The 144,179-nt window shown below is 39.5% G+C and overlaps 1 protein-coding gene across 1 annotated transcript; it reads left to right on the forward strand.

Moving 5' to 3' along the window:
* Positions 1-1,618: 1,618 nt before the first annotated feature.
* On the forward strand, positions 1,619-119,464 carry EPSTI1 (epithelial stromal interaction 1; the record flags this gene model as incomplete). Its single annotated transcript, XM_080689464.1, has 12 exons — positions 1,619-1,788; positions 25,453-25,511; positions 25,796-25,879; positions 42,313-42,386; positions 43,284-43,367; positions 55,220-55,293; positions 82,791-82,884; positions 92,200-92,232; positions 94,148-94,231; positions 109,066-109,139; positions 112,583-112,779; positions 119,367-119,464. The coding sequence occupies 12 exons, from the start codon at positions 1,619-1,621 to the stop codon at positions 119,462-119,464; spliced, it is 1,125 nt and encodes a 374-aa protein (XP_080545590.1).
* Between the last annotated feature and the right edge of the window lie 24,715 nt (positions 119,465-144,179).

Genomic DNA, 144,179 nt, shown 5'->3' on the forward strand with positions numbered 1-144,179 from the left:
AAGCATTGTGACCTTTGATAATCCTTCCACACAGGTCAGAATCATCAGGTAACCTTTAAAAATGTGGATGCCAGAAGTCACCCCAGAAGCACTCTAGCAAATCCTTATTTTATTATTATTATTATTATTATTATTATTATTGTAAGTAGTAGCATGGATTGAATCCAGTGGCATTCTATTTCCAAGCTACACCCTCAGCACAATTTTATTTTTATTTTGAAACAGGGTCTCACTTGGTTGATGAGAGTCTCACTATATGCTGAGGCTGATCTTGAACCTGCAATCATCCTGTCTCAGCCTCCCAAGTACTGGGATTAGGGGAATGTGCCACCTTGCCTGGCAGAAAATCCCTATTTTAAAAAATCACCACATCAGCTGGGCGTGGTGGCACACACTTGTAATCCCTGACTTGGGAAGCAGAGATAGGAGGATTGCACAGGTTAGAAGCCAGCCTCGCTGGCCTAAGAGACCTTGTTTCCAAATAAAATATAAAGGGAGTGTAGTCCGGAGGTAGAAGGGTTCCATTCCCAGTACCACCACCACCACCACCACCAAAAAAAAAAAAAAAAAAAAAAAAAAAATCACCACACCATAGTTAAATCATTGCACAGTGTCTTGCAATTTTTAATATTTAGGTATTTAATTTTTTGCCTCCAAGCTATACTCTCATCCCTATTCTTAATTTATTTTTATTGGTTATTATTATTAGTAGTAGTAGTAATAGAAGCAGCAGCAGCAGTAGTAGTTATACTGGAGATTGAACCTAAGGGCATTCTAACTCCAAGATAACCCCACTCCCACCTCAGCCCTTTTTATGTTGAAACAACTTCTCACTAAGTTGCTGACAGCCTCACTAAATTACTGTGGCTGGCTGCAAATCTCCAAGCCCTCCTGCCTCAGCCTCCAAAGTATTGGTATTATAGGCATGAGCCATCACACTTGTAATGAATATTTCTTGATTGGTCAATTACTTAGCAAGGCTAACCCCAGAATCAACTGGTTAGCTCTCAGCTAGCTTCCCAGGCTTTGTGGTGGGTTTTTTTTTTTTTTTTCGTTCTTTTGATTTCACTTTCCACTTTCTCTAACTAGAAAGGACTTGCATGTAACAACCAAACAGCAGTTATTACTAATAGAAACATATTTTAAGTTCAGTTGATTTTAGGTATTGATCTAATCAAGGTAATGTTCACAGCCTCAAACAGCTCAAATTAGGGATGCCTGTTAAACAGTTTCTAAAGTGTCTTTCAGGATTCTAAACGTTTTGCTGCTACTCCCTCAGGAGGTTAGCGTTTCTGATCATAGTTGTCCTTAGGTCCTCAGGTGGTAGGTTATGAGGCCTTAACCCAGCTCCCTGTAGCTAAGGGAGCTAGACCTACCTCCTGGCTGCGGGGCGGGCAGGTGTGCCTAGGGGCGCAGCTGAGCAGATAACCCCAGGTCGGGCTGAGGGGCCCTGGGTGGAAAATGAATGGGGAAGTTCTTGGGGCGGGCGCAACCAGCTGGAAGGGAGAAATTGAAACTCAGCTGTTAAAACCTGCTGCCCAGCTCTTTGGAATCGCCTCTTGAGACTCCCCAGGCCTCCCAGCCCACACCCTCTCACAGGGACCGCGGCCTCTGAACCATGTCTACCCGCAGCGGGTTGGCAGGCTCCAGGCTCCGCACCTACTCTGCCTCCCAGGACCCCCGTGGACCGCGCAGGGAGCTGGGCCCATTGCCAAGCCAGAGACAGGGTTTGGGGGCGGCCTCCCAAGGCCCTGCTCCGGAGAGCCTGGAGCGCCCGGGACAGAGGAGGTAAGTATTTTAACAACTGTCTTGGTGGGTGGGACCCCAAACATGCAGGCATCTCCTTGATCTTTGGAGTTTGAAACCATAGGGCCCCTACGACAGGGTTTTTGAGGGAATGAAATATCATTTTCTTAAAAGCATCTGTCAAGTGGCCTTATTATGCCTTGAATTTTACAGTTTGCATGTAGTTTTTCTCAACATCAGAGCCCTCATTCCGTTTTTATTTGTTGTTGTTATACTGGGGATTGAATCCAGGGACATTCTACCTCTCAGCACACCCCTAGCCCGATTTTATTTTTTATTTTGAAACAGTCTCTAAGTTGCAGCGATATTCACTAAGTTTGAAAGGCTGCCCTTGAAGCTGTGATCCTCCTGCCTCACCCCCCCCCCATACAGGTGTTGATACTATGCCTTGCTCCCCCCATTCCTTTGATAATTCTGCTTTATTGATTTTTGTGATTGCTTACAGGAGTGAAAGTTATGGGTGTGTGGAAATCAACTGGGTTTCTTATTAATTTTCCAGGTAGCTGGAATGTATACTCTAAGTAAGAAAATAAGTTTTCTCTTACTGTTTATAAAATGTGTGCCCTAGCATTCACCACAGTCCAATTGAATAGACAGAGGATACCAATGTTGCCCTTAGGAGCAAGTTTGCACCCTAAGCAGACTCCTAGATAGACCAGCCTGCTGAGACCCAGGGAGTGGGCTGAGGGAGTGAGGACTAGGAGACCCAAGGCTACAATGTGCCCTAGACCCAAACAGGCAGCATTTACCCTTGGCATTTGGTTCTGGCTTGCAGCAGCCTGGACATACTTATTATGCAAGGTGTCAGAGATCTTCTATTTCCACCCAATGGACTGAGCTGCTTTCACTCAACATTACAGTTTGTAAGAACACCACTACCTTTGAAGTGCTGCCTCTGTGAATTGGAACCGTCCAAACAATTTTATTTGTAGTTTCCCCTCTTTCAGCGACTTCTTTTGTCACCTGAAAGACAAATGCTGGTTGCTAAGAAACGGTATATAACCCTGTGACCAATAAGCAGTACAGTTTCTTCCATCCCTGACTTTTGAAAAGTACGGGCCCTTAGCATCATTCAGCTGGTGGCTACCCTAAGATGGAGCAGACAATCTGGAAATCAATTAGAGAGGGCTGGATTTCTCTTCTCAGAATAATTGGCATCTTGCCACAGCAGAGCTCATTAATTTCAAAGAACCTACATCTCTGTAAGCCCTGAAGATCAACGGAGGTCATGGACATATGGTCTCCTATCCAGGAGTGGTTAATGGTAAAAATCATTTACATGACCTTTTCTACTAAAAAGCATCTATTTGGGCTTAAGCATTTATTTGTATGCATGTATCATCTCATAAGCGTTTGCAGTTATAGCTATCTGTTTTCTTATTTGATTGTAATTACTCCAGAATCTTGCTGGACCAAATTGCTCAGAGAAGGGCAGTTTTCTGATTAGTTTTCCAGGCCTCAGTTCCCTGAAGACCTCATTGCATACTACTTTGTGATTTCTAAGAAGATTTGCAAATAGACCATTAGAGAAATTCCTGGAAGAGTTCAATTATCTCTCACAGATTTTTTTTTTTCCTGTGAGTCAGTTGCAGTAGTAGAGTCTTATAGGATATATTCCCTTTTAGATATTTAACATCTAAGATGGTGTTTGCACCACTCCGAATTCTTACATCCCCATTCCTCACTTAACATCTACTTTCGGGCTTGTCTCCTTTAATGGTAGTGGGAGACCAACGGGAAGGGTTGAGTGACAAGATCTTGATAAAACTCAACAAGGACAAGAAAAAGTTAATGTTTTATTTATTTGGGGAGATAAATCGAAAGACATTTCTGATGGAAACGAAGAAAGGGAGTTTAAAGTTATGGGCTTTAAGTGTGAAGGTCTGTTCAGAATATGAACTTACTTGTTAAAGGTTGAAATTTAATCTTGTTTTGTGTGCATCCTTCTAATTCTTTTGAGAACCCCAGCGTGGTCACTAGAAACATAGGCTTTGATGCTGGATGAACTTGGGTTTGAGTTCTGATTCTGTTGTCCCTTGCTTTTTTTGTTTTTGCAGCACTGGGGATGGAACCCAGGAGTGTTCTACCTCTGAGCTACACCCCCAACCCTCTTTTTAATTCCTTATTTTGAAGCAGGGTCTCACTAAGTTGCAGAGGGCCTCACTAAGTAACTGAGGCTGGCCTCGAACTGAATTCTCCTGTCTCCGCCTCCCAAGTACTGGGATCACAAGCCTGCGCCACCACGCCCGGCTTGGTCCTTGCTTTCTGAATGTTATGCATAACTACTTTATGCCTCAGTTTCCTCATAACTTAAAATGAGATATTAACCTTGGAGCAGATATCCAGTAGATGTTAGGAGCTGATCACTTGGCTTCATTTAATAAACATTTATTGACCAAGTACTATGCTTACCCTTCAATTGAGTGATGATGCTTTGAAAATTCACATCGAAGCCGGGCCCGGTGGCACAGGTTGTAATCCCCGCACTTGGGAGGCTGAGACAGGAGGATGGCACAGATTGGAAGCCAGCCTCAGCTACTTAGTGAGGCTCTCAGCAACTTAGTGAGACCCTGTTTCCAAATAAAGTATAAAATAGGTCTGGGAGTATAGCCCGGAGGTAGAAAGCCCTGGGTTCCAGCCCCAGTACCACAAAAATAAATAAATAAATAAAAAATAGAAAGAAAAAAACATTGATTAAAAAAACCCTCTACTTACCTATGAACAAAATACTCTGGTAAAATTCTATGGCAATCATTTTATTTTATTTTATTAATTATTATTATTATTATTATTATTATTATTATTATTTTTTAGGGTCTGGAGATGGAACCCAGGGGCATTCTACCTCTGAGCTGCACCCTCTATACTATTTTTTTATTCTTTATTTTGAAACCGGGTCTCATGGAGTTTCAGAGAGCCTCACTAAGTAGCTGAGGCTGTCTGCTAACCGCGATCCTCCGGTCTCAGCCTTCTGAATGCTGGGATTATAAGCGTGCGCCACCATGCCTGGCTATGGCATCATTTTAAATCAGATTCCTGGGGATCTTTGATAGACTATTTAGTAAGCTTGTTTTTTTGGGGGGGGAGAACTGAACCCAGGGATATTCTGCCTCCAAGATATACCCCCAGCTCTTTTTATTTTTTACTTTGAAATAAAATCTTGCTAAGTTGCTGAGGCTGGCCTTTAACCTCTAATTCTTCTGTCTCACCCTCCCAAGTACTGGGATTTATAGGCATGTGCCATCACACCCAAACAAACCTATGTTCTTGATGGCATTTGGATTTAAGTAATTATAACTATTTACTAATTTTTCCTGGCTTTCCCATTTATTTTGTACCTGGTGATTTTTGCTTACTTGGGGACTGAACTCTGGAACACTCCACCACTGAGCTACTTATGTTACATTTTTTTATTTTGAAATAGTGTTTCACTAAATTACCCAGGCTGGCCTGGAATTTATAATCCTCTGCCATAACCTCTGTAGTTGCTGAGATTACAGGTAAACACCTGGTGGTTTGTTTTGTCACTAAATATTGTGAACTATCCACACAGATTTCAAGAGGAAAAAAAAACTCTTATTTCTAATGCAAAGCAATCCTTTATCCTCCCTTTTAATATTTTGCTTGTTTGTAAATATCTTTCACTTGTATCACATCTACACATGCACAACACAAAGGCAGGTGTTTTTAACCCGGTTTTGCCCAATTCTGTGCAAATAGGCTCTTACCTGTGATGGTAATAGAGGGTTTACTTCTTTCAGGTATTTGCCTATTATATCAGCACACCTTGATGCTGCTTGAAAGAAATAAAAAGATATTTTGGAAGCCGGGCTTGTTGGCGCACGCTTGTAATCCCAGCATTCGGGAGGCTGAGACTGGAAGATGGTGGTTTGTGGACAGCCTCAGCTATTTAGTGTGAGACCCTTTGCAAGTCAGTGAGACCCTGTTTCAAAATTTAAAAAAAGACTAAAAAAATAGAGGACTTGGGGTTTAGCTTGGAGATGAATGCCCCTGGGTTCCAACCCCAGTACACGAAAAAAAAAAAAAAAGATATTTTGGAAATGAAACCATAATGTAAAATTTTGCTGCAAGATACCTTCAGCATGTTTTATATACAAATTTAGTTTGCCTTAACATATTTGTGGCTTACTTTATAGGGAGCACTGAAGAGACTTAAACCTGAGTAATAATAATAGCAAATACTTACATAGTGCCTACTGTGTAATGATGCATTACTTATACTATCACAATCCTCCCAACAACCCTGTAGTAAGAGAGGGTCTTTAGTTCTGGATAATTTAAAGCATTAGGAACAAATAACCATTCAACACAAAGGAAGAGCTTATGAAGCTTACTATCTAATTGATGGGGCAGGCATTTTTTAGATAATTACACAAATAAATCTTTATGTGTGCTATAAAGGAAAACTAGTACTGGTCTGAGCTAGTCTTGGGAGCAAGAGGTTCTTTCCTAAAAATCCATGTTTAAGCTGTGACCTACAGGGTAATGAGAAGTGCTTTCGGGTGTTTTCTGACACGAAATACATCATTTCAGTACCAACTCACTCTGTGACACCGACTGGGTGTCCCACAATCTTGTCCATTTCTGACCACAACTACATGGTGTAGATGCCACAAACTAAGGGCTCTGTCCCATAATTCTCCCCTGATTCAACTTCAGACACCAGCTACAAATAGGGTTTCCAGACCAGGAGATTACAAGTTTGGGGGTTTTCACATCTTTCCCCCAACATTGACAATTCACCAGAATGAATCTCAACTCACAGAAACCATTCTAATTAGTTTTATTACGAAGGCTACAATCCAGGGCCAGCCAAGTGGGAGAGATGCACAGGACAGGAAATGAGGGCAAAGGTGAAGGGCAGTGTGCGGCTGCTTCTGAGCCCTCCCAGGGTGGGCCACCCTCCCGGCACCTTGATGAACCCTCCCCCATTATGGTGACTCCAGACGGTTTTTTTTTTTTTTTTTTTGAGGTACTAAGGATGGAAACCAGGGGCATTCTACCTCTGAGCTACACCCCCGGCTCTATTTCTTATTCTTTATTTTGAAACAAGTTCTCACTGAGGTGCAAAGGACCTCACTAAGTGGCCGAGGCTGTCCTCGAACTGAGATCCTCCTGTTTCAACCTTCCAAATGCTGGGATTACAAGTGTGCGCCACCACGCCCAGCTGGCTCCAGAGTTTTTATAGAGGCCTTATTATGTAGGTATAATTCAATAAATTATTGGCTACTGGTGACTGTACTCGATCTCTAGCCCCTGTCTCTTGCTCAGAGATTGGGGTAGGGCTTAAAATTTCAACTCTATATCATAGTTGGTTTTTCTGGCCAACAGTTCTCATCCTCAAACTATCAGGGCTTCCCACCAAGACTCCTCTCAAAAAAAAAAAAAAATAATAATCACTCAGAATTCCAAGGTTTTGGGAGCTTGGTGTGAGGCCAATGACAAGTATTTACTTTTTAGCTGGGTACGGTGGCATACAGCTGTAATCCTAGTAGTTGGGAGGCTGAAATGAGAGAATTGTAGGTATGAGGCCAGTGTGTAGTAACTTAGACCCCATTTCAAAATTAAAAGGCCTGGGGTATAGCTCAGAAGTTCAACAGGTCCTGTCCCCAGGACCTTTCTCTGTATATATCTTCAAATAGCTTCTGACAGTGGACTCCCCACCAACCCCGTCCAAGATTTTCTGAGAAGTGGAGAACCGGAGGCTTCCATTCCTCAGCCATCCTCCCTTCTGTCATTTCATGGGTATCAGACCAGCTCCTGTGCTCAAGCCTTTCCTGCCCCCTCCGCTTCCCCTTTTATTCTCCACAGACACCTCCATCTTGGTGTCTGCTTAGAGGATCCAAGGTGACAGTCTCTTAAGACACACTCTCCTAGCCACAGTCATGTGGATAATTTATTTTATGTCCATGGTTGACATACTTTCTCCTTATTGAGGAAACCAACTCTTCTTGCTTCTTTCTTTGGGGCCCTAGTTTCTTTAACTTTAATGCTTCTCACCAGCTTGTTTTTCTTGGGGAGAAGGAAGTAACCCTCGTAACTGATACCGTTTCTTCCCTTAATTTTCACGCTTTCAAGGGAAAGAAGAGGAGAATAAAAGGCAGCTTGATAAGAGCATTTACTAATGGCCAATTACTGATTTCTCTCTCTTTAAATAGCATCGTGTTAAGCCGGGCATGGTGGCACACATTTTTAATCCCAGCATTTGGGAGGCTGAGACAGGAGGATCGCAGGTTCATGGCCAGCCTCAGTTACTTAGGCCCTTTGCAACTCAGTGAGACCTTGTTTCAAAATAAACAATAAAAAGTAGGGCTGGGGGTATAGCTCGGAGGTAGAATGCCCCTGGGTTCCATCCCCAGCAACACACACACACACACACACACACACACACACACACACACTCACACACACAGAATTGTGCTTTTTTCTATTTTAAGTATCTTGAATGAGATGGAAATGTATTGGATATATGAAAATATAGTCATTACAGTTTTATGTGTGTGTGTGATACCGAGGATTGAACCTAGAGACATTCTTTATCTGAACCACAACCCCAGCACGATTTTATTTCTTACTTGGAAACAAGGTCTTGCGAGGTTGATGAGTTTCACTGCTTACTGAGGCTGTCCTCTACCTTGTGTTCTTCTTGTCTCAGACTCTAAAGTACCTGGACTACAGGCATGTGCCACCATGTCCAGGTTGCCATTAAGTTTTTGTTTTTTTTTTTATATTTGGATCTGCGGGTTGAACCCAGGGGAATTCTACCTCTGAGCTACACCCCCTGCTCTATTTTTTTTTTTATTCTTTATTTTGAAACAGGCTCTCACTGAGTTGCAGAGGGCCTCACTAAGTAGGTGAGGCTGTCTGCGAACCATGATCCTCTGGTCTCAGCCTCCCGAATGCTGGGATGACAAGTGTGCACCACCACGCCCGGTCCCCATTTAGTTTTTATATCAGTTAGAAAGTTATTTTTTGTACTGAGGATTGAACCCAGGGGCATTCTGACTCCGAGATATACCCTCTATCTTTTACATTTTTTATTTTGAAACCGAGCCTTACCTAGTTGATGAGGCTGGCCTTGAACCTGCAATCTTCCTGTCTCAGTCTCCCAAGTACTGGGATTACAGATACATATCACCATGCCTGTCTTCTGTTCAATATTTACAAACGTCACTCTGTGTGTGTGTGTGTGTGTGTGTGTGTGTGTAAGTGTGTATGTGTGTATGTGTGTGTCACTGGGAATTGAACCCAGGAGCATGCTACCTCTGAGCTACAACTCTAGCCCTATTTTATTTTTATTTTGAAACCGTGTCTTGCTATGTTAATGAGAGTCTCCCTACTTATAGAGGCTGTCCTCAAACCTGCCATCCTCCTGTCTTAGCCTCCTAAGTACTAGGATTACAAGCATGTACCACCACGCCTGGCTTGAATGTCACTGTCTATTGTACATATTCTGATATCCTAAAGTATGGTTTCTTATGTTAAATACAGAACTTCTTAAGTTATTCTTGGGTCACCTTAGTTACTTCTGAACTAGCCAGAAAAGAGTCTAAAGTGCAAATTTTTACACGGTTATTTGAGCTTTTAAGAAGTGCTTTAATTCAGTCTGAATGTATGCCATTTTTAATATGTTCCACATAAAAATAAAAAAATTAAAAAAAGATAAACAAAAAAGAGCCCTGTCTGTAAAGGGCTAAGGTAAGAATAAAATAAAAAAGTGCTTTAATTATTCCTTTCTCACTGCAACACTCCGGTTTTCAATTTTCTCCCTCCATATGACTATGAAGCAATCAGCTTTTGCCTATAGATGCAAAATGGTGTGAACACATCAGGCTTTCACCTCTCCCACCCCCAGAGACGAGGGACTGGGTAATACTGCGCTTCCTTTTAGAATCATGGAATAATAGTGCATCGGAAGAGAGGATCTGTGACTTATTCTAATGAGTAACATTCCTGATGGTTCAACGTGGATGGTTATTCACTAGGGGATTTTTGAACTCTTTCCCTAGAGGAGGCTCATAAGCATTCAGGAAGCTGGATAGTATTTAACTCTTAGCAGTAATGATATGGCTCAATGAGCTGGGTAGATGTTTCAATAATTACCAGAGTCAATACTGAGCTAATTAGTAGTGAGATGCCTATTTAATTTATTTTTGAAATGATAAATGTAACAAAGCATTGCAGTATTGTGGTAACATAAAATAAATTGTGACCTGGAATAGTTAAACCGAGCACTCCTAGTCGGGCGTGGTGGTGCACGCTTGCAATCCCTGCATTTGGGAGGCTGAGACAGGAGGATCATGGTTTGTGGACAGTTTCAGCTACTTAGTGAGGCCCTTTGCAACTCAGTGAGACCCGGTTTCAAAATAATGAATAAGAAACAGGGCTGGGGGTGTAACTCAAGGCATTGAGGAAGAATGCCCTGGATTCCATTCCTAGTATCACAAACAAAATAAAACAAAAACAAAACAACTGAGTACTCTTAAAAATAATAAAAATCAAAAATCAAAATAATATGTCCTATATCTCAAATGCGTGGCCATGTGCTAGACCTTGTGCTGAGTATGTCACATACATTACTGTCCCTGCATTACTGAATTTTATCTTTAAAATAAATACTTTGCCATTTTATAGACAAGGAAACTGAATCATGGAAGATTAAATAATTTTCTAAGTGCTCACTACTTTTCTTTTCTTTTTTTTCTTTTTTTTTTGAGGGTCTGGGGATGGAACCCAGGGGCATTTGACTTCCGAGCTAAACCCCCTGCCCATTTTTTATTCTTTATTTTGAAACCGGGTCTCACTGAATTGCAGAGGGCCTCCCTAAGTAGCTGAGGCTTTCCACAAACTGCGATCCTCCAGGTCTCAGCCTCCCGAATGCTGGGATTACAAGCGTTTGCTACCACGCCCAGCTACTTTTCTTAATCATAGAACCAGTACTCAAACTCGAGTCTCTCTACCAAAGTCTAGATCTGCTGGAGAAGGGAGTGATACGGTCACTAGCTGATGGCCTACCTATGGTTTTATATTCACATCAAAAAGAGAAATCCTATAGGCTAAAGAGAACATTGCTATAGGTCATTTATTTATAGCTGTAGGAGAGAAAACACTTATTTTTCACCCATCCATAGGTTCATGGCTGAGATCTTTATAACAAAAAACATTTTGAAGAGAAAAGCCTACAAATTAATTTGGATGGCATTGGAAGCAAAGAAACAGGGAAAAATTGTGTGTGTGTGGCACTGAGGATTGAACTCAGGGGCATTCTGCCTCAGATCTATACCTCCAGCCCCATTTTATTTTTATTTGGAAACAGGGTCTCACTAAGTTGCAGAGGCCCTCACTAAGTAGTTGAGGTGGGCCACCAACCTGTGATCCTCCTGTCTCAGCCTCTCAAGTACTGGGATTGTAAGTGTGTGCTACTAGGCCCACTGGGAAATCTTATTTTTGTTTAGATTTGATAAAGGGTGATCAGTTGTGTAAAAATATGACCCAATGGTAATAAACTGGAAACACTCAGCAAAGCCTATTGGCTCAGATTCTTCATGTGTGCGCGCCTTTGTTCTTTTCTTCTGGGTATAGGGAAGATTTCTCTGAAATGAAGGTCTCAAGTCCTACTTTAGGGAAAGGTCAGAGAATTCTTTTAAGGCCTGCTTCAAGGGGAGAATAGTGAGGAAGATCAGAGATACCTTCCTGCCTCTGCTGCCTTCTCAAATAGCAAGGTGTTATATATGGGGGTAGTGTATACTGGAAGGGGCACAATTTTAAAATTATTTGGACAGAAAACTAGTTTGCAAGTCAGGTGTGGTGGTGCATGCTTATGCTCCCAGTACTACTTGGGAGACCGAGACAGGAGACCCTCCACAACTTAGTGAGATGCTGTTTCAAAGTAAAGAATAAAAATAGGGCTGGGGATCTAGCTCACAGATAGAATGTCTCTAGGTACAACCCTAAGCATCACACACAACAAAAAAAGTTTGCAAAATCCACATTTTTAAGCCGGGTGTGGTGACGCATGCTTGTAATCCCAGCATTTGGGAGGCTGAGACAGGAGGATTACCGTTTGCAGACAGCCTCAGCTACTACTTAGGCTTTTCGCAATTCAGTAAGACCCTGTTTCAAAATAAAGAATAAAAAATAGGGCAGAGGCATAGTTCGGAGGTAGGATGCCCATTGGTTTCATCCCTAGTACTACTGCAAAAACAACAACAACAACAACAACAAAAATCCACGTTTCTAGGCTGGATGTGGTGACCGTAATTCTAGTACTTGGGGGGCTGAGACAGGAAGATTGTAGTTTTGAGGACAGTCTCAGCTACTTAGTGAGGTCCTCTGCAACTTAGCAAGACCCTGTTTCAAAATAAAGAATAAAAGTAGGGCTGAGGGTGCGTGTAGCATGGAGGTAGAATGCCCCTGGGTTCCATTCCTAGTACTGCAACAAAACAAAACAAAACAAATCCACATATCCACATTTCTGTGGAAGTCTCTTTTTTTTTCCCTGCTGCATTTCACAAGTGACAGAGTGTCCTGCTGGAACATTTTTCTCACTGTCACGTTTCTGAGCAACCTCAGCCACATAAGTAACTTCTGATCATAGGCTGTGGGGAGCAATTCATCTGGCATCATGACCTAATGCTTGTATGAGTATATATAAGGATGTATATAATTGAAAAGAAACTTCACAAAACAGTTCTCACCCTTGGTACATGTGATACACTGACATTTTTCCATTCTGTTCATTAAACATAAATCCATTGAATTGATTTCACAACCCATTAGTGGGCTACCACCTACAGTTTGAAAAGCACAGTTCTGTGCATGGCAAAAGAGATTTAGTGGATGGAAAGAAAAGACATTTCAATTTGATTAAATCAAATTTACCTTCCTGTTTATGCAGGAGGGTAAAAATTATGGTCTTGTTTAGAATGAATTTCTAACTTTCCTGCTCCTCAGTGTGGTATGCATTTGCAGTCTGCCAAGTCTTGGGGAGCAATCATTTTTGTTGAAACGCAGTATCATCAAAAATGAATGGACATTTTTCAAAAAGTCTTTGACAGCTGAAACAGTGAAACAATAAATCAACAGGATGATGAAAGCTCAGAAACGCATAATACCTATAATGATCAGTAGAAGCATAGCAGAAATGCGAAAAAAAAAAAAGAAACTTAGTTCAATTACACAGTAAGGTTACTTACTTGAAAGTCGGTAGAGTGCTGTAAGGTTATACATGTTGTTAAGGTTAATTGCATCTATTCAGAATGTATTTGAATCTGAAACAAAAGCTTAAGAGAAAAAAAATAATCAAAGGGAGAAGACTGCTTTTGAAGAGTCTGTTCTATATCAAGAGAATTGACTGATGATGGTTTCTTTGTTCTATAAGGTTTATAATTCCCCCTCATATGAAGACTTAAAAAGCAATCCATTAAAGTCCTGTAGAAAAATTGAAGACATTTAGCATGTTAAAATTCAAGGATTAGTATGGTCCAGTGTTTTTGTTTTACTATGGTACAAATGAGAACAGAAATCCTATGCTACCTAATCTTTAAGAAAATCTGAGGTCTTGTTTTGAGAAGTATTTATTTAAAATATTTCCCCACCAAAAACACCTTTGGACTACTTTTCTCTGATTATAAAAGTTATATCTGCTTGTTATCAAGTCTCAAATATTATAAAAATAATATAGTATGTGAAAGTCTTCTGTAATTTTAGCCTTTAGAAATAAATGCTTCGAAGAACTCAATACAAAGAGATCTTTATTTCTAAGGTATACTTCTCTTCATGCCTAAGAGAATATATTAGAGGCATTATGCCTTTTGATTTCTCCTGCTAATAGAAGGGCCATGTAGAAGAAGATAAATTCTACTTTTAATCTTTATTTTAAAATGTGATTGCTATCTACCACATAAGCAGATACCACTTCCCCCAATTGCTGTATTATTTAGCTGTACAGGAAACAACCTTATCTTCCCAGTGGAATCTTAGATAGCATCTCCAATGTAGTGGCCTCTAAAAATAGTAACCTAATCTAACCATGAGGAAATAATCCTTTCTTTAAATCCAGATCACAAGGCATTTTACAAAACAGTTTACCTGGAATTCTCAAAAATGTCTGTTGTGATAGGGAAAAAATTATCCTAGATTACAAGCTTCCAGAGACATATGAGATCCATAATTGGATCCAGGATAAGGAGGATATTAAAATTGAAGCAATTTAGAAATTTGAATATAATTAGGTAGTGTGTTAAGTTCCTTCAGGTATGGAAATGTTGTGTCTACCTGGGAGAATGTCTTGGTTCCTTGGTGCTAAAGTATTTAGAGGTGATGTGTCATGACCTTTAGATTACTTTCACATGGTTCAGAAAAAAAAATAGAAAACAAGTGTGCAAAACATTAACAATTGGTAAATACAAGTAGGTTAGATACTAGTATATGGCTATTTACTTACTAATATTTAAATTTTGTTTGTTAGAATTAACTTTTTGGGGGTACTAGAATTTGAACCTAGAGGCATCCAGCCTTCAAGCTACACCCCCAGCCCTATATTATTTATTATTTTGAAACCGGGTCATGCTAAGTTGTTGAGGCTAGCCTTGAATCTGTGATCTTCCTGTCTCAGCCTCCCAAGTACTAGGATTACCAGCATGTGCCACTATGCCTGGTTCAGACTTAAAAAAATTTTTTTTCAGTACTGGGGATGGAACCCAGGGGCATTCTACCTCTGAGCTATACCCCAAGCCCTATTTTTTACTCTTTATTTTGAAACAGAGTGTCACTAAGTTGCAAAGGGTCTCACTAAGTATTTGAGGCTGTCCTCAAACTGCGTTCTTCCTGTCTCAGCCTCCCAAATGCTGGAATTACAAGTGTGCGCCACCATGCCTGGCTTTAAATTTTTTTAAGATTAAAAAGTTGGAGAAAAAGCAATTTCAGGTATTATCTTCAAGCTCATTGTGACTTTCCTCCCTCTCTTTCTTAAGTCTTTTTCTCTTTTGGTACCTAGAGATTTTAAAAGTTTGTCATCAAGCTGAATACTTGAAATTTGTACAGTTTACTATAGATATATTTCAGTGAATTAAGGAACAAAGCCTGGACTCAGAACTATGCTACCATCTGATAGGAAAGAATATTTACTAATCTTTGAGAAATATTTATCAATACTACTTTGTTTTGCTCAATAGTTCTTATTACTCCTGGGACACAAAGAATGGAGTCAGGAATCAGGATGTACATGTTAGAGGTAAGAGTCAGAACCAAGGATGTAAAAAACAATATTGGAAAAACTAGTATGTAGCCGGGCGTGGTGACGCATGCTTCTGATCCTAGCATTTTTGGAGGCTGAGACAGGAGGATCAAGATTTGCAGACAGCCTCAGCTGCTTACTGAGGCCCTCCGCAACTTAGTGAGACCCTGCTTCAAAATAAAGAATAAAAAATAGAGCAAGGGGTGTAGCTTGGAGGTCAAATGACCCTGGGTTCCATCCCCAGACCCACAAAAAACCTAGTATATATATGAAATATTATATATAGATGAAATATTATATATGTGAATAAAGATGAGATTATATATATATAATCACAGCATGAAAAAAGATATACTTGTATCTCAGGGCAAGGCTCTATTGAATTTAATAACATAGTATCACATACATACAGCTATCATTACCTATAAAATAGATGTCCTCCATAGGTTTCTTAAGCAAGGCTTTGTTTATTTTTCTCATATAAAATAAACCTGAGGGTAGATAGTCTAGGGCTAATGTACTACCATAGACGATTATGATGGGACAGTTATTATTTTCTGGTATTGTTCTAAGCATTCTATATCTGTATCTCATGAGGTAGATGGCTGTTATCCTTATTTGACAGGTAGAAAAACCCAGAAGAACTATTCTGTTCAAAGTCGTGTGGGTAGGAAGTAGCAGAATTAAGGTTTGAAGCCAGGCAGTTTGCCATAGATCGGCACAAATGGGCTGGTTTTACAGTCAGATAGCACCAGAGCACTTCTGCCTTTCTACTCTCCCACTCCTTAAGCAGGACTCCTATACTCAGGATGCCTAGAAAAATACCATTGGGTACCAGTCGCTGCTTCAGCCTTTTTTTTTGGGGGGGGCACCTGTAGCACGCATAGAAGTCCACTTTAATGGCTACCACTTTTATCTCCATGTCCCAAACTCACCCATGGCTACGCCCAACTACGAAGGTTGAAGTAACAGGGCTTATTTTCAACCAGAATAATATGAAAGTGCAGTTAGTAAGGAGGAAATGAGAATGAGTGTTGGGAAGAGCCAACATCTTTCCCACTTTAAAGATTGGAGAAAGTCAGGCATAAGGGTGGAAATTAATCATCCGATCAAGCTGTCTGTGGGTTTTGGGGAATGCAGACAGGACTGTCTAAGGAAGAAAAGTTTAAATGTATTTCACATTTCTGTCCTGAGTACTGATTTCAGAGGACTATTAGAATTTTCTTCTGGCTAATGTTCTGTGCAAAGCTTTATGTTTTGTACATTTGGCAGGATTATTTATAATGAATATCTGAAATAACTGAAATGGCTGAGTGTTATGATGCATCCGTTTTGTGACATATTCTTCAGCCATTTAATATTAAGCATGCTACATGGATTATTGAATTTGAGAAACCACTTATAAATGAAAGCAAGATATATACTTGTACTTAAAATACAATTGCCAACTGTGTTGCAAAATCTAGAGAACATAACCCAGATGAAAATTTCCTCAAATAAAACTGTAATTGACGTCTTTGAGAGGTAAGATTATGGGTGACTTTTAAATATTTTTAAAATACTTTTTTGTATTTTCTTCTCTGAATATTTTTCTCAAAATTAGAAATTAAAAACAAATTTCATTTTTAAATGTTCTATGTAAGGAGTTGGTATATATCTCTATATCTTGTATTTTTGGTTTTTTCTTTTAAGTCATAGATAACTTGAGCAGTGCTTAAGACATGCACATACCCAGCTTTAAGTTTTATTAATAACAATCAAAGCCAGAGGTGGTGGTGCATGCTTGTAATCTCAGTACTCTGGAGGCTGAGACAGTAGGATCGCAGGTTCCTGGCCAGCCTCAGGTACTTAGGCCCTTCACAACTTAGTGAGACCGTGTTTCAAAATAAAGAACAAAAAATAGGGCTGGGGGTATAGCTCAGAAGTAGAATGCCCCTGGGTTCCATTGAGGAGGAGGAAGAGGAGGAGGAGGAGGAGGAGAAGAGGAGGAGGAGGAGGAGGAGAAGAGGAGGAGGAGGAGGAGGAGGAGGAGGAGGAGGAGGAGGAGGAGGAGGAGGAGGAGAAAAAGAGCTCTTTTGATAAATAAGTGGTTTTGAGGCAAATGTCAATTTCCTTACTATCATTAAGCTATTCTTCTTCCCTCTGTGCCCCCACTCTGGTACTGGGGGTTGAGCCTAGAGCCTTACAACATGCTAGGCAAACACTCTACTACTGAGTATACCTCCAGCTCCTCTAAACTATTCTTTAAAAAAAAGTATTAGTATTAGTCCTCACTTTTTTCTTATTGGAATAGACAGTCCTTAGGCTTCTTTTACTTTTAAATGTTTTGCTAGGTATGTCAAACTTACCACTCTTTAACCTGGACTATTTCTTAGGGTTCTTTACCTAATGTAAACCAGGAAAGATGAGATGTACTCTCCCCAAGACAAAGACCAGACTTGCTTACTACCTGCTACAAAATGGTGGGTTGTCCAAACTTAGTGTTTCTCAGCTATAATGCAAACACAGCATACATACAGCATTCATGAGACCTGAGAGAATACATGTAAATAAGACAATGGTCATGCTGTGTACTGTGCCATAAATAATACGTTCCTTTGTCTCTGATCCAGAAGTTTCATGTCTTCTTCCAGGGCCTATGAAATAGAAATAATGTGCATAAAACATTGTGGTAGGCCAATTTATTTGCTTGAAAGTAAACTCACACATCAGATCATAGATCTGATATCGCTGTTTTGAAAATATGATTTCCTTATAGTTAGGAAGCAGTTTTAGATATTTTTCAAACATATCTGCCAATTGATTTCAATTTCTAATTTAGTCATTGGGGGTTTTGGTCTTTTAAAGATGCTGGTTATTTATAATACTGCATTTCACATACATTCCTTGTATCTTTAATGTGAATCCTTCTTGTTAACTTTCTTTTTTTAATCTGTGTTTATGGATATGTGGTGTGTGTGTGTGTGTGTGTGTGTGCACGCGCGTGTGTGTGTGTTACTGGGAATTGAACCCAGGGGCATTCTACCTCCGAGCCATATCCCCAGCCCTATTTTTTATTCTTTATTTTGAAACAGGTTCTCACTAAGTTGTCGAGGGCCTCACTAAGTAGCTGAGTCTGACTGTAAAACTGTACTCCTCCTTTCTCAGCCTTCCAATACTGGGATTACAAGTGTGTGCCACCATGCCTAGCTTTTTTTTTTTTTTTTTTTGCTTTTTTTTTGCGTATTGGGGATGGGACCAGGAGATATTCTGAGTTACACCCCCTGCCCTATATTTTATTCTTTTATATTTTAAATTTTATTGGTACATTATAGTTTCACATCATAATGTAGATCATATTGACAATGGCATACATTCACACTGTACTTGGCGCCACCCCCCCGCCCCGCTTCCCCTTTTTTCCCCCCTCACCAATGAGTGTCTAGGTTAACCTTGCTACATTCACACTTATACACAAATTTGAATGTAGCTCCTCCAATAATCAGCCTCAGCCTTCTTCTTCCCCTACCCTTCCTTCCTTTCTAGCTTTGCTGAAGTTTCCCCTCCATTATCTGGAGTCCCTCTGGTATTCCTAATACTCCCTTGTTTGAGCATTTTAGAAAAAACATTTGTCCCTTTTCTTTCTGTGCTTGGCTGATCTCGCTTAATATAATGTTCTTCAGGTCTTTCTATCTTCTTGCATAGAGATGATTTTGTTCTTTATTGCTGAATAGAATTCCATTGTGTGTACTTCCCATAATTTTGCAATCCATCTGTTGGAAACCTAGGTTGGTTCCATATTTTGGCTATTGCCAATTGTGCTGCTATGAACAGGGTATGCATATGTTACTGTAGTTCTCTGATTTCATCCCCTTTGGAAAGATACCCAGGAGTGGTAGAGCTGGATCATATGGTGGATCCATTCCCAGTGTTCCAAGGAATCTCCACACTGATCTCCAAAGTAGCTAAACTTGTTTGCACTCCCACCAACAGTGTAAGAGTTACTATTTCCCCACATCCTCGCCTAAATTTGTTATTTGACTTCTTTATGCTTGACACTCTGGTTGGGGTTATTCTTTTATTTTTTGCTGGTACTGGGGTTCCTGGAAACCCTCTACCTCTGGGTTACACTCCCAGACCTATTTTATATTTTTATTTGGAAACAGGGTCTCTTAAGCTAGCGCAGCTGGCTTCGAACCTGCGTGACCTTCCTGTCTCTACCTCCCAAGCATGGGGATTACAAGCCTGCCTACACCTGGCGAGTTATTCTTTTATTTTGAAACAGGGTCTCACTGAGTTGCAAAGGGTCTCACTAAGTAGCTGAGGCTCTCTGCAAACCTCGGTCCTCTGGTCTCAACCTCCTGAATGCTGGGATTACAAGCATGTGCCACTATGCCTGTCTGGAAATGTGTTCTTAAGTGAAGAAATACAATATATCAGGTGCACTTGTATGGCTGTGCAGTTTGGTAAGTAACTGCCCAGCTAAGGTTAGTAATTTGAAACTAAAATAGGTACCAAGCCCTGTGCCCTAGTATGGGATTACCTCCATGTGGAAGAAAGGGCACAATTTCTGATTTGTATAAACTTACTATGTCTCACTGAAATATGGGAATCCTGTGTGTGTGTGTGTGTGTGTGTGTGTGTGTGTGTGCGCGCGCGCATGTGTGCACATACACACCTCTTATTTCCTTAAAGGTACCATTTAAACAAAAGCTGTGATTATCTCTTGCTTGTTTATCTTTACCCTCTGGGTATCTATTTCAGCCCTCTAACAGAAGCTGTGAATTATATCAGTGAAAGAACTAAGCAACTGCACATTAGTTTCTTGGGTACACAGATACTATTTTAAGCTCTGCAGGTACTGAGATCAAAGAGGATTCATTAACCATCCACACCCCATACAGTGCTGGATCAGAGATGGCATAACAGGCTTGGGGTCAAGGGTGACTTAGACATCCTGGTCTTATTCTGTTCCTCCCCACCCTTTGGGAATTTAGTCTGTTTAAGAAAGAACTTTTAGAAACCTTAATGCCTCAAAAGTTTTGACTCATGTTGGCTAAAAACAGCAAGGTTCAGATTCCTGCATTGGAGATCATATTATAAAAACCAATATGGAATCTCACATCTATAAAAATATCCAGTGCCTTTGATTATCCCCCGGTGCTTCTTTTTATTTGTGTGTGTGATACTGGGGATTGAACGAGGAAGGAGGCGGTCCTGTTGTGTCCATTCTATAGCTCCTAGGTTGTTATTAGCTGCATTGTTCCCCTTTCCCTTCTTTCCAGGAAAGTGCTCCCCTCTGACTTTGGTCTCTGTGTTAGACCTTCTCCAAGGCTTTGTTCTTGTCTTTTTTTTTTTTTTTTTTCTGCTAGGATTGAACCCAGGGGCATTATACCTCCAAGTTACACCCCAGCCTTATTTTTTATTCTTTATTTTGAAACAGTGTCTCACTAAGTTGCAGAGGACTTCACTAGGTACCTATAAATTTCACTAAGTAGCTAAGGCTGGCAGCAAATTTGTGATCTTCCTGTCTCAGCCTCCCAAATACTGGGATTAAAAGCCTGAGCCACCACACCTGGCTCCAAATGCTTCTTTTAAAAAATTTTATACATACCCAAGGATAAGCTTTTCTTAAACTTTGAAAAACATCAATCAATTTCTTTCTTTTCCTTTCTCTTCCTCCCCCCCCCCACCTTTTTTTTTTTTTTTTGTACTGGGGGTGGAACCCAGGGAATTCCACCTCTGGGGGTATAGCTCAGACCTATTTTATTATTTTACTTTGAGACAAGGTTTCACAAAGTTGTAAAGGCTGGCCACAAACCTAAAATACTCCTGAATCAGCCTCCCAAGTACTGGGATTATAAATAAGTGTGCACCACCAAGGCCAGCTCAAGCCAGTTTCTTATAGGACAGTAGACTTTATGTGTCTACTATTATGCTTGAGATTACTTATAGAGTAGGGGTCTATCTCTTTCAGAATTTTTACTCTTGCCTATATTACCTTTTCAGTCAAATGAAAATTGTTCCTAATTAGAAATTTAAATTACATCTGGTGCAGTTTCTACACACCAGGGGATATAGTTATGTAATACTCTTAGCCAGCCAAGATATTTTTCATAAATTCAATGTTACATTTTTTTCCACAGGGTGCTTATTGATGGGATGTTATGAAAATTGTGCAAGAGTGTACATGTGGGATGCAGTAGTGTAACTCAGAGACACCTCACAAGGACAATGTGTTTTGCATGTCTTTTTCCTTTTTCTTTATGGTGCAAAAAGAAATTTTTCTCTGTCTTGGGCTAGTCTTCCATATGTTCTCCTTCAGTCTATCTCACAGCTGTGTGCTGTTGGGAAGTAGAAACAATCTCACCAATTGGGATATTTCATTAAAGTTCAATGAGATAATTAAGGAAACTCATTTTCAAAAGTATATATTTGTTTCAGTGGCTTGAATGTTGCTTAATCAGAAAATGAACAGAATACTAAGTCTGGGTAGCTGAGGCTTGTCCAGAGCAGCAGTGGAGGCGTTGGCTGTTGAAAGGAATGCCACAGAGGTTAACACGGCAAAGGCCTTTGCTGTGGGTGGAAACTAATTGGTTGAAAACATTAATAAATTATACTTGCTACTCATGACAAGAAAAAGTTGAGAGCAGGGATGAATTTTTTTTTTTATCCATCAAAGCATTACCCTCTGCCACATGATATTAAAAACTAAAAAGCTGATCTTTATTCTTAAACTCCTCTTCTTTATTGCAAGTACAAGGGATACAAGCTAAGTTACTTGGCATTACTTTATTATAAATTTTATAAAAATGTTTTGGATTTAGCATTTTTAGCCTAACTCTTAGGACTAAGTGGCTTTCTCTCTTTACATGTCCCTGAACTGTGCTCAGCTGCCTGTAGCCTACGCACATTGACCAGAGATTGCCTGCAGCCTTATTCCTAAAACTAAAGATTCTAGTAATGTCATCAGACATTAATTAGATTAGATGCTGTCAGATATAATCTTTTATAAATAGATTGATATTTCTTTACAAGCCTTTTCCAAAATTTCCATAAGAAGACCTGTGGAATTGGAAAATTCCTTAGGAAGACTTTTAACAAAGAACTCTTTCGCCTTTTCAGAGGCTCCCCTGTAAGACTCAACTTGCTGCCCTTCCCTTTTCTCTGATCCTCTGAGGTCTCTGAATCTCTTCTGCCTCGATCTCTTACTACTTCCATCATCTCGCCTTAATGCTTGTTTGGATATTGTTGTGGGGTGTTCTTGTGGTTTCTCAAATTGTTCCTAATTAAATTATGAGTTCTCTTAAAGTGGCTTGTATTAAGGTGGTTCGTATATGGGTTTTGATATCTCCCTTCGCTCCCCAAGCCCCTAAAATAGGTGCTCAGTGAAGTGGTTACATTGTTTGAAAGTTTATCAAGGGGCTAAAATTAAAAGAAAGTCAGTCATATTTTAGGATTTCAATATTCAGTTAGCTACATATAGTTATCTGGCCTATGTCAAAAGTCCTGGGTTTGAGTCCTAGCCCTGTTGCTTAAGTAGCCTTGTGATCTTTGGCATAGAGCTTAATCTCTGTGTCTCTATCAAATATTTATTAATCCTTAAATTTTCCTTCAGCCAAAATTTCCTAAGACAATGTCTTAGTCCTTTTGTACTGCTACAACAGAATACCTGATGATAGCTAGTGTATTTTAAAAAGAGGTTTATTTGTACCAGTTATGGCGGTGCACACTTGTAATCTTAGTATTTGGGAGGCTGAGATAAGAGGATCCGGGCCCTTTGCAACTCAGTGAGAACCTGTTTCAAAATAAAGAATAAAAATATAGGGCTGAGGGTCTAGCTTGGTGGTAGAATGCCCCTGGGTTCAATCCACAGCACCACACACACATTAAAAAAAAAAAGAGGTTTATTTGGCTCAATTCTGGAGGCTGAAAAAGTCTAAACAGCAAGATATTAGCATCTGGCAAGGGTGCCCTGGCTGCACCACAAGATGGTGGACGAGCAGAAGCAGGACCAAGCATGTGGGTGGCTTCACTTTCGAACAACACTTGGGACAAATTCAGTTCTGTGAGAACCTCACCCACTCCTGTGAGATGAACCCTAATGCCTTCTGAGAGTGGGGCCTCATGCCCCACAGAGCCTATTTAAGGTTCGGCCACCTCTCAATGCCGTTTCATTGGGGGCCAAGCTTCAACAAGAGTTTCTGGTTTATGAGTTTCTGGTTTGAAACATCTATTGATGTATAGCAGTAGTTCTCCCAGTGTAGTGCCCAGGTCAAGAACACTAGCATCACCTGGTTACTTGTTTAAAATGCATGTTGCTGAACCTTACCCCAGAGCTCCTGAATTAGAAATTCTATCCTTTAACAAGTCTGCCAACAGGCCCTCCAGGAGATTCTGATGTAAGATAAAGGTTAAGAAATGCAGATCTGCAGCACAGGCAAATCCCTGGCATAGAGAGAAGCTCTATACCACACTCTGAGCGGACATTTGAAGATTGTGCAGCAATTTCATGGTTGGCTTTTAAATCTACTATCTCATGTTTCAGCTCTAAGGCTCTGTATAATGGCTCACCACTACATTATATTCAAGTTTCCAGGTACTGCCCACAGAACCGCAGTTCCCTAACTCCTAGAAAGCACTGGCAATTTAGAATAAAAAAAATCTCTCTTAGAGTGAACAAAGAATATGTAATGGGGTAAGGGATTAATTTCCAGTGGCAGTATCCTAATTTTGTATTCATAATGTTGTATGCATGCTAGACTACACATGCAACTCTGCTGATATACATTAGGTAAGTGGGCATCCGGCAGCCCCATTTGCATGCAGAGATGGTTGCACAGCTCACATTTACAAGTTTAAAATTAAAGCCCAGTTCCAAGCTGGCTGAAGGCTGGCGTTAGGAAAATAATGAGAGAAGGAAGAAATGGCTTCTGTTAATCAGCACTTTGGGCCTTTACTGTTCAGTCTTTACTAATCTTCCCCTTGGAATCGTATATTCCAGGTTGAAAGGAGAGACTATTAAGATTATCTGTTTTTTCAAACCTACAGTTATAAGCTGGTTGTGGTTACACACAATAGTCCCCCCTATAACTGTACCCGCATGTGTGCTCTGCTCTGCCGCTGGGCTGTAATTTTTGCTTTATGAAATATTTATGCTCTTGTGGAACCACATGCTTCAGCTCAATGAGGAGCCGCTCCCAGCACAGGCTCACTGACAGATCTGAGGGATCCTACTCTCATTTTTATTACAGCTACTTGGTGCTAGGCCCTGCAACCACAGACCTGGAACATACACCAGTCAACCAATTTCTGCTCTCTGAAGCTCACAATATTTTAACAGCTTTCTGGTACCTCAAGGCTGAATATTTTTGTTTAAGTGAAATCTTCTCTGATCCTTCTGAGCTCCTGATAATGCTGCCACAGAAGAATGAGGCATCTAGATGACTCAGGCTTATAAAGGCTAAAAGCACAAGACATGTGGCCAGTTGGCTATTCAGATGGACCATCAAGAGGAGGTGGCCTTATTGCAAATGAGCTGTACTCTTAGTTTATGGAAACAAAGAAAGCAGTGTCTTCTTTTCTCCCTATGTGGGTTACAGGGAAGAAGGGACTGCCAATCTTAAAGGGGTTTACTCATAAGTGCCACCTAGAGGAGCAATGGAACTCTACAGGGGCAGTAGCAAGAATCAGCCGTGATCAGTTTTACCAAGAACCTACCACTTTATCCTCCCCTTTATTTTTTATTTTAATTTTTTTATTTTACTTTTATGGGTTTGGGGATGAAACCCAGGAGCATTTGACTTCTAAGCTACACCCCCTGCCCTATTTTTTATTCTTTATTTTGAAGCAGGGTCTCACCAAGTCGCAGAGGGCCCCACTAAGTAGCTGAGGCTGTCCGTGAACCGCGATCCTCCGGTCTCAGCCTCCCGAATGCTGGGATTACAAGTGTGTGCCACCACGCCCGGTTCTCCCCTTTATATTTCCATATTTGACTGTGTCCATTTGTCTTTGACAAAGACATTGCAAGGTTCTGTAGAAAATAACTGGATCTTAAGGAAATTACCTCACACAGTACCCATTTTTATTTTTATTTATTTCTTTTGTGGTACTGGGGATGGAACCCAGGGCCATTCTACCTCTGAGCTACACCCCCAGCCCTATTTTTTAGTCTTTTATTTTTGAAACAGGGTCTCACTGAGTTGCAAAGAGCCTCACTAAGTAGCTGAGGCTATCGGTGAACTGCAATTTGGTCTCTGCCTCCCGAATGCTGGGATTACAAGCGTGCGCCACCACGCCAGCCACAGGACCCATTTGATGGTGATGATCATAAGTACAGTCATTAGAAGGAAGACTTATATGCATTAGTAGTTTCTAATGATAATAACCATTTTTTTCATTTATTCTAGTACAGGTGCATATACCTTGATAACACCAAATGAAAACCGGAGACATCAGATACAGAGGAGTATGTATATTTATTCATCTAATATTTAGAATGTGCCTCATTTTCTTTACAATTTTCTTGTTTGGGCCTTATGTATTTTTATTTTCTGATTTATATAGACTCACTGAATCCCTTCAAGGTTTTTTCCTTCTCCTCCTACTTCTTTTGTGTCTTAGCCTCCCATGTACTGGGATTATTATACACATGGACCACCACACCCTGCTTAATGGTTGTTTCTTAGGTTTTGAAGTGACTAATTTTCCAATTGTAATCATTGATGATTTGCTATTTCTCACCTGGTTTAGTTGCTGAGCAAGAGCTGGAGAATCTGGAGAAATGGAAGGAGCAGCATAGAGCTAAAGCAGTTCACCTGGTGCCAAGGAGGCTGGGTAAGCATGCAAGCTGGTTGCCTGAAGTGGGAGGCCGGGCTGCCCATGGATCCTGCTCCCCCAGCACCTGCGGGTGTCTGCCTTTCTACAGTGGAGATTGGTTGGTGGTCCTGCTGCTTTGGGATGGAATGCATTTAGCCCCAAAACAAATTAAGTAGCGTGCAGGTACATTGTTACTTCTGGTTTTCTGCAAGGGGCAAATGTACAATGCCACAGCTATGTAGGAATAAATTTTTTTTTAATTTTATTTTATTGGTGCACTGTATTCATACATCATAGTGGAATACAAACTTTTGTAGACATACATGCACACATCGCCCAGTCAGCCCCCACCCGATCCCCACCCCATTCTCTCCCCATCCCTCCCTCCCATGCTTGGCTTAGTGGTTGACATCTAGTATTATAGCAATTTATCCAAAATTAAAAATGATAATCTCACATAACAGTTTCATTTGTCTGATACCAAGCTTTTGATGACTTAAAGATAACATTTCAATATTTCTTTTTGCTTTCTTTCTTACCAGAGAATATTTTTTTCTTTTTTTAGGTGAAACTATCATATATTTATTTTTCAGAAAAAAATCTATCCTGATATGGAATATGGACTCTAGATACCCAAAACAATCTCGAAGCAAAAACAAAGCTAGAAGATGTATATTTTCTGATTTCAAACCATATAAAGCTACAATAATTGAAACAGTGTAGTACTGTTCTAAAGGCAGATATATAGACCATTGGAGTTAAATACAAGCCTAGAGCTAACTTCTTCCCTATATTGTCAAGTTATTTTTGACAAGGTTTCCACGAAGATTTGGTGGTGGAAATAATAATCTTTTAACTAAATATTGTTGAAAAATAATAATTACATGGAAAAGAATAAAATTGAACCCTTAACCTAATCCCACATACAAGTATTAACTCAAACTAGATAAAAGACCTAAATATAAATCTTAAGACTATAAACTTTTAGGAGAAAATCTGGGTCATAAAACCTCACAACATTGAAATTGGCAGTGATTTCTTGGATATGATTTCAATGGCACAGGCAACAGAAGAATATACAAACTCCCTAAAAAATAAAAGAAAATATTGTATATCCAAAGACAATGTAAACAGAGTTAAAAGTTACTAATAGAATTGGATAAAATATTTCCAAATGCTATATCTGAAGGTATATTAATATTCCAACTAGAAATCCTAAAAATTAACAACAATAAAGGCAAACAATACAACTTAGAGATAGGTAAAAGACTAACATAAATAATGAATCTCCACAGATAACCAATCTTAGTTGTCTGTTGGATGGAAACTCTTGTTTCTCTGGTTCTGGTGAGTGTTACCTATTTCTTCTTTGTAGTTAATCTCTTTGAGTATTTTCTCTAGCACTGGTTTTGAAGACATAAATTCCTTCAGTTTCTGTTTGTCATGGAAGCTTCTTATTTCTCCATCTAATTTGATAGAAAGTTTTGCTGGATAGGAAATTTTTGGCTGGAAGTTGTTTTCTTTCAGAGTTTGGAATATGTTACTCCAAGCCCTTCTGGCTCTCATGACTTGGTTTGGGAAGTCTGGAGTGATTCTAATTGGTTTGCCTCTGAATGTCACTTGGCCCTTTGTTTTTGTTGCCTTTAAGATTCTCTGCTTGGCTTCCACATTGGTCATTTTGACAATTATGTGGCGTGGGGATCCTCTTCTCGGATCCTGTCTAAAGGGAGTTCTATAAGTTTCCTGGATCTGTGTATCAACCTCTTGCTCTATATTTGGAAAATTTTCTGCTATTACTTCCTTGAAGAGATTGTTGATCCCTTTGGTATCACTTTCTTTTCCCTCCTCTATTCCAATTATTCTTAGGTTAGCTCTCTTAAGATGGGCCCATATTTCTTCAATGTCAGATTCCTGCTGTTGGATATCTTTTTCTAGATTAGAAACTATGCATTCATTTTTGGATTGCTCATCTTCTAAGAGCGAGATTCTGTTCTCCATGTGGTCTAATCGGTTGTTTGTGCTTTGAATTGAGACCTTTACTTCATTAATTGCATCCTTTATCTCTTTTTGGCTCTCTCTGAGTTCTTTTCGAAGCACCTCTATTATTTCTACAGTTATTTTCCTGATTTGATCTTCTAGAAATCTCTGATTTTCTGTTTTATCGGGTTCTGATGTTGTGGGGTTGTGCGCATTCATTGCTCCAGTGTTATTCCTCTTTCCCATGATTTCGGAGGTTTGTGCCTTCTCTGGGTTCTTCCCTTGGGTCACTATGGCTTCACTTAAGGTGCTCTGGATCTTGAGTCTGTATTATCTCAGACCCTACTACTCCTTTACTGGGTTGTATCACAGAGTCTCCGACCCAGGGAGTCGATAGAGGCTGCTTTAAACTATGGGGGGTGCCAGGTTGCACGCTCTCCTATGGTGTGATATCTCTGCCACCACCACTCCCTCACTGGGTCAAGTCCCAGGAGGCACAATACTGGGATTTCTCCTCTGTGGCCCGCAATTTGACTCACTGTTCTTGAGTACGCAGATGTAGCTGTACTGGTCTCGGTGAATTCACTGCTGCTGCCGCCGCCGGTGGCAATATGGCGCCTCTGCCACGCCCTCGGCCATGAGGCTGGCGTATTTTTTCTTCTCTGGTTTCCACTCTGAATCCCTCCAGCGTGTGCTGAGCTCAGCCACTGGGAGCTTTAAATGCTGTCTGCGCCGAAAGATCCCGCCTGGCCGTTCCGCATCGGCTCACCTCGGCTTGCTGTAGCCGTCTGCTGAGTTCGCCGCTACCGCCGGCAGTATGGCGCTGCTGCCGCGTCCTCGGGCGCGTGTGTCTCCTCTGTGGCCCTGAGCTCTGTTCTCAGTCCGCTTTCTCTCTGGAGCCTGGTGGTTGTTTTGTTTTTCTGGTGATGGTGTTTTCTGGCTATGAAAGGCGCTCTTTTTGTGGTAATGGAGATTGGTTGTTAGCGGGACTCTTAAGCCCCGCTTTTCTCGGTCGCCATCTTCCCGGAAGTCCTGTAGGAATAAATTGATGGCTTAATTGCCAAATAATTTAGAGCTTCTTAGATGCTCAGCTCTGAAGAAAGCTTACCTGGGGCACTGTATGCCCTGTCATAGCACAAATCAGGATGAGAGGAAAAGCTATCACAGCATATTAATCATGGCAGTTAATCGCTAATGTGAAGGGAGCGTCGATTCCATAGGCAAGGGGAGAGTGAGCTCGGGACCCAGTGGTGGGGAGAAAGACAAACATCACCTGGGCTTTCATTCTATGGATAGAGACTTCTGGCTGCTGGAGCTGATGCTGCCAGGGTGATGGATGGTCTGAGCTGCCTCTGCTGGTGTTTGGATCATTCTTAGGGGAGGCCACCCAATTGGAATCATTCACTTCCTTTCTTTCCCTTTCTCTACCAGCAGCAGCTGAGAACTTAAAAGGCTGGGTACTTGCCGGTTGTGGTGCCGCACGCTTGTAATCCCCGCGCTTGGGAGGTGGAGACAGGAGGATTGCGCAGGTTCAAAGCCAGCCTTGCTGGCTTAAGAGACCCTGTTTCCAAATAAAAGTATAAAAATAGGTCTGGGAGTGTAGCCCGGAGGTAGAATGGTTTCCTGGAACCCCAGTACCACACACACACACACACACACACACACAAAGACTGGGTACAGTTTTCATAGATCAAGTTAGTACAAACATATCTTGAGTCAAAGGCCATTTACTGTCATGGGAGTCTTAGAGAAGTATCCCCCCAAACCCTCTAGAAAATAGGTAACAATAAGCTAATTTGGAAATCATTTAATGAGTGAAAGTAAATAGTATTATCCATTATCGCTCTGTATTTCATGAAGAAGGTTAAGCTCATATGTCATCTGTATGCTGAACGAGTCACACTTGAGGAATACGATCAGAAAACAGTTCTTTCTATCCTGTCCCCTCCAACTGGCTGTGTAGAAGTAGCCTTTCCCATGTCCTATGGATGGAGTGAGGAATTCGATCCTTTTGATCTTTCTCAGATAAGAAAGGTATCTACCTAATTCCCTAATTCGAGGCAGAATACAGTCTCATTTCAGTAGTTAATGCTCAGTGCTGTGTACTTGTCAAAGCACTGTTAGTGAGGTAGATTACAGCTTTTCCCTGCTCTAGCCCAGGCCTGTTCTAGGGAGGAAACTAGGAGTTGAAGAGCGGCAAGCTGGACTTCACTCTGTCTTCAGATTCTGGGAGAAGGGGAGGACAGGGGAATAGGGTTCTGAGCCTAGGTGTGTTGACTGCTCACTCTCCCTCCTGGGGTTCTTTAAGTTCTTCAGCACCTCTTCTTTTCACCCATCTCTTTTATTTTTATTATATATGTAATATATATATATATATATATATATATATATATATATATATAGTGTGTGTGTGTGTGTGTGTGTGTGTGTGTGTGTGTGTGTGTGTGTGTTGTGGTGCTGGATATTGAACCCAGTGGCATTCTACCTCCGAGTTATACCACCCTCAGCCCTACTTTTATTTTTATTTTTTAATTTGGAAATGAGATCTCACTAAGCTGCTGAGAGCCTCGCTAAGTTGTTGAGGATGGTTTCAAACATGAGATCTTACTGTCTCAGCCTCCCAACTACTGGGATCACAGGTGTGCACCACCATGCCTGGCTCCTGCCATTTATCTCTTGATTCCCCTGACAGAGATGACATATTCTCTTGCTGGCGGTGTTTGGCCTCACTGCTGGCTCTTGTTAGAATTGTGGGAGGGCCCGTTTTCCTCTAGGTGGTGCTCATAGAGAAGTCCTGGTGAGATGGCTTATGAATGGCATTCTCTTTCACAGGGTCTATGGTAGAAGTACAAGCAACACTGGTGTGTCCTTCCATCCCCTAAATTCTGGAAATATAGGTCATTTGTGATGTAGCCACCTCTCTTTTGAGGGCCCATCTGAGTAGACAGTCAGCATCAGTCTTTAGATTCATGGTTTTTCTAAGGCATTTTTAATATTCTTAAGGGATGCAGGTTGAAGTTTCCAGGTAATTTTCACTAAATTTCTCTTGTTCATCTTACTGTGACCAATTTTCTCTTCCCAAACACAAACATGGAAAATGGAATTCAGAAAAGCAACCTTCCTCAGATTCCTACCTTCCTCTGACCCATCCAACTTCTTTTATAGGCTGAAACTAGTTGTTAGTTAATCCTCTCCAAATTGGTTTTTAGTTACTTCCTCGCCAAACTTTCTTTGGGGACTAGGTACCTCAATTTGGAATTTGGAGCAGTAGATGTCTCTTTTCTTGCAGCCTTCACAGAAAATGAGCAAGAATCTCAGTTTTAATTTTGTTATATGTATGTAGGGATGGTCAAGAGTGTGATGAGGAGGGGCTAGGGGTAGAAAAGAAGATTCTGAAATGTATTAAACTTTGAATTGAGTTTTGAGCAAACCCTGCAACTACTTGGACTGCCGGATCCAGCCGGCCAAAGTACGGGTTCCAAAGAGAGGCATGAGGATTAAAGAATTCAATTCAAGCATGGAAGGGTCACCAGTCTCCTGGGCAGACATCTCTACTGGCCGATGACCGGGTTTATTCTTTTGTGGTTATTTATACAGTTTCTAGCTTCAGGTTACCCAGGAATACAAGAAAGACAAATCCAAAGTACATATAACAGGACAGGTCAAACAATACTCTGGTGCAACACAAACAACACAAACCTAATCTTAACTCAGACAGAACAATAGCATCATTAGTTCTGAGAGAGTCTTAATTACTTTGACACCTCCATGACCCCAAACCTTGTTGACTCTGGGTGGAAGGACAGTCAGAAGTATTCTTTTAGTAAAGATAAAGGAAAGACCTTAATGGCTCCCCAGATTGGACCTTTCACTTTCTTTCTTTAAATTCTCAACTCCTCCTGGACTTCCGGGAAGATGGTGACTGAGAAAAGCGGGGCTTAAGAGCCCCGCTAACAACCAATCTCTATTACCACAAAATCAGCGCTTTTCATAGCCAGAAAACACCATCACCAGAGAAACAAAAAAAAACACCAGACCCAGAGAGGAGGGGGTCTTATAACGGAGCTCAGAGCCACAGAGGAGATACACCGGCCTCACGGCCGAGGATGCAGCAGCAGCGCCTTACTGCCAGCGGCAGCGGTGACTTCACCAGACGGCTCCGGCTCCAGACCAATGCACTCAACAGCCCACCAGGCTCCAGAGAGGAGCAGCGGGCAGCGAGCCGAGGTGAGCCGCTGCGGAAGAGCCCAGCGGGATTCGGCAGATTTTTTGGCGCAGGGAGCATCTAAAGCTCCCAGTGGCTGGGCTCAGCACATGCTTCAGGGACTCAGAGCAGAGCTCAAATACAGAAGAAATACGCCAGCCTCACGGCCGAGGGTGTGGCAGTGGCGCAATATTGCCACCAGTGGCAGCAGCAGCGAATTCACTGAGTCCACTACAGCTCCATCTGCGTATTCAACAGCAGTGAGTCAAATTGCAGGCCCCAGAGGAGAAATACTAGTACTGACTCCCAGGGACTTGACCCAGTGGGGGAGTGGCGGTGGCAGATATCACACCATAGGAAAACGCGCAACCTGGCACCCCCCCCCCCATAGTCTAAAGCATCCTCTATTGACTCTCTGGGTCTGAGACTTTGCGATACAACCCAGTAAAGGAGTAGTGGGATCTGAGATACCACAGACTCGAGATCCAGAGCACCTTAAGTGAAGTTGTAGTGACCCAAGGAAAGAACCCAGAGAAGGCACAAACTCCCGAAATCATGGGAAAGAGGAATAACACTGGAACAATGAATGCCCACAATCCCACATCATCAGAACCCAATAAAACAGAAATTCAGAGATTTCTAGAAGATCAAATCAGGAAAATAACTTTAGAAATAATAGAGGTGTTTTGAAAAGAATTCAGAGAGAGCCAAAAAGAGATAAAGGATTGCCGCTTTCAAGCACGACACCGGAGACGATCTTCTTCGGACTCTTTATTATCCCAGGCTCTTATATACTCTCCTTTTCTCCGCTCCCCGCTCCCCGCTTATATATCCCAAGCAGCCAATCAGCACTTAGATCACTCGCTCCATGCAAAATTAGCTCATTTGTTACAAACAGTGGTATGTTGTGTTCCCGTGCGCCCCATGCTCCGGTTACCGGACTTCCTGAAAGTTGTTTACTGCTTAATGGGCCTCACAGAGCTTCCGCTCGGCGCTATTTTTAGGTCTTCGAGCTAGCAGGCAATGGGTGGGGCTCTTCACAGTTCCCCCTTTTTGTTTTTAAGCAGAAGAGGATAGAGGACTCAACCCCTGCTATAGTTTATGCAATTATTTGCCACCACCTTTTTTGCAGGGATGGGCGAGCAATACAGTGGTAACCCGTATGCAGCTGAGCATATCCTCCTTGGGATGCACCCTCCCGGGGTCCCAAGTGCAGTCCTTGCTGACATTCTGCTTTATGATTTTTCCATTGCGGCTAGCCAAACAGTAGGCGATTGTCCTGCTTCAACCGCCATGAAAGCCTGAGCTAGGAGCATCTGATCCTTGGCCCTCTGCAGAAATAAACGTCTCAGGCAACAGAGACATAGAATGCACAGGAAAACAAAACAAAATCCCAATGCTCCCAACCCGGCCCATTCTTTTAGATGGAATGCTGCCTTCTGGATCCGGGACGCCAGCGTTTGGGCCACTTTGGGGTCGATTCGGGTGGTGTTGACCTTGATGATTTCAGCACGTAATTGTTCGGTCGATTCGGGTGGTGTTGACCTTGATGATTTCAGCACGTAATTGTTCGGTGAGTTTATCAAACTCCCAGCTCCAGTTGCCCCATTGTTGCTCACTCCATACTGGTTTTGTCCAGATCAGCATGGTGATCAGGTGTATCCATCCCTGAGGCGCCATCTTGCGATATTATTTGACGAGTCAGTCTCTCTGGGATCCAAATCGGATCGGTTCCGTCCTGTGGGAAAACACAAACAGAGCCTCTGGCCCATGTGAGTACCGGATCAGGTCCCTTCCATTTTCCGGTGAGGACATCTTTCCATTTTACCATATCATGGGGAATACTAGAAGGACAAAAATGGCGATCTGCGGCCGATTTGCCATTAATATCTAAATTTAAAAAATTTAAAGTAAAAAGTGCCAAAGATAATCGCTGCCTTGGTTTCAGATTCTCACCTATTCCCCCTTTTTGTTTTATTAGACATTCTTTTATTGTGCGATGGGCGCGTTCAACAATGCCCTGTCCTTGAGGATTATATGGAAGGCCATGTTTTAATGTTACGCCCATCTGTTTACAGAAAGACTGAAATTTTTGTGAGGTATAAGCCGGACCATTATCAGTTTTTATTTCTTTTGGCACATTCCATGCTGCCCAAGCTTCAAGACAATGAGCGATAACGTCACGAGCTTTTTCCCCTGTGTGAGTAGAAGCATATATAATTCCAGAAACAGTATCAACAGAAACATGTACATACTTAACAGAGCCAAATTCAGGTATATGGGTCACATCCATTTGCCATAAATGTAAGGGGAGCAACCCACGTGGGCAAACACCAACATTAGAAGAGGGGATAAAGGGTGCACAAGTACCACAGGCCTTGATGATGTCACGGGCTTGACAACGAGGAATTTTAAATGTAATCTGTAAAGTTTTAGCATTTACATGAAACTGGCGATGAAAATCTTGTGCCCGTTGAAGTGGGGTGAGAGAGAAAATCATGGGCATCTTCGTAAGCTTATCTACATAATCATTACCTTGGGCAACAGGCCCTGGTAAGCCTGTATGTGCCCTAATATGTTGTACATAAAAGGGATTTTTCCTCATCAAAATTAAATGTTGAATTTTAGATGCCAAGTAGTGGATGGGCGTATGTGTTGATATTTGCCCCGCACATTCAAGGGACTTTATCATCTCTACAGCATAGGAGGAGTCCGATAACAAATTAAAGGAAGAATCATATCTCTCAAACACTTCTAATATAATATTTAGTTCAACTAGCTGAGGTGATATATGCTGATATTGAACAACTATGGGTTTTTGTCCTTCTATCATAAAAGCTCCAAGGCCAGATTTTGATCCATCAGTAAAAATATTGATAGCGAAGGGTATAGGTGTTCTTCTGGTTATGGTTGGAAAGATAATAGGATGTTGAGTTGCAAAATGTAATATAGGATCCTTAGGTAAGTGATTATCTATCTCTCCATTAAACACACATCGTAATATAGCCCAATCATCCAGGGAGGTTTGTAAAATTAATATTTGGTGTTTACTATAGGGAACAATAAGCTTATTAGGGGTTTGGCCAAAATGTTGAATACATTGCTGTATGGCAAGAACAGCAACCTTTGCCACCATAGAGGGATAATACTCAATAACCTTTTGAGGAGATAGTTTAGGATGAATCCATAATAGAGGTCCTTGTTGCCATAAGACCCCAGTGGGTTGGAGCTCAGTAGCCAGTATGCATGCTCAAATAGAATCCCTCGGTGAAATGCGCTTAAGGGAAGCCTTAGTTAAAGCTTGTTCTACCAAACTTAAGGCTTCCCGGGCTTCAGCAGTCAGCATTCTAGGAGAGGTTAAGGAAGAATCTCCTTTGAGGATATCATATAAAGGTTTTAGCATAAAATTTGGGATTCCTAAAGCAGGACGTATCCAATTAATATCTCCTAATAACTTTTGAAAATCATTTAAAGTGTGTAACTGGTCTGTACGAATGGTGACCTTTTGAGGCGTGACAAAATTGGGATAAAGAATATTTCCCAAAAAATGGGTGACGGTGCCCTTTTGAACCTTTTCAGATGCTATAACTAAACCCTTTTCCTCAAGGGCTTTAACAAGCACACAATACGCTTCATCCAGTACCTTTTCATTTTCACAGGCTAATAGGATATCATCCATATAATGGAGACAACGCAATGGAGGGAATTTATCCCTAACAGGTTGTAAGGCAGCATCCACATATAGTTGACAAAGAGTGGGGCTATTCGCCATACCCTGGGGGAGCACTCTCCACTCATATCTCTGGTCAATTTGCTCTTGGTTTAGGGATGGCACAGTAAAAGCAAAACGTGGGGTATCTAGAGGATTTAATGGTATAGAGAAAAAGCAATCTTTTATATCAATCACTATAATTGGCCAGAATTTTGGAATAGTTGAGAGAAGGGGGAGTCCACGTTGGACTGGTCCCATAACTTGCATTTGTTCATTTATGGCTCGGAGATCATGTAATAGTTTCCATTTTCCTGATTTTTTCTTTATTACAAATATAGGGGTATTCCAGGGTGATGTGGATGATTGGATATGTCCTAATTTTAGTTGTTCTTTTACTAACTCTTTTGCTGCTTCCAATTTTTCACGGGGGAGAGGCCACTGGGAAACCCATACTGCATCCCCCGTCTTCCAAGTGATGGGAATTGCCTCCCCAGTGGCTACTCCACAAAACCCAATCCCTGTTTAGTGTTTTGTCCTTCAGTGGGGACAGGGCTCCTCCGTCCCTGTAGGTTTCGCCCTAATCCAAATGATGGATGAAAACCTTGCTTGTTAAACATATGTAGCGCCTGGGGAGAATATTCATTATGTAATCGGAATCCCATGTCCAGAAGTAGATCTCGACCCCACAAGGAGACCAGAATTTCCAGCATATAGGGTGTAAAGGTCCCAGAATGTTTTTCTTGGTCCTCCCAATGAAGGGGTCTAGCACTAATATCAGGTGTTTTAATGTATCCTAATCCTCTAAGCTGTGTGTCAGCCTTTTTTATGGGCCAGGCGGGGGGCCAATCCTTAGAAGCAATTACACTAGTATCTGTCCCTGTATCAAGCAATCCTAGAATCGGCTTCCCCTCCACTTTCAAAGTAATTAAAGGTCGTTTTCCCATATCAAAGGCGAGAGATATTATATTAGTACCAGAGGACCCAAACCCTTTTTCTCCTCGCTGTTCCTTTTTTGAAGGGAAGAGAGAATGTAGACTAGGTAATAATAACAGCTGCGCTATCCGATCACCAGGAGAGATGGCAACAATTCCTCTGGGGGCGGAGACCATAACCTTTATAACGCCCTCATAATCTTGGTCAATAACTCCAGGATGAGTTATTAGGCCTTTCATGGTGGATGATGATCGCCCCAAAACTATGCCCACCGTTTCTGGGGGTAATGGCCCTGACATATCAGTCGACATAATTTGAATTCCCATTCGAGGGGTTAATACCAGCCGGGTGGTGGCACAGAGGTCCAATCCCGCTGAACCGGGAGTGGCTCTCCGGATTCCTTGGGTGGTTGGAGATTGGGCCATTGGGGTGTTTGGTGTGTCTCTATAGCATTGTACATTTGTTGGCCCCCATACTTGTAAGGGCCCTGGGGATGGGGGCCCCGTTTCCCGTTTTTTGACAGCGGGCGACCCTGTCCCGACTGATCATGGGACGGTAGGATATTGCCGTCAATATCCTTAACGGACCGGCACTCTGAGGCGGGATGTCTGCCTTTTCTACATCTCTTACATAGGTCTGGTGGGCTCTTTTGAGAGAGAGAGCCTCGTTTTGGGCAGTCTCTTTTTAAATGCCCTGCCGCCCCACATGAAAAGCAATTTCCTAGTCGGGTGTTGTTATTGCCCTTTTGCCTGCCAGATGCTTGCATGATAGCCGCAGCGAGCCCCGAGTTGGTTAAAGGTCCGCCGAGTTCTCTACATAACTTCATCCATACTTCTAAACCTTTACTTTTATATGGATTTATAGCTTGTTTGCATTCAGTATTACATTGTTCGAAAATAAGCTGTTTAACAAGTGGCATGGCTGCATCGACATCCCCGAATATTCGTCCAGCAGCTTCTACCATCCTAGCCACAAAATCAGAAAAAGGCTCAGTGGGACCTTGAATTATCTTAGTAAGATTGCCTGACACCTCCCCTTTATTAGGCAAACTTTTCCATGCCCTGGTGGCCAAATTGTTTATCTGATCATACACTTGTTGAGGGTAACAGGTCTGGTTGTTAGCAAATTGTCCCTGTCCCAAAAGCATATCCAAATTCCAGGCAGGTTGTCCTGCGGCCTGATTCACCGCTGCTTGCTCTGCTGCGAACTCAATAAGGAAAGCCTTCCAATCTAAATACTGTCCTGGGGTCAAAGCCGCTCGGGCCAAGTTCTGCCAATCTCCAGGGGTCATGGCATACCTGTAAATGCTTTCTAAGGTGGCTACGGTGTATGCAGCATTAGTACCATAAGTCCGCACGGACTCAGCAATATGTTTTACAAGCTTATAATCTAAAGGCTCATGATACCGAGGTCCTCCTCCTTGTGGTTGAAACACGGGGAAAGCCTGTCTGGATAGTAACATTTCCGGCTCACGCCATACCTTTTCATTAAAGGAGCGGCCTCCGCTTTGTCCTGGAGCTGAGGGATTATAGGGCGGAGGAACAGAGCCCTGCGAGGGGCCCGTAGCTAGGGTTAATCTGCTGACTTCCTCCTCTATTGCCGCAAGTTCCTCGTCCGAGTCCCCCTCCCCTTCAGAGCCTAGTTCACTAGCTGGGTGAGAGGAAGTGGACCGTTCCTCTTTTAACAGATCAAGTGCCACTTGTCCCTCTCGCACTAGCGGTTTGTAGTATTTCTGCTCCAAACATGCCCTGACGAGGCGCCACAAAGGATAAGTTCCTCCCGTGACTTGATTGTTTTTCTCTGCCCTTTTAATATCCTTCCCTAACTTATCCCAACTTGCCAGGGTCAAGTTTCCTGATACTGCAAACCAAGGGGCCACCTCATCCACTTGGCTCAAAAAACCCTGAATAGTCTTATCCCTAAGTTTTAACCCCTTTCCGTTTAATAAGGCTTTTAAAGCCTTTTGTATTGGATGAGATGGATTATTTCCCATACCTATTCAGCCTCAGGTCCAGCCTGAGAGTATACTACCCTATAAATCCTCCCCTCAAAGGAGCTCCCCTTCGTCCTCAAACGGAGTTGGGAAAGAACAATCTTATGATCCTCTACTTTGTAGAGCCTCCCTCTTCACAGGAGAACTTACCAGCCGGCTGCCCTGGAAAGTCCAAAGTTCTGACCATCTCGTTGAGAGAGATTCCCCGTACGGGCCACCACTTGCCGCTTTCAAGCACGACACCGGAGACGATCTTCTTCGGACTCTTTATTATCCCAGGCTCTTATATACTCACCTTTTCTCCGCTCCCCGCTCCCCGCTTATATATCCCAAGCAGCCAATCAGCACTTAGATCACTCGCTCCATGCAAAATTAGCTCATTTGTTACAAACAGTGGTATCTTGTGTTCCCGTGCGCCCCATGCTCCGGTTACCGGACTTCCTGAAAGTTGTTTACTGCTTAATGGGCCTCACAGAGCTTCCGCTCGGCGCTATTTTTAGGTCTTCGAGCTAGCAGGCAATGGGTGGGGCTCTTCACAAAGGATGCAATTAATGAAGTAAAGGCCTCAATTCAAAGTACAAACAACCGATTAGACCACATGGAGAATAGAATCTCGCTCTTAGAAGATGAGCAATCCAAAAATGAACGCATAGTTTCTAATCTAGAAAAAAATATCCGACAGCAGGAATCTGATATTGAAGAAATATGGGCCCATTTTAAGAGAGCTAACCTAAGAATAATTGGAATAGAGGAGGGAAAAGAAGGTGAAACCAAAGGGATCAACAATCTCTTCAAGGAAGTAATAGCAGAAAATTTTCCAAACATAGAGCAAGAGGTTGATACACAGGTCCAGAAAACTTATAGAACTCCCTTTAGACAGGATCGGAGAAGAGGATCCCCACGCCACATAATTGTCAAAATGACCAATGTGGAAGCCAAGCAGAGAATCTTAAAGGCAACAACAACAAAGGGCCTAGTGACATTCAGAGGCAAACCAATTAGAATCACTCCAGACTTCCCAAACCAAGTCATGAGAGCTAGAAGAGCTTGGAGTAACATATTCCAAACTATGAAAGAAAACAACTTTCAGCCAAAAATTTTCTACCCAGCAAAATTTTCTATCAAATTAGATGGAAAAATAAGAAGCTTCCATGACAAACAGCAACTGAAGGAATTTATGTCTTCAAAACCAGCGCTAGAGAAAATACTCAAAGAGATTAACTACAAAGAAGAAATAGGTAATACACACCAGAACCAGAGAAACAAGATTTTCCATCCAACAGACAAATAAGATTAGTTATCTGTGGAGATTTATTATTTATGTTAGTCTTTTACCTATCTCTAAATTGTATTGTTTGCTTTTATTGTTAATTTTTAGGATTTTTAGTTGGAATATTAATATACCTTCAGATATAGGATTTGGAAATATTTTATCCCATTCTATCAGTAACTTTTAACTCTGTTTACATTGTCTTTGGATATACAATATTTTATTTTTTAGGGAGTTTGTATACCCTTTTGTTGCCTGTGCCATTGAAATCATATCCAAGAAATCACTGCCAATTTCAATGTTGTGAGGTTTTATGACCCAGATTTTCTTCTAAAAGTTTATAGTCTTAAGATTTATATTTAGGTCTTTTATCTATTTTGAGTTAATATTTGTATATGGGATTAGGTAAGGGTCCAATTTTATTCTTTTTCATGTAATTATTATTTTTCCACAATATTTAGTTAAAATATTATTATTTCCTCCACCAAATGTTCGTGGAAACCTTGTCAAAAATAACTTGACAATATAGGGAAGAATGTATCTCTAGGCTTTTATTTAACTCCAATGGTTTATATATCTGCCTTTAGAACAGTACTACACTGTTTCAATTATTGTAGCTTTATATGGTTTGAAATTAGAAAATATATATCTTCTAGCTTTGTTCTTTTTCGAGATTGTTTTGGGTATCTAGAGTCCATATTCCATATTAGGATAGATTTTTTCTGAAAAATAAATATATAAATATATGATAGTTTCACCTAAAAAAAAAAGAAAAAATATTCTCTGGTAAGAAAGAAAGCAAAAAGAAATATTGAAATGTTATCTTTAAGTCATCAAAAGCTTGGTATCAGACAAATAAAACTGTTATGTGAGATTATCATTTTTAATTTTGGATAAATTGCTATAATACTAGATGTCAACCACTAAGCCAAGCATGGGAAGGAGGGATGGGGAGGGAATGGGGTGGGGATCGGGTGGGGGCTGACTGGCGATGTGTGCATGTATGTCTACAAAAGATTTTTGTATCCCACTATGACGTATGAATACAGTGCACCAATAAAAAATTAAAAAAAAAAGAAATAAAATCAAGCTGGGGTTGTAGTCTGGAGGTAGAATGCCTAAAAAAAAAAAAAAAAAAATTCTCCTCTCCTGTTTCTCTATTACTTAAAATATTGCAGTAGTTGTATTTCTCACTGCTTCTTTCCCTTTCCCCACAGTAGTGACTTAATGCCCCAAACCAAATAGACCTTGTATATTTTTTAGAACTCTGAAGAAAACTCCCGATGGTATCTTTTTCACTTCAACTACAAACATTGTAGTGAAGGCAAATTATTTTAATGCATCTTCTGTGACAGCCAATCTTTCAGAGAACTGACACTTTTAGTGACCAAAGTACCAGAGAATTATTTTAAATGAGTTTGTCTAATATGAACCCTAAAATCACATAAACACTGAAAACTCCCTATACAATTCTTGGATGATTATAAAGCTTTGAAAGTTTTCAGTCCCATATTGTTTTTGGCTTAAGAGAGAACAATCATATATATAACACACACACACACACACACACACACACACACACACACACACACACGTGCTTTTCTCCTGAATACCTAAAGGAAGAATAGTAAGTAGTATGGATTAATAATCCATTATTAGGTAGAATATTTCCATATATTCCCATTATATTTTAAGACTAGGTTATGAAATCTACATAGTTCTCTAATGACAAGAGCCCTGAGATTTCCTGAGTTTTGTTTCTTAAACATAGGGCAGTAGAGATCAAAGAAAAAAAAAATGGAAGTATCATTGATCATTATCTTTATTGTTTTAAAGAATGGTCATATTCAAGAAAGAGGAATGTTCTAGAATTTTCAAGGCAGACAGTATTTTTTATTTCTTGGTGAGGCCCTTCAGTTATGATTTCAATCTAAGTAAAAACTTTTATACCTACTTATTGAAAACCCTAGTAGTAGTGTCCTTTTGAAACTATAGCTTCATCTTTTTTATTTATTTTATTTTATTTTACTTTTTCATTGGTACACTGTAGTCAAACATCTTACTGGAGTACAAGATGGTAGAGGCATCATGCACACATCACTCATTTAGCCCTTCCCCAGTTCCCACCTTATTTCTTCCCTGGCTTCATCTTTTTGTCCAGCTCTGTTTCTCTTTTAAGCAATTACTGTCCTTTAAGATCTTAGTAAGATAATTGGTTACATTCTTGTATCTGGGGAGATGAAGACATTAAAGAAACTCATGTTGGAGATTTATGATATATTAATTAGTCCTTGATGGCTGACATTTCAGCTTAAAATCTATGTTTTACCTTCATGGCTGCTGCTGCTTTTTTTGTTGTTAGGTGGAAGCCAATCAGAGTCTGAAGTCAGGCGAAAACAACAACTCCAACTGATGCAGTCTAAATACCAGCAAAAGGTCAGAATCTATCTCTCTTCATATAATTTCGGCAAGGAATTTGAATACCAGTACTTTCAAGTAACCATGAAATAACACAGTAACTTTACCAAAAGCTTAAAACCTTTAAACCAATTGCAAAAGGCAATTCTCAAAATTGAAGAAGCCAGGAAATGAGAAGTAAAGAGAGAAATGTCTAAGAATTCTTATCTAAGCCATATATGTATCAAGTAAGGGAGTTAATATGTGTGTGTGTGTGAGTGTGTGTGTGTGTGTGTGTGTGTGTGTGTGTGTGTGTGTATTCAGTACTGGGGATAGAATCCAGGGATATTTGACCTCTAAGCTGCACCATAGCCCTATTTTATTTTTTATTTTGAGGGTCTAAGAAGCTGAGGTTAGCCACAAACCTGCAATCCTCCTGTCTCAGCCTACCAAGTACTTAGATTACAGTTGTGTGCAACCACACCCAGCTATATTAATATTTAACTCTACTATTTTGAAGGCTTTGGTTCCAAAAATATGGTTTTGTTTGCCCTATGCCAGTCATGGAAGTGCTACCCCCAAAATGATGTAAAATGCCCTGTGATTTCTATAACGAACACTATGAGTTTTATGATCAGGAAACATTATCTACCATTTGCCCCTCCACGCATGTACAAGATAAGGGGAGAAAGAAAGAGGGAGAGGAAGAGAGATGACCCCCCTCAAGAAAAAAAAAAACACAGAAATTTCACAGGCAGGAGATGTAGCCTGGCTATTCTCTGTGATCTAAGTAGCTTGGAGTAACAACCCTATAATCATGGTGAGGTATAGCACAAACAACACTGTAATTTGCCTTTCATCATAATTTTGTGTTCTAGAAGATCAGAATGAAAAATGCTAACTGCTTTTTTCCTCTGTAATCTCAATACCATTTAGCTGAAAAGAGAAGAACATATAAGAATTAAGAAGGAAGCTGAAGAAGCCGAGCTCCAAAACATGAAGGCAATTCAGAGAGAGAAGGTAAGAGGGCGGAGGAGGAGGAGGAGCTAACATTTGCCAAGGGCTGTGTGCCTGGCCCTCTCCTGGATGTTTTCTATATATCAGCTCATTTAATCCTCACAGTAATCTGATGAGGTAGATATTATCCAGTTTTGCAAAGGAGGAGCTGACACAGAGAGGGACAATAATTTGCCCAAGGGCTCACAGCCAGTAATCAGAAGAACAAGGATTCATCTGGAGGCTGACTGGTCCAGCCTGGAAGCTCAGGTTCTGTGTCACTACACCACCTCACCACACTGCACACTGACTCACGTCTTAGGTGAATGGTCATAGTATTAACTCCAGCTGGGCATGGTGGCACATGCCTGTAATCCCAGGACTTGGAAGGCTGAGACAGGAGGATCGAAGGTTTGAAGCCAGCCTCGGCAACTTAGTGAGGCTTTTAGCAACTTAGCAAGACCTTGTTTCCAAATAAAAAATAAAATTGGGCTGATGATGGTATAGCTTGGAGGTAAATGCCTCCTGGTTCAATCCCCGATAAAATTCTCTCTCATTCTCTCTCTCTCTCTCTCTCTCTCTCTCTCTCTCTCTCTCTCTCTCTCTCTCTCTCTCTCTCACACACACACACACACACACACACACACACACACACAATTAGCTTTATATTCGGCCAAAAGGCCAAGCAATGGTAATGATGGCTATCAGTGGTAAACTGTCACATTCATATTCAAGTAATGAATTTTCCAAGCTGAATGTGATGTAGTTTAGTATGGCTCTATTACTCGTAAAAGAAAAAGTATGCATTTGTATTTTGCTGTTAGTGATACAATCTATTTGAAACTCCAAAGTGATGTTTTAGTTTTGATATGAGTTCTGAGGTTTGGAGAAAAAAAATCTCTTGAAAATATTCATCTGGGGCTGGGGATATAGCTCAGTGGTAGAGCACTTGTCTAACATGTGCAGGGCCCTGGGCTCAGTCCCAGTACTGCCAGAAAAAAAAAAAAGGAAGGGTTCATCTGCTCATCTGCTGTACAAGAAGGAAGGATGTAGTATTGTTCATACTTCCCCATCTCCTACTCACATTCTCCACAAAGTCCTAAGTGAAGCGAGTTTCACGTGTTAGAAGTTGGGGCCAGGAGTGACTCATGATGCTGGCTGCTACATTTGACACCTTCTGCACTTATAAGTCAAGGAAATACAGCTTCTTCTGCTGTCCACTTGTCTTTCTTTTCCTTTCTTTTTTTGTTTTCTCTTAAAGATTGAGTGTCAGTCAAAATTTAAACCAGGTCATCAAGTAGTAGATGTTTTTACCAGTTAGAATGGACCAAGGCAAGAGCTGGTAGCTGATAGCAAATGGGAGAGAATAGGAGTCCTCCCCTCCCTGGAGTAATTCTCTTCTTGGCTGGGAGGAGATTAGGCTCCCTTGGAAGGTATCTTTTGTGTTGTTTGACCTTGGGCAGGCCCCCTACCTTCTCTGAACTCTGCCTGTAAAATGAATCTATAAGCACCACTTCTTCTCAAGTCTAAGAGCATCCTGTTGCTATAGAGATACAGGCTCTGGGGGAGGAGATAAGACTAGACTTGCACATGAGAAACTGTAATAAAATGCTGAAGGCATACAATAAGAAATAGCAACTTTATTTATAAAACTTGATTCAGCAGTCCATTTCCATTGAAATAAAAATCTTCATTGATAAGATTTTTTATTTTAATAACTTCATTTTATTTCACCTCTTTCCCAGTGTCTTACTTCTCTATTCCTCATACTCTCTTGTGTTTTGTTTTTGTTTTTGTTTTTTACCAGTTTCTTTTTTTCCCTTCCTATTTGTTTGGTCTGTGATCATGAAGGAGCTGCTTTCTTTATAGCATCTGCCTGCATTTCAGGTAGAACCAAGAAAATCATCATCAGGAACTGAATTAAGAGGCTCATAGATCCTGAAGAATTACGGTGTTTCAGCCCTTATCCTAAAATCATTTGTTTGTTTGTTTGTTTGTTTGTTTATTCATGCTGCTAGAGAATCTAGGGGTGTTCTACTAGGGGTGCTTATTTATTGAACCTACCTTCAAGCCACACCCCTAGCCTTATTTTATTTTTATTTTGAAACAGGGTCTTGCTAAATTGCTAAGGCTGGCTTCAAACTCACAATTCTTCTGTCTTAGCCTCCTAAGTACTGGGGTGACAGGCATGTGCTGCCACATCTGGCATAAAATCATTTATTAGTTGTTGTTTAGTACCCATAATTGGCCATCCTCTGGGTTGTTTATAGCTCATTCCTTCATGGGGTTGATAACATACAATTATTATTATTTATAATAAGAATTTTTATTTTTTATAATGTGTATAGCTGAAACTGTTCTTTAACATTAAGTAATAGATGTATTCCCTCCTTTCCATGTTATACCGTAATACCAGACTAGTAGCAATCATAACGTATAGGAATCTTAACTGTATTGACTTCTCTGAAATGATAACTACAAATGTTATCTGGAAAGTAAGAGATGGAGAGAGAGAGACTTATCCGAAGACCCTTTCTGATCTAAACTGTGGCCGGGGGATGAGCAGCATTGGTATCCTTTGGAGTTGGTTGAGGTGCAGAAGCTGGAGCCCACCGCAGACCTGCTGAATCAGAATCTGCTTTTCAACAAGCTCCCTGGGTGCTGCCTGTGCATGTGAAAGTTTGGGAAGCATTAAATGACCTTACAAAAGAAGTCGTTTACCCTAGTCCTTCCACAGGCTTGATTTCTCTGGCTGATTGGCTCGCCCTGCCACCATGACCCAGCCCATCCCATTGTATATAAATCTATGGCTTTTCACACTAAACACAGGCTTATTTAGTAACTTGTGTCGAATAGAAAAGTACACATTAGCCTTCTAGAAGTGACATGTGTCTCATTGTCAGGGTGAAAATGACCAAGGGAAGTCATAATGACTAGGCTTATGGAGCACTTATTCTTTAAAATGTGCAGCAGCAAACATACACATGGCCATCAGCCTGCAAAATCTGCCCTCCTCCCCAGGCAGAGCGGCTGCTGCCCAGGAAGTCTGAGCCAAGGAGGCCTCCCGCAGCTAGTGATACCTCGAGCTCGGTCACACTTGGGACCAAGACCACACTGTCCTTCAGTCTTCCTTCTCTCTTAGGAGGGGTCACCAAGTGACACTGCATCCCATTCTGATGGGTCTCCAGACACGTGTGTAACAGAAAGTGGAGAGTAAAATGAGGCTTTGCTGGCATTTATGGGTGTTCTCTGATCCTGAATGAAGAGAAAGGCATAAAGGGCTCTTTCGCATTCACTTGTATCAATAGAGCTCAAGAAGAGTTTATGCTACGGGTGAAGAGACATTTGGAGAGGATACCTGGGTTGCTTCTGTCAAACATGCATTCCCTGGACCAGAGAATGTGGATAGTATTGTGCACTTCCAGTGATGTGCTGAAGAGACCTCAGACTGGCTCATGGGAATAGATTATTAAAGATTATTGTGACTTTAGGTTGGTAGCTTGAAACAGACTGTTGGGGGAATATTTACACTACAGAAATCAGCAGATGCTACCAATCAACCTCCCCTTCTTTTCTATTAGAGTTGATTGTAAAGTGTTGACTAGCACCCACTGCTCAGTGCTAAATGGAAGCAGAATTCTCTTAATCCTTCCCTGCCACCCACATCCCAAAGCCAAGGCTCAGAGAGGTAGGGAGAACAAGGAGGTTATGAAATATCTGGCATATTGTATCTAGCATTTACTGATTCAAAAAGAGATTATCATTCACATGGTAGGCAGAATAATGTCATCTCATTGCCTAAGATGTTTAAATTCTAATCCCCAAAACCTAGAAATATATTATGTGGCAAAGGGGAAATAAGTTCATAGATGAAATTAAGGGTGTTCATCAGCTGACCTTAAGTAGTATCCTGCAATATCCCCTAGGCTCAATGTAATCACAAGGGTCCTTGAAATTAGAAAAGGCAGGCAGAAGATATAAAGAGATGAGAGAGATGACAGAAGGAGAAAGATGCAGCCTACCCATTGCTGGCTTTGAAGATGGAAGGGGCCATTGGCCAAGGACTGGGGAAGGCCTCTCGAGTCTGGAAAAGGCAGGGAAACTGATTTTCCTTGGAGTAGCTAGAGGAATTCAACCCCTCTGATATCTTGATTTTAGCCCAGTTAGACTCATTTTAGATGGTTCACCTCTAGAACTTGGAAATACAATCTATGTGACTTACTCTACTCAAATTGTCATTTTGTTGTTCATAGCAAACTCAAGAAATTAATGCAACTCATGTGGTTTTATAATCATATATAAATTTCTCTTCCTAGGATCTATAAGGCAGGGACAATGTTTTACAAATTAAAAGGGCATCAGAATTTTTAAAAAGTCATTAAAAATGAAGGCAGTGTACCAATGTGGTGTGGTGCTTTCATTGCCAATGGATCTTGCCCAGAAGGGAGCCAGATTTTTGTAAATTTTCACAGCAAGCCTTTCGGTCTGAATTTAGTCTCCTGGGAGTAAACCTCCACCTAGTTTTCCCTTCATAGTTATACATTGATGAATTAAGTAATAATTTGATTTGTTTCAGGCTTTCATGATATTCACACACTTAGAAAACCTTTCACCTCCATATCAAAGGTCTTCCCTGCCTTTTGGATTTATCTTAGTTTGCCTCCTACCCTACCTAGGTTGACATTATATTATATGGTGCTATGCTATTTGCAGATACTTATATTTGACTCTCCCAGCCTCTTTGGTTATCACAACCTCTGGAAGCACAAGCAACCAGCTAGAGATATGAGTGGCATCCAAAGCTCTTCCCTGCTCTTTTCCACCAAGCTGTGGCTTCCAAGGTGATTTGGAGTCCTGAAAGTCTTTGGGTTTTATATAGACAGAGAAACATTACAAATAAACATTGTTATTTGTAATGCATAGTACTGTAGGAACTAACCAGCAGCATCTAAGTTATGCATATTAGATGCAAAGATGCATACATAGGCATAGCTCTAGGAAATCAGACTTGTTGCCTTTCATTTCTAGAAAGCAAGCAGTAGCCAGGGCTAATAATCTTAGAATAATTTTAGGAGTAAAACTCGACACTGAAGAAATTATTTCAATATTGTTTATATAAACTGGGAAACATCCCCATTTCTGATAATTCAAGAAACACCAGTGTTTCCAAGAAATATGGTTCCTGTATTCTGCAGGTTTTTGTTTTTTGGTTTTTTTTGTGTGTGTGTGGGTAAATTGGTGGGGACTTTAGTCCCAACCTTTATTTGAAATTCAATATGATTTTGTTAATTAGTCTAATGTTGGAGTGTGAATATTTATCTGTAAAATTCAGGCGTGGTACACTAACAGTATGGGTTGTTAGCCTCTCTGCTTTACTTTCCTTATTTGTAAAATGAGTATAAAAATGGTAGTAGTAGGACTAAAGGATACAATTGTGTGTAAATCCTTAGTACAATGCCCTTGGTGAGCTCAGTAAATGTACCTCAACCTAACTACAAATGCAAAGAAGTATTTTAACAATCGATCTTATTTGACTCTAATATATCGACCTCTTATAAAGAAAGGATAGAGATCATTGAATGTTCACTGATTTATTTACTTATCTATTTTATTTTCAATATGAGGGATTATACCCAGGGCCTTGTGCATGCTATGCAAACACTCTACCTCTGAGCTCTCTCCTCAGCTCTTATTTTATTTTATTATGAGATAGAACCTCACTAAGTTGCCCAGACTGCCCTCCTGTCTCAGCCTCCTGAGTATTACAATCATGCACTACCATGCCTGGCTCAATTATTTCATTTCTGTTAAACCACATGAATGACGTTGGTGGAGAAAAAGCACACATGAATTTGTTTGAATTTTCTTCTTCATACCTAACATGTGGGCTTCTGTCTCAGCTAGGTCTTTAGCAATGGCCAGTGTCCTGCATTATTCCTTTGTGTTCTAGGTCCAGCCGTAGTTACCAAGATCTCTGCTCACTTCACGTTTTCCCCCACTTTCCGTTAATTTTCAGCATGTGGCTTAATTCACTACTTGATAGGAAATCAGGCCATCAAGTCTTAAATATCTTTCATTTTCTCCTTCTTTACTCTTGATGTTTCAACCCACCTTCCATTTTGGGAAGGATAAGAAGGTGCCATTCTTTACTGCTATGATGGTTTCTTCCACATGTGTTCATCTCACTTTTCCTTCTGTCTCCTCTCAAGGACCTTGCTGCTCTGTTAGGCCTCCTTTTCCCCTGTTGCTTTCTCATTCTCTCTCTCCTTCCATTCCTTTCCCTCTTTCTCTCTCTCTCTGTATATATTCATACTCAAGTTTCTAAAATCTCTCTATTTTAGAATAGAGAGATTCTCTATTTTCATCCACCTTCAACTCCTCTTTCCCAAACATTGTGGTTCAACTTTTTGAAAGACTTCTCTGCCACTTTTGGTTCTCAGTGTTGGTCCCTGGACCAACTCTTTCATATTTACCTGAACCAAAGAGTCTCTCTTTAAATCGATTCTCCGGGTTGATGCTGTCCTCTGCTGGTTTAGGAACTCAACTTCTCTGACTCTTCCCCTTTACTTGTTTCTTGCTGGGCCGAGTTTGGGGTCTGTTTCTAATATTTCTTTGATGCAGATCTAGCCAAGGTAAAAAAATGATATTCTTGATTTAAAAATCCAATGGAGACTTTTCTGTTTTTAGCTATTAATTATTAAATAATCTGTCCTTTTGATTCTAGCCCTCCTGATTCCCTCTTGATCTTTTTCCCCTCTTGTTTTCCCACTATTGATGTTCTACCGGGTGCATCCATTAGTCTCTGATATCTCTGTGCCTACGCCCCCTGTCCTTCACATTTAAGGATTTAGCTATTGTTTATACTAATGGTTTCTGAAGTCTATATCTTCAGGCCAGACCAGATTTCGGAATCTTACAACCATGTATTGAATTACATGCTTGCTATTTCTGCCTAGACATTCTGCATGCTCACCTCAAATCCAGTGGGTTTAAAATTGAACTCACACACTCATGCTGATGCTCTAAATGATTCTCTTCCCCCCTTTTAAAATTTCCTTTTATTGTAATTTTTATTTGGTGCATTGCGATTTTATATATATTTGGATATAGAGTGTCTGACAAATGCATGCACACAGCTCTTTGTTCCCTCACCATTGGGTCCCTCCTCTCCCTTCCATCTCCCGTGCATGTCTTTGATATTCAAATTGGTAGTTTTATATACTTTCATAGCATTGTTTCAACGATTACACTCTTTATGACTTTGTCTCCCTTCTCTAACCCCCCTCAGTCACTTCTCTGGAGTTTCTGCTGATCTATCTGATATTGCCCTTATTTCTGAATATCTCTCTAGCTTCCACAAATAAAACGTACATCTACTTGTGTATTGAGACTGGATGTACTCACTTAGTATTATATTCTTGAGTTCTAACCATTTTCCTAACAATGACATGAATTTGTTCTTCTTTATGGCTGAGTAAAATTCCATTGTGTGTATATATCAAAGTTTTGTGATCCATTCTTCTGTTGACAGATACTTAGGCTGGTTCCATAATTTGCCTGTTGTCAATTGTGCTGCTATGAACATGGATATGCAAGTATCATTATAATTTTCTTATTTAATTTTCTTTGGAAAAATGCCCACGAGTGCTATTGCTGGTTCCTATGGTAAACATTCCCAATCTTCTGGGCAACCTCCACATCGATCTCCATAGCAACTATACTAGTTTGCAGTCCTACCAACAGTGTATTAGAATTTCTATTTCCTTACAACTTCACCTGTATTATTATTTGTGTTCTTGATGATTGCCATCCTTACTGGAGTTAGATGGAACCTCGGTGTAATTTTAATTTGCATTTTTTTCTGATTGCTAAAGATGTTGAGCTTTATGTATTTGTTGTCCATTTGCATTTCTTCTTCTTTTTTTGTGTGGTACTGGGATGGAACCCAGGGGCATTGTACCTCCAAGCTGCACCCCTACCCTATTTTTTAGTCTTTTCATATTTGAAACAGGGTCTCACTGAGTTGTGAAGGGCGTCGCTAAGTAGCTGACACTGTTTGTGAAACCTCAATCCTCTGGTTTCAGCCTCCTTAATGCTGGGATCACAAGCATGTGCCACCATCCCTGGCTTTGCATTTCTTTTAAAAAAGACTCTTCAGTTAGGTTGCCCATGTATTGGTTTGGTTCCTTGATTTTTTAAAGTTAAGCTTTTTAAGCTCTTTTTATATTTTACATGCTAGGTTTTTGATGGATAGGTGGTGAAGATCTTCTCCCATTCTGTAGGCTTTCTCTGTAGATTCCTAATGGTTTCCTTTGCTGTGCAGAAGTTTTTTAATTTAATGCTAGCCCATTCATCAATTCTTGTTTTAATATCTGGAGCGATCAGAATGTTGGTCCTATGCCCTCTTCGAGCAGCTTCACTTTTCTTACTCATCTACCTGTATCCACATGATCATCCTTCTTTTCACTGTCCCCTGCAATTTTTTCTAGTCTGTTTTTTTCTTCTCTATCCCTGCTGCCTTGATTTGGGATTTTTATAATTCACCACCTGGATTACCGGAAAAACCACCCAGGCATCTCTTCTATTTATGGCCCTTTCTGCACCTTACCTTCCATGTTGCTGTCTTGGGAGTCGCTTACACCCTGCTTAAAAGAACACAACAGCTTCTCATTGCCTTTGGTGACGTCCAGACTCTGTCACTTGCCATGCAAGTGCCTTCATCCCTGCCCCTTCTTACTTTCCCAGCCTTATCTTCCACCATCTCTCCACGGGAATCTTTCAGTTTATTCTTGAGCTTCTCGGAGTCCCCCAGACTGGCATATCCTCTGGTGTGTCTGTGTGTTTTGAGTCATTATAAGATATGGGATTGCCTTTTTTTTTTTTTTTCCCTATCCTGGGCCATTCCTGGCCCATCATTAACTTTGATTAAATTAGAATAGGATTCTCCCATTCAGGTAGCTTCATGGACTGGTGATAGATGACACCTTTGTAGAGAAATAGAGAAACAGAAGCTGTGCTGAAGCGGCCTCTTGCTGGTGTGCAAAGCATGACAAGTTGAATGCCAGCTTCATCTTAGCCATTCTGGCCTCTCTGCTGGCACCTCTGGGATAGTGAGCAATTTGTACAACAGTGGCCTGTTCCCACCCATCTTCCTCTGCCTGAAAAACTGACTTGTTTAAAATTTGTCTCTAAGATTCTAAGATTTCTATTCCTCCTGCTCTTCCTTCCCTTCTTTTTTCTTCTTCTTATTGTTATATTGTGTAGGGAGGTACTGGGGATTGAACTCAGGGACATTCTATCTCTGAGCTATACCCTAACCCATTTATTTATTTATTTATTTATTTATTTATTTATTTATTTATTATGTGGTACTAGAGAATGAATTCAAGGGTGTTCTACCTCAGAGCTATACCCCCCAGCCCTATTTTCTTTTTTTTTTTTTAATTTTGAAACAGGATCTCACTAAGTTACAGAGACCCTCACTAAGTTGCTGAGACTGGCTTCAAACCTGCAACCTTGTGTCAGCCTCCCAAGTACTAGGATTGTAGGCCACCAAACCCAGCTTCCACTTTTTATTATACCTGTGGTATGTATGCATTGTACTGGGGACTTTACCCAGGGGCATTCTATCTTGGAGCTACACTCCTAGACCTGTTTTTGTTTGTTTATGAAACAGTCTCACCAGGTTGCTGAGAGCTTGATAATTTGCTGAGGTTGGCTTTGAACATGTGATCCTCCTTTGAAAATCTGCAGAGAACTTTGAGCCCACTTTCCATAGAAAGGACATTCTCCTAAAATGCAGAAACCACACTGTGAATGTCATCCCACTTCTTGCCCTCTGTGTCCAGGACGGAGACTTGACACTTAGAAGGCATTGGGTGAATGTGGTTGTATGGAGAGCATTTCTCAATGGTCTGCTTTTGTGCTTTTTCTATATGTTCCTGTTACTTTGCTTGCAAACTGCTCTCCCCAACATATTTAAACATAATACAATGGCTTCATTGCTTTCTTGTTTATATCTTGAGCTAGACTCTCAAATTTTTTAGCATAGGCATAACTTTGTTTTTAGCTGTATTACCAGTATCTAACAATATGAAGCCTCTAGGAGGCATTGGATAAATGTTTGTCAGATTAAAGAGATTCAGTGATATTAAATGATTTTCTTAAAGTCATTCAGTGATGGTGGACCGGAGGTAGTACCATATTTTCTTCATCTGGATATCACATTCTTAAATACGTTATATTCTGCATTTGTATATGTGTGTAAGTATGTTAGGTTGAATCTTTAACTCACCATTAAATGGAAAGAAATAAACAATTTGACTAAACCTAAATACTTGGATTAGCATACTCAAATTGGCAGTAAGTTGGTAAATGTGAATACAATTTCTCAAGATACTCCAGTATTAAAATGACTTGATGTCATTTTCTGCTGCAGGATATACAATTGTTTATTGAGTAAAATTTAGCTACTGTCCAACTGTATTGTGAGTTGGACTCCATTAGTAAAGAGATTAAGACTTTTATTTTTCAGTTTCCAACCTTGCTAAAGGAGCCCAGTATTGTCTCTAGATGCTCATGAAGCTCTCATTATTCTGAAAGGAATGTGCCTAACATTGGTTTAATCAATACCTACTGCCTGCTTGCTGTCTTTGGATAATTTTCTCCCAGCAATATAGGGAGCTCATCACAATGGTACACTTTTGGTGTCATGATTCAGGACTTTATCTAGATCAAAATCATGTTTACTTGGCTTTATAATTCTCCATTAGTTTTCTTCTTACGATTCTGTTTCATTCACAATCCATTTGCTTACATTATAATTGATTCCCTTGGACTAGTAAATTTCAATTTTTTCCTGAAACAAATCATCATCTCTTTTTGCCTGTCAAAATGGTAAAGTTCTGTATGAAAGAAGATTTTCATGGAAATGAACAATATGACCAGTTTTTCCCCTCTTTGGAAGATGGAGCCAAACTTATAGCAGAGTTTAAGAGGGATGATTTCCATTATTCTCTTCACAGCTCTACCTTTCGGCAAATCCAGGTTTTTTTTTTATTTTTATTAAACCCAGCTCTTCCCTCTCTCTCAGATTTATGTAAATCTTCACATTTCTCCTGTGTTGTAGAAATTGTTTCAACTCCCTATTAAATTTATTGCCTAAGAATTTTACTTATTTTTCTTAGGCAAGTTAAAAAATGACAGTGTGTCATGGTGAGCAAAAAGCCAAGTGTTCTGGGTTATTTAAATTGGATTAAAATATGCCAGAGCCATGGTGACAGTAATATCAAATACAAAATCCTTTTTTTTCCTAGGTGCTCTAAACAGCTAATTAAAAAAATAAAAGAACTCTTTTTCTATTCAAGTGGATGTCTTTTTAAGGTCATGTTCTATTCAGTTTCTCAACAGTTTTAAGTATCTAAGTCAGAAGGGAGTTGGGTTGGCTTATTGAAAATCTTTTCTGAACACTTTAGTAGCACGTGGATGTATATATAAATTTTGTATGAACTATTTAACCATTTATTATAATCTTAAGTTAACATACTTGGTATGGAAATTTCATGTTTCCATTAAAACATTTTGAAAACACCGCTTAAAAAAAATAAGTGTTGCTATCATTTGAACTAAAGTAAAAATGTGAAATGTTGATTCTGTGATTATACCAGCCAAGTTGGGAGAGAGGAGTGATGAAAGAAATTGGGGCTCCTGGCTTTTGGTGTAGTGCTCAGGGATTCTGAGAACGGCTCGTCTCAGGACTCTGGCAAGGTTTAGACTTTGAGGCTACTGGAACCTAAAAACTTTGGACCTTGGAGAGCTTCAATATCACGATTTTACCTAAATTTTCCTTAATTATATTTTGCTGTTTGCAATTTCAGAGCAATAAGTTAGAAGAGAAAAAGCGACTTCAAGAAAACCTCAGAAGAGAAACGTTTAGAGAGCATCACCAGTAGTAAGTTTCTATTCCCAGAAATTTGGACGTTTATAGGCACATTGTTCATTCAGCTTTGAAATTCTAGATAATGGTAACATTTCAAACACTGGATATTGGCTTATTGGCTATTGTTAATTAGGCCATTGAATTCTCGCCATTGAAGATCTAAGATTGGAGACATCTGTACTGACCATAGTATTCTTTAGTAGCCAATTGATTAGACATAATTCTGCTAAATTTGAGGAATTCACCACTTTGAGTAATACAGAGGACTTAATTCTTTGGTGATTCAGGTTACTTCTGAATATGTCAACTTCCAAGATCTGATATAGGGAGGAGGGTGTTTGACATGAAATATGTAAGCAGAATCTAAACTAAGTAGGAATTTATCTAATGGACTGAGGACTGTTATGCTATTGTATTTTTCTAGTCAGAAATCGAGATACAATTTAGCAATTATTTTCAAAACTCTTAGTTGGTGGTCATATACCAAAGTAATTTTTCCAGTATGATTTTTGTGGGCACTAGGGATTGAACCCAGGGGCATTCTACCTCTGACCTATACCCCCAGATCTATTTTATTTTATTTTTTTTGGAAGCAAGGTCTTACAAAGTTGCTGAAGCTAGCTTTGAACCCACCAGCCTCTTGTCTCACCTTCCCAAAAGCCTAGCTTTTTCAAGTATGATTAATGAACAGCAGTTTACATGTATCATCATAGTATAGCAATTACTATATGCCATATTATATATATATATATATATTATCTACTGTTATGCAGTCTTTATTTTTTCTACTCTTATTTATAAGTGGAACGTATTGAAAATGGTATACATTTAGACTCTGCTTGGTGCCCCTCCCCCTCCCCATTCCCCTTTCATCCTCCCAACACTGAATGCCCAGATTAACCATGCTATATTCATACTTTTATACATATTCAGATGTAGCTCCTCCATTTATCAACCTCAGCCTTCTTCCTCTCCTATCCTTCCATTCTAGCTTTACTGAGATTTCCCCTCCATTATCTGGAGTCCCTCTGGTATCCCCAGTGCTCCCTAGTTTGGGCATATTAGAGAAAACATATGTCCTTTCTCTTTCTGTGTTTGGCTGATCTCACTTAATGTATGTTCTCCAGGTCTTTCCATCTTCTTGTGAATCCCATGATTTTGTTCTTCTTTATAGCTGAATAGAATTCCATTGTGTATATTTCCCATAATTTTGCAAACCATTCATCTGTTGATGGAGACCTGGGTTGGTTCCATATTTTGGCTATTACGAATTGTGCTGCTATGAACATATGTATGCATATGTTACTGTAGTTCTCTGCTTTCAACCCCTTTAGAAAAGTACCCAGGAGTGTAGAGCTGGATCATATGGTGGATCTATTTCCAGTTTTCTAAGGAATCTCCACATTGATCTCCATAGCGGCTGAACTAGTTTGCACTCCCACCAATAATGTAAAAGAGTTCCTCTTTCCCCACATCCTTGCCAGCATTTGTTGTTATTTGATTTCTTTATGTTTGCCACTTTGATTGGGGTTAGACAGAATCTCAGCATAATTTTGATTTGCATCTCCCTTATAGCTAATAATGTAGAACATCTTTTCATGTATCTATTGGCCATTTGTATCTCTTCTTTTGTAAAGTGTCTATTCAGTTCAGTAACCCATTTCTTGATTGGGTTATTTGTTTTGCTAGTGTAGAGTCTTTTGAGCTTTTTGTATATTCTGGATATTAACTCTCTATCAGAGTGGTGGCTAGTAAAGATCTTCTCCCATTCTGTAGGCTTCCTCTTTAGGTTCTTGGTGGTATCCTTTGAGGAGAAGAAACTTTTTAGTTTGATGCCATCCCACTTGTTAATTTTTGCTTTAATTTACTGTGCTTTGGAGGTCTTGTTGAGGAAGTTACTGCCTGTGCCTATATGTTGGAGTGTTGAGCTTATGCCCTCCTCTAATATGTTATGTTATGTAGTCTTTAAATATAAATGCATGTCCTGACTTTTAGTAGCTTGGTTGAACACTCATTGAAAAAAATAAAACAGTCGGGTGTGGTGACACACAATTGTAATCCCAGCATTTTAGAGGCTGAGACAGGAGGATGGCAGTTTGTGGACAGCCTCAGCTACTTAGTGAGGCCCTTTGCAACTCAGTGATACCCTGTTTCAAAATAAAGAATAAAAAATAGTGTTGGGTATGTTACTCGGAGGCAGAATACCCCTGGGTTCCATCCCTGTACTGGAAAAAAGCAAGAGAGAAAAGAAGACAAAATCCAAAGAACCATATTTCTGGTTATATCTCAATCCTAAGTGTAGAGGAATTAGAACCAAGAAGATCTGACTTCTAAGTCCTAGTTCAGTTCCTCAGCTGTGACCCTAGACAAACTAGTAAACCTCTTGAACTTCAGTGTTTTGTCACTTGATTTTTACTTCCAAAATAAGGGTGATAAGATCTTTATCATAGGCCAGTTGTAAAGATTGTAGAAAATATTTTATGTAATGTGGCATAAAAGTGACTGATCATTATAGAGATTTGATATTCCTCACAGAGGTCCTTGTTGGACAGAGATTACACAACTTTATTTTGTAGAGACTATATATAGGTTTCTGGTTCTACCAGAACTAGTAACTAGCCTCCTACTTTCATATGGGATGTTCACCCTACACTGTTATCCCTCATTTACAGAATTTGATGTTACTCAGATGTTGAGCTATATTGTATGTACCACTTTAAAGCATATCCTTCTTTAAGCAGAGCATCCTCTGTTTTTCACCTGTCACTGAAATTATTCTGCCTTTATCATAAGCAGATGCTTCTTGCTTTAAGACTCAGAATCAAGAGTGAAAAAGAAGTTTCTCGACCTCTCCTTTGCTCCTTAGGGAATTAGATACTTGTCCACTGCTACGTAGGCCAGGAAATGGATTGGAGACGTGATGGTGTGGGAGGGAGGTGTTAATGAGTAATATTAACCTCTGCATCAGTCTCATTTTAGTCGCAGAATCCAAAGCCTGTCTCTCCCTACTTTACCTTGGGTCCAGGAGGCATATGGGAAGCTAAACATCAGAAAAAGCTGGCTGTCTTAAGGAGACATACAGCAAGGAGGAGGCAATGGATTAAAAGTGTTAGTATATCATTGCCTCCCTCTTTAAGGTCAGAGGAAGGATAAACATTTATTTCTAGGTCTAGTTGAGGAAAATAAGGGTTGGAGGTATTGGTTACCCGGAGTCACAAATAAGAATGAAGTGAATTGTCCTGTGGTGCACATTTTACATTGGAAAAGGAAAGACTTGCTGACCAATGAAGGGTCTGAGCACAGGACTGGGAAGTTCGAGGGGTCTGTTTTCTGGAGTTTGAATCCCGGCAAGATGAAGGAGGAGGGGTCCCTGGTTTTCAAATGTTGGAGGTTGTGCTTCCCAGCCTTCTTCCTTTCATAGTCTTCCAGCTTTTTGAGTTTGTGTTTACTATATACTAAAGATCAATCATTCTTTTCCCATTAAAAAAAACCCTTTTCCCTCCACCCCCTCCCACACCATCAGTAAAGTTGAATTCAATTTACACACACATTTCACTCTTGTTCTTTCTGCTGCTTATCGTGAAAGTCCCAGTTAACCAGGAAAAAGAGAAGCTGGCTAAAAATGAGAAGTATCTCAAATTGATTTTAAGACCTATTGAGAAACACAAGAAGAGGTATATATGTGTGAAGTTTTTTTTTTTTAAATAGCATTGTGATTTCAGTTACTTTTGAAATTAAAAGACCAATAGCTCATGAAGTGAATGACCATTATATAGCTAGAAATATGAAAAAGACTTCTTAGAAAAGGTGAATCTTTTATATAACAGGTCTTTATCACACTTTCTTAGAACCAGTTTATGATAGAAAAAATATCTAGGAAAGCCGTTAGAATTTTAACGGCACAAAGATTTCACCAGACCAACAAGACTTCCTGCCCTCCACCCCCTAAATTAGGTTCTCTTGAAGCTGTCAAATGAAGGAACACAAAATGAAAACCCATATAAGAAATTCTTTCAAATAAGTCAATACCTTGCTAGTTTCAGCATGCTGTGATATGTGGTTCAAATAGCAGACCAGGAACAATGCTTTTTTCCTGCAGAGAAGGGCAACCACGGACTTGAGTGGACTGTAAATTCAAGATGCAGAGAAAAAGCACATGGTAACCACCTGGGGCACCACTGTGAGAATCTCAGTGTGTTCTTTCTTCACACCTTGTTCCTGACTCTGTTCATTTGTTTCTGATTATTTTTAGTGTTGTCAATTATTTAGCTAACAGGCAGAAAACTAGGCTTTTATTGACATCCAAAGGGACTCTCCTGAGTGTAATAATGAAGGCAGTTTATTGAATGCCTGTGAGGTTGCTTTCTAATTGTACACATTAATCTGCCCATGCAAGCTGGCTGAAAATACACAAGCAGATTGCACATGCAGATGGAGCACACGGGATGGTTTTTATGAAAAGACCTCTGGAATGTACTTCTGCAGTACTGTCTTTTCCTTAAAAATCGAATGACTGTGACTATTTCAATTGGTGGCTCAGAGCAGACCAGATTAATGATGCATTAAGTCTACCACTCTGGCTGGGGACAGACTCCAATTTCACAATTCAAAATTAGTCCTCGGATTTTTGAGCCTGAACGAAGAGGAGAGCAATGAGCATCTAACCTTGGCATAGTTTTTACTATTATTTTTAGTCTTTCTAACTATTTACTACTTATAAAAATTCAAATGTGATGCTTTCAGGATGGTCTTCTTTGTTAGTATTACTGATAGATGCAAAGTTCTGAGGTAATAGTTAATAATAAACCTTTTTTTTTTAATACCAAGGAGATGAGGTTGTGATTTAGGTTATTTAAAACATTGGGAAAAATAAATCCCAATTTTTGAAGTTTTAAATAGTAATTTATTGGGGGGAGTGGTCATCTCTCTGTTTTTTGGGGTGAATGTTGAGATGGGTTTAGATTTTGAACCTATTTAATCATTGATGGGGAAAGGGAAGAATGTGAGCCATGCAGTACAGATCAATTTGTATGCAAGTATTAGGAAAAATAGTATTCATTTAAGGATTTTCCAGAATTATAAGAATCAGCTATGTTTTAAACATTTAAAATTGTAATTCATGACTAGTAACCAGTTAGTCAAGTAGATTATACATTTTAGTTTTTTTTTTTTTGTGGTACTGGGGTTCCTGGAAGCCCTTCTACCTCCGGGCTACACTCCCAGACCTATTTTTACATTTTTATTTGGAAACAGGGTCTCCTAAGCCAGCGCGCGTGGCTGGCTTCGAACCTGTGCGATCCTCCTGTCTCTGCCTCCCAAGCGCGGGGATTACAAGCGTGCGCCACCACGCCTGGCTACATTTATTTAGTTTTAAAAAGCACAAAGTATGTGGTTCTGTTTTTTTATGGTAGTGGGAATGTAACCCAGGGCCATTCTACCTCTGAGCAACACTCTCCGGCCCTAGTTTTTATTCTTTATTTTGAAACAGGGTCTCACTGAGTTGCAAAGAACTTCATTAAGTAGCTGAGGCTGACCATGAACCTGGATCCTCCTGTCTCAGCCTCCCAAATGCTGGGATTACAAGCCTGAGCCACCACACCCGGCTGCTTGGTTCTTTTAAATTAATGTAATAAGAAGCTGCTACATAAATGAGAAACAGTGTAAAGTCAAGCTCACTATATTAATTATATACTATTGACTTATTTTCATTTAATTTCAGGTCAACCCTTTTAGTGATGTATCATCTGTATTTTACAGGTGGAGGCTTGTGTATTTAAAATTTTTCAACATCATAGAGATAGTTAAGTGGTGCCACCAAATCCTGATCTAGAGATTTGGGGGACTAGAGGAAATAGGTAATTTAGGGGTGTGGTATATTTCAAAGGTCAGAAATTTCAGGGTAGGGTGGGGTGATAACTATAGCCACATGGGTACCTGTGGGAGAGCTGCTGGGAAGGGTAGCTCAGATAGAAAGGCTCGGCCAAAGTTGACTTCCTTTTTTTCCTACCAAGGTCTAAATTTTGCTTTGAGTTGGCAAAAGAAAGGCTGAGGAAATAATTTGTTTTATCTCTACTCATGATGTATAATTGACATCTTTTTTCAGGCCCAACACTGAGTTTAGTACTGTAATTAATATTATGGTTGGCTGGATAGGCTTTCGGGTTTCTTGACCTCTTTCTGTTATCTTTTTTTTTTTTTTGACAGTACTGGGGATGGAACCCAGGGGCATTCTACCTCTGACATGTACTCCCAGCCCTATTTTTTATTCTTTATTTTGAAATAGGGTCTCACTAAGTTGTGGAGGGCCTCGATAAGTAGCTGAGGCCAAGCGCAAACTATAATCCTCCTGTCTCAGCCTCCCAAGTACTGGAATTACACACATGTTCCACCACACTGGGCTTGCTATCCTCTGTTCTTAGATATGGTTTCCAACACTGTTTCTAGTAGACAAAAGGCTCAGTTCTTACAACCTCAGTTGGAAAAGCTCTTGAAACCAAGCCTATTCCCAAACAGGACCTTCCTATTCTTATGCTACCAAACCCTACCTCCATCTCAGCCCATTGATTGTAATGTTGGGAAGGTTTCTTCATATCTGCCATCAGAACCATGCATTTCTTTTACTTCCATTTAAGTAACTATGTGCTTCCTTCCTCTGAGGCATATCTTCATCTATTTTAATTTCTTAGAGCTGAGAATCCAGGCAAGTCTGCTGAATATGCACACTTTGGCTCCAAGTTTGCTTTCTAATATGCTCCCAAAACTTATAATGCCCTTCATGGAACTTCTGAAAGACACTTAAGGGCTCCATTCCTCCCTTATCCATATGGTAGGCTTAAATTCAACCTTGAATTTTATAATTTAGGCAAGGTGAATAAGAAGTCATCTTATTTATAACTTTCTGGCTTATGTTAATGAAGCAAACTTATAGATATAAAATTCCCATATCTATTTTGTTCAGAATAAGACCGAATAGCTTATGAGAAATTTGATCTGAAGGAATCCCCGACTATTGAATGTTAAATCATGTTGCTGGTTAAGGCCATATCAAAATTTCTACTCACTATTAGTTCTCCCTGTAGATATCCTCGGGTATTTTAACTCATTTCAACTGCCACCGTCCTCATGTTGGTATTTATCACATGCCGCTTGAATTATGGTTTGTGTCACCTATGTCCCCTGACCACCCCCTATACTACTGAAATGGTTTTTGCTACTATCTTTGCCTATTCTAAAAGATTTGATTACTTCCTATTCCTATTGTCTTATAATTAATTTCTAATTCCTTGACTACACTTTGTGGGAACCATATGATTCTTTAGGAAGATGTCAGAAGGGACTTAAAAATTTTGGACATATGATTTGGATAGCTGATTTGGAGGAGGGTTCAAGGAAGCAGAGCTTTGCCCTTGATTAAATGTTATCAGGAAATAGGGGCCATTATATGATATCTTAATCTTAAAATCAATGTTATCTAAAAGGAGGGAAGACCAGCTGGAGTCTAACTTGTCACTGACAAAGAAGTAATAGCCATTCCTATTAGCCAGAATTTCAGTGGCTTTGGTCTCTGTCCTGGTTTTCCAAAAGCTTAATTTGCTTTTCTGTTTTCAAACATTATATTTAGTGGTCTTATTTTGTTATGATTCATCAGAATCATATAGTGACCTCCTTTGATGTTGATATCATGTGAAATTGCTTACTTTCAACAGGAGACATGAATGCCAAGCCAGCTTTCATCTTTCTCAGCATATAAATAGTAATTGGTAGAAGATAAAACCTGGCCAGTACCTTATTTATAAAATAGTTTGCTTAATTATCTCATCCCTGGAGCCTGGTACCATCAGTGTTACCTTCTTGGAAGGGAGGGGGATTTAGGGCGAGGACTGCCTAGGTTCAAACTTCTAAGTTCTCGCCTTTCTAGTTGAAGAACGTTACTTCTCAGAGACTGTTTCCTCATGTGCAGTATGGGGTAGTGAGTGATAGTGTCTAATGTACAAGAAGATTGATTGATATAGTTCTTATAAGAGACCTAACATAATGCTCAGAGACAGAGAGAGACTGAACCTAGTGAATTCTAACCAGGACAGCAGAGAAAGAAGAAAAAAGAGATTAGCTGACTCTGGCCTTTGCCCCAAAAGATTGACCCAAGGAATCTCTTTTTGACCCATGAGATTCACTAAAGCAGCCCTGGACCCCAGAAAGGGCTCCTGGTAAACACATTAGATCTAGGGGAGGGAATATGCACCCCCATTCTGGAGACAAGCTGTCTGCACAGTCAACTTTGTTGTTTAAATGTAGGTTCTAAAAAGTCTTATTGAAAAGAATTAATAGAAACTTAACTCTACTCAAACAAATAATGAACCAAAGAATTAGGAAGACATGAGATACCAGAAATATTTTGAATAAAGAATATAGTGACATTTGTAATCAAATATGTGATTGCCTTTTTTTTCTTTTTTAAAAACTAAGAATCAACAAGATTAAGTTAAAAACATGGAGGATTTTGACACTAGAAGAGGCATGAGCCCTTTCTATTGAAAGGGCTGTGAACTACACTAAATATTTTGTCCCTTGTTGCCTGAATGAAAGTTTGTGAATTCTACATATGGATAGAAAAATAATTGAATGTGTTAAATTACATGTACATGTAGGATGTTATTTATTTAAAAAACAAGAAAGAAAAATGTAACAGATGAAAATTTGATCATTATAATAAAAGGCAGATAAGGTGGAAAAGAAGATATTAAATTCAACAAGTTAGCCCTTAATATAAGCTAAATTTCTTTCCTTTTTTTTTTTTTTTAGGTGCTGGGGATAAAACCCAGGGGTATTGTACCTCTGAGGTACACCTCCAGCCCTATTTTTTAGTGTCTTTATTTTTGAAATAGGGTCTCACTGAGTTGCAAAGGGCCTTGCCAAGTAGCTAAGGCTGTCTGAAAACCACGATCCTCTGGTCTCTGCCTCCTGAATGATGGGATTACAAGCATGTGCCATCAGGCCTGGACAAATTCTTTATTAAAAACAAAACAAACTCTGAGCTGAGTGTAGTGGCTCATGCTTGTAATCCTAGTACCTGGGAGGTTGGGACTGGAGGATTGCAGTTTCAAGGACAGCCTCATAAATTTAGTAAGGCTTTCAGTAACTTATTGAGACCTTATTTTCAAATAAGAAATAAAATTGTTCTGGAGATGTATCTCAGAGATAAAATGCTTCTGGGTTAAATTCCTAGTACCACAAAAAAAAAAAAAGAAAATCTCTTGGGTTGCATCAAAGCAAACATCTAACTATATGGTATTACAAGGGATATTTATAAAATAAGAGTTAAAAACAAAGATATGGAAAATACATCCAGAAATGGTAAGAAAAGAAGATACATATATAGCAATATTAATACAAAATGGATTGAATTCAAGGTGAAAAGCATTCAACATAATAAAAATATTTTATGATGAGAAAATATATAATCCATGAGAAAATGTAATTCATGAGTATTTATCAACATAGACTTGAAATATATAGGGCAAATTACATAAAAACTGTTAAAGTCTCTACACTAGTGGATTTGCCAAATTAGTTTTTGATGAATTAATTATCCATAGAAATGAACAGATCAAGTAAACCAGAAAATGACACAAGGATTGGAAGAACTGAATAACAATGACTATGTATGATGATTATACAGACAAAACTACAAAATACTATCCTTGGGATATGAAGCCTTATTTTTTATACTGACCCTATTACTACAACACTGGCCATGATCGTGTCCTCAAAGGCTGTCAGTAAATTCTTAAATCTTAAAAAGCCACAGTCCCTAAAAAACAAATAAAATTAGAAATTAGGCAATAAGCCAAGCGTGGTGGTGCATGCTTATAATCCCAGTTCTTGGGAGGCTGAGACAGGAGGATCTGGGTTCACAGCCAGCCTCAGCTACTTAGTGAGGCCCTCTGCAATTTAGTGAGACCCTGTTTCCAAATAAATTAAAAAATTGGGCTGGGGTGTACCTTAGAGGTAGAATGCCCCTGGGCTCAATCCCTAGTACAACACACACACAAAAATGAAATTTGACAATAAAAGATTTTAAGGTCTATCTACTTAAAACTTCTTAAATACTCTTTTAAATGACTAATGGGAAAAATTGGAACCAAAATTAAAATTATTTGGGAATAAAAATATAAAACTTTAGCCGGGCGTGGTGGCACACGCTTGTAATCCCCATGCTTGGGAGGCAGAGACAGGAGGATCAGGCAGGTTCGAAGCCAGCCATGCTGGCTTAAGAGACCCTGTTTTCAAATAAAATATAAAATAGGTCTGGAAGCATAGCCCAGGAACCCCAGTACCACCAAAAAATAAATAAATAAAAATAAAAATAAAACTTTAAAGCTACCATAAGTATACCAATATTAAAGGCATGGTAAGAAGTATATTAATAAGTCTAATGAATGCTACAGAAAGTCTGTGGGTAAATCCATGATTATATGAGAATTTAGTACTTAAGAACTTTAGCTATGGATACAAATGTCCTTTCAAACCAGTATCAAAAGGATGGACAGTTTGACAGATTGTGTTGCATTAACACAATTGGAATGTAATGGAGGACAATTTTATAATATTAGGGTAAAAACTCCTTTCTAAGCAATACACAATCTCAGAAGCAGCAAAGAAAAACAAATATTTAAGTACATAAAAATTTTTAAATTTATTATAGAAGGCACAATGAACAAAGTTTAGTAGTAAGTGATAATCTAAGAGAAAAGCATTTGCTTAAGACATATTGCATCAAGGCTTAATTTCACAAAGTACACATACAAATTAATAAAAAAAATGACTTTGGAAAAATTGTCAAAGTATATGAACAAGCAGTTAAAGGGAAGAAATATAAACCAACAAAGATGTTCAGATTTAATTTAATTTAAAATATGCTAAGGGGACTTCTGGGAAGATGGCAACTGAGAAAAGCAGCATTTCCGAGTCCTGCTAACACTTGATCTCTATTGCCATAAAGTAAGCACTTTTCATAGCCAGAAAACACTACCAACAGAGAAGAAAAAATGTAAACACAAGGGACAGAGAAAAAAAGACTAGAAGAACAACCAGAGACCAGAAAAGAAATCAAACCACAATGCAGCAGCAGAGCCACGCCGGCACCATCTTCCCTCATGGCACCAGGCTCCAGAGAGGAAAGGTAAACAAGGAGCTGAAGTGAGCAGCGGCAGATCATTCGGGTGTAATTCAGCAGTTCTTTCAGCGCAAAGAACATCTAAAACTCCTAGTGGCCAAGCTCATCACGCCTTCCAGGGACTCAGAACGGAGCTCAAAACCAGAAAAGAAATACACTAGCCTCACGGCCGAGGGTGTGGCAGCGGCACCATTTTGCCACAGTGCCAGCCTCCTGGCCGAGGGTGTGGCAGTGGCACCATATTGCCAGCAGCTACACAATAGCTCCTTATCAGTGTGCACAATAACCATGAGTAAAATTGCGGCCCCTAAAGGAGAAATCCCTGTACTGCACTCCCAGGGATTTGCGCAGCTTTGATAATCTCTTTGGAGATAGTGGCAGCTGAGATTACCACAGAGTTGAGACATAGAGCACCCTAAGTGAAGTCGTAGTGACCCAGGGAAGGCACAAAATTCTGAAATCATGGGAAAGAGGAACAATACAGCAATGAATGCCCACAACACCATATCATCAGAACCTGATAACAGAAATTCAGAGATCTCCAGAAGATCAAATCAGGAATATAACTGTAGAAATAATACAGGACCTTCGAAAAGAATTTAGAGAGAGTCCAAAAGAAATAAAGGATATGATCATTGATGTAAAGGCCTCAATTCAAAATATAAACAATCGATTAAACCACATGGAGAATAGAATCTCGCTCCTATAAGATGATCACTCCAAAAACGAACGCCTAATTTATAAGTTAGAAAAAAAATCAGACAGCAGGAATCTGACAGTGAAGAAATATGGGCCCATTTTAAGAGAGCTAACCTAAGAATAATCGGAATAGAGGAGGTGAAATAAGAAGGTAAAACTAAAGGGATCAACAATATCTTCAAGGAAGTAATAGCAGAAAATTTTCCAAACATAGAGCAAGAGGTCGATACACAGGTCCAGGAAACTTATAGAACTCCCTTTAGACAGGATCAGAGAAGAGATTCCCCACGCCACATAATTGTCAAAATGACCAATGTGGAAACCAAGTAGAGAATCTTAAAGGCAACAAAAACAAAAGGCCAAGTGACATTCAGAGGCAAACCAATTAGAATTACTCCAGACTTCCCAAACCAAATCGTGAAAGCCAGAAGGGCTTGGAGTAACATATTTCAAACTCTGAAAGAAAACTTCCAGCCAAAAATTTCCTACCCAGCAAAACTTTCTATCAAATTAGGTGGAAAAATAAGAAGCTTCCATGACAAACAGCAACTGAAGGAATTTATGTCTTCAAAACCAGTGCTAGAGAAAATACTCAGAGATTAACTACAAAGAAGAAATAGGTAATACACACCAGAACCAGAGAAACAAGATTTTCCATCCAGCAGACAACTAAGATTGGTTATCTGTGGAGATTCCTTATTTATGTTAGTCTTTTACCTATTTCTAAATTGTATTGTTTGCTTTTATTGTTGCTAGTTTTTAGGATTTCTATTTGGAATATTAATATGCCTTCAGATATAGCATTTGGAAATATTTTATTCCATTCTATAAGTAACTTTTAACTCTGTTTACATTGTCCTTGGATGTACAATATTTTTTTTTTATTTTTTAGAAAGTTTGTTTATTCTTTTGTTGGCTGTGCCTTTGAAATCATATCCAAGAAATCACTGCCAATTTCAGTATTTTGAAGTTTTATGACCCAGGTTTTCTTCTAAAAGTTTATAGTCTTAAGATTTACATTTAGGCATTTTCTACTTTGAGTTAATATTTATATATGGTGTTAGGTAAGGGTCCAATTTTATTCTTTTTCATATAATTATTATTTTTCAACAATATTGAGTGAAAAGATTATTATTTCCTTCACCAAATGTTCTTGGAAACCTTGTCAAAAATCACTTGACCATATATGGAAGAATCTATTTCTAGGCTTTTTATTTTACCCCACTGGTTTATATATCTGCCTTAATAGCAGTACTACACTGTTTCACTTATTGTACCTTTACAAGGTTTGAAATCAGAAAATGTGTATCTTCTAGCTTTGTTCTTTTTTGAGATTGTTTTGGGTATTTAGAGTTCATATTTTATGTTAGGATAGATTTTTTTCTGAAAAATAAATAAATAAATGTATGATAGTTTCACCTTTAAAAATAAGAAAAAAATATCCTCTGGTAAGAAAGAAAACAAAAAGAAATATTGAAATGTTATCTTTAAGTGATCAAAAGCTTGATGTCAGACAAATGAATCTGTTATGTGAGATCATCATTGTTAATTTTGGATAAATTGCTATGATATTAGATGTCAACCACTAAGCCAAGCATGGGAAGGAGGGATGGGGAGGAATGGAGTGGGGATTGGGTAGGTGCTAACTGGGCGATGTGTGCATGTATGTCTACAGAAGTTTTTTACCCCATTACAATGTATGAATACAGTGTACCAATAAAAAAATTAAAATAAATAAATAAAATATGCTAAATCAGAGAAACAAATATAAATTTTATTTATTATATAGGCAAAAAAGTCAATGGATCAATAATAGCTAGCACTAGGGAAGGCACTTTCATTTATTCAGTAATGAGCTCCTAGTATGTGACAGGTACTATACTAAGTTCTGGGCTTGTATTGTGATTAGAGCAAATAGAGGTCCAAATGTGACAATTCAGATGATAAGCAAAGTGACAAAAACTATATTATAGGATCACAAACTGTAATAATTCCTATGAAGGACTATAGTAGTGGAGATAGGCTATAATGATAGAGAATAACAGGACTGAGAGGGGAAAATCTCCTTACCATGATAAGGAAGACCTGAATCACCAAGGAAATGGCATTTGAACAGAAGATTTAAGGATGAGAAGGACCCAGCTATAATGAGAAGGAGGGAAGAAAGTTCTTAGCCCAGGGATCAGTTATAGTGTTTCAATAACTTGAAAGGTGCTGGAATATTTGGTTTAAAGTGGTAAATAAAGGTCCTGAAGTTGATAAGGTGGGCCCGGATGAAAGATCAAGTGGGCCATGTAGGCCGTAGCAGGGAGCCTGGGCTTTATTTCAGCTCCAGGGAAGAACCATTAGAAGATTCTTACTTTTAACTTCATTTTAAAGAAGTGGCTACTCTGGTTGCTGGGTTGAGAGTTTGAGGAAGTAAGAGTGGAAACGGAGAGCCTACTGTGGACCTTACTGCAGTGGTCTAGGTAAGAGTTGGTGGTGGTTCTGATTAGTGTGAACTCCAGTCAGAAAAAGCTACGTATATTTTATAAGGAAAAGCAATAGGGCATGTTGATCCTGGGGAGGAGGAAGAAGGAAGAATGGAGGATAACTCCCAGTTTCTGACTTGACGTTTAGTGGTGTTATGCACTGAGATGGCTACTAACAGGAGAAGAGCAAAGTTTGGGAAGAAAAGTATACATACTTAATTTAGAATATGCTAAGTTTGAGATGCTCGGGCGATGTCAGATGGGCAGTTTTATATATGTATTTGGACTCTGTAAGGAAAGATGGGGATAAAAATTTAGAGGTGATTAAATTTAGAAGCATATAAATATAAAGTCATGGGCATAGATACAATCTACTAAATAGTGGATTTGAGGAGAGGCCCAGGACCAAACACAGAGGAGCTCCATCATTCAGAGTTTAAGTAGATGTCAAAGAACTCTGAGAGGCTGGGTAAATCAAGTGTGTGGTGTCATGGAAATGAAGACAAGACATGCTTCCAAATGGAGAAACTCTTCTGTCCTCCATTGCAGCCTAAAGGTTGACTGAGAGTACCAGGACCTGTGGAGATGTCTGTAAGGGAGTCATTTGCTATAAGTGGTCCTGACAAGAATGATTCAGATATGACAGTGTGGATGGAGCCTGATTGTTTTAGACACTGGAGTAAATTAAGATGTAGAAATAGAAATGATCATTTATCAAGAACTCTTGAGTAATTTGAGAAGGAGAGCAATGAAATGAAGCAGGAATAGGATGAGATCATGGGATCAAGGGAAAGTTTGCTTATATTGGACATGTTTGTGTAAAGATAGGGAAAAAATCTAATAGGAAGGGGGAGAGACTGGACACAAATGTATGGCAAAAGAAATCAAGTCCTTGAGAAGGTATCTATGAATAGATTCCCAAACATAATCAATGCATTAACCAATGAGGAAGTATTCTATTAAAAAGACTTCTTTTGGCAGCAATGAGGAGAGAACCCAGTGCTTTATACATGCTAAGTAAGCAGTCTACCGTTAAAAAGATTTTTTTTTTAAGGAGGAAAGATGGAAATATAGGAGGTTTGAAGATTTGGTGTTGGAAAAGATGAAAGACTTATGATTCTTGTATTCCAAATGAATCACTAGGAGCTTTTCAGCTGAGAGTAAGGTATGGGATAGAACTATAGTAGGAAAGAAGACTTTGTGAAAGAGATGGAGTATAATTACTGAATAAAACCAATTTATGAATTTTGTGTGAAGCTAGTCTACCCTACTTCTATGTCCTCCATACCTCCTATCCCAAAATAGCTGAGATATTACTTTTCCCAAGTTTAATTCACCTGCTGTGGTAGAGACCCCCAAAAAGCAGATGGTTGTCTTTATTGGGGTTGGGGGATTCTTTTTTTCCCAGACTAACATGATATATATATATATATATATATATATATATATATATATATATATATATATATATTTTTTTTTTTTATTTTGCTGGGGTTTGAACTCAGGGGCATTCTACCTCCAAGCTACACTGCCAGCCCTATTTTTATTCTTTATTTTGAAATAGGGTCTCACTAAGTTGCAGAGGGCCTTCCTAAGTAGGAGAGGCTGACCACTAAACTGCAATCCTCCTGTCTCAGCTTCCTATGTATAAGGATTACAAGCATGCTCTACCATACCTGACTTTAAGGAGGAAAAATATTTAAATGGACTCTGGTATCTAAGCTTATGTAAGAAGTAAAAATCAGTGGGAGCTGGTGGTGAGGAAGAGGGGAAAGCAATGGTTTCAGAGACACCAGAAAGTTATTGTAGTGAGATTTTTTTGGGGGGGTCTGGGGATGGAACCCAGGGGCATTCAACCTCTGAGCTACACCTCCTGCCCTATATTTTAATCCTTTATTTTGAAACAAGGTCTCACTAAGTTGTGGAGGGCCTCGCTAAGTAGCTGAGGCTGTTTTAAAACCATGATCCTCTGGTCTCAGCCTCCCAAATGCTGGGGTTACAAGCATGCCCCCCAGGCCCAGCGTGTAGTGAGAACTTTTGAAAAAAGAACATGGATATATGTTATAATACATGATATAATATTGTATCTGAGTAGGATTTATCATTTAATAGTTTGGAGAAGTACATTTATCAGTGGCAAGGATGTTTGGGTATGATACTAGGAGTGTTGCTGGGGTAGAATAGAGAATATTACTGGAGATGAGAAAGTTAAGAAACAGCTAATGGGATGGGAGGTGAGGAAAATGTGTAGGGTATCTATACTGGTGACAGGAGTCAATATAGGGAGGAAGGCCAAAGTCTTAAATTAAAGCTGGTTGACCAGAAGGCTGAAGAGTGAATATGGCAAATAGGATGGTGTATTCTGATGTCAAGAGCACGACAGGAGAGGGCTGTTTCCAAAAATGTCAGGGAAAAGTAATGGTCTGGAAGTAGCATAGGGAGCAAAGAAGATACTTGCTTCACCTTCAAGTATTGAGGAATATATATTTGAGAAACAAAATAGCTCTATTTAGGGGACTCAGCAGGAAAGGACTTTCTCAAGATATAGTCAAGAGTCAGGTAATGAAGAAAAGTTAGATTTCTTTTTCCCTTTTGATTTTTAAACTATTTTCAACTTAGAGAATCGGTACAAAAGTAATAGATTTTCTAGTAAAACTTTCATCTAATGTTACTATCTTTCATATCTATAGTACAATTATCAACACCAGGAAATTAATATTGGTACAATACTACTGACTTGCAGGCACTATTCAGATTTCATCCCTTTTTCTTTAATTTCTCTTACTCCTTTTCTGTGTCAGGATCCAATTTAAGATCACACAAAACATATAGTCATCATGAATCCTTAATTTCCTCCAGTCTGTGACAGTACCTCATTTTTTTCCTTGTCTTTAATGACCTTAATAGTTTCTGGCTAGTTACTTTATAGAATATCCTCCAGTTTGGATTTGACTGATGTTTTCTCATGATTATATATAAGGTTATATATTTAAAAAACAACACAGAAGTGATGCCATGTATGTCAGTGCATCAAATAGGATGAATAGGATGACAAATGATGTTGACATCACTGTTGACCATTTGGTTACTTGGATCAGGATTCAGTGGTCTCCACTGTAAAGTTGCTACTCTTCCCTTTGTAGCAGGTATTGATCTTGAGGCAGGTTTTTAAGATTATACTAATATTCTACTATCCTTTAACTTTTGGCCACCAATTTTAGTATCCATAGGAAGATCTTGCCATCAGCAATATTTTTTTCTTGCTGTTGTTCTGTTTTTACCTTATAGTGATTTTTGATTGGAGGGAGAATTTCTGACATGAGATTAAATATATAGAGTTGTTGGCTTTTCATTAAAGGTTATGAGTTTGTTGTCAATGTGGAAAAGTTTGGAAGGCTAGATGGAGATGTGGGAACTTAAGTGGCAGATATACAGGGTAGTATGGGATTGAGTGAGGATGGATGTTGGGTATGTTAGTCATCTTTCCATCATTATAATAAAATACCTGAGATAATCAATTTATAAAAAGAAAAGGTTTATTTTGGCTCTCAGTTTTGGAGGTTCCAGTCCATGATCGGTTGGTCCCATTGTGTTGGGCCTGTGGTGAGGCAGCACATCATGGTAGGAGTGTGTTGCAGAATAAAACTGCTCATCTATGGCCAGGAGACAAAAAGAAGCAAAAGGAAGAGTCTAGGATCCCATAATCCCTCTCAGTGGCATACCCCCAATGACCTAAGGAGCTCTCACTAGGCCTTAATCTCTCAAAGTTTCCACCACCTCTCATTAGTGCCACTCTGGGACCCAAGACTAATCCATGGGCCTTTGGGGGACATCTTACATACAAATAACAGTGGGAGAGACTGAGACACTCTGCGGTGACTGAGATAAACAGGATGATGGGATTAGTACTGAGAGGGGACAGGCTGGGGTTCTAAATTATCACTTTCATACCATTAATTTTTGCTGGGATTATGAATTTGCATACAGCACCTTGGCGCTATTAAGCATGCCTATCTATAGAAACATACTAGAAAAGGATTCTATTTCTAGGCATATATTTTATATAAACCTAGAAAAATAATTATGTTCACAAATATAGCTACGAGAATTTTTGCTAGAACATTAACATCCACTAGTAAGAATATTCAATGTGTTATATAATATCTATATTATAGAATGCTTTTTAGTGCCCCAAAGGAATAAGTTAGAGGTATTGATATTAACATGGAAAACCTTGAAGCATGATGTTAAATTTAAAAATAACTTTTTAGAACCTAAATATATGTTATATGTTATAAAATGTTATTTATATATACATATAGATAGATAGATAGATAGATACTATATTATTATAGTATCCCATTTAAGGAAGAAAAAACTCTCCCTTAAGCTCAAGGGAGATTTTTTGTTGTTGTTGTTCAAGCTAGGACAAGCTATGGTTTAAAAAATGAACACCAAAAATGTAAAGAACAAGAAGTGTATGTCTTTCTTGTGTTGTGATCTGGGGCTGGCATAGGAGTCAGCAGTTTAGCTTTTGTCCCTCAGCTTTAGGAGACTCAAGCAAATGGTGGCTCTCGTTTTCTTAGCAAGTGCTTTCCAAGCTCAATTTGAGTGCCACTATCAGACAGAAGGAGGAAAGAGTATTCAGAGCCATGTGAGAACTTACTGATGAGTGTCTCTTTGGGCCTGGCCCCATATGTTTGCTCACAGTTCATGCCTGGAGCTCAGCTCTGTGGCCACATCTAATTGCACGGGAGCTGGGAAACACAATCTAACTCTATGTCCAAGAAGCAGAGAGACACATTTGGAGAAGAGCTGGTGGTCTCTGCTTTGCCTTCATTTCCCTTCCCCAAAGTAAACCACTATTCATTTGTTTATCATCCTCAGCAAATAGGTATTGATTCATGGAAAAATAGTCCAGAAGGTTATATGTGAGGTAATTTATGTTGTTGACTTTTGGAGAAAATGGTGATGTTGAGAAGTGTGTTAAGCACGACCTTCACTTTTTATTCTTGAACTTTTCTATTTTCTGAATCACACAGTATTCATACGTCACTGTTGTGATGAATAATTTAGGCATTAAAGACCAACTAAACAAGGGGAAAGAATTGCTTAGAAATCATTTGAGTACTGTGGTTAAGTCCACACCATAACTCTTCCAACATTACTACTCACACTTACGTTTTGTTTCATACTTCATGTTCTTGTGATCTCTTACAGAAGGCTTGTATATCTACTCCAGGACATTTTCTCTTATCCTCTGACTTACCTAGGCTCTGTGAGTGCATATGAAGAGGTATATGAATGTCTTTATATACTCAGATACTTTATATACTAGATGAAACTGACTCAGGCAAAATAATGCCTTCCTTGATTGTCCTATAATCCATATTCTAAGTACAAAGCAGAGATTTGGGAAATATTTGTTGTCTGCATGAATACAAGTGTGAAACTCAGAGTAATTACTTGCCTAACCCCCATGGTGGCAGAGTTGAGGCTCGTGGAGCTACTACAGAGTAGAGGCAGAATGTATTGCTGGACAGCACTTACATAGGCAGTTCCCAGGACACACTGAGATCTTGTTTCCAAGTGTATTATATGACATGAATTATTCATAAGTTTAATCATGTGGACCTAAGATAATTATGCATATTAAATAGCTATCTGTAGTACTATAGTAGTTCTTAAGATCACCGGGGGTGCTTTTAAGATACAGATTCCAGGACTCCACTCCAGACATGCTGGGACATCTAAAGCTTGAGTTCAGTTATTTCTAAGAAGCACCACTGATGAGTATAGGGTAGCAGACCTCATCCAGGTCTTCCCACTGACATTCTAAAAACTATTGTCCTAGGAAATGGAGAATGGCCTCTGCCAAGTCTTTCCAGTAAAAATCACCAAAGTGTGTGTACTTTTTCTGCCTTTAAGAAACATTTCAAATACTCTGAAAATATGTATCAACCAACTAGGTCACACTATTAAGATTCTACTTGTATTTGGTTAATTTTAAAAGATACTAAATATTGTAAAGTCTGCTAAAGTTTTATTCTTTCACTTCTATCCCTTCCTCTTTCTTCTTTTGGGAGGAGTAACTACTCTCTAGGTACGTGTAACATCTGTCAAAGGCCTCAGGCAAAACCACCAGGGACATTCAGTGAGGTGCTACATGCTTGTAATCCCAGTATTTGGGATGTTGAGACAGGAGGATCATAGTTTCAAGGACAACCTTAGCTACTTAGTGAGGCCCTATTTCAAAATAAAAAATAAAATAAGGCTGAAGGTGGTTCAGTACATTGTACCACAAAATTAAAAAAAAAAACCCACCAGGAACACATCTATAGTCCAACAAGTTGAATTTATGGTAATAGCAAAGGTGAATGCATACCATAGGAAACAATGATATCTCATAAAATTTTAGAAAGAACCTATTACAGGATTTGGGCTTTGGTTGGGTAATTTAGGGGAGGAGTCTAAGGAAGTATGGATTGTCTTAGATTGGATACTGCCAGAAAGTGAGTACAGTTTTATGATTGGGTATCTCAATAAATTTTATCTGTAGGGAGGATAGACTAAAATGAGGATGAAGCTGTAATTGATAAAGATGTAGCAGTTATTAGTTAGAGGGGTGAGCATTTGGTAATTTGAGCATTGCATGGTGACCTTGTTTTGAAAAGTAGTTATAGCTGAGTATGTCTAATAGTAGACAAATCTTTTTATTTATTTATTTTTAAAAGAGTGTTGCTAAGTTGCTGCAGGTCTACACTAGCTTTGATCCTCCTATCTCAGCCTCCCAAGTGGTAGGGTTACAGGTGTGTGTCACTCTGCCCAGCCAAGTCTTAACTCTTTAGAGATGGATTGTTTTATAATAATGCTGAGGCTCAGACATAAGAAAACCAGTTCCTGGAGGTTAGGAGTTGTTTCACTTCTTTCTCAGTAGTCGGGTTTTTTTTTTTTAATTATCCTATATAAATATGAATTCTCAAGCTGGAGGGGTGTTTAAATGTCACTGTATCATAATTTTCACAAATTGTTTCATTTCCCTTTGGACATTGCTTTGAGACTTAACCATATTGATTCATGATGTATATTACTCATTTCTTCCCTTTTTTGCGTTGTTGTTGTTGTTGTTGTTGTTGTTGTTGTTGTTGTTGTTCTTCTTCTTCTTCTTCTTCTTCTTCTTCTTCTTCTTCTTCTTCTCCTCCTCCTCCTCCTCCTCCTCCTCCTCCTCCTCTTCCTCCTCCTTCTTCTCTCCCTCCCTCCCTCCGTCCCTCCGTCCCTCCGTCCCTTCGTCCCTCCCTCCCCCTCCCTCTCCCTCTCCCTCTCTCCCTCTTCCATCCCTCCATATCTCTCTCTCTCTCTCTCTCTCTCTCTCTCTCTCTCTCTCTCTCTCTCTGTCTCCTCTGAAATGGAGCTAGAGCTGGGCATGGTGGTGTGCACTCGTAATCCCCTCACTTGAGAGGCTGAGACAGGAGGATCGCACAGGTTCGAAGCCAGCCTCAGCTACTGAGTGAGGCTCTCAGCAACTTAGTGAGACCCTGTTTCCAAATAAAATATATAATAGGTCTGGGAGTGTAGCCTGGAGGTAGAAGGCCTCTGGATTCTATCCCAAGTACCACCAAAAAAAAAAAAAAAAAAGAAAGAAAAGAAAAGAAATGGAGCCAGATCATGTGTCCTTCCTCAATTCTCTGCCTCTACCACTTATGTTCCTCCAGTGTAGACACTTAGACTTTGTGCACATTTTCATTTAGACTTTGTGCACGTTTTCATCTCTCCCAGGTACTGTCAAATTGTTCTTTTACATAGTAAGACTAATTACTCTGAGGTATATGGCAAGATTTTCATTCTTTCTAATGTTTTTAATCAATCTTTGAGGTATATAATGGTATCTTGTTTTAATTTTCATATTGACAATTATTAGATGGATCATCTTTTCACATGGGAATTGCTCATGAAAAGCGTTCAAGTGCAGTGGCTAAAAACATGGGTCTCTGGAGCTAGGCTACTTGAATCTGAGTCCGGATTTTGACTTTTCCTAGCTGACTGACCTTGAGCAAGTTACTTCTATAATTGGAGATAAGAATGGGACTCTTGCAAGGTTGTCATGAAGTTAAAATGTAAAGTGCTTGCAATAGAGCTTGACACATAATAAACACTATATAAGCCCTAAGTTATTGTCACTCGTTTTAGTATTGTTATTGCATTTTTTATGCGAACTGCGTGTTTCTGTCTTTTGCCCACTTTTCTATTGGGTTATTTATCCTTTTGTAATTTGATTTGTTTAGTGTACTTTATATATTTTGCACAATAATCTTTTTATTATGTTTTCCTCGGTTATAAATATTTTCTATAGTTTGTCTTTTCTTATTATGTCTAGTGTTGGCTTTTCATATGTTAACACAGATATATAGAGTTATAAACTAAATGAAGTGTCATACCTTAGAATTTGGTATAAATATGAAATATGGTGTGATATCTCTACTCTTTCTGCTGTGGACGTGAAGTAGCATAATATCTATTTCCAAGCCCCTTCTTTAATACTAGAATCCAACCTTGCTTATTATTTCTTTAAAAAAATAAACATAAAGGATATACATTTAGAAAATGCATTGTCAATAATGCAGATCTGTACAGGGAGAAACAAAACCAGTTGGTCACAAATAGGAAGCCATCGGGCCACATCTGACTTGCAGGGGTTTTTATTTGTGTTTTTGTTTTTGATCAGCTGTGTTGACCTGCAATATTCAAATTTTTATTAGTTGCCAAGTTATTTCACTTCACCAATTTCAGCATTTTGTTTATAACAGTAAAACTGGGATATTTAGCATTACTGGCCCCTGTCACCATGAGCAATGTTGGTCTGGAGCTAAATAGCCACTGACCCCTTGATGTGCAAGATCACTGTGTAGTTTGTCAAAATTCCCAGCTCTCTCTCTCTAGTCTCTATCACTACCCTGGGTGGCAGTTGTCATTTATCACCGGGTCTGAGCTCCTGTGCCCCTCACTCATTTATGTTACCTGTTTGAACCCTCTGGTCATTTGAGTTTGTGTGGAAGCTATCAAAAGTAAGACAAGGTAAAACTGCCCTGTTCACTCCTAGAAACATAAAAAGTACCAAGGGATAGGTTTGTAGGAGTTATTTTACAACGAGGATACCTTCTGAATTGTGACTCTTTAAAATTGGTAGTTTAACAAATGCCCTTATATGTCTTGTCATGGTATAAACTTAGCAGATATGGGTAACCAGGTATGCCTAGTGTTAGGAGTGGTAGGCATCAGACCCAGAAATGTCTACATGAACCTGTTAATTTTGGGATTTTTGTTTACAACTTAAAAAATATTGAAATCCCCAGTGTTGTGACTATAGAATCAAATAACCTCATGGGAATCATCGTGTGCAGTTTTAGACTATTCAGATAAGCTGACAGGCACACATTTTACTCTCTGTGGCCTTCCCTGGTTTTCTTTTTGTTGTTGTTGTCGTCACTCTTTCACAAATGTAAAGTTTTGTTATTGACAAATCTCTGGTAACAAATTTTAAATATCCTGTCGCTCTGCCATATAACAAACAACATTCCTTTTCTTCCCTATTTTTCTCACAGGGAAGTTTCTTCATATACCCACCTATCTTTAAACTAAACAAGATCCTAATGGTTTTAAGATAAATTAGTGCTAGCTTTTTATAGCCTAGGTCTAGGTAGTTCTTAGACCTGACAAAAAGACATTTTGAAAATGAGTAAGCTTTCCCCCTTTTCCACCATCCCCTTCCCATCCTAAAGTTCTGAAATTACTAAGAAGCCAGTTGGAATCATTGAGAATTCTTCTTGACTTCTCCTTACATACTTTTGGAAATGCTCACCTAAACTGAGAACTTGTGTGTGTGTGTGTGTGTGTGTGTGTGTGTGTGTGTGTGTGTGTGTTACTGGAGATTAAACCTAGGGACATCCTTCCTCCGAGCTGTTAACCATCAGCCCTATTTTTTTTAGTTTTTATTTTTAAACAGGGTTTCACTAAATTGCAGGGGGCCTCACTAAGTAGCTGAGGCTGGCCACAAACCTGTGATCATCCTGCCTCAGCCTCCCAAGTACTGGAATTACAAGCATGTGTCACCACGCCTGGTTGAGAACTGATTTTCTTTATATACTACTTTTTGTTATATTATCAAGGTAGGCTAAGTAGCTATAATAAACAAGTCCCAAAATATATAGTGCTTGAGTACTATATTTTTTTCTTGTTCATGTAAGAAGTAGGTAAACAGGTTTATAAGAAAGCTCCCCTCCCCTCCAATCAGGTAGTCAAGGAACAAAATCAACAGTCTCTACCATCTTCAATATGTAACTTCCAGAACTCCCACCAAGATTGTCTCCATGCTATGTAACCAGAAAGGGAGGAAATGTATGGACGAACATGCCTGAGAGGTTTATAATGTTAGTCCTAGAGCACTGTGCATCCCCTCCTCTTACACTCCATCTGTCAAGACTCAAGTCTATTACTGGCCTTACCTGTAAAGGAGGCTAGAATATGTAGTCAAGTTGTATGACCAGGATACAGAGAGAAGCTAAATTTTGGTGAACACTTAGTGTCTCTGCTACATCTGTGTTATGTTGAGAAAAGACAATCTTGAAGAGGCCTTGTAGGAGAAACCTTAGGAATCCCCAATGAACAAGCAGGAAGGATCCTTGAAAACTAAAGTTGGACATGTAAACCAAAATCTCCAAAACCAATGTAACCAGTTGCTCTCTGGAGAATAAAAGAAATTAATTTTTATTTACTCTTGCAACAGAGTGATATCACTCCCCTCCAATAAGTGGCAAAGTCACAATGATGATAAGTAGCAGGAAACCTGAAGGAAAAGGTGGCTCATGGTGCTAAAGTCGAGAGCCTTAGTTTAGCTGGACTCCCCACAAGGCCAATTTTCTGTTTGCCCCATATTTTATGTTTTATTACTTATGACTGCAGTTATCTGCAGGGAACCAGATTCAATTTAGTCAATATATGTGAAATCTATTATATAGCAGACACTATGCCAATAATAGAAATATGCAACTAGGCTTAGTAACCCCAGACCTTCCTTATTTATATACTTAATCACTAGGAACTACATTCTCCACAGTTTCATACCTGTATTCCTGTGGCAGTCCTGTGGCCTTATCACTGCTTTATTTTCTCAACCTGGGTGGGACAGGATGGTTGGTGGCTCTGTGCCCAGCCAGTTTTTTCCTTGGCATCAGCAAGGAAGAAGCAGTGGTCGGCATGTACAGAGAGGCTGCCAGTCAACTTGGTCTGAAATCCCATCCTTGCTTAGCATGGTGTTTTTTTTTTTTATTGCTTTCTTCCATTGTCTGCACTCAGCTAAGAATATTGAGAAATCTCATCCAAACTTCTAGCAGCTCTCTTTTTTTTACACTGTTGACGGATGACTTCCTGAAGCCCCAGACAGTGGGGCAGCTTCCAGGCTGCGCGACTTCATTAGTCTCCTTGTCTTATTCTGGGTGAGATAAGTAATTCTAGACAAATGGAAAGGCTGCTTGTCTCGACTGCTGGAGTCTTACATTGCCCAGGGTTTTGTATTTTGCTTGACTTTTAATTTTCCCTTTCCCAGATCAAACTTCTGACCTCGCTCAAAGGCCATGTTCTACCTAATTGTTCAGTGTGATGCAGGTGTCTCTGTTTCATTTCTAATTCCTTGTGTTGATTTTTCCAGTATCCCTGGATGACATTGGTTTTTATCAGACCATTTGTGTTTCCTTTGATGTCCACTTTCTAAGTACTTAATGTCTCAGGTCTTAGCATTAGACCTAAAATATTATGAAGAAATTGCGGGATGTGGGAGGAAGGAGGAGGATAGGAGCAGGCTGCAAAAATCTGTGCAAAACACATCTGACATCAAAGAGGTGTTTGTAAATGTGGAATAAGAGGTAAAAATCCCACAAATTGCACAGGAAAAGGACAAAAGACTAGAAATTAATCCAAAGTAGGGGAAATGGAGCAGTCAAGAAAAAGAAACCAGGAAACCCAATGTTGTATATTCGAACATAAATGGGAGGGGAAATTGACATCATGATTTGAATTAACAGAAAAGCAAAATTCTTGTCATTAAAACTGAAGACATTTTCTTTGGGCATGGTGGCGTACGCTTGTAATCCCCGTGCTTGGGAGGCGGAGACAGGAGGATCAAGCAGGTTCGAAGCCAGCGTCACTGACTTAAGAGACCCTGTTTCCAAATAAAAAATATAAAATAGGTCTGGGAGTGTAGCCCGGAGAAGGGTTCCATCCCCAGTACCACAAAAAAAAAAAAAAAAAAAAAAAAAAAGAGAGAGATGTCAGAAATACAAACCTGAATCAGCCACTTTTTTTGTGTGGTATTAGGGATTGAACCCAGAAACATTCTACCTCTGAGCTACACCTCCACTCTATTTTATTTTTTAAATAGAGTCTTGCTAGGTTGCTGAGGGCCTTGCTAAGTTGCTGAAGCGGGCTTCAACACTAACTCTTTGTTTCAGCCTCTCAAATACCAGCATACTTATAAAGTATGCTCCACCATGCCTGGCTATACTGTTTTTTTTTTAAATCTCTGTAGAAGGAGGTTCATCACCTCCCTTGAGTCAAATGAGTTAGGTATGTGTGTATGTGGAGACAGAGGCTCCATTTCTGCCTCCAGAACCACGATAGACGGGAAGGATCTGCTGGATTAGAGTTTATGCATCCTGTAGGTTATCAAAGCCACGAGAGAAATGAGAAGACTAGAGACAGCTTCCTGGTGGAGAACTGCTGTGAACTGAGATGTGGGGATTAATGTTCCATAGCTCTAAACTGGAGACTGATGCTGAGCCTTAAATGATCACACAGGAATTTAGGCCCTGTACTGTGGAATCTGAGAGAGGGTGTATCTCCATGTCAATAACACAGAGTGCACAAAATGAAATCATAGGTTCACATTTCACAAACCTAGTGTTTTTCAAACTACTGTTCTTCTAGCATGCAGTCTTGCAGTAACATTTTGATTTTTCTGTTGCACCTTGCTCTCCACCCAACCTTTTTTCCTCCCTGGGACACTTTCAGTCATCATTCAATTAAAAAAAAAAAAAATCTAGGCTCAGATCCAAAGGCACAAAAAACAAGAGTATTTTCACAAAGGCACTAATACTTGTTTGTGTTCTTGGTAGCAAAACTGCTGAGTTCTTGAGCAGACTGGACACAGAGTTGCCAAATGGAAATGCCCATCGATTTGCTCCTCGTGACCCCCAGTCCTCGACATGGGTAAGTGGAATGTCCTGCAGCCTGCTGTCTGGCACCTTTCAGTGAGTTGCTTAGAGACGGTAGATTAAGGGCAGAGAGTGACTGGTACAGTGTAGAATGCTGGACCTAAAGGCAGATGACCTTATCTGAAGCTGTAACCTCCATTGTTCCCTGAGCTGGAAAATAATACTGTGTTTGTCACCCACACTGTGGGCATTGGAAAAGTTCTTGGTCTCACTCAGTCATCCTCCCTTCTCCAAAATTTCCATGTCAACATGAGATTTACTAAGGACTTACAGTTTATGCCCTGAAGAACTCTGCGAGTGTAGAAGGGTAAAACCAATGGCTAGAAAGCAAAGTGCTGTGTATATGGCAATTAGAAAGAACCGTCACATTGTCAGGAAGAAGTGTCATAGCTGGATGAGTGTGTGTGGATGTCACTGAACCTTTGTGAGCTGAAGCTTAAAAGATGAGTTAGTGAAGTGGAGAAAATCATTCCAGGTGTCAGAATGAATCAAGACACAGAAGCAAGAGTTAAGGTATACAGGCAAGAAAAAAGCTTGCGTTATATTGGGCAAGAAGACCTAAGGTGGCGCAGGGGAGAAGAGTGAACTAGAAGGCTGGAGAAGTAAGCAGGAGCCCACGGAGCTCTTCTCAATAGTGGCACCACTGGCAATCTGGGCGGGATGACTTATTGTGCAGGTTTTCTTGGGTACTGCAGGGTGTTCATCATTCCCGGCCCCCGGGCATACAGTGCTAATGGCACCACCCACATATTGAGACATCAAGAAATGTGCGGCTCCTGGTAGAAAAACCACTGAAGGCCTTTATCTGACACATTGGAAACATGGACCTCACTCTGTGGGTACTGAAGGTGCTGAAAGTTTGTAAACAAGGATGGCTACAGGTCAGATTTATATTTCCACTGGCTCACATTGATAACTGTATGAAGAATGGAGAATCTACAGGACTAGAGAGACAGAGGCCTCCTAGGGCTTCTGCCAGAGTCTAGGCAAAGAGTGATGAAGACTTAACTAGGATAAGAGGTGAGGGTTACAGATGAAAGAACAGGCCAAAGAACTCCTTAGAAGAAAGTAGCAGGGCTTGGCTATTGACTGGTGGATGGGGGGAGAAGGGCAAGAAAATAAACGTCACTAAGGATGACTCTGGAAGAGGGTTGAAGTTGAAAGAAAAGACAGACATTAGTTTCCTTTTTTTTTTTTTTTTTTTTTTTTTTTTTTTGTAGTTCTGGGGATGGAACCCAAGGGCATTCTACCTCCGAGCTACACCCCCAGTCCTACTTTTTAGCCTTTTATTTTTGAAACAAGGTCTCACTGAATTGTGAAGGGCCTCATTAAGTAGCTGAGACTGTCCACAAACTGCGATCCTCCGGTCTCTGCCTCCTGAAAGCTGGGATTACAAGTGTGCGCCACCATGCCCGGCTGACATTAGTTTTTAAAAGCCTCGGCTTTTCCAGGGTTTGGGCAAGCAAATGCAAAAATGGTTAGAGAAATGTGATCTTCATCTCCTCTGTTTTAAAATGTCAAGCAGACATGATAACATGCTTGGAAAAGGTCATGATGGTCCTAGCCACAAACCTTTAGGTGTTTTTTTTTTTCTCTCTCTCCCTTCGGTCCCTGTTCAGATTTGGTGTTCTAATCTAAATTTGTTAGTGTTGCTCTTCCTCCACCAGTCACACCAACTGAAACCCACCCACTCCTCCCCTCATCACAGGGCTGCAGAGAAAAGACTTGAGAAGCTGTAGGTAATGGAGTTAAGTCATGTGTTGATGTTAGTCCTAAACATCTGTCTAGATATCCTCATGGCTGAGAGGGAGGAGAGGAAGACAGGAGCCGGATAGCTTGACTGGTTGGATTCTGCCTGACAGCCAGCATGGTCCCACTGCTTTCTGTCTGAGGACTTCTAAATCATGTGATTTGAAACACCTGGCAGAACTGTGTGTGCTGGCTCTATTGATTTTGGCTTATTTCTTCAGTTCAGCAAGATCGTCCTGAATTTTAATATTGTCGTCCAAAGCATTAGCAGTGTCTCCCAGAGCTGCATCTTCTGTAGATTGATTAGTGCATTCATCACAGGATCCTCAGAGCTATCGACAGAAAATGTGGAGCAGAGCTGGCCCCAGGGTGGTTCCTTATGCACTGTATGCAACAGCTGCTCCCATTTTGACACCAAACTATTAATAAGTTGTCAGTGATCAATACATTTAACTGACTTTTGCCCACATTTTGCTTTTCTCCTCCTATCTCATCCATATGCATGTAGTCTTTCTGAGAATTCTGTGTGGAATCATTTCAGATGCTTCGGGGAAATCAAATATGTACATTGCACTTCTGTGAAGAACAGTACTTCTCTGTTAAAAGAGGGCACTTGTTACTCACCTTAACTATGGTCAATGTATAGAATGTAAAAATGTGCAATTTCCATCTATGTAAGGTCTGAGGAGCTAGAGGACTCAATTTGGTTTTCATTTTTCTAATTTTTTTTGGGGGGGGGAGTGTGTGTGGTACTAAGGATGGAATCCAGGGGATACACCCTCAGTCCTATTTTATTTTTTTGTTTTGTAGGGCATCTCATTAAGTTGTAGGGGGCCTAAGTTTCTGAGGCTGGCTGTGAACCTGCAATCCTCCTGTGTCCACCTCCCAAGTCCTTGGATTGCAGGCATACGCCACCACACCCAGCTCATTTTTTCACTTTTAATTTTAATACTTAGTGCAAGTTTCCTGAGAATTTTTTCCTTTTTATGCTCTTCTTATCTGAATGTGCATCTGCAATTGGCAGGTGATGATTTAATAAATACTATGTAAATGTAATTATGCTGATGAATAAGGCTACAGGAAAACTCCTTTAGGACTTTAAGAAGAGTTATTTACCAAGCAGAGTACTCTTACACATGGAATTATGTGGTTCGTGTGTGTATGTGTGTGTGTGTGTGTGTGTGTGTGTGTGTGTGTGTGTGTGTGTGTAGAAGTCAGACCTTCTTTAGCCATTATCACTGAATATTTCCAGTTGCATACTAAGTAGCTTCCATTCTCTGGTTTGCTTCTCCTTTTTCTACAAAGAACAATTTTTTTGGTAGAATTGGGGATGGAATCCAGGGGATTTTTACCTCCAAGCTACACTTCCAGCCCTTTTTTTTGTTTTGAAATAGGGTCTTGCTAAGTTGTTGAGAGCCTCACTACATCATTGACGCTAGCTTCAAACCTGCGATCTTCCTGTCTCAGCTTCCCAAGTACTGCCATTACAGGTGTGTTCCACCACACCTGTCAAGAAGAGCAATTTAAAAAAAACACTCCACCCTGTGGTCCCACTCCCCAGAATCATTCAGTGTCTTCCTGTATCTTCAGTAAAGTAAAAATGCCTTCACTTAAGCACAGTGTCTTCTGCTCTCTGCCTGCATCTCCCTTTCTCTCTTTCCTTCTCCCTGTATCTCACTTTTCCTCTCTCCCTCCCACTTCCTTCTTGATTCTCTCTACCACTGTCTCTTCATCTGCCTTTCCCCAGTCCTCTAGGGTCTAGACAACTGGCCTCCAGTCTAGATCTCTGCTATTCCATGTGTGGTCATGGACCAACAGCATCACTGGGGAGTTTATGGAAATGCAGACAAATTTTAGGCCCCACTGCAGACCTCCCGGGTCAGAACCTGCATTTTGAAACATACTTGGGTGATTCAAGTGCACATTCATGTTTGAGGGAAACTTTCCAGCAGCTCATCCCCACACACTGCCTTGAACACTCAGCGCCAGTTATTTTAATTTTTGCCCATGTGGCACATGTTCATCCTTTCAGAACATGGAATGACACCCATATGTCTACGTACTTCTCCACTGCGATACTTGAAATGCCTTGTATCTCTCCTTGCTTCTATAACAAATTGTCACAAATGTAGTGGCTTAATATGACACAAGTTTACTCTCTCATTTCTGGAAGCCAAAGATCCAAAATGAATGTGTAAGGTGCTGAAAGCATGGTGTGAGAAGGGAACCCACTGGGGGCTCCTCCTGGGGGCCATGGGCATCTGCTCCTGGCCTCTCCATCTTCTCTCGGCTGTGGCATCCCTCGGCTCCCGGGCCCAGGCCTGTGTCGCTCCATTCTCTGCTTCTGCTTCACATCATGTCCTTTCCCCTCTGACTTTCATGTCTTCTTATAAGAACCCTTGCATTTTACTGGTTCTACCTGAGCAATCCACATACTTCTCCTCAGCTCAGTATCTTTTACAAAGTCCTTATGGCCATGTGAAGTAACACGGACAGGTTCCAGGGATTAAGACGGGAGCATCTTTGGGTGGGGGTGTCATCATATATCTCACCACACTCCACTAGCTGTTTCTTTTGTTATTTGCCTTTCAATATCTGTTAACACATATGTTGCTGTATGTTGATCAGTTTTAGACCTTATCAACTTATTTCTTCTTCTCATTCTCCTGAGAAAATTATTCAGTATTTCAAGCTTTCCCTTTCTATGACTATAAAAGTATTTTCTCACTGCCCAGTCAGTTAATATATTCTGGTCACTGTATGTTTTTTTTCTTTCTTTCTTTTTCTCTTTTGATTCCCTTCCCTTCTCTCTTTATTCTTTTATTTTTCTTCCTTCTCCTCCTTCCTCTCTTCTTTTTCTTTGGTACTAGGGAATGAAACACAGAGGCATTCTACCTCTGAGTTGTATTTCCTTTTTTTAAAATTTTGAAACTGGGCCTCACTGAGTTGCCAAAGGTCTTGTTAAGTTGCTGAGGTGGGCCTCACTGGCAATCCTCCTGTCTCAGTCTCCTAAGTATTGAGATTACAGGTGTTTGCCACCAAACTCACCTTACATGTTCTTTCTTTTGCAACATTTTTTAATGTTTTGGTTTTGCAATTTTTTAGTGTCTTTGGAACATTTGACTGTCTTTAGTTTTTGTGACCGGCAATAAAATGCCCATTGATACAAATTTTCACGCATTAGGTTTTTCATTTTGTGCCAATCACAGGAAGCCTGTGGAGTCTGTTCCACCCTTCCCCCCTGGCTCCCTCTTACCCTCTGCTCTGGACTGCACTGATTATTCCTCAGTTGGGCTGCACAGCTGTCCTTCTGAGACTTTCCTTTAACACACTGGTTCTCAGTCTTCTCTGTACAGTGAACTAACTCAGAGAGCTTTAAGAATTGCTAGTGCCTGGGTGGCACCCCCAGAGATCTTACTGTATTGCGGCCTGGGCTTCCAGGTTTTAAAGCTCCCTGGTTGGTTCTAAAATGAAGCCAAGGTTGAGAATCACTGCTCTCAAGTCGTCTTGGGAATTTCTTTTATGCCTGTCCACTGATCTCTGGGTCTCCTTTCTTTTATTTTCCTGCTTTATTTCTTTGTTTTGGTGAAACATGTTATTTAGTAACTTCCCAATAGAAGATGTATGGTAGGCAAAGGTGATCAGGTTCTCTTATGTATGATATTTCCTTTATTCCACCCTTATATTTTGCTGTTAATTTAACTGGTAACTATTCCAAATTGGAAATAATCCTCTTCTTTTTTTCTTCTTCCTTTTTATGGTACTGGGGATGGAACCCAGGAGCATTCTACCTCTTACCTATACCCCCAGCCCTGTTTTTTATTCTTTATTTTGAAACAGGGTCTCAGTTGCAAAGGGCCTAAGTAGCTAAGGCTCTCCATGAACCGCGATCCTCCTGTCTCAGCCTCCCAAGTACTGGGTTTATAAGCAAGTGTCATCACATCCGGCTTAATAATCCTCTTTCCGAATTTTGAAGGTGATTGTTCCCTGAGAAATTCAGGGCCAGCCTAATTTTAGTTCTTCTATGAGAATATTTCACTTTTTCTTCTGGAAATATTCTAATATCTTCCTTTTACTTGCCAATATTCTATGATGATGTGGCTTAATGTAAGGGTCTTTTAAAGTTCATTTTCAATCTGGAAACTCATCTGTAATTCTAGATAATCCTATTGTGTTATTTCTTTGATTTTTTAAATGGAATTTATATTTTTCAAATTCCAGGCTACCTGGATTTAGCTATCTTCTTTCTTTTAAATACTTTTCTCCTCTAATTTATCTTTGAATACTTTTTTGTTCCCCTACCCTTTGACATATTTTCTTGATTTTATATTCTGAGTATTTTACTGATTGTGTTGTTTTTTCAGGAAAGGAAAAATTTAATTCAAGAGCTCCTTCTTTTTTTCTTTGTTGGTGTGTGTGTGTGTGTGTGTGTGTGTGTGTGTGTGTGTGTGTGTGTGTTCTCTCTGCCCAACCAATTATATACACTGGTTAAATGTTCTTTCTTTTTTTTTTATGTGGTACTGGGGATGGAACCCAGGACCCTTACACCCCTGACCTATATTATATTTTCTTTGGAAACAGGGTCTCACTAAGTAGCTGAGGCTGGCTTCAAACCTGCATGATCCTCCTGTCTCAGCCTCCCAAGTACTGGGATTACAAGCGTGTACCACAACGCCCAGCCTAAATGTTCTTTCTTTTATCATTATACATATTTTATACATCTCAGAGAAAACAACACAATAAGCAGAAGAAAACTCGATGAAAGGTGCCTAGAGGCTCTGGATCAGTGCAAAGGATTTCATGTAATCCTTTCCTTCTCACCCTGACATTTTACTATTGCTGACTTTTGTGCTTGGTTTGTCTGGTTTGGTTTTACCAGAGAATACACTTTGATTTCCCACTGGGGTTGGTAGAATTAGCACTTGACTTTTCAGGGCAGGTGCAGGCACATGGGGATAAATATCTTCTATTGAGACTTTCAAATAATTCCTTTCTTTTTACTCTCCTGTCATCTTTCTGTCTTCTCTAGTAGCTGGTGCATCTATTTCTTGGACCCTCCTGATGCCCCATGGGAAAAAATTGGCTCCCCTGGGTGTCTTCTACCCCTCGCTAGCAAGTCTTCACGTTTTCTCTTTTCTTCTCAAAGTCACCAGCTGTTTCTTCATCCCCTTTGTTTTTATGGATTTTAATCTGTGAATATAGATGTCTTTTAGTGTTGTGTGTGTGTGTGTGTGTGTTTGTGTGTGTGTGTGTGTGCGCGCGGCACTTGGGATTGAACCCAGAACATTCTACCTTCTACCTCCAAGATAAAACCCCAGTCCTATTTTATTTTTATTTTGAAACAGGATCATGTCTTTTAGTGGTGTGTGTGTGTGTGTGTGTGTGTGTGTGTCTGTGTGTGTCTGTGTGTGAATGTGGCACTTGGGATTGAACCCAGAACATTCTACCTCCAAGATAAAACCCCAGTCCTATTTTATTTTTATTTTGAAACAGGATCTTACTAGGTTGATGAGAGTCTTACTACTTGCTGGGGCTCTCCTTGGACCTCTGATCCTCCTATCTCAGCCTCCCAAGTACTGGTATTACAAGGATGTGGCCATCACGCCTGGCTTCTCTTGGTTTTTGAAGCTAGAAATGTGTTTTTGTTTTCCCCTTTGTTGAGGGTAATTTTTCAAAGAACAGAACAGTAACATCTTTGCTCCACCATCTTTAATTTTTTTTATCTTTATTTTTTTTTTAGGTACTGGAGATGGATCCCAGGGGCATTCTACCTTTGAGCTACGCCCCCAGCCCTATTTTTATTAATTAATTAATTTATTTATTTATTTATTTATTTATTTTGGTGGTACTGGGGTTCCTGGAAACCCTTCTACCTCCGGGCTACACTCCCAGTACCTATTTTTTTTAATACTTTTTTATTTGGAAACAGGGTCTCTTAAGCCAGTGCGGCAGGCTTCAAATGTACGTGATCCTCCCGTCTCCGCCTCCCAAGCGCAGGGATTTCAAGCGTGCACCACCACACCTGGCTTATTTTTTATTTTGAAACAGAGCCTCACTGAGTTGCAAAGGGTGGCACTAAGTACCTGAGGCTGGCTGCAAACCCATATCCTCCTGTCTCAGCCTCCCAAATGCTGGGATTACAAGTGTGCGCCACCACGCCTGGCTTGCTCCCCATCCTTAAATGAGAACTTAATGTTTATCAGGGGCTGAATTTTGATTCCTCTCAAAATTTACATGTTGAACCTTAAACCCCAGCATCTCAGAATGTGCCCTTATTTGGAAATAGGTTCTTAATAGAGATAATAAAATTTAAATGAGGTCATTAGGGTGGGCTCAGTTCCGATATGAAAGGCATCATTAGAAAAGGGGAATTTAGACATAGGGACATGCATAGAAAAAAAAAATGTGAAGATGGGCATCTACAAATCAAGGAGAAAAATCTAGAATAGATCCTTCCTTCACAGTTCTCATATACCCATCCCTGAAGACACCTTGATTTTGGATTTTTAGTCCCAAAGCCATAAGAGAGCAAATTTCTATCCTTTTTGTGTGTATGTGTCATACAGAGGATTAAACCCAAGAGTGTCCTACCTCTGAGCTATGTCCCCAGCCTGATTTTATTTTAAAACAGGGTCTCACTAAGTTGCAGAGAGCCTACCTAAATTGTTGCAGCTGGCTGTGAACCTGTGATCTTCCTGTCTCAAGCTCCCAACTACTGAGATTACAAGCATGCACTATCACACTCAGCTTCAATTTTCTTTTTCTTTCTTTTCTTTCCTTTTCTTTTTTAAATGTTTGTGTGTGTGTGCTTTTGGTGCTGGAGATTGAACCCAGGAACATTCTACTTCTAAGATATACCCTTAACCCTATTTTATTTTATTTTTGAAACAGGGTCTTGCTAGGTTGTTACAAATCTCACTGAATTGCTTAGGTTTGTCCTGGCACCTTTAATCCTCCTGTTTCAGCCTCCCAAGTACTGAGATTACAGGTATGAGTCACCACACCCAGTTTAAATTTCTTTTCTTTAAGCCACCATTTTGTGGTTCTTTGTTATGGAAACCAGGAAACTCTTATAATGCTATTTTTTTATTTGCTCATATGATGCCCTTTTTTGTCCAATTTATATGTATTTTCTGAAACACAACTTAGTGTTACCCACTTGGAGAAGGTGTCCTTGATCTTGTTTAATTAAATGCCCTTCTATTTGGCTTTTTCTAACCTGACAGTTATCATACTATAGTACTATAAGCATTCATCTTCATGTCTTATTTCTATATGAGACTATAAGGGTTTGACATCTGGGAGTCTGTCTTTGATATAGTACTTGCAGATAAGGCACTTAAATGTTGTTTGTTAAATAAATGTTCCATAAGCATAGCTTTGGGGGAAGATGAACAAATGTATGTTTAGTCAAATGACAGAAATTTAGCATCAATATTATACTAAATGAATATTTTATGCTAGAAAAATTATGTGACTGCAGTGACTTAGACACTTGTAGTATTAAGAACTAAGAAAAATAGAGATCAAAGGTTTTTCTATCCTTATTATTTTTGAACAGAAACTTCCCATCCTGCCTAGGGATCACAGCTGGGTAAGCACACATAAAGACTGCAAGTAACTTTGAACTCTCTAAGACAGCATGCGACTTTCCAGTTCCTGTGACCTTTAATATGGTACTTTTATGTCTAATAACCATTGTATTTCTCAATAAAAAATGAGGACTTATATTCTGATAAAAGAACAAGGTGGAAAGTTTTAAAGGCAGGTGTTTTAACAGAATTTAAATTTCTGGCTTAAGCCATAATATTTGCTTTAACTATACATTTTACTCTCCCTTTTAATTTTTTAAATAGAAGCTGTCTTCCTCCCTCCCTCTTTTCTTCCCTTTCTTCTTGCTTCCTGGGTCCTACATGACATATTGGTGGTGAAGACTAGTCTTCTCTAATAGAAAAAAAGGGTCATCAGGAACCCACAGCCTACCTTCTATGGCCTATCACAGGCCCCTGGTGTTTGGGACATAGATTAAAGAACATCACCATATACAGGTTTACCTGTCTGACATAGCCCACTTTGGTATCTCTCTGAGGGCTTTCTGAACACATGGAGCTTTGCCATTCTCAATGTTAATGCTTGCTGTAGGTGATGATACAATTCTAAAAGCTTCTTTCTCTGCAGAAACTGGTTCTTTTTGTTTGATGATATATGGGTTTTCATAGTGACAGAAATGGGGGGAATGAACTAAGAAGTACTTGAGAAAAATTATAGTAAGGGAAAAGGGGGAACTAGCCTACATGAACTTTATGGACTATTAGTCCAGAGAACGAGGGCTGAAATATGTAGCCTGCTGCTGAGATGCTGCTGGGAGTTTTATGGGATCAGTAGAATTTCCTCCACATTAGGTTTCAGGTTGGCCTCCCTGCCTTTCAGAGGCTGGGGCTACAAGTCAGTGTGAAGGAGAAGATGTGCATGACAAATGAACAGAACACAGCTGCACTTGGCAGGGTTATGTCTCAATAAATTCATCATGAGTTGAAAATATTGTAAGTTGAAAATGCATTTAATACACCTAACCCCCTGAATATCCTAGCCGAGCAGCACAGCACACTACAGTGTCAGTTGTTTATCCTCATGATCATGTGGCTAATGGGAGCTGCAGCTCACTGCCACTGCTAAGCGTATAGAGATAGTATTTTATTGCATATCATTAGCTTGGGGAAGGACCAAAATTTAAAACATGATTCCTACTGAACGTGTATCACTTTTGCACCATCATAAAGTTGAAAACCTACAAGTCATACCATCATCAGTCAGAGACCATATATACTTGAAATTTCACACACTTGGGAATATGCAGTCACTAGGCCAGTGTATGGGCCCCTGATATAGTGGGTCAGGAAGACTGATGGACATCTTTCTGCAGATACTGGCTCAGCTGATGCTCCTGTGCTCCAGAACAGGCTGTTTTTACTCTCAGAACTAGAAATATACTTCAGGTACAGATTAGGAATGCAAAGCTTTAGAAAGAAATGCATCTTTGGCGTTATGTGGTGTCATTCAATCTCCAGTGGACAGCTTTCATAGGATTTGCCATTAATGAGCAGTAGATGTAAGTGCTTCTACAGATAGTATCACGGTTGCCTGAATCTGATAGCGACTTATCAGCTAGTTGGAATATTCTCAAAAATATCTTCAACTTTCCACACCAGAGGAATAAATTATGTTGGTTATCTCTGAGGGAAAATTCTTAAAGCTTAATTAAACAAACATCTAAATCATCCTTTAAAATGCGCTGGATGATTGTGCTTACACTAGCCTTCTTTTTATATATCCCAAGGGATGTCTTCAGATGTATGCATAAATCACCCAATAAGCCAGTGTGTAAGGGGAGCTTAGTGCACGCTCAATACAGAGGTTGAGTTATTAGCACCAGTCCCATAATGGGAAGATTGGTGTACCATGGTAATATTTTTTCCTGTGGACTTCCCCCCGCCCCTATTCCTTTACAGGCCAGAAGTCAAACATATAAAGATTCTCTAAAGAAGGAAGAAAATAAAAAATTGCAAAAGATGAAGAATGCGCAACATTGGAAGGTATTACTAGTGACCGCCAATTGTTTGCTTGAAGTACTAGATAATTTTGAAAGGTCTCTAAGCAGAAATATTTAGATACATACAGATCTTAGAAACAAAGCCAGCATTGAGAAAGAGGTGAATTCTGGGAGTGTTTTATGAGTATGGCCATGGCTCCTTCTAGTCAAAACTGTCAGAGCACCTAGGCCCATTGAAGGCTGCAGTTTGTTGGCCACAATTGGTGCCGGCAGTTTATGGGGAAGATGATGGAGCACATGTGAACTTCTGATCTGCAAAACGAAACCTGGCCAATATCACTGCTATGTTCAAACCAAAGATATATGCTACTACTGGTGGTGGCCAGAAAATACTCTTGATGCATTAACAAAGCGGGCATACAAACTTACGAAACTGGTTGAAGCATTCATCCAGAAATAGTTAGGCATATATAATAAAACAAAGTACGTATATAAATATGCAAGACATTCCAAGTATTTTGCGCAATAAAAGTCAGTGTAATGAATGCAGAGTCTTCTAAGTGCTGAAAGGCGAATCCTCTGCACAGTGTGAAATTTCTGGCACAATAATGAAAATGGTCTGTGCTGTGACTCGATGGTCCGTCCGACCTTTGGTCAGTAGTCTCATACGGGCTGAGGAGCTCCACATCATGAAATGAGAATAATGAAGATCTGTGATCAGCTGAATAACTTAACCATTCTTATTGTCAAACATTTCCTCTTGCCATAGTGGTGGTTGTGAAATCCTGTAAGTATTTTCATCCAGAACATCTCTCCCACCTATTTTTTAAAAATCAATTATATAGCTAACTAGAATTCTCTCATTTTTTTTTTTTACTTCCTTGGCTCAGTTTATGTTTTTCCTTATGCCCTTGACTCGCATGGATATTTATTATAGCAATGTTGTGGTAAAAATCATATTATGAAGAGGAGCCTACGTATCCACCCTTGTTGCTCTCATTTGATCCTTTTGGGAGCCATCCTCCACCCAGCAGTGGCTAACCCCTTCCTGGCTCATGTGTCACTCAGCAGACATATAAATGACTGTGGGCTATTTTGTGCCTAGTAAGTGGTTAATGCACTACTGAAAGGAATAATGTGGGTTAAAACTTAGTGATTAAGCTACTCTGGAAGCAATAAAGAATAGTGTTTTTTAAAACAATATCTTTTTGTTTTGACAAAGTCTTCATTTCAAATCTATAGTTAAATAAGAAATGTTATAGTAAGACTCCAGTAATTATTAAGTAGACGTTAAATCAGGTATATATTCATGTTATATTTTTAATAATGCCCATAAAGTGATATGAAAGTATTTATATCTTTATGTGAGTTTTTAAATATCAAGCTTTGAGGTACTTAGCTACTAAGTAAAATGTTGTGATTTCAGTTGTAGCCACCATTTCTCCTAAAATAACATTTTGTGGATTTAATGAGTTCTTTGCAATGCTTGGTGTACATATTTGGAACATGAAAACTACTAAAAGTAGAACATTTCACAAGGAGAATGCTCAATAGATTAGAAAATTGGGTTTAATTTTCAAGTTTAGCTGATAAACAGTGAAAACTGAGCTAAGAAAATCTCAATCTTGCTTTTAGTCTAGATTTAAACAAATACTAATATATATTTCCTGGTTATTGATGGGACACATTTTTGTCATATATCCTTTTACATAAGTTATTTTCCCCTATTAGTGCAGCTATCAGTGAAATGAATAGCTTCAGTATTTATCTTTTGGGACTTCATAACAGTAGAATACAAATGGATATCTGTCCATCTGTTCTACCTTATTTTTGCTTCTCTCCCTCATTGCTCAATCTGTTGCTGGGATTTGTCTCCTAAAGGCATTCCCTTTTAGACAGAATCTGTCGTTTCTTATCACTTCAATGAGCGACCTTAAGAAAACAATAGGATAATGTTTGTGTAAGATGATACAGGAAACAGTACATTTATATCATTGCATCTACTCATATGTTTGTTTATTCTATTCATTCAACAAATATGTGTTTGTCGCGTCCCTCGACCAGCGATTAAGACACGACACGAAGCTCTTCTTGCAAGCCGTTTATTCAGGATACTAGTAATGGCGGAATGGCAAAGATCTGCCTCGCGCAGGGCATTATAAACATTAACTCTCCCAATCACTTCTTGCCACATCTCACTCACTGGCTTACGCTCGTCAGGTCACCACCACGTCATGTGTTACGCAACCCTAGCCTCCAAATATGGAGTTGCTTCCTGCACAGCCATGTGCCTAATCAAGCTCAGAGGCAGGAAGCCGGCGCCATCTTTCAATGGCGGCTCACCACATGTATTGAATGTCTACTATGGAGTAATTCATCGGTAAATAATTGAAGTTAAATTAAGGTTACAACACATTTATCTTGTTCTCTTTGTCTTTGACCTCTGAGCACAGTGCTTTTCTTAAAGCTAACCTCTTGATATTTTCCATTTATTCAATTTCCTCTTCTTCTAGAGATTTATAATTTTTTCTCCTATACCTTCAATATATTTTTCTTTAATATATTCTACCTTCAATATATTCTGCTTCCTTTTTATCAATAAATATGCTCATTCATATCATTCTAAGATACAAAAACTTTGATTCTACTATCCTTTTTCTGTGTCTACCAAATTTAAAGAATGACAAACGCAATCCTACTATAAGTACTTCTTTACTACCCATTTCATACCCATTTCATCCTAATTCCTTATGATCTGGTTTATATTCACAAATGTTCTTGCTGAAATTGTTCTTTAAAGGTAAAATAGCTTCCAAGTACACAATTCAGTGGTCTTTTTACAATACTGTCTTCCTATAATTCTGTGACACTGCGTAATACCATTTTAAAGCTTTCTTTTTCTGGCTTTTTTTTCCAAACAACTGTATTATTCTGGCTGATGTAGCTCAGTCATCTATCATAGTGTTCATTCATTCATTCATTCATTCATTCAATCAACCTACAGGTATTGAGTTCCTATTTTGTGCTGAACCTTGTGTGAGATGCTGGAGCTACAATTAAAAACAGGATAAGCAGGGGAGAGGGAGGAGGGAGGGCAAGGTTAATCAGTGGGTAGAAAGTTTCAGTTAGATGGGAGTAAAAAGTTCTCGTATGTTATTGCTCAGTAGGATGGCTACAGATAACAGCAGTGTACTATAAATTTCAGAAAGATAGAGCAAAGGAGTTTGAATGTTTCCACCATGGGGAAGTGATTAATGAGGAGATAGGTATGTTTAACCTAATTTAAACATTCCAGTGTTTACTTGTAAGGATACATCATATGGAATCTCATGAATATATACAATTTTTATGTTTTCATGCATCAGCTTAAAAATGGATTTAGAATAATAAATAAGAGCTGGGAATGGTGACACATGCCTCTAATCCCCATACTTAGGAGGCTGAGACAGAATCGTAGGTTCACAGCCAGTCTCTGCAACTTAGTGAGGCCCTCCACAACTTAGTGAGACCCTGTTTCAAAATAAAATTGGACTGGTGGTACATAGCTCACAGGTAGAATTTCCCTGGGTTCAATCCCTAATGCCACACAGAAAAAGGAGCTTTCTCCCCTTGTTAAAGAACACTGATAAAATTAAAGAATAATTTTTAAAGTATAACATAGACAAGGTTTCAGCCTTCCAGAAGTTTATATTCTAATGGAGGAGATAGACAATTAGAGGGAGGCAAAGAAATTAAATGTAATTTTTACTGTAGAGTGATTCATCACTTTGTAGCAATGAATGCTATAAAGAAGTAAATGATGGGTCATAACTTCGGGGTGCAGTATCAAATATTGTTTGTTGATTTTCTTCTTCTCTTTTACAACCCTGAATTTCCTTTTCAGGCATGCATCCTATTTTGCATGGTCTGTGTATTAGGGAAGAGAAAGGGCACCCCAGCCCATAAATTCAACCCCAAATGGCCCAGGGTGTTCCCTATTTCTTGACCAATTGGACACTTGCTGTAGTTTTGACCAGTGAGACTAAGGCAACGCTCACTTCTCAGTTGGATGTTTATTAGTTTTGAGTATTGTGTTTTCCCCACATGATGATGCTTCAACTTGATTCCCTTTTTTTGTCTTTCTAAATAGAAAGACAGAAGATAAAATTACCTGATTCTAGCATTTCCTTTACCACTTTATTCATTAGCATATACGTGACATTTTCTTCTCTTGTCACCTTATTGTAACCATTCTTTCACTTGGTTTGAAGTAGAGTTCTTCCAGGTTGTGGTGGCACACACCTGTAATCCCAGTACTTGAGAGACTGAAATAGGAGAATGCTAGGTTCAAGACCTGGGGCTGGGGGTATAGCTTAGAGGTAGAATGCCCCTAGGTTTAATCTTCAACACCACACAAATATTTAAATAAGTAAGTAGGTAGATATCTAGTGAAAAAAAATTGCTTGTTTACCTTGTACCTCATTGTGTAGTCTCTTTTAATAGGTAGATTTGATATGTTCTCTTTATTGTTACTAGCATATATTTGCACGTATCAGTATTCATGCCACATAGCTTACTTTGTATTAACTATGCTTTATTTTATTTTTCTGGCTCTCTGGTTCCACTTAATTTCTTTTTTCTTTTCCTCTCTCCCTTTTTCTATTATAAGAAATTATACAGTTTTTTTGTTTTTAATCTTGCAAGGTCATTGGTTGTCTCTTTTAATCAGAACATACATACATCTCCTTAGTTTTCCTTTTTTTTTTTTTTTTTTTTTTTTGGTGGAACCCAGGGGCATTCTACCTTGGAGCTACATCCCCAGCCCTATTTTTTAAATTTCTTACTTTGAAACAGGGTCTCACTAAGTTGTAGAGGGCCTCACTAAGGAGCTGAGGCTGGCCACAAACCTGTGTACCTCCTATCTCAGCCTCCCAAGTCCTGTCCTCTTATGTTTATTTCTCTGTATTGTCTCTGTTCACCATTTCTGGGACATCTATCAAATGGATTTCAGACTCCTCCGGGTCTCCTCTCCACATCCCCTCAGTGTTTCTTGTACTTTCTGTCTCTGTCTGTCTGTCTGTCTGTCTGTCTGTCTGTCTCTCTCTCTCCCTCTCTCTCTCTCTCTCTCTCTCTCTCTCTCTCTCTCTCTCTCTCTCTCTTTCTCTCTCTTTCTCATTTAATTCTGGCAGAAACCTTTAGTTAGATCATCCTGCTCACCAGATTATTTCAAAGCTTTCCATTGTGCTTAGTTGGCACACATTTTGAACTTGGTAACATACCACGGTTGCTGATGTACTTTTTCATAGCAGTATTTTGCTTTATGGGTACAGCAACCTTTCCCTTTTCTTCACTGATAGTAACTATACAAACTCTAGAAAGGCTTTCTGTTTAATATATTAACTTTTTTCTCTCCATTTTAATTTTTGTGTCCCATGAATTTGTTTCTCAACTGTCTGATGTTTCTGGTTTATCTTCTGGTGTTTGCTGGGATGTGCTGCTAAGCCAGGTGTACAGGAGCATGTCTTTTAAGTGAGGTAGCCTCTTATTCTCCTGGGGCCAGAGGTCACCTGGGACATGGCCCTGTTTTTCTGAGCCCAGTCTCCCCTGCCTGCTCATTTTGTGTTTATCCCTAGGCCTGTCAAGACGACCTGCTGTGTGGGCAAGTGTGGGGAAGGGGCCAACTCCACATTCTCTCAGTGAGGATCTCAGTGGCTGCTGGCATTCCCTCTGGAAACGCCTTCAGAAGTGAGGCTAACTCAGCATGGGGGTGGGGGGGTGTTCTTCCAGGCTACTCATCCTGTCCCCTCTACCTCTCAAGAATTTCTTCAAATCTCTGATAAGCCAATTGCACTTACTGATTTTTTACATGGTTACTGATTTTATAGTCATTTAGAAAGTAAAAACCAAAAAAAAAAAAAAAAAATGCAGCAGGAAATACTTAAATTATTTACAAATGAAACTATTGTGAAATGCATAAGCATTTCTAGTGAGAGTGTTCTATGGGGCCTGCATCACAGCTGTGCTTGGAGAAAGAAAACTATAACTTTTTAATCCATTGAATTCTAAAAAAAGAAAAGAATTAAGCATCCAACCTAAGAATTTAGAGCAAGAACAACAAATTACACTGAAGAAGGTAATTAAGATAACAGAAATTAATAATAAAACTTCAAGAAGCAGCTGTTCTAAAAATCCAGCCACTTAATCTTTGATAAAGTTAACATAATGAACAATCCACAGCAAATCTAATCAAGAAGAGATTAGTGAAAACACAAATATTCAACATTAGGAATGAGGAGCTAGAACCATAGATTTGGAAAAGATTAAATTTATATTGCTACAGGTAATACTGTGCTAATAAATTGAAAATTTGGATTAAGTGAATGATTTTCTAGGACATTATAACTCTAAAATGATTCAAAAGATTAAAATACGTAAAGACTAACAAAAATGCAGGTGATTTGGAAAGCTTTCTGAGAATTACTTCCTCAACAGGCTGAACGTGTGTGTGCATATATACATATACACACATATATACATATATATTTGTATATTTTATATATTGTATATATGTATATTCACATATATATGTGTGTGTATATATATGTGTGTATGTATGTATGTATATATATATAGGAGTACTGTGATCAAATCCAGGGATATTCTCCCACCAAGCTAAACCCCAGACTTTTTTTTATCTTATTTAGAAACAGAGTCTTGCTAATGTGCTGAGGGTCTCAGTAAACTGCTGAGGCTGGCTTCAAATCTGTGATCCTCCTGACCCAGCTTCCCAAGAACTGAGATTACAGGTGCATGTCACCATGCTGGGTTTGAACTTGGATACTTTTAAAAGCAAGTTCTTTCAAATGTTCAAGGAAGAGATTTTTTTCCCCTATGTGTTCACACATTCTTTCAGAGCAAGGAGAAAACACTTTAGAATTTTATAACTATAGTCTTGGTCAACATTCTCAGGGCTGTAATCCAAAACAACTGACAACACAACTTCGAGGAAGGAAGATTTACTTGCTCACAGTTTTTTAGAGATTTGGGATTCAGTCCATGTGAGGCCAGGGCCCATGGATCTCAGGGCGTGGCAGTGGGAGACAGAAAGAGGGAGAGAGCATGGGCTCTGTTCTCACATCATGGAGGCCAGAAGCAAGAGAGAGAAGGTAGGCAAGGGGATCCAAAGACAAAAGCACGATCTCCAAAGCCACACCCTCAGGGACCCACTTTCTTCAGCCACACCCCACCTGCTTAAGTTTCCACCCAGATAAATCCATCTGTATAAATCTACAATGTATTTATCTACTGATGAGATTATAACCCTCTTGACTTAATTGCATCAACTTTGAACATTAATGCCTGAGCTCCTCAGGGGCCATTCTATATTATCTAACCTTAACAACTACCATCCCCATGATGCTACAACTTGATAAGGGAAGCACATTCACATGAGCACACGCACTCACATGCACACATTTATACACATGCACATGTCTGATACATACATCAGTCTCAAGGATAGAGGTTAACTTTTTAATATGCTTTTCTTGGTGCATTATAGTCTCACATCATAATGTAAATTTGTTGTTGTTGTTGTTGTTGTTGGCACTGGGGATGGAGCCCTTCTACCTCCAGGCTATGCTCCCAGACCTGTTTTATATTTTATTTGTAAATAGGGTCTCTTAAGCCAGCGGGGCTGGCTTCGAACCTGCGCGATTCTCCTGTCTCTGCCTCCCAAGCATGGGGATTACAAGCGTTTGCCACCAAGCCCGGCAATATAATGTAAATCATTTTGACAGTGACATACATTCATACAGTACTTGGTGCCCCACCCACCCACTGCCTCCCTCTCTCTCCCCATCCCCATACAGAGTACTGAGATTGACATTAGTATTTTCACACATGTACACATAGCTGATGGTAGTAATTCCTTCAATGCACCTCATTCTTCTCTTCCCCTTCCCCTTAGGCCACCTCCCTGGCTCCACTGAGGCTTCTCCTCCATTACCTGGAGTCCCAGAGACTTTGTTTCTCAAAGTTATTTGATAGAAAACTGTTAATATTGTATGGAACAGAGTTTGAAAACGATTTTTAGTATCTTGATAAGGCAAGTAATAAAAATTAAGGAAAATTTTATATTGGAAATAAGTATTATGGATGAGAACAATTTGCTTGTACCACCCAAGAGGATCGACTGAAACATGATTTAAAAAATATGGAGTTCCACAAGTAAGAGTTGACTACAAAATATATATACAACAATCAACTTTCTCAAATACCAGCAAAATTAATTAGAAAATGTAGTGAGATAAAGATTTCACCAAAGAGCAACTATGTAAAAAATTACTCAATAGCTTAAATAAAACAGCAAATTTCCTTTAATCCCTAAGAAGCTGTTTTAATACAGCAGAAATTGGTAATACTCCTGTGTGTTACAATTCAATATTGGCATAACTATAGTTCTATCCAAATTAATTTATGCTTTTAATACAATTTCAATAAAAATTTCATAGAACTTGAGGTAATTTGAAAAACTAGTTCTAAATTTCAACTAGAAAAATAATCATAAGATTAAATAAGAAACTTTAAAAAATATGAATAATAATTTGTGTGCTTGCTGGAGCAAAGAGGATTTACCCAGAAGTTATTAATATAGTATATTACTAACTCAAGTACTGTTACTGATGAAAGGATAAACTGAAGGTTCTTTGACAATATCAAATTTTGATGCTTTCTAAAAGTCAAAGTACCAGATCTAATAGGCGTACATGTGTTCTGAGGAAATAACTAGAGGTGCGCACGCCAGGCATGGTGGCATATGCTTGTAATTCTATGTACAAGCCAGGCATGGTGGCATATGCTTGTAATTCTGGTACTTGGGAGGCTGGGACAAGAGGAACACAATTTAGAGGCTAGCCCTGGCAATTTAGTGAAACCCTGTTTCAAAATAAAAAGGGTGACGGGCCTGGTAGCACACGCTTGTAATCCCCGCACTTGGGAGGCAGAGACAGGAGGATTGCGAGGGTTGGAAAGCCAGCCTCTCTGGCTTAAGAGACCCTGTTTCAAAAATAAAAAAAATATAAAAAATAGGTCTGGGAGTGTAGCCCGGAGGTAGAAGTGTTTCTAGGACCCCAGTACCACCAAAAAAAAGGGCTGAGGTGTAGCTCAGTGGTAGAATGTCCCTGAGTTCAAGTCCCTGTACCTGCCTCCCTCTCCCCAAAAAAACGATGTGCAAGTTGGTTTACTTAAAAAATTAGATAAATAAAAATTTTGGAATAGTTTGTTGAGTGGTAGAGGATTTGAAGGTTAGGGTTTGAGAGTAAACAATTATTACTCTTATTTTATCTACATAAGAATGTGTTCATATTCATGAAAAAGAAAAAGTAGATTATAAAATAGAGGGCAGACAAATACTGAACCCATCTCCTCTTCTTGTGGCACTCTGTGCAAAGTACTTCCTTCCCCTAAGCCTCCTCTGCTATGTCTGATGGGGATATTACCGGCCTTATGACACTCTTTCTAGGACCCAATGGGAGAAAGCATGCAGGGACTTTATCCTAATGCTTGGCACAAGGTAAGCCTGAAAATGTGACCCAGGTGATAAGAAGTTGTAATCTATGTGTATAAATCAGGAAGGAAATACACTGACATGTTAAAGGAGCTTATCTCTGCATGGGGAGTTGTATGAGTGATTATTTTGTTTTTCCTGATAGCTTCTATAGTTTTTTTTTTTACTTTCCATGGTGAATAAATCACTTTAATGAAAAAAAAATTAAAAGACAGAAGAAAGTTGATAGAAAACATTTCTAGTGGAGAGATAGAGGACTATAAATTCAATAATTATTACAGACAAAGTCCACTTATTTATATTTATGTTAAAATGATAGAACCAACAATAGCTATTAAAATGTGAGTATACACTATCTTTGCTATTTTTCTTGACTCCTCTACTTCACCCATTAATATTTATTTCCTTTGATTTGGCTTCTCTTCCTTTTTTTTTTTTTTTTTTTTTGGTGGTACTGGGGGTGGAACCCAGAGGCTTTCTACCTCCCGGCTATACTCCCAGACCTATTTTATATTTTATTTGGAAACAGGGTCTCACTAAGTTGCTGAGAGCCTCACTAAGTAGCCGAGGCTGGCTTCGAACCTGTGCGATCCTCCTGTCTCTGCCTCCCAAGCGTGGGGATTACAAGTGTGCACCACCACGCCCAGCTTGGTTTCTCTTAATTTTTGAGTGTGGTTTCCATATTTTCTCTTTATTCGTGATAGCCATAGCCATCCTTTCCCTTCAGGCAATAAAAGCATTACCATAAGAGTCTCAGAGCCATGACTTCTTTAAAGAATCCTCCATCCTCTAGGAGCTCTTCTTGACTAAATGTTCAAAGGCAGGATTTTTGTTGTTGTTGTTGTTGTTGTTGTTGTTGTTGTTGTTGTTGTTTTTAACTCCCATGTCCTCTGGTCTCCTGTTTCCACTATCCTTTTCTTGTCTTTGAGCTGAGAGAACATCCTCTCCTGGGAGAAGTTTGTCTTCCCAGGCCATGGAAATTTAACATTTCCATGAAGCAATCAGGCTGAACCACGTCAGAACATGTCCTAGTGGGATTCAGATGATGGCCCAGCGGCTCTTTCGGCATCTTCAATTGCTTTACCTAAGCTTTGCTTTTGGAGTAGGACTCTCACCTCACCAGGTTCTTCAGGCCTAGAGCTGCACACACCCAGCTCATGTACAGTTGACCCTTTGACAGAGCGAGCACTGCCAGTAAATCGCAGCCCAGACAATTGATTTTCACAGTCTGTTGTGGGTAGTAGTGACCCTTTCTGCTCCCTGCTGTCCACTTGGGCTGCAAACATAAGTCCTTGGTGCTCTCCTGCACCTCGCCAGCAGAGCAGCCCTCCCCCGGCATGCCCAAGTGGTGGCATTGTTTGTGACGTTGTGCTCACTTACCATAATACCACTCTGCCAGTGTTTACAAGAAGTTCTGGTTTTGGCATCTCCTAAATGATATTTTATGGTATCACTGATGTGCCCTCTTTGCATAGAGCTGAGTGTAGGGAGTTATGCAGCACAGCGATAAAATGATGAAACGTGCACCCTTTTCTTGGATAACTTTTGTGTTGAATGCCCATTTCTCCTGTTTGCATCTCTTCCTTTGTATTCCCATGTCACTGCTTGAACCTGTGTTCAGCAGTGCATTTCTTTTTGCTTTGTATCACGGTTGCCTCTGGGTCAGCCTCTCTCCTTATGCTGTGATTTCCTTTGGGGGAGAGCTATGTTTTATTTGAATCTGTACCTTCAGCATGAATCTAAGTGTCTGGAAAGTGCTTAACAAATATGTGCTGGGGGGATCAGAATTTGGCAGTGTCTCAAATGTGCTGTAATCTCCCTCCTGCCTACAGTGTTTTGATTCTCTTACTGTCCCAAGCTCAGTCCTTGGCACAAGAACAATTTAATTTTGCATCGGTCTAACACGATACTGCATTTCCACATGAGAACCCAGTAAATGAACCAAGAATAGGCTTATAAGACACGCAGACACATCAAATTAATTAGTTGAAATGATCTTTTTTGGTACCAAAGAAAATTCAACCTCTCCCTAGTAAACATGCTCTGTAGGTTTTAAAATAATAATCCTGAGTGTGAAATGCCAGCACGTTCCGTTCCTCCTGCTATCTGGAGTAATGTTTCTGCATAATAAAGCTCATCAGCTCCCTGCCTCCATTCCCACTAGGACTTCATCTCTTCTCCCTTCTTCTCCTCCTGTAATAGGATGCTGTATGTTGTTTTCTTCCCATCTTCTTTTCTTCCCTCGTAGCAGTTCTTAGCTTTATAATGTAGTGTCTTCCACTTTTTTACCTCTGAGTAACAAAAACTGCAGCGCGGCTGGCTTCGAACCTGCGCGATCCTCCTGTCTCTGCCTCCCAAGCGCGGGGATTACAAGCGTGCGCCACCACGCCCGGCTGTTTTGAAATTTTTACATAAAGGAAAGCATAAGGAAACAAATGGCTTCTAGCATGGGCAGTAAATCCCTGTTGATGGTATGACAAAGTAATATACACGCATGATTCTAAGATTAAAAAAAAAACAACAAAAAAGATCTGATATTCAAGCTTTCCCCCCCTGCCCACCCACCTTCCACTCCCCTATCCAGTTACAATTATAGTTGAAACATTCTTGTGTATTTTTTAAAAAAATTTAAATAAGGTATATACTACATATAAAAGTTGAAACAGATATATGTATAAATTTATATAAGAGAAACCTGAGAAAACTGCTCTGAATTTATCTTTTATTACTTAATATATTTTAGAGAACTCTGCATAGACCCTCCTATCCCCCAATAGACAGCCCTTTCTTTGTAACTGTTCCGTAACTTCCATTGTATGGATGGCCTAACTTACTATTCCTTATAATAAGATTTTCCCCTGAACTTTTAGATGTCAATGATATAACTGTAAATATCAACTTAAACACTTCTGTAAAGAATGTATGCATTTTACATCTTGGTGATCATTAAATTGTCCTCCATAAACTAAATTAGTCCTTACATTCTTACTAATTATACAATCCACTGAAGTATTTGAATCTCCCTGACACTCTCTCTTCTTTGAGGAGAAGGGTACTAGGGATTAAATCCAGGGGTATTCCACCTCCAAACTTCACCCCCTAGCCCTATTTTACTTTTATTTTGAAACAGGGTCTTGCTAGATTGATGAGAGTCTTCACTATTTACCGAGGCTCTATCAAACAGTTCTGCGTTTTGCCAATAGGATAGAGTAATTTTATTTCATCATTCAATTTATATTTCTTTGAGTGAAAATGATGACGTTTTTAATTTCGAGGTAAGCTGTGGTTTATCTGTGAAATGCCTGTTCCAGTCAGTTGGTCCTTGATGTGCTTGGTTTCTTTCTTTCGTTTGCTTGTTGTAAGAAGTCTTTAGCCATTTCTTCTACTTAGGGTGGAGAGAGGAAGAGAGACATAATTCTTTTTCCATAGTAATAAGTTCAAAGCAAAACAATCAATAGAAAAATATGCATGCTATTAAAAAGTACATATTTTTTTTTTACAGGTTTAAATTGTTTTATTAGAAAAATGATTGTGTTAACAACTGAGTTGTATGAAAAGGGATCTGCAAATTCACTTTCTGATGTCTAGGACCTTGACCCCCATGGAGGAAATCTTATATAATGAAAAACAAATACACATAACACATGCCCCTGTAGGTTCCAGGGGGTGTGCTCAAAACAAAAGCCTGTTTCCATGATCTTCTCTTTGCCTTGGTTATTTTCCCTCAGGTCTCTAACTTCAGCCTAGAGTTGAACAGACATTCCCTCAGGTCATTCTTGGGGCCCAAAGACACTGAATCTTGAACCCATCGCAGGTTACTGGCAATAGTGCCTCTTAATTTTGGGTGAGGTTTCAGTGGCAATATAGGAACAAGCTGCTCCTTAAGATGGAAAAATAGCAGGACAACCTGGGAAAGGAAAAGTATGTTGTCTTCAAACACTGAGAAGCAACAAAATATTTCCATCATCAACAACCACACATAGGATTTGGAAGGGACTGTAGAGGTGAGGGAGAGGACAGGTGCTGGGTTTTTTGTTTGTTTTTTGAGTTGCTGGGAATCGAACCCATGGACATAATACCTCTGAGCTATGCCCTCGGCCCTATTTTATTACTTAGGAATAGGGGCTCACTAAGTTGCTGAGAGCCTAATCAAATTGCAGAGGCTTGCTCTGAACCTGTGATCCTCTGGTCCCAGCCTCCCAAGTACTGCCATTACAGGTTTAGTACTAATGAAGTGTACTGATATTTGGTAGGCTTTAAAAACTATATTCATATATTAAAGTGATTAAAAAAACAAAGAAACAAAGACCTTAGGCCACTGTAGAAAAGTGAGAACCTAGCATAAGGCTTGACATCTACATTATTAATAAATGCTTGCTGAATTGATAAATATCAGTTATTCTGAAAACACTCAGTTTTCCCTTGCTGATATGTAAGCATTAGGAATAAATTATATGCTTTAGGGACTGATGAGATGAGCAATATATATTAGAAATATCATAGTATAAGAAACAATTCTTTTTATTTTGGGAAGTACGGACTATTGGCTGACCTTTAATCAAAGTTAAAAATATTAAAATGTCAATCTGAATTTTGAAGCTTTTTTTTTTTATTCTTTTCAGCAGGAAGCTGAGGCTTAAAGAAATCCTGGTAGCTAGTTAATTAGAAAAAGACTATGAACAGTAACTGAATCTTGGGAAAGTTGCCTTTTTCGAGAAGATGATCAGGATGTTAGAAGGTAGAGATTTAGTTATAGCAGTGTGATTATATTTGAAGAAAAATATCCCTTTGAAAAAGCCAAAGGTTCTGCCAGTATTAGAAGTAACTGATCAATAACGGGTGAGTGTTTATTCCCCAGGATGGAGAATGCTTTACTAACAGAATTGCATTATAGAATTGCATCCAGTATTTATTCAAAAGTTATGAATTTATTAGGAAAGAAATGCTGGAGAAATAACAAGAAAATACTCTCATATCATACTCTTAAAGGAGCTAATTTGACTTGTTTTTCTTTAAGACACAGATGAGTTTGAGTCATGTCACATTTCCTCTCTATATCTTGTACCTCTTGGTCTAATTTCTCTACCGTGCACATTGGTTTTGTAAATCTTACAATTTTACACTCACAGAGTTATTTTGTTTGACTAAGCCACCATTATTTTTGCTACCTACTTATATAGGAAAATAATTTTGCATCCAAATAGTACTTAAGTAAAAGTTTCAAAAGTGAAATATTGCACCAGCTAAGGTTAAATATGTAATTGATTTGGGTGTCTTCTATTCAGCCATGTTAATTAAAAACCATATTTTAAAACTTTTATTGTTTCTAGAATAAAATACTGGAACCTAAGCGACAGCAGCAAGAGGAAGAAAGAGTCCAAATCCATCAAACTGAGCACAGGAGGTATAACTGGCTAATAAAATACGCATCCTTGGTAAAATCAATTACTTATAAAGTTTTGCTGTGTTTTTTTTTAAAAGCACTACAGTAATAATATTAAGTTTGGTTTTGGAATCCAAATTATGTTTAAATCTTTGTTATTGGGTGATGATGTATGATAGGTATGTTTCATATCTATGTACATACATGTGTACATATGTACAACACAATATCCAATTTTCCTGGATAGAGGGCATTATAAACTCACATAATAAAACTGAATCATACTGTCAAGTTACATGTTTATTTGGGTTACATTTAATTTGCCTTCCATGAGGCAGAGCATCATAATCCTTTGGGATGATGTTTCACCATTTGTGGACTACTTTATAATAACTAGTATAGATGGTCGGCTATTAATACTTGAATACAAAAGCTCAGACCAAAGCTCATTAAAGTTATTTATGTTGACTAATATATTAAGTGGAAAACAAAAGCACAAGGTAGAATCAGTAACTTTTAATAATGGAAATACTTTGTCTTATTTGTAGTTTTAGGTATAAGTATTTGGGAGTACCCAGTAAAATCATTTGGTGATGGGTGAGACTGCGAACAGCCACCATCTTGTCTGAGGTTGTTATGCTTGGTTTTTCCTAGGAGGCTCACACTGGGATCATTTGAGTTCCCCATGGGGTGCTCGTGTATCTTAGGAGAAAAATTTAATGAAGAGCTTTCATGATTTAATGAAGCAAATTCTTCTTCTGAAAGTGAATGGCTTCTCTTATGTATTTAACCTTTTTGCTCTCACTAAAGTGCATGTTAGTTGTGGTTTCATTTTGTAAATGAGAGACTTTAATAAAGTGTTCGGTGGAAGCTCCAGGTTCTGATAATGCCACTAACCGTGGATGTGGGCTCAGGTCCTTTTGAGTGTACTGTGCAGCTTCCACGGTCCAGTTAAAATAGTTTAAAAGTAGCCAGGCATGGTGCATATTTGTAATCCCAGTACAAGAGCAGCCTCAGCAACTTATGAGGCCCTCCAAAACGTAGACACCCTGTTTCAAAATAAAGAAGAAAATAGGGCTATAGATAAAGCTAGGAGGTAGAATGCCCCTGAGTTGGATTCCCAGTAACACACACACACACACACACACACACACACACACACACACACACACAGTTTAAAAGCATAAATGTAGATATATGTTTTTCTCTGATATTTTTCTCTGATTTAAGGAAATACCAGAACTTTGAGACATTGATTAGGCTGTTTTGTTGAGTAAAACGAGGAAGGGGAATTCTTATTGTTACCTATATATATAAGGCAGATCATAAATTACTTAGTCCTCTTTTCAATAAAAGATTTTCAATTAAATTTTTCTCACTTTATTTCTAAAAAACTTTCTATTTTAAAAAGTAAAACCTGATATTTTATTTATATAGCACTAGTTGATAGTAGTAGATAATTATTTCTCTAAATTTCTGAGGATTAATTGGATTCATAAAGATAGAGATATGTCATATTAATAGGCTCCACTGCTATAATATTTAGTGGGAACCCAATAAGAAATGTTACTTGAGTATAAGTGGAAAGGATTGCTTTTTATTATAGAAATCTTGACCCCCATACCTTAAGTTTATTTTTATACCATTGAAATGCCTAAATATCGGTGAGGCTGTTTAGTCACTATACTTATTTCATCTCTTATTGATTATAGTTAAATGTAAATGCAGCTTTGGTCCACAAGACAATTTCTCTGGATAATAAACTAGTAATCAGTTTTTAAATGACTAATCAAATCTTCAAACACATATTTCATGTTATTAATCCAATATTGAAAAGTACTTACATTTGTATTGCCCTTAAGGTTTACAGAAAGCTTCCCCATTGTTATTTACTCAATAACCTTTGTAAAAAAATTTTCTTCTAGGAATTGAACCAAGGAGTATTCTACCTCTAAGCTACACCCCAGCTCTTTTTATTTTTTTATTTTGAAACAGGGTCTTGCTGAGGGTCTTATTAAGTTGCTGAGTCTGGCTTTCAATCTATGATCCTCCTGTCTCAGCCCTCCACGTACTGGGATTACAGATGTGTGCCACCAAATCTACCTCAGTAACCTGTTAGTGAACAAAACAGCTATTTTATTATTTCTCAGGACCATAACATAAACTGTATAGCATAAGTAACATAAGTTAGGTATTCTCAGGGGCTTGGTTTTTTTTGGTGTTGAAAAGGCCAATATGCTTTTCCCTGTTTAGAATTTCACATAGCAGAACACTCAACCCTGAGTTTTGTAATAAAAAGCTTGTGGGATTCCTCATGAGCTTTTCAGTGAATCCTATAATAAGCTTGAACCTGAATCCACCTCTAGATCTGACCCAGTGTTTCAGTCAGTATTCTTACCACTGTGACTCAAGATACCTGACAACCGCAAGGTAGAGGAAGGAAGATTTATTTGCTTATGATTTGGAAGATTTCAGTCCAGTTTAGATATTGAGACGTGGCAATATGCACATCACACTTCTGAAGTTGTTTGCCTACCAGAAGATATACCCATTCCTTCTTTTTAATTATTCATTCCTTCATTTTATGTATGTGCGTGTGCGTGTGTGTGTGTGTGTGTGTGTGTGTGTGTGTGTGTGTGTGTGTTTTACAGGGATTGAACAGAGGGTCATCCTACCTCTGAGCCATACTTCTAGTCCTTTTTTATTTTCGTTTTGAAACAAGGTCTTGCTAGGTTGCTGAGAGTCTCACTAAGTTTCTAAGGCTGGTCTTGAAACTTGTGATCTTCCTGTCTCAATCTCCCAAGTACTGGGATTATTGGTGTGCGCCACTGTGTCCAGCCCATTCCTTCTTTTGAAAGCTAAAGCTCCTTTTTCTTCAAATAGACCCCTTTTCCTGTACTCTCTCCCCATTTTCCTTTTGCTTTTTCACTTGTGGAGTTCACTTTATGGAGACGGTCAATAGGGTTATGGCAAATCTGGGAATGATGTGCTGTCTGTCTGTCTGTCTGTCTGTCTGTCTGTCTCTCTCTCTCTCTCTCTCTCTCTCTCTCTCTCTCTCTCTCTCTCTCTCTCTCTGCAGCAGCAGTGCCACAAAGCTTTTTTTAGTCATTCTTCTCTTCTACCTCTTGATAAAGCTTCCCCTTTCCCTAGCCTCTGGGTTGCATGTTCCTGAGCTTTGCCTTGGATGACCAGAGCTCTGGCTGAGCGGGTGGAAGATGGATGGGTGAACGTTTACAGTCAAGCATCTGTGCCCCCTTTGGCTTGAGCCAAGACTGGCACCAGCTCCAGCAAAGGACTGTTAGCAGCATGCCATGTGGTGAATGTGAAAGCGGTTCCCATAGATTTCTTCTGAGCTGAAGGGAGCAAGCAATCCCCACAGTCAGTTCATACAGCATTAGGTCCTCAAAAATCTCTTAGCCCTGCAGCAAGCTTTCTACTTACACACATTTTTCATTGTTTTAAAGGGTAAATAATGCTTTTCTGGACCGACTCCAAGGCAAAAGTCAACCAGGTGGCCTGGAGCAGTCTGGAGGCTATTGGAATATGAATAGCAGTAACAGCTGGGTGAGTTTTTTCTTTCCCCTTAAAAAAAATCATCTCTCCAAGTTGGAGAATAAAAACAATGAGAATTTTAAAAATATGTTGTGGCCTTCTCCCCAGATATATATTTTTTGATGTGTTTTTCAGCTGTGTAAGGAAGGGGTAGTCAGCCAGGGTGATTACTGTGAATTCCACAATAGCTTCTGGGGACAGAGGGAGAGGGGTTGGGAAGGGTCAGTCTTGATTTCAGCTCTGGCCATTCACAATGAAAAATGACACCTGCCCTTGTTCTCAGCTTGATTGCCTGGACTATAAAGCTTTTTATCACCCCTTGCGAAAACAAATGAACATTTTTTTCCCCCAAAGATCTTAAGTAAAATATGGCTATAAAAATAGTAAACATTCTTCCCTAGTCATATATTCCTTTCAGTGAAACTAGCACATCCAAGAAACTAGTATTTAATTTTCCACCACAAAATGATTTTTAAAAAACCTCATAGCAAAAGGCACTTTTTGAAAATGGAATGTCCTTACATATTTCTGTGAAGAGAACCTTACAACGGTATTATAACGTGTTCAGTGTATTTTGTGTGCACAATATATTGTTGAACACCAAAGCTTTGAAATGTATATGATTACAAGGCTTGCAGTGTGTACAGAATCAAAACTGATTAGAGTAGGTTTTACAGTTTAATTGAAGCCCAGATGCATATATAAATTTATATACCAAATGTATAGGTACTTAGATTAAGGTATAAACTATATGCATATATTAATATTTGTGAATATATACATATCAATAAACTAATGTATTTATACATATATTAACCTAGGTATCTATGCATTCAGCTTTGATTAAAATCTTGAATATATATGCTATATAAGATATACCTGTCTTACACACACACACATACACACATACACACAAAAGAGATATCAGATGGGGATCTTCAAACTGTTAAAATCCAACAAAATAATCAAGTGCTAACCTGGAATTTATAGATTACCCTCAAATAATTTCATGTATCCTTTTTGAGAAATCAGTCTGTTAGAAATCTTATATGCATGTTTCTTGGGAAGGCATCTAGTAGCTAAAATCAATAAATGGATCTGATAAATGTATATATATTTAAGACCATTGAACATAAGCAAATTTGCACAGAATGCATTCTGAATATGTGTATTTTATCCATAATGTATGTTTATTTACTTTGCTATGGCATTTGGAATAGGGACAATATGGAAGAGGAAGAAAAAAAAATAGAAACACAGTATCTTTGTATTGTGTGATATAATGCACACAGTGTTGACTTATTCATGAGAATATGTGAGTAGGAATCATATGGAAAGTGGGGCATTGTGTGTTGAAGACAGCAAACAGTATTCTGGTTCATGTAACTTAGTTGTGAAACTCGATTAGAATCCAGATTAGGACCAGGACTTGGAGACTCACTGTAGATTTGTCATTTCCCTACTACTTAACAACTTCTAACATTCAGTAAGTATCTGGAAAAATACCTGGAATCGAGGAGAAGATGATGAGAGACTCCTGGGATTCAGCTAAAAAAGAAAATGAGGATTTGGCAAGCTGGTTTACCAGTGACTACTGGTCAGCCTTAGATAATGAGTTACAAATCTGCTTAGACTAAAAAAATAAAAGAGGACCACCATGTTGTCATGATTGAATGGTGAGGATTTCAGGGTGGTATCATTTTAGTAGGACAGGCATAACCAGACCCAACGTAGTTGTTGGTTTTTTCCTTACTTGAAAGAAGCAATAACAAAGATGAGCACTTCCTCAGGCTCCAGAACCTCTGCTAATCTACAGACAGCTGGACTTTGGTGCATCTTTTCCCTTAGGGACCAGATTTTATCTCTTTCACCCGCTGGGGAATTTTCTTATAATTATACTTTTCCCTCTCTCCTGAATCAGCTAATGTTCCATCTCAACTAGAAAATTCCCATCAGGATAAAATATAAGTAAACCTATATTCAACTAATAATTCCTTTCACTCTAGCTACTATCCTGTTTCTTGTTCCATTTTAGAGCAAATCTTTAAGAGCTGTCAATCTTTGCTGTCTTTTTTTCCTCCCTCCTTTTTAAATGTTCTTTTTTATGGGCACTAACAATGTCCACACTTAAAAATCCAGTGGTCATTTTTCAATTTTTGGCCATCAGCATCATTTGTCAGTGAATGACTCCCTCCCCTCACCTCTGTTTTGTTGTAGTCCTGGGGATTGAAATCAGGGGCATTCTACATCCCCAGCCCTTCTTTACTTTGATAGCATGCCTCACTAAGTTACCATGTGCTGGCCCAGAACATGTGCTCTTCCTGTCTCAGCCTCCCAACTGAGCTTACAGGCTTGCACCACCACGCCCAGCTATAGCACTCCCTTTTTTAGTATGTCTCTTTATTTGCATTCTGGGACACCAAACTCTCGGGGTTTCCACGTATCTCAGCAGCCATTCCTTTCCATTGTCCTTTGCTGAATCCTCTGCACCTGCCTGTTCTCTTCAACACCGGAGGGCCTTGGGATTCACTTTCTTAGCTTTGTTTTATTAGTACCTTGGCAGTCTCATTCATCCTAATGAAATTAGATACCCTTTTTTGTGCTCATTACTCCCAGATTTCTATTTCTAGCCTGAACTTCCTCCATTCTCCACACACGTATATCCAGTTTTCTGTCCAGATTCTACTTGGATGTGTAAATTTAATATGCCTATGACCGAACTTTTGGTTCCCTTCACTGCAATGCTCTTTCTCCATTTTTTTCCTTCCAAACAGATCCAATCTAATAGCTTCCCATCATGTTCACCCCCATTATCCTGCTTCCATCGCTGTGGGTACGCATCCAGACCCTGGCAGCAACCTCCCACGTCACTACCCTGCTCCTACACTTACCCTCCTGGAGTCTGTTCTTAGTAGGAGAGCGATGAAAGTCAGGTCCTGTCACTTTTCTGCTCCAACCCCAACACCTCCCATAACTCCCAAGTCACTCAGAGTAAAAGTGGAAGTCCTGAGTGTGGCTTACGAGGGCACTTTGTGGTACAAACCAGCACCACCCCAGCCTCGATCTGGCTCAGGCTCACTTACCACGAGCTTCAAATTTTCACTGATATATCCTAAGTGTAAAATGGCTGGAACTTCCTGTACACACAAGGAAACGAGTGATTGTAATTGAACGTCATGGACACAATGAAGAGATTTAGCCAAATGATTTGATGTGCTACAATAATTAGATACTGAATTTAAAATAGCTATGTACAAAATATTTGATGAAATAAAAATTAGATTTGAATAATGAGCCCCAAACAAGAGACAATTAAGGACAATCAAACTTGGAGCTCCTAAAAGCAAGAAAACACTCTTCAAAATTAAGAAACACAATGAATTTATCATAATAAAAGAGATATAAATTAAGAGCTAAGCAGAAATGCTCTTTCTCATTTATTATTTGGCAAAAAAAAACAAATAATTGATAATACATTGTTTGCAAAGCTGTGGGAAGACAGATACTTTTAACGTTGGTGGAAATGCAAAGTGATACATACGCTACCTAAATCAACTTAAATCTTCCCATAAAATAAACAGCAGAACTAAACATATTACAGAAAAGTTGGACTAAATTTTTTAAAAAAATATTATTCCAATGTCTATAAAGTTTTTCTGAAAAAATTGAAAAATTTCTGAAAATTTTCTGAAAAAATTGAAAAATTTTTGAAAAAAATGAAACATTCTGAAAGTATTCTCTAAAATGATGATTATAGGTGAATGTAACTTTGATTTAAAATCAAAGACTATAGGGAAAATTAAAATAACTCATTCATATACATTTTTAAAAATCACAGTTTTGAACAATAGCAATTTAAAAGCATAATATATCTCGATTAAATTTTGATTTCTCCCTGAAGTGCAAACTTGGCTTATCACAAACAAAACAAAATAAAAACTACTAAGATAATTTGCCTCATAAATTAATGGAGAAACTTCATGTGATTATCTCAACAGATAGAAAGGAAGCATTTCATACATTTTATTACGTATTTGTGATAAAAATATCCAGCAAACTAAGGAAAAAAAGTTTCTTTAATAATGGGGTCAAACATCATAATGATAAAAATACATTGACAAACACTTCCATTAAGTCAGTTATAAGTATCGAAAAGGAAAAGAGCATTTATATATTGTGCCACCGATGATAATCATCAACAGAGAAACTCCAAGAAAATTTACAGTCAAATTAAAAAAAATAAATTAGAGCTCAGCAATGTTGGTTGAAATACAAACCTAACTTCATTTCTCTACATAGAGAATAAACACTAATAAAAACACTAATGAAGTTTCAACAAAAATGTCAGGACTTTTTTTTTTTTTTTTTTTGGTGGTACTGGGGTTCCTGGAAGCCCTTCTACCTCCGGGCTACGCTCCCAGACCTATTTTATATTTTTGAAACAGGGTCTCTTACGCCAGCGCGGCCGGCTTCGAACCTGCGCGATCCTCCTGTCTCCACCTCCCAAGCGCAGGGATTACAAGCGTGCGCCACCACGCCCGGCATGTCAGGACTTTTAAAACAAATATATAACGTTTTTAATAGAAAGACATTTTGGAAATAAATAATTGGGGAGTTATACTTTATTAATGGGTAGGGATGAGTTCTCAAGTAATCTATAGATTCAATTAAATTATAATCCCAGCAAAGAGCCAAAAATAGCCCAAAATACCTTCTAAAGATAGGGGTATATATGGGATCTTAATGATGTATTTAATATGCTATGCACTTGGCACCAGTAGACTCAACCAGTCTGGGATTTTGATGTATGATAGAGAGCCAGAGCACATTCCTGGAGGAAAATGTACTGGGGACAGTTGAACACCTATCTGAAATTCAGTCCTCCCAAACACCATTCATGAAAATTAACCTCCAGGTGATTAAGGCTTATAAATAGAAAGAATGACTTTTTAATTTTTAGAAGAAAGAGAGGCTATATATAAAACTGACCTGGGGAAGGATTTTTGTAAGACCTGAAGTATAAACCAAACAGAAATGACTAAACGATGCCTGCCTTAATATTCGAAATCTCCATGTGGGTGTGATTGGCACACACCTATAAATTCCATACTTGGGAATATGAGACAGGAAGATCACAGGTTCAAGCACAGCCTCAGCCACTTAGCAAGGCTTCAGCAAAACATAAAATAAAAACTGGAGGTAGAATGCCTCTTGGTTCAATCCCCAGTACCACACACACACACAAAAAAAAAAAAAAAAAGAAGGAAAGAAAGAAAATCAAAACATCTGCTCATCAGGGATGCCATACAAAAGTCAGAAGAGATGCATAAACCAAATTGTTATTCAGGATATGTTTTATAAATAACAAATGGGAAAAGTTGATATATAGAGCACATTATAAATATCATTTACTTAGATAGATGAAGACTGAGCTTCTCCAAGAAAAATGAGAGGAGAGCTCTGCCCCAAATCTCAGATGGAATCTAAGGAAACACTGGAACCAGTCAGTAGAAAGCCAAAGATAGAAAAAAGAAGGAAGACAGGAAATATAAAACTATGACAAAAGAAAAGAAAACACCAGTTGTTTCTTGAAATTTCATGTAGACATTTTAGCAGCAGGCTCCAAATAAGTGTATGTTAGGGACATATGTATATGTTTTCTTTTTTCTTTCCCTTTTTTTTTTTTTTTTGTAATACTGGAGGTGGAAACCAGGGATGTTTCTACCTCCGGGCTATACTCCCAGACCTATTTGATACTTTATTAGGAAACAGGGTCTCATTGAGTTGCTGAGAGACTCACTAAATAGCTGAGGATGGTTTCAAACCTATGTGATCCTACTGTCTCAGCTTCCCAAGCGCTGGGATTACAAGCGTGTACCATTACGCCTGGCTTAAAATTATTTTTTAAATAAATTGTAGTCTCTCATAATGCTTGATACCATTTATTTTTTATTATTTAAAATTTGTTTTTCTATTTTAAAATGCACTTTTATCTTCATGTAGGCATCTAGTGTGAGGCAGTTAAAGTGACTTTTAAGTGATATTTTCTCTGAAAATAGTAGGCAAGACCTTTTAGAATGCTGTGGAAACTAAATCCTGTGTCTTCAAGGGCATGTAAGCATTTGCCTTGACCTATGACACAACCTGAGATTAGGTCCCCAGAGTGTTAGAAAAATTGTCTGAGTCCTGAGCGTAACTTGGCCCAGCATTGCAGAAGGCTTGATGGAAATTCTTGACCCTTTGCACTTGGTTGGGGGGGGGGGTCTCATTAGTCCATCTCTCTACCTCAAGGTCCCCTGAGAAGTCATCTTCCTCCTGCATATCACAGTGCACACCCACTCCATACATTTCCATTTAAATTGCTCTACACTGTTTATTTTGTCCTTGCTGTAACCCCTGGAGGAGGTGGGAGGCAACCTTTGTGAGTTCTATTGTTCATGGCCCATGTTAGCCTATCTCTAAGAACACAGCCAACAAGACATTATTGGACAAGCCATTACATTCTTAACAGAGTCTGTGTTGTGAACCAAATTCAATGTGACTTGAAAATTAAAGCCTCGCACTGGTGCTTGAAATCATTAAAAATGGTCATTTTAGCCTGAGGCACACGAGTATTCTTTGAAGGCACGTCATTTGAGATTACAAAGACTTTGAATTCTAGTGTGCTCCTTGTGATAATTTGTGTTTTCCTTTCAGGGTATATGAGAAATATTTGGCCTTCATCACCTGACCTTGAAAAACCTTCTGAGCAGCTTTCCCTCTGTGCAGTTTTGTTCAGCCTCACTGTTTTTTAACTTCACATCACCGGCCCACCCACTCACCTGAGTGGTGAAGGGGCCAATTTCTTCACTTCATTAGTTACACATGTATGCAAGAGCTGATTACCGAATTCATATTTTATCTCTACTGCTAGCACCATGGTACATTATTTTTCTAATTGGTTTTGCCTCTTCTTAGAAGAATAATCAGAGCAACATTAGTAAGATAGAGAAAGAGGGAATCACTTGATACTTTCGGGTTATCGAGAATTAAGGGCGCTTTAGGCTTGTGTCTCTGTAACAGACTAATCATTAACTAAATCTCAGATTAGGTTTAGGGAAGCTTTGGGGTCTTTTCAGATTTTAATCCTCTTTCTTAGTCTAGGGTGGAAATATGACTGGGAGAAAAACAATTGTAAAATCTTTTAAATGAATTTATAAATAAAAATTGAACTATTTCTATATAAGTGGGTTTTTTTTGGTTTTGATGAAAGCTCTTGGGTTTTGCTCTCTGGAGGGGGTCTCAATTTACCATTCCTATTCCTTTTAGAGTCTATAAGATCAAATATAATAATATTATCACTACTGGTTCTTATTCCCCTAAAAGGCTAATATTTCTATAAAAATCAGCTAGGTACAAATTTAGTCATCATATGTGGTTCGGAGGTATGTTGGAAACTTTTCTTTGTTCTATACAACCTATTTCCTGTTGCTAATTTAATGGGCTTTCCTATTCAATTTCTGTAACCTTGAGGTAGTTCATAGATCCCATAGTAAAAGAGTATTGATTTTTCCACGCTGTGTAATCCAGTTCCCCATGCCCCCTCTCACCCTCCATTCTATGTAGGTAAAGCATCGCATTTAATCTTAGAATAAAGGTTGGAGGAGCAAATTTTTTTAAGCTGGGCAACCAATAATACTTTGCAGTATTAAGAGATATTCTATTTTGCCAAATCTCTGTTGAAATTAACTTTCCAAGTCTCTGTATTCAGGGAGACATTATAATTTGGTGGGGGCCAAAACCCAGGGTTTGAGGCAAGGGTATCCTGCAGAAAAGACCACACTGGGTGGGGTGAGGGTGGCAGAGAACAGATGGTATTCAGCCAGTTTCTCTGGAATTAAAAAATGCAGATATTCTTGGTTTCCCTGTCCTCTGCCAGCTGAAGCTGTGTTAGTGCTGTTGACACTAATATAAAATGTTTGGTCCATTTGGAATCCTTGTTGCTGCCTTATATGGGGAAAGCTAAATCCCTCAGCCTGTGTTGGAAGCACTGCCAAACTGACTGTAAATGTGTGGCTGTGGCAGGCATTTTACTGCTGTGGCAAGAAGCCATTTCAGCCCTGCACCTGCCAGCATGGCTACCTTACAGTCATATTTTGGTTTTTGTGTTCAAGCTTGGTATTCCTCCCTTACTATGTTTTCCTGTGTGTAACCAGGAGTAGGGAAAAAAAAAAGATGCTTTCTTCCTGTCGGGGCTCTTCCGGAAGTTGGCACCAATTTTGCTTCCTCTGCTTGGTGTGTCTTGTATGCCTAAAGATTTTGTTCAAGAGTCTGGTTCCACTTGAAAAAAAATTGTGCAGGTGTGGAAAATTGTGACCTGGCTGAAATTAGTCTAGAATCTGCAAGGGTTGTAAACCTCTTACTCACCAGGAACGAAGCAAGCAAGAGTTTGCTACCTTAGGGAGCCTATTATTTTGCTTCTTGCATTTAATCAGGCCTGTTGAATCAACTGGAATAATATTTGACATGTAGGTAACTCTGGATAGAAAATCCCAAAGTTCTAGTCACCATTTCTATGCTTTTAAAGTGCTTTCTTTTTTGAAAAAGAAAACAAAACAACTTATAAAAGTAATGCACATATTGTAGAAATATTGACAATACAGATGAGTAATTAGAAACTAGTAATTTTTCAGGTTTTATTCATAATCATAGTGAATATTTTGGTGTGCACCCTTCCAGATTTTTCTCTATCTGTGTGTGTATCAAAATCTTGTAAGCCGGATGTGGTGGTGGTACACACCTGTAATTCTCATACTTGGGAGGCTGAGACAAGAGGATTGCAGGTTCAAGGCCAGCAGAGCCTTTCCTTTCCTAGCAAAGGCCTGAGTGTACATGTTATCTGTGTGTTTTTGCAGTACAGAAATATTTTTTATGGTTCCCAAAATACTCTGTTTAGGGCAAAAAAAAGCGCATTGGATTCTTTGTTCAGATTATGTTTGTTAAACATTTTAAGAAACTTACGAGCTTATTTTTTACTTTGGAGGGTTGGTTGCTTTTCAGGAAGTATTTTTAGGAAATTACATTGTCTAGTGAGTATAGACATAATCCCTCCCCCAAATAAAGCAATTAGTCTTTATGAAAGATTCAAGTTAAAATTTCAAGTTTTGTGATAACTCTACATAAAAAAAATTATAGTTGATTTTGGAAAACTAATCATAGGAAAAGTAGCTATAGGCCTAATTTTAAATTTCAGGAATTTTTAAACAGGTCATGATTAGTTGGGCCATTTTTCAGGAGTGTGGTTGCCAGAGGAGGCAACAGGAATTATACTAGAACTGTTAGTAGGTGGAAGAAAATAATAAGGCTAATGGTTCTTTGTTTTTTTACCCAGTGAATTAGTGCATCTAGTAACCAGCTCTATGCTGATTCCCATGAAGTAAGATTGGGGTGATGTATAATAAATCTACATGACGATAAAATATAGGCCTTTCAAGTAATCATAAGGATTAGAGAACAAACACATTTCAGGTATTTAAGGAGCAGACTCAGTCAGTTGTGGAGCCTTTTTATTTCTTTCTTCTTTTTTTTGCATATTCCATTATTTTACAGTGGATTTTAAAAAGGATTACAGAGAGGGTTTTTGTTTTGTTTTTCTGCTCACAATTAAATGCTCAAAAGAGAGAGTTTTTTTTTTTAAGGCATATAAAGACAAATGGAGAGGCACTTTCATTGCATTGATTGCCATGTTATTGTGCCATCTGCTGGGACGAGTCTACAAGAAGACCTCTACTGCAACACACACATCTTCTAGTCAGCTAATTTATTACAGCCCCTTGGCTTGGCTGCTCAGCTGCAGGGCATATGCAGAGCCCCCCTTCTCTTCATCCCCAAAGAGCGCTGACTGCAGCTGAGCTGCAGGGATTGTTCAGTCAGTCACCAGAAGGTGACATTTCATTTGCTATGAAATGTCACACAAGTGATCAACACCACATTATGAATTGGTTAGAAATTTTAATATTTATGGTTTAAAAACCGTCATTGGGCTAAACCGAGCAGTTGTGCTCTAGTGCCTGGAGCAGAAGCAGATAGGAGGGAGAGACTTGAAATCGGACATTGTGAATTAAGAAAAACCAGAAATCAACATTAGAATAGGATAATGTTATTGTAGGCTGATTTGAATAGAGAGGTAAGTGGAATGGGTCTTGTCCTCAGAGAATGCAGCATTAGCTGCCTTGTGTGACTGCAATAAACAATCCCACAACTCTGTGGATTAGTAATAATTTGCTTCCCGATCACGTAACACTTTAGACATGGCGGGAGCCTCGATTTACCTCCGTTTCTCGGGGCCATGCTGGTGAAGGCTCTATCTCCTCTTGGATTTCCCTGTAGCAAAAGGAGGCAGCAGCAGTGGTGGTGTCTCACTCTGGGCAGTTAAATACTTTTTCCATAAGCTGGGCGTGGTGGCGCAGGTTTGTAATCCCAATACTTGGGAGGCTGAGATAGGAGAATCGCAGATTTTCAGACAGCCTCAGCTACTTAGGCCCTCCACAACTTAGACCCCCATTTCAAAATAAAGAACTAAAAGTAGGGCTGGGGGTGAAGCTCAGAGGTAGAATGCCCCTTGGTTCGATCCCCAATTCCGAAAAATACTTTCTCCAAGAAATGACACATGTTGCCTTCTGTTTACATTTCACTGGCCAGAAAAAAAAAAAAAAAAATCATGGGACCCATTTCTAAAGAAAGTTAGAAATAAATTTCCACAGCATTCTCAGAGGAAGAAATCTACACCATTTGTAAAATAGCACTAATGACTACCTCAAGGAATGTACCATACAGTTTAAGATGCAAGACACACACAAGCAAATGTAAGATTAAAGAAACATCGAAGTGCGAAGCAATGCAGAAACCTAAATCTGTTAAGGGCCTAGTGAGAGAGGGGGCAGGGAGGGAGGGAGGGAGGGAATAGAGAGAGAGAGAGAGACAGAGACAGAGACTGGCTAGAGGAGCAATATTGTTGCTGCTCAGTGTGAAAGAGGAAGATAGAATGTAGGAGAGGAGAGACACCCTAGAAGAGAGAATTTCTTGATGTTTGGTATTTCTCCAAGCACACCTGCCAACCCCAGGTGTGAAAGTCAAGGATAGAGAGACTGAGGATGATGCCAGATGAACCAGATGAAGCTGGTCAGTTATAAATAACCCCTGGCCCTCCCTATGTTAGTTATAAATAACCCCAGGCTCTGTCAGCTGCTGACATAAACAAAGGGCTGGCTTTACCCATTCATACTCTAGAAATACATTGGTAATTCTTGTCCTTTAACTTCTCTGTATGATTAGCAATACCTTGGGCAGTCACAAAGATAAGGAAGACCTGCCAGGCTGCCGGGAGATAGGAGTCTCCCTGATGTTCACTATGTTGAGACTTTGGATAAATTTCCTCCTTCAGTTCTACCTTACAGGAGAGCTGTTGGATAAATTGGTATAGTAAATGCTCTTAAGAGGGAAACCAGAGTGCAGGGTAGAAGGATGGCAAGGGAGGTACTAAGTTAGTACTAAGTAAAAGCATGCTGTCTCAGCCTGCGTTCTTCATTATTAAATATGCTTCGTGGTCTTCCTCCTTTCCTGTCATTGTTTCAGAGATCACCTGGCCGCATATGCTTGCAGGCCTCAGTGGTCTTCCTTTCTTTTCTAATCCTGCATAATACATTAGAGGGAATTCTTTTCCATAATCTCTACCAACTGCCCCCCCCCCGTTTTTTTAAAGTTCATGGCCATCCACTTTATTTAGTTCCTTGGGATTGTTTTTTTTTTTTTTTTAATCTTTATTGTTTTGTGTGGTGCTTGAACCTAGGGGCAATCTACCTCTGAGCTTCACCTTCAGCCCAATTTTTTATTCTTTTTGTTTCTTTGTTTTCTACAGTGCTGGGGATGGAAACCAGGGGCATTGTACCACTAAGCTACACCCCCAGCCCTATTTTTTTAGGCTTTTTAATTTTGAAACAGGGTCTCCCCAAGTTGCAAAGGGCCTTGCTAAGTAGCTGAGGCTGTTTGCGAAGCGCGATCCTCTGATCTCAGCCTCCTGAATGCTGGGATTACAAGTATGCACACCACATCCGGCTCCTTATTCTTTATTTTGAAACAGGGTCTCACTAAATAGCTGAGACTGGCTGCAAACATTGATCCTCCTGTTTCAGCCTCCCAAGTACTGGAATTACAAGCATGTGCCACTACACCCGGCTTCTTGGGATGTTTTAAAGACAAAATTGTCAGAAAGAATACTTGGTCCTCCTGCCTCTTGCATCTCCTCCTCCTCCTCCTCCACCTCCTCCTTTTTTGTACTTAGGATTGAACCCAGGGGCATTCTACCTCTAAGCTATGCCCAGCCCTTTTCATTTATTTTGTCTTTTTGGCTCTTTGGTTGCTACTGGGGTTTGAACCTAGATGCATTCTACCTCCAAGCTACACTCGCAGCCCTTTTTAAAATTTATTTTCTTTTTCTTTTTTGGAAACAGAGTCTCTCTAGGTTGCTTAGAGTCTTGCTATGTTGTTGAGGCCAGTCTTGAACCTGTGACCCTCTTGTCTCAGCCTCCCAAGTACTAGGCTTACAGGCAAGCGTCACCACGCTCAGCTCTTGCACCTCACTTCTGTGGTGTCACAAAGTGACAGGAATCTTGTGAGGAAGTGGCTGCCTCATTTTATGTTTGTGCAGGCAGGTGGAAAGAAGACTTAGAATCTAAGACAGCAACGCAACGCTTGGAGAAGCAAGAAAATCAAGAAAAGATCATTGCAAGTCTATTCCCAAAGAGGGGGCTCAAAGGAATCTGTGAGCTCTCCAAGTCAGCATTTCTGTCTTTGGTGTCACCCCTGTTGTTTACAGTGAAGAGAGAAGACAACATCTAGAACCAATATGACTGCTCTCCCGCTGAGAATCTCAGTAAAGGACACCTACAGAAAGGTAGAAAGAGGAGCCCGGTGCCAAAGATCATATGAAAGAGAGGCCAGGACCTGTAACGTCAGCAGGCCCAAGGGCACACTGCCCTGAGGTTTAGGAGGAAAAGAAGGCTGAGGAGAAAGGAGGGCTCTGAGGGTTAGAGCAGGATCCAGGAAGAAGCCTGTTGCTGGAGCCCAGCGGTGTGATGTTGATGGATGGCACCAAGAAAGCAGAACTCCTCTGCTCCCATTTGCTCTTGTCTTCTCTGTCAAGGAGAGTGATCTTTAGACTGAATAGGGTAGAACAAACATTGTTAAGGGAAAATTGAAGCCCAAGATGGGTGATGCGATTATGCAGGAGCATGCATCCTTGGAAATGAGCCTAAGTCTCCGGCTCCGAATGAATTACAGAGCAGGGCTCTGGAAATAAAAAGTGTGAGTTTACCCATGTCAGTGGGGAGAGATTTTTTATTTTTTATTTTTTTATTTTTTTGCTACTGGGGATTGAACCCAAGGACATTCTACCTTCAAGTTGCACTCCCAGTCCTTTTTATTTTATGTTTTGACACAGGTCTTGCTGGGTCTCATTAAGTTGCTGAGGCTGGCCCCGAACCTGTGATCCTCCTGTCACAGCCTCTCAGGTATTGGAATTACAGGTGTGCAACACTGTGCCCAGCTGTGGGGAAAGCTTTGATGGTGGAAAAGGGAGAAAGCAAGCTGACTAGAGATGCTAAGGTCGCCACCTAGGAATTCTATAATCCAGATTTAGAAAGGGCCCTGGGTATTGAGATCAACCCTTGCCTGATGCATAATTAAATGTATGCTTAATGGTGTTTTGTGGAAATTCAAGAACTTTTATGGCAAGCCCAACTTATCTCTCTAGTATATCATTCTCTTCCTTAACTCTTGGTCTGTAATGTGGAAATTGTTTTATAGGTATTGACATCATTAATTTCTCTCTCCCTTTCTTTTTACAAACACTTGTTGAGGAGTGTGCACTATGCTGGTATTATGTAGGAAAATAAATAGAAAATATTTCTTGCCCTTAGTTGCTTACAGTCAGTTATGGTAAAATTATCTGAATTTAGTTATTTGCTTATTCAACAAATATTGACTAAGTACAGAAAGGGCAAATACAAAATAAAATAGAAGAGTCTTAATTTTCCTTGTTGAAAGTAAGAGAAGACATCTTCCTACTCTCCCTTTTCTACTTAAGAAATGTTTTCCCTGTCGTAAATTTGTTGCATCTTTTATACACGTTTATTTGGTGCATTACAATTATATATCATACTTAGGTACAGAATGGTAGGAACACACATGCTCACAATTCTTAGGGCGCTTCCCTCCAGCTCCCACCCCCTCCCCATACATGACTGGAATTGGAATGATTTCCACTGTTGCTTCTTTACACCTCTGTCCCCTTCCTCCCTCCCCTAAAGCCCCTCCATCTCTCCACTAGACTCTGCTCTTGTATCTATGTTACCTGTTTCCCAATTTCCACCTAGCTTTCACATACAGAAAACATACAAGTATTCATATTTTTGAGACTGGCTAATCTTAGCATAATCTCAAGTTCCATCCATTTTTCTTTAAATAACGTAATTTTGTTCTTCTGTTTTTTTGTTTTGTTTTGTTTTTCTGGGGTTTTTTTGTTTGTTTTTTGTGGTACTGGGATTCCTGGAAGCCCTTTTACCTCTGGCCTACAGTCCCAGACCTGTTTTTTATGTTTTTATTTGGAAACAGGGTCTCCTAAGCCAGCGCGGCTGGCTTCGAACCTGCGCGATCCTCCTGTCTCCGCCTCCCAAGCATGGGGATTACAAGTGTGTGCCACCACGCCCGGCAATTTTGTTCTTCTTTATGGCTGTATAAAGTTCCATTGTGTATATAGACCACAGTTTTGTGACTCATTCATCTGTTGATGGAGACCTAGGCTGGTTCTGTAATTTGTCTATTATGAATTGTGCTGCTATAAACATGACTATGCATTATCACTATAATATTCTGACTTTAATTCCTTTGGAAAAATGCCAATGAGCAGTATCACTGGGTCATATGGGGGTCATATTTCCAATCTCCTGAGAAACCACCACCTTGATCTTCACAGTGCTTATATTAGTTTACAGTCCTACCTACAGTGTATAAGAGTTCCTATTTCTCCGTATCTTTGCCAGCATTTACTATTGTTTGTGTGAGGCACGTAAATATTTTCAGTGGTGAAATAAGCCTGTGGCCTGCCCCACATTCATGACTGTTCTCTCCAGAGCCTGAGAACTCTCTCTTTGAAAAGTAGTCATCAAAGAAGATAAGACACTAACTCCCCTCTCCTAAGAGGAGACAGATCTAGGCTCAGCTGCCACCAGACTCCAGACACTGCCTAATATCATATCTACTTAACTATTAAGGAGGGGGCACTCTTTCTCTTTCTTTCTTTCTTTCTTTCTTTCTTTCTTTCTTTCTTTCTTTCTTTCTTTCTTATTCTTTCTTTCTTTCTTATTCTTTCTTTCTTTCTTATTCTTTCTTTGTTTCTTTCTTTGTTTCTTTCTTTCTTTATTCTTTTTCTTATTTTCCATCTTCCTCTTCTCTAAGTCTCTCTTTCTCCTTCTCTCAAACTGTATATTGAACCCAGCAGCCTCTACCTTGAAGCTAACCCTAGCCCTTTGAAACAGTGTCTCACTCAGTTGCTGAGGTTGGCCTCAAACCTGTGATCCTCCTGTCTCAGACTCCCAAGTACTGGGATTACAGGCGTGTGCTCTCACTGGGCTGGAGGGAGCATTCTTTCTGTTTGTGCAGTCCCCTTAGCAGTTTGCCCGTGATGCACATCACTTTCTAGTTTAACGCTTACTCAATTAAAAAATTATTTTCTTTCTCTTCTACCTTTATGGAAAGGTTTTCTGGGTTGAGAGGAGATTTTGTTTATAATTATTTTTCCCCAGGAGTCCTTAGTATGTGCCAGACAGTCTTCCAAGTGTTAGGGATATGACATTACATAAAACAAAAGTTCTTCTCTTGTGAAATTTATATTCTAGGAAGATAGAAATCCAATAATAAGAAATTATTTGAGAATAGATGAGGTGCATTTCTCAAAAGAATCTCTTGGAGATAGAGAAGACCTTAGTAAAAATATATACTATTGGGCCCCATTCTGGTTTTGTATCATAAACCTTATTACCAGAGATCAGGAATTTACATTGTAATAAGTTTCTGGGGGAAAAAAAGCCTCATATACATTGAAAATTTTAAAGCTTTCAAGCTTTAGAGAAGGTTAATGCATTTTTTTTTTGAGAGAGAGAGAGAGAGCCTTTCCAACACTGGGAGCCTATAAAACCCTAGAAAGAGAACTAGAGAACATTTATTTTTGTTTCAAGTGGGGTAGCTAATCACCCTAGAATTAGGGAAGCCAAACAGTTTATCTTTCAAACGAGGGCTTTTTTTTTTTTTTTTTTTTTTAGTCATACTGGGGATTGAACACAGGCACATTCTGCCTCTAAGCTAAACTCTCAGCACCATTTTTATTTTGAAATAGGGACTTGCTGGGTTCATGAGAGTCTCACTACTTGCCAACGCAAACCTATTATACTCCTATCTCAGCCTCCCAGATACTGAGATTCCAGCCTGCATCACCACCACACCCAGTTACTAGTACTCTTTTGAGAATAAAAGGAGGTACTAAAAACAACTGCAGTTTAAAAAATATTTACTATTAACAAACTAACTTGTATTATATTGATGGGTACATACAATTTATATTCAAATACTATTTAAAATAAATTTTCTAAAATAGAGACTAACGTGTACATCAAACTTCTTTATATTGAAAGGCGGAAATAAAAACATAAAAAGCAAAATAATTACCTCCCTTTAATAAGTTTTTAAAAAACACATTTATCTCAAATACCATGTCACTATATTTTTGCAAAGAATGTTTTTTCCCCCAATATGGTCTCACTATGTCTAAATTTTAAATCAAATTATCTGAATTTTCTTTAAAGCTGGATTTTATGGCTAATAAATCTGAAATGAGCCTTCAACTGACCTTCTCTGTAGACCATGTCATGTTTGAGAGTGTTCTTTTGCTAGCATACTTAATAGGATCAGAACAATTCTGTTAAGTGAATGATGATCTCAATTCTATTTTCAAGGGTACTATCTTTTTTCCTTCACTTAGAATATCTTTTTTCAAAAAGTGCCTCACAAGTCAAAGTTTGGCAAGTTAATTTTGTCTATTCAGGGTTTTTTTTTTTTTTGCTTAATTTATATTTTTGCAAAATTTAGTTCTCTATTTTACCATGGTCTCATAAAATTTAGAATAAAAGTTTTGTATAAGAGTTCTGTCTACAAACTAAGACCTTCTAACGTTTAAATCAAGAATTTCAAAATTAAGCCTGTATATCCTAGGAGGTATCAACATTTAAGTTGGTAGGTTTCTTTCTTGCTTTTGTGGCATTAAACTTATGGGAGGCAATTGTTCTGATCTGAGCTCCTAGGCCTCAATAGACTACACAGAACCAACATGGAGTCACTCATGCTGAGAGCCACATTATTAAGCTGAAGTTTTAAGAAAGCACATAGATTCTAAAACAGACCATATCTCAAATCAGTTTACCTAAGTAAGTATAATAATAAAGCCCCCTGCTTTAACCTTATAAAAAAGTATCCTGATGCTAACCAATCAGGTTTTTTCCTATTATTCTGTTTTCTTGTTCACACCTTGTAAACCCACAGTGGGAGCTCTCATTCTATTTTGTACAAGAGAGGCTTCCCTGGTTCATGAATCACAAATAAAAGCCAATTAGATCCATTGGTTAAAATTTTGTTGTAATTAATTAGTGTAAGTAGAAATACATTATAGTATCTTGATGCTTTTAAACTGTGTTACTTATAATCACAATTATAGCGACACATAGCTAAATTTTTGTAATTTCCATTCATTGAAAATGTTGATAAAATAATTCTTATTTGGATAAATATGGTACAAACTTAGATGGATCACAATAAAAACAATTCAGTACCATTATAGGACACTTAGGTTGATTTGGAAATTATGTATTCAAAGGCTCAAATATTTCCAAAATTCTGTTATGACAGAGAAAATATATACTATTGCCTTATGTTGAAATAAGATTTTAACCAAAAATATGTAGTTCAGTTAAACTGTGTATTATCATAATATTTCCTTATTCTTGTTACTGACCATTACTATTTTGATTGGTAGACCATCATGATTTGAGTACAAATATAAATTATGTTGCATCATACCAAATTCCAAAAAAATACACACACACACACATACACACACATATATTAATTTTTTTTGCAGATCTGGGGATGGAAACCAGGGGCATTCGATTTCCGAGCTACACCCCCTGCCCTATTTTTATTCTTTATTTTGAAATAAGGTCTCACTAAATTGCGGAGGGCCTCACTAAGTAGCTGAGGCTGCCTGCGAACCGTGATTCTCTTGTCTCAGCCTCCCGAATGCTGGGATTACAAGCGTGTGCCGCCATGCCTGGCTCATGTATTTTGTTAGAAAGAACATAACATAGTTCACCATTATAATGTTCTCCACCAAAACTGGTACAGAATTTTTACATGATACATCTTTTTATTTTTGAACTTTTTAAAAACTGAATGAACAATAGCACTGATTTGTTTAAGTTTTATAATGACATCTTGCTCTAGTAATATCAGATATTCGTTGACTTTTAGATGCTGTGTCTTTATTTTATGAATCAGATGCAAGTTGAATCGCTGTTGAAAACAGTTGTTTCCAGTTTGAAGCACCTGATTGAATTCATTAAAATGTGGCATCACTTAATTATTAAGTTTGAAATGTTTTTCTGCCACGTCCAGCACATTACATCTATCACTTTGTAGGGAAAATGACTGATTTCTTTCTCTCTTGACCATAGGCACACAGCTGGAGTCCCTTTAACAAACAATGTACAAATAAGAGAAAAAAATACACATTTATTTTTTATATGCCATGAGAGCCTTTGTAAGGAAATGAGGACCTGAAGAAATGGCTGAATCTTTATATTTTCATGCTAGGTCTGATGAAGAGTAGAGAATGTTGAAAAAATAAGATGGATCAAAGGGTCTGATCTAATTTAATAACCAGGGGAAGGAAAGTTAGCAACGTTTGTTTGTTCAGATTCTCCTCTGTGACTCTTCGTTTTCAGAGATACGGATGATCCTCTTTTCAAGGTAGAGAGAGGGCACTTCTCGTAAGAGGGTCTTATGACTGCTTCAGGGGGAGATCAGAAAATCTTTGTTAGATCGCACAATCTGCTTCAAGAAGAAGGGCAGGAGAGAGCTAGAACGACCTTCTTCTGCAATTTTTCTCATATTCCTTCAGCTTAAGATATTCGGTATATTAAGGAGCCATGTTTCAGAGTAGTGTGTCCTAAACCCCATCAATTTCACTTTTTGTATGCGTATGAGAGAATGAATAAAAGTAATTTAGAAGAGCAGTTATTTAACCCAAATGGAAAGCCATGCTTTATACTCCTCATAGTTTTTTGCATTCATTCACAGCCTTGAAAATACATGCTTATAACCTCAGCAGATTTGTGTCTTCTGGTTTTCATGGGGTCAGTGATATCACATGACCCCCATGGAACATGGTAATTGTCAATAAGCATTTTGAAGTTTATAGGTTTTGCCATCAGCTTTACCATGGACAGAGTATTTGATTTTCTCATTTGTTTAATAAAATATTTTGGAGCCCATTAATTCTGAAATATTTACTGCAAATTTAAAAAGTGTTATCAAACAGTAAAATCATTTTTCAGTTGTAGATTTATATAGCATTTCATTAATGTTAAAATCACTGTATCAAGAACACTGAGGCTTCTTTTCATATGTCATATGGCAGGACAACCCAACTTCTGTTTCCTATAAATGTGTGCCAAGACTAAAATGTTCCATGGTTTCAACACTGACTCTAATGGACGGTGGCCTGGACCTTGGGCCTCTCTCTAAGGCCAGGATTACTGCTCAGTTGGCTGGGTGCCAAGAGGCAGCAGGGGCAGCAACATCAAATCTCTACCATTATCCCAGATGAAAAGTGTTAGCTGCCCTACCCCATAGCGCCTAGCCTATTTTCTTTGTGATTAAAGCACCCAATAAACCAATAAGCCATCCTGGAAATGGAGGTGTCAGTTATAGAAGAGGAAAGCAGAGGAAGATGCCCATCTATCTTGCAGGCTAGACAGAATCTTTGCCAAGCCTGCAGGGAGCTCTGGAGCAAGTGTGGTCCATCAGAGGTGCCCACATTGGGTTGAAGTGTCTGGACTTTTACACCCCACCTCACCCAGTCACCAGCTGTCAATTGACCAAGGAAGGGGTGTGTCCTTTGGTTGGGGCCACCTGCAGCCCAGGAAGAACCTGAAGAAGCTGACAGCTAGAGCAGCCAGTCCTTCCTTGGAGAGACATCTGCACACTACATCATTGTCTCTCACAAATTGTATTTGGCTAGTACTGGGAAAGATGAGACAGATTATTTTGGGGTATACTCTGATCTAACCAGAGTAAAAAGTCAGTTCATTGTACATGTCTCATACAATACCAGACAAGTCCATAGTAGAAAGCAAAAACACCAAGGACAGCCAGTGTGGTGGTGCACACCTGTAATCCCAGTACTTGGGAAGCTGAGACAGGCGATCACAGGTTCTCGGCCACCCTCATCTACTTAGTGAGGCCCTCTGCAACTTAGTAATACGTATTTCAAAATAAATAATAAAACATAGAGCTGGGGACATAGTTCTGAGGTAGAATGACCCTGGGTTCAATCCCTAGTACCACAGGAAGCAAAAACAAAAACAAAACAAAACAAGAACAATAAAAAAACACCAAGAGCTATTGTCACGGACTGTGGCCTGTTCAGAGCGAAGATTCTGAGGCTTGTTAAGAAGTACTCGTGGGATTACCACTTCTTGAAGGAGGAGACGCGCAGGATCAGGCAGGAGGGAAAACTGCCCCTGTGATTGGCCTCAGCAAAGGCTTAGTGAATGTTGAGCTGGAAAGCGAGGTAACCTTTACATTAGCATATAAACTGGTCTTTGGATGTGATACCCTAGGAAAAGTGAGTGATCATGGCTGAGATGGCATTTGTCATCCAAAGCAATTCTGATGACTGCTGGAAGCTGGGGCTTTCTGCCCAAAGCTCACCCAGCAGCTAGGGGTCTAGTGACTCAGTCTTAAAGGGGGATCTGGGAGACACATCCCAGCATCCACTCCCAAAGTCTACTATTACTGTTATTTTCCTTATTAATAATACCGTTATGGTTAAATATAGAATGGCCCCTTGAAGAGCTCATAAATTGGTGCTTGGAGCTGATGTAATTGAGTTACGAGGGTGGTAATCCCAGAAGTGGATAAGTACATTGTAAAATGTATTTGTCTGGGTGGTATCTGGTGGGCCAGTAGGGCATGGCTGCAGATGGGTCCCTGGGGGTATAGCCTTGGGGATTGTATAAAGAATTTCCTTCCCCCAGTTCATTCTCTGTCTTTCAGTCTCTGTGATGTAAAGAGAACAGCCAATGTGATTTCCAAGAGCCACCGCTGTGCCTTGAGAGCCATGGTCCCCAGCCTCACATGGACTGAACTAGAAACCACAAGAAAAAAATCTTTCCTCTAAATTATGTGGTCAGATATTTAGATTATGGCTGCAAGAATGCTAACAGATGAAATAAATGGCACCAGCAAAGTGGGATTGCTGCTATAACGAAGTCTGATCATGTGGATTGTGAATCTTTGGAAGTGGTTTATGAGAGGCAAGTGGAAGGCCCAGAACTTGGCTAGAAAGGCCACTTCTCCTGAGACTGTGCTCAGGAGATTACAGAGGGCAAGGAGGACACCATAGGGAAGTAGGGTAGAGGCCACATGTGTTATGCTTTGGCAAATAACTTATCTACATTTTGCCCATGTCCTGAAACTTTATGTGAGGCCAAATTTAAAGATGATAGGCTAAATAAACTGGCAGGTAGAGGAAATAGCAAAACAGTAAATATCCAAACTGCATTATGGATGCTGATATCCGCATTCAGTGACCTGTTCACTGAATTCAGAAGTGGAAAATAAAGCAGGGAGACTTTAGAGATTTAGGGTTTGACCAGAAAGGCATGTATAAAGCTGAAGCCCAGAGAGATAATGTCAAGGGAGGAGGCAGCAGATGGCCTTGGGGCCAGAGGTGGTCTGCTGGAATAGGCTCAGTGGCTATGATTAAGAAAGCCTCAGTCAGGCTGGGCATGGTGGTGTATGCTTGTAATCCCAGTACTTGGGAGGCTGAGACAGGATAATTGCAGATTTGCAGCCAGCCTCAGCTACTTAGGGAAACCCTCCTCCACTTAGTGAGACCCTGTTTCAAAATAAAAAATAAAAGATAGGGCTTGGGGTATAGCTCAGAGATAGAATGCCCCTGGGTTCAACCCTTAGTACCACAAAAATAAAAGAATAAAATATAGGGCTGAAGGTTGTATCTCTAATATAGAATGTCCCTGGGTTCAATTCCCAGTACTGAAAAAAAAAAAAAGTCCCCAGTGGCAATGCGGAAGGAGAGTGTGAGAGCGTGACTACCTTTTCTGTTGGTGGCCCATCCCAGAGCCCATGTAATGCTGGCTTTGCTAGAGAAAGGGAGTCATGGAGGCTTCCCTCCAACCCCACCCCCAGATTTCAAAGGAAGACCCGGGAAGCCGGGGCCTGTGTGGCAGAGGCAGAATCCTGCAGGCAGGCCCAAATGGAGCGCTTTGTGTAGCTGTGAGGGTGAAGCCAGGGTTATAAGAAAAACCTCCAAGATTCAGAAACTCCAGAAGCATGGAACGATCTCAAGGAGGAAAGGCTGCTAGCTGTGAACCAGGGAGCCAGGCTGGAAGAGGCAGTAAAGCGTCCATGGTAATCAGCCAGGCTTCAAGGCTTAGTGAATGTTGAGCTGGAAAGCTAGGTAACCTTTACATTAGCATATAAACTGGTCTTTGGATGTGATACCCTAGGAAAAGTGAGTGACCATGGCTGAGATGGCATTTGTCATCCAAAGCAATTCTTACAGATCACTTCTCATACTTGGTGCCCTGTAGGATTCCATTACTGTTACTGAGAAGGGATGTCCATCCCTTCTCTCTTTGGCCCTATTCCTCCCTTTGGGAATGCAGATGTTTACTTCCTGCCTTTGTATATTGGATACAGGTAACTTGCTTTTTTATTTTGAGCTTCTTTATCTTACAGGGGCTCACAAGAGCTTACCTTGAGTCTCCAGGAGACTTTGGGCTTTGGGCTTTTCCAGCAATGCTGGAACTGTTAAGACTTTGGGAACACTTAGAGAAAACAAAGTGTATTTTGCATTCTGAGTTGGGCATGAGTATAGAAGGGCCCCTTGAGGAGCTCATAAATTGGTGATTAGAGCTGATATAGTTGCGCCATGAGGGTTGTAATCCCAGAAGTGGATAATTCCATTGTAATAGATTTACCTGGGTGGTACTTGGTAGGCTGCTAGGGTCTGGCTGAAGGTGGATCCCTAGGGGTACAGCCTTGGGGATTATATAAAGAATTCCACCTCCTTCTTCTCTCTTATTTTCTCTCTCTGTCTCTCTCTCTCTCTCTCTCTCTCTCTCTCTCTCTCTCTCTCTCTCTGCCTCTATGAGGTGAAGAGCACAGCCCACCACCTCGGCCTCCCTGTCGCCATGACCTGAGATCCATGGTCCCCAGTCTCACTTGAACTGAGCCACAAACCCTAAGAAGTATGTGGTCAGATATTTAGATTATGGCTGCAAGAATGCTGATGGATACAAATACCTTGCTTATTGTCACACTGGACAAGTGCTGAAAAAGATATAAGATGTTGGTGTAATGCGCATAAACTGGGACCATCCCTAAACAAATTAGGAAAAAGCCCCCTTCTCTACAGAAAAGTTCAAGGCAGGATTTCTTAAAGAGAAAGAACACCTTGTGTTGAACAGCCTTGAAGGTGAGCGGCTGAGCCAGACATCCTTCAAACTGCTTTACTTGGTTCATTTGGAGTTCTACTTGAAAGTCAAGGGATTTTAGTAGGTTATTTAATCCATTTAGTGTATGGTATATGGACTGTTTTTGTGTTTTGCAGTGTTTTCTTTCATTCCCAGCAGCCCTTCCTCCCCACTGAATCCCTGAGGCTGCTGCCCTGTCCCATCACTCCCAGACCTCTCTGCCATCCAGGGCCACCCGGCTGCAGGTTACAGCATGCCTCGGGCATGATTATTGGCCGCCCCTCCTCTTAGGTTGTGGGCAGAGGATTTTCCACAGCAATTGAAAAACATAAAAAACTCATCCCCACCAATCTTTACAAAGAGCCCAGGGAGCCCAAGCTGCTCCAAATGAGACACGTCTGCCAAACAACAGGGAGAGAGACAGGCTACCAGAGGGAGGCCAGTCGCATCTAGTTTCATTATGAATTCCATCCAGGGTTGAGAGAAGGTTACACTACCTTTATTTAGCTTTCAATCATCGTCATGCCTGGAACACAGTGCTGTGGAATTGGGAAGGTGAAGACACAGGCAGAAGAGAAACTGCACTAGACAGCTGCAGGCCTGGCTCCAGCCCTCAGCCCCCGGCGTCCTGGTCACCGTGGATCAAGTTCAATTCTTCTCATTACATCATGCTACGGCCTCGGAAAGAGTCCAGTTGAGAGCGGCTCAGAAAAGCTTTTGTCTTTATTTGTTTGTTTGTTTTTTCTTTCTGGGTATAGTTTGTGTAAAGAATGAAGAAAATGGACATGGGGGGAAAAAAGCTAAGAAACTACAGAAGTTCTTCATCCCATGTATGCTCCATCCACTGTCTCCATAACGCAGTGCACAAGACTCTTCCTAGCATCTTATGTTGCAAGATACTTTGACAACCCAGTGAAAAGATTCTGCAGTCTCCCAGCGTCACGTATATCTACCCTAGGGGAGGATTCTAATCGGACTGGCGTGGATACATGTTCTTCCTTGGGTGAAACCTCTTGACCAGGAGAATAAAGTACTGTGCTTAGTCACAGCTAAACCTTGCCTTTCTGTCTGTTTTCTCCTTCTTACTAGTCTATTGGATAAACATTAAACCCTTTCATTCTTTATAGTTTTTATTCATTTCTGCATATTTTCCATTCGTTTGTCTGCATTTTGTGTTACTTCCTCAAATACATCTTGTAATTTACTAATTTTCTCCTGAATTGGTTCTCATTTCATTTGCTACTTAATCTACTTATTGGGGTTTTTTTGTTGTTTCTGTTGTTGTTCTGGGATTTAAACTCAGGGGCATTCTACTTTTGAGTCGTACCCTCTAATCCCCCCTTTTTTTATTTTGAAACAGGGTCTCGTTAAGTTTGCTGAGGCTAGTCTCAAATCTGAGGTCCTCTTGTCTCAGCCTCCCAAGTACTAGGATTATAGGTGAGTGCTGCTTTACCCAGCTGAATTTTTAAAATATTAATGACTATTTTAATATTTTAAAGGAACATGTACTTATTTTTCAGTTTGCTTTCCCTCCCTCCCTCTCTTTCTCTCTTTCTTTTTGGCTTTGTGGTATACAGAGAATTGAACCCAGGGGTACTCTATCACTAAGCTTCATCCCCCTAGCTTCTTTTATTTTTTATTTTGAAATGCTTTCACAATGATACCGAGACTGGCCTCAAATTCATAATCCTCCTGCCTCAACCTCCAAGAACTGATATTATAGGTGTGTGCCACCATGTTTGGCTTCTCCTTTTTTATTTTTATTTTTTAAGTGATACTCAGTACTTTCATTTTCATTTCCCCTCTATTTAATGATCTCTTTCAGATCATTTTATCAACTACTCTAGAATTTATGGGGTTATAGCTCCTGGTCATCATGCCTACTGATCCCCCATCACAGGGTTTCATTTTGTGGGTAGATTGTGTTTTACTGTAAGCTTCTGCTAAATGGGGGTTGTTTTTTCTCTGTAACTCATGTGCCCCTTGGTAGTTCCCTTTTGTGTTTACTTTCGGTTGGGCTTGGGGAGTCACTCCTGTTGGAGCAGTTTTATATTATTTTGGTTTGAGTTTATAGTACTGTGTGAGCATTTTAACTTTCAATACCATCTGGCATGGGGTTTCAATTTCATGGCAGATTTTGTTTTCCACTCAGAGTCTCCACAATTTCAAGCCTCATTTTTCTTCTCCGAGCTGATGGGTGGGTATTTTCTAGTTCTCTTTATTCAGGTAGGGCAGTCCTTTTTTATATAAATTTGTATTGGTGCATTGTAGCCATACATCTCAATGGGATAAAAAACTTGTGAAGATATACATGCACATATCACCCAATCAGCCCCTACCCAATCTCTAACCCCTTCCCTCCCTCTTCCTCCTACCCATGCTTGGCTTCCAGATTGACTTTGATATGTTTAAGTATATGATGTGCTTTAAAGAGTTTCCCTTATCCTCCATCTTACCCCTTCAGATATGTCACCTTAATTGCTCCTCTATAGGGACCCTTCTTTAACTAGCATTCCTCCTGTTACCCATTTCTCCCTAATATTTTACACATTAAGAAAAGCATCTGATTTCTTATTTTTTGTGACATTTCACTGTAAATACCATAATTTTGTTCTCCCTTATGGCTGGGCAAAATTCCATTGTGTATATATCCCATAGTTTTAAAATTCACTCATTTGTTGAAGGATATCTTGGCTGATTCCACAGTTTGGCAATGATGAACTGTGCAGTTATGAACATAGTTGTTCATGCATTAGTTTAGTATTTTGGTTTTCATTCTTTTTGGTAGATACCCAGAGGTAGTACTGCTGGATCATATGTTAAGTTCATTTTCCTTCTTCTGAGGAGGATCTTCTCTATTGTTCTCCAAAGTGGTTGCATCAACTTGAAATCCCACTAACAGTGTATTAGAGCTTCTATTTCTCCACACTTATTCCTACTTTCTGAAAACCTGAAAGCCAGAAGGTGAGTAACTTTGACAAGATGATCCACTCACAACCAATTTTTTCTAATAGAAGTCACTTGGATCTGGAAATCTGCTGAGAAATTAGGTGAGGCAGTGGCAGCTTCTAGTGCTTCCTGGCCACACAGCTAAAGAACCCCACTGGCCCTTTGCTGTGAAGCAAGCCCCAGTTCCAGACCTGCCACGCAACAGGTTCCGGGCCTGGCCTTGCTGGCTGCATAACCGGCCTCACCCTGCAGCAGGCTCTGGGCCTGGCATGCTTGCTCCAGACCTGGCCTCGCCATGCAACAGGCTCCGGGCCTGGCCTCGCTGGCTCTAGACCTGGCCTTGCCCCGTGGTGGGCTCCAGGCAAGGCATCGCTGGCTCCAGACCCGGCCTCGCCACTTGGCGGGCTCTGGTCCCTGTCATTGTGGGCAGGATGTTTACCGAGGTTCCCATTTTTCTCTCCATATGTATATATTTCTTTAAGTAGGAGAAAACAGTACATGTCATTTTCAGAAGCTGGGAGCCCAATTCCCTAGCAGCAATTGATTTCATCTCACCACTAAAAATGAAGGCTCACAGCCTCACTGTAGAGAGTGGAATCCACTGCTCCACACCCTGTCCCTCAGCCCAGCACAGATGAGCTCAGCAGCCCTGACCTGAGGTCTCCTGGGACACCCTGCACAGGGAGCCAGCACAGCAATATGGGTGGGGCTCCCTCCGACTTGCCCCAGACATGGTAGGGCAGTCTTTTGAGGAACCCCACTTGTTGGATATAAGAGCCTTCTGTCCAACTTCCTGCCTCACGCTGCCTTGGGGCCAGGTCTCCTTTTCCTATGTAAAATGTAGTGCCCCTGTGCTTCGCACCCAAAGCTGATTATCCTATCTGTTCCTTTTGGGCTTTTCTCTCATTAGTTGCCAGTTACTCCTTTGCTTTTGAGGTGTTGGTTTGACTTTAGACTGTTCCCCAGAAGCACATGGCAGCAAAGACCCCACTTTGGAGATGGGGCTTGCTGGCTGGGGATGTGGCTTGTGACATTGTTTTCCTGGGTAGAATGCAGCACCTTCCAGTCCCTCCCTCTTCTCTGAGCTGACAAGGAGCCCTTTCTATTTTTGATCATCATGACCTAATGGCCTGTAGCCCCTCGTCCTGCTTACTTTCTGGCATAAATAGATCATATATCTCTAGACATGTAAACAAATAAGCCTTCCTCTAAATTGACCAGTATTTGAGAAATGAGGTTTTTAAAATGTTTTTCTCAACCTATATATTTCAAAGTTTTCTTCCCTTTCTTGCTCTTTCTCTGTCTCTTGTCTCTCTCACCTTTTCTTTCTTCTGAGTATAGAAATCCATTCCACATTGTGGCTTTTCCTCAGCCCTCTTATGTGTTTCCAGTAAGATCCACATGTCTGTGTGTGGCGAGGATGATGGTGGAAGGATGCAAATCAGTTTTGTTCACATTTTGTCTGAGAATCTTGAATGATTTTTGAAAAAAATTGATCATGACACTCTCTGGGTTAAGGCTGCTAATGATTTGCTATTGCACTTATATAAATAAACTTCCAATTCCTTCTTTGGGCCTGAAATGCCCTGTATGAGTGGTACCCTATCTCCCTGTCAACCAGAGCTCATTCTACTTTCCTTTTATTCAAGCCAACATCTTTGCCTAAGTTATTCTTCCAGTTGTTTCTGCCTGAAATGGCAGGTCCCTTGGTCTTTTCATGACCAGTTCCACTCATACATGCAGATAATGGAATTGTCACTTTCCTAATAAAAGGTTTCTTGATCATCCTATTAAGAGTAGAACTCATTCTGGGTATTATGATGCACAACTATGATCCCAGTACTTTGGAGGCTGAGACATGAGAATCTCAGATTTGGGGACAGCCTTAGCAAGTAGTGAGACTCTCAGAAACCTAGCAAGACCCTGCTTCAAAACCAAAAATTAGGAGAAAAAAAAAGCTGGGTATAGCTCAGAAGTAGAATGCCCCTGGATCCAATCACCAGTAGTGAAAAAAAAAAAAAGTGTAGGACCTTCCTGAGTCTTTCCTTTTGTAACACCTTGTTTCACAGGCTACATGACACTCTTCACCATGTTAATTTATGTTTTCACTTGTTTATTTTGAAGGCCAGTCTGATGGAGATTGCTGTTGGGAAGAAAGGAAATAATCAAGGCTGAATACTAAGTCTATAGCTTCAGCAAGGGCTGGGAATCAGGAGTTCTTCTTTTAAATGTTCATTTGAAATTTTAACTCTTCATTCCAATGAATACATCAAGTGTGAGGTTAAATATACAAGAATGGGACTCATGCAGTCAGAAGATATAGCCTTGGGTATCATCTATGTATAGATCATCTTTAAAGCCACACAACCAGAGAGGAGTAACTAAGGGAAGATCCAAGTGTCATTAAAAATGAGAAGGTAATACATCTGATCACAGTTCTGTCACTGGTCAACAACAGTTACCAGTGTGGTATAATTAGAGCTACAAGTTAATACCCTTGAATGAATACATGCACAGCAAGGGAAGAGCTTCTCATAAAGAAATTAAGCAGCCTTGTAAAAAAAATCTATTTAATCAGCCTTACTCTTTTGTCTGCAGAAGGGTTGAATCATGGAACTTCCAGTGAGGGCCACAATGGATAGTCAGAAGAGGTTGAATAAACTTGTGTGTCTTTCCCTCCACCCTGACTTGCCCTCTCTAGAAAAATGTACAGAATTATTTCATAAATATTCATTCTCTCCCTGTTTTCCACGAGGGTGGGTGTGTAGACTTCTGACAGATGACACTTGGGTATTGTCCATTACAAATAGTTATGATTTAAATCTCTGAGAAGCTTTGTCAGGGCAACTGAAAATAAGCCAGAAGAGAATTTTCTTCCTTCTTTGTTTTGGGGATAAATTGAACTACTAATTTGTAGTTCAGAGAAACAGAACAACATTGCTAAATTTCTTCAGATGATTTAGCACAAGGTGGAAATTATGCTCTGATATTTTGAGATATGTGATAAGGTTGAAAAATAGTCAACTGTGGTCCTAGTAATGGAATGAATAGGGTCTGTGTCTACTCTAGCTTCCTTGAGCCACAGATCACCATCTTGCTTTTAAATCTAACTTACTTACTGCTCTTATTGTCTTTCAGACTTATACAGGCCATAAAAGGTTTGTCTAGCCATGCAGATTGTTTATGCAGACTGTGTGCTGCAACTGTGGAATACATCCACACCATTGCTTTATAACTCCAGTCAAAAAAAAAAAATTAAAGGCTGATAATCACCCTGTTCAGGGAGCAATAAAGAATATTTTAAAATTCACATTTTCATTGATCTTTCATCATGAACAAGACCGAAGTTCCAAATGAGATGCATTTTCTATAATGCATGTGGTACCCGGTCCTGAAATAGCTGTTTTCTTTGTCATTCTGATTTGCTGAGTAGACAGTTGGAAATTAAGCAATAAAGAATAAGTTTCTGTACATGACATTTCATTCTTGGATAACCAGCAACCAAAATTTCCAGGCATTGGATTAGTATATTCATCTCCACAGATGCCCAGAAACAAAATGAAATGCCACCTAAAGCAGTAGACACACATCATTGCTATTATACCCTAAACTTTCCTCCAGTAAAATATTTATTAAAATTAAATGAAAATCCAAAACTTGTGTGGTGGTTGTTCAAGCAGTTTTAATGGGCTTTAGGATGGAGCACACTCCTGATAATTCTTCCATGGATATTTTACTATGCACAGAACAGCTGTTCGAAAATATGATACTATATTCTTCTTTTCTCATTTTTTTGGCTATGTGTTGAATCAATTAAATTTCACCTTATAAATTTCTGCTCAATATCTCTTGGAAAATAGCTTTAATTTCTATTTATAGTATGTGCTTCCTGAAAATGTTTTCCCTCTCACTGAATCATTTCTTTTTTCATTATCTACTTGTTCATTTAGCAAATACCTATGTGCCATGTTTCTGTATTTGTTCTCAGGGTAATAATTGTAAGCAAGATAATTGAAGTCTGTAGCTCTTCATGGAGTTTATACCTTATCCAAGTAGACAAATCACAAAAATCAACAGTGACCAGTTTCTCATTCTTATTATGTGTTGACTATTTGCTAGATTTTGTTCTAAGTGAGCCCATGCATTAAATCACCTAGTCATTACAATGAGATTGTATGTAATCATTACATAAGATGTGAGAAAATCTTATAAGCTAGGTTCATTGGGTGCAAAAGCAAACATATGTAGGAAGAAATTTTAAGTAATTTTTCCAAGGTCATACTGTTAGGAAACGGTACTAAAAATACAAGGTGATCTCATGCAAGTTCAGATACTGAAAATAAGGAGATAGAGACTCTTCACCTAGCATCTCAGCCTGCTCAAACTACCATGCAAAACACCATATACTAGGTGGCTTAAAGAACAATTATTTCCCAACTGTTCTGGAGGCTGGAGAGTCCAAGATCAAGGTCCAGTGGGGTTGGGTTTCTTTTCTTTTTTTTTTTTTTTCTTCTTTTTTCTCTTTGTAGTACTGGGGATTGAACTGAGGGGAGGGGCATTCTACCTCTGAGCTATACCTCCAGACCTATTTTTTATTCTTTATTTTGAAACAGGGTCTCACTAAGTTTCAGGGGGCCTCACTAAGTAACTGAGGCTGGTTGTGAATCTGCAATCCTCCTGTCTTAGCCTCCCAAGT

This window comes from Muscardinus avellanarius (assembly GCF_963383645.1).
Source record: "Muscardinus avellanarius genome assembly, chromosome: 2".
NCBI classification, from domain to species: Eukaryota; Metazoa; Chordata; class Mammalia; order Rodentia; family Gliridae; genus Muscardinus; species Muscardinus avellanarius.